Source organism: Rana temporaria, chromosome 13 (genome assembly GCF_905171775.1).
Source record: "Rana temporaria chromosome 13, aRanTem1.1, whole genome shotgun sequence".
NCBI classification, from domain to species: Eukaryota; Metazoa; Chordata; class Amphibia; order Anura; family Ranidae; genus Rana; species Rana temporaria.
The window spans coordinates 112,287,124-112,429,658 of record NC_053501.1 but is presented as its reverse complement, the minus strand read 5'-3'; the positions used below and the strand labels follow the sequence as shown (position 1 = coordinate 112,429,658).

General features: G+C 46.4%; 4 protein-coding genes across 4 annotated transcripts in view; 1 reads left to right on the top strand and 3 right to left on the bottom strand.

Moving 5' to 3' along the window:
• Positions 1 to 1,808: 1,808 nt before the first annotated feature.
• LOC120920303 (NACHT, LRR and PYD domains-containing protein 12-like) lies at positions 1,809 to 23,471 on the bottom strand. Its single transcript, XM_040332302.1, has 9 exons — positions 23,406 to 23,471; positions 21,934 to 22,094; positions 19,995 to 20,175; positions 17,761 to 17,826; positions 10,749 to 12,450; positions 9,320 to 9,406; positions 7,344 to 7,514; positions 4,959 to 5,123; positions 1,809 to 2,103 (listed from the first exon to the last, which is right to left on the bottom strand). Exons 1-9 carry the CDS (start codon positions 23,434 to 23,436, stop codon positions 2,013 to 2,015), a joined length of 2,655 nt encoding a protein of 884 aa, XP_040188236.1. The 5' UTR covers positions 23,437 to 23,471; the 3' UTR covers positions 1,809 to 2,012.
• Positions 23,472 to 34,298: 10,827 nt separating this feature from the next.
• On the bottom strand, positions 34,299 to 62,794 carry LOC120920336 (NACHT, LRR and PYD domains-containing protein 3-like). Its single transcript, XM_040332365.1, has 10 exons — positions 62,707 to 62,794; positions 58,755 to 58,815; positions 54,092 to 54,252; positions 49,318 to 49,483; positions 47,472 to 47,537; positions 44,427 to 46,167; positions 39,362 to 39,448; positions 38,669 to 38,839; positions 36,542 to 36,706; positions 34,299 to 34,544 (listed from the first exon to the last, which is right to left on the bottom strand). The coding sequence occupies exons 2-10, from the start codon at positions 58,783 to 58,785 to the stop codon at positions 34,403 to 34,405; spliced, it is 2,730 nt and encodes a 909-aa protein (XP_040188299.1). The 5' UTR covers positions 58,786 to 58,815; positions 62,707 to 62,794; the 3' UTR covers positions 34,299 to 34,402.
• Positions 62,795 to 70,992: 8,198 nt separating this feature from the next.
• On the top strand, positions 70,993 to 134,658 carry LOC120920123. Its single transcript, XM_040332036.1, has 10 exons — positions 70,993 to 71,137; positions 78,555 to 78,881; positions 84,818 to 84,874; positions 86,502 to 86,715; positions 92,513 to 92,799; positions 111,577 to 111,741; positions 117,306 to 117,623; positions 121,439 to 121,687; positions 123,841 to 123,957; positions 134,585 to 134,658. The coding sequence occupies exons 1-10, from the start codon at positions 71,083 to 71,085 to the stop codon at positions 134,656 to 134,658; spliced, it is 1,863 nt and encodes a 620-aa protein (XP_040187970.1). The 5' UTR covers positions 70,993 to 71,082.
• Positions 134,659 to 139,696: 5,038 nt separating this feature from the next.
• The window catches only part of VANGL2 (VANGL planar cell polarity protein 2), a 132,071-nt gene continuing 129,232 nt past the window's right edge, over positions 139,697 to 142,535 (bottom strand). The window contains exon 9 of the mRNA XM_040333050.1: positions 139,697 to 140,929. Coding sequence (XP_040188984.1) covers positions 140,669 to 140,929 — 261 coding nt within the window. The 3' untranslated portion in view covers positions 139,697 to 140,668. The remainder of the gene's footprint in view (positions 140,930 to 142,535) is intronic.

Below are 142,535 nucleotides of genomic sequence, written 5' to 3'. Positions count from 1 at the left end.
TGAAGGGACAGAGTTGCTAACGGAGGGCAACTATTCCTGTTGCCTGAGGCAAAGCTTGAACCAGGGTCAGAGGTAAAGGGGAAAATGTCGCCCTCAAGGGACAACGTTCCTGTTATCAGAGGCCAGCCTTCATAATCTAAGAGAGTACCAGAGAAGCCTTTTTTGCTAGCTGGGGATGATAAAGAAGTTAGGAAGGTCTCAGTGGAAGTCAAGCAAGCAAGAGTGCAGCAGTTGGCTGTGTGAAGATCAAGGGACCGAGTGACAGTGGAAGTCCTAGAAGTCTTTTAAAAGAGACTGTGAGTTTAAGTTTATGAAGCTGCAGCGGGAGGCTGCGCAACGGAGGCCAGGCACTACACAATGGGGATACCAAGTTTGGTATGTGTACAGATTATTGTTGAAGTCAAATCACAAGTTCAGTTGCTAAAGGAAACCGCTTTTTCAGGCGCTGCTTAGCTTTAAGGCGTCTGCAGCTATACAGACAATATACTGTTCTATTCTTGTGAGTGTCTGATAAGTGCTTTTGCCCCTGCTCTAAGGATGTCCTGGCCCTAACCCTCTCTCCCCCAGTTCTTGTTAAGAGACAATAAATCTCTTTTGTTTGCATTCAAAAGTGACTGGCGCCCAATTATTCCATCTTGCATCACGCCCACCATGCCTAGTAACCCACTCTACGAAGACGGATCTCAGCTCTCCCTGACTCTAGAGGTCACCATTAGGCCTTTGAAGGTCAGGGATGCCACTACATTGGTAAAACTATGGTATCCAAAATTCTCTATAGGCGACATTTTAAAAGCCTGTACTGCTTATCAATTTAGAGTTAACTGTCCACTCCGGTGGTTGGGACAACACCTTACATGTGTAGCACCCTGGAGTTTAGGCAGGGTTGTTCCTCACAAATTTACTTGCCAGGAATAATTTTCCTGGTTAATTGTTAAAGATCTATTGATTTCTCCCTAAGTTTGGCCCTGTTGCACTTTTCTCTTCTACCACTAGCAGCTGGCCGCGTTATCGGTAAAGCGCCGCTAGTTTTAGCGGCGCTTCACCATCGTTTTAGTGGCGCTATTCAGCCGCTAGAGGGGGGGGTTAAACTCCAGCTAGCGGTCGAAGTCAGGGTTAAATGTGACTGTGTTACTCCGCTGCCGAAGTGCTTTTCAGGCGGTGCCCATTTATTTCAATGGGCAGGGGGGCGGTGGTGGGGTGGTGTATACAGCGCTGCTCCACTGCCCCAAAGATGCTGCTTGCAGGATTTTTTCTAACGTCCTGAAAGCACTCAGACTCTCAGGCCTCGTACACACGACCGAGGAACTCGTCGTAAATGAAACATCGTTTTCCTCGATGAGTTCCCTGTTAGGCTTGTCGAGAATCTTGACAAGCTTTCTTTGCGTGCACACTGTGAAGACAAAATCTCGTCTTTCTCAAACGCGGTGACGTACAACACGTACGACGGCACTATAAAGGGGAAGATTGATTCCACTGGCGCCACCCTTCTGAGCATGTGCGGGTTTCTAAGCATGCACACGAACGTGTTTCTCGTCGAAAACCAGCCCGACGAGGAAATTGAGACTCCCGTCGAGGAAAAAGAGAACTTGTTCTCTTTTTTTTCTCATCGAGTTCCACGACAGTTTTCTCGATGAAAAACATACACACGACCGTTTTCCTTCGGCAAAAAAGCTCTGCCACCAAGTTTCTTGATGGATTCTGTCGAGGAAAACGGTTGTGTGTACGAGGCCTCACACTGGGGCTGCAGCCTGCAGGGTAGGCATTTTTCAGGCGTTTTTTTTTATAGCAATTTAGCACCTGGAAAAAGCCTCAGTGTGAAAGGGGTCTTATATGCCCCCCCACCTGAAAAAAGTTCAGCGGACGCCCATGATAGTAAATAGAAACACATGCTGGCACCATGGTGGGAAAACTCTTCTTTTTTAGCAGACTACCAATACAGGACTTATGATTAATACGTTTTTCTTCAAAACTGCTGTCCTCTGAGGTCCATGTACGCTTTAAGTGTGTGTTTTTTACACTCCTACTTCAACATTCAGATCTGCTTTGTTCTTTAGGCCTTGAAAGCTTTTTCTTACTTCTTGGGAAAAGCCATTCGCCCGAAGTCTGCAAAATAAAGACAGAAAAATCTTCAATGAAATACGAATTGTCTGAGACAGCTGGATGGCACTTATAAAAAATTAGTATTTTCTAAATCTGGCCATAGGAAATAAATGACAGCCAGGGCCGATCCTAGGTAGGGTGCATTGCACCCAGACGCCTGCATAGGTGGGGGCGCCGAACATCTTAAAGACCCTCTAACAGAAGCCCTCTCTGTGTCCATAACAGAGGCCCTTCTCCAGGTCCCAATAAAGTACTCTGCTTCTCTTCCTGCATTTTGTTTATTTTTAAGAGATCATGTAAGGATCCCAGGTTAATGAAGACTTTGTGGGGGAGCATCTCTGTGGTTGAGTCATTGTCATAGAAACATTTGTAAAGGGGAGGAGTTAGTAAAATGACGACGCCCATGTGGGGCCACCAGAAGTATTTCTGCACCCAGGCGCCTGTGACCCTAGGATCGGCCCTGATGACAGCCTCCTGATCTGATTTGTTTAGGTAAGCTTGGTGGCAATGTCTTGTCTATGACTTTTCCAGAGACCAGACATTGCTGATCCACAAGACCAAAGTACATGTATCCTAACAGGAGTATGGAAGCCACCACTGAAAATGTCCCACTAAAAATACTGGCTGGCAATGGCAATTATTTTGGAGTCAATACCCAGAAGAACTATACTTTAAGAGTTCTGAGTTCTGAGTTAGCTGATAGCGAGAGTTGGGATGAGCATTTTTTTTTTTTTACCTTTTAGCTACTGAGTATGTGCCGATATGCCGACGTGGCCTGGAGTGGAGGCAGAGCTGGCCGCGGGATTACAGGTTTGTTATAACCTATTTTTTTTTCTTCTCCCTCACTTTTCTGTGTTTTTTATTTTTATTTTTTTAAGTTTCTATCTGCCAGGACCGTCTGTCCAAGGGCGGTCTACCTGCTAGGCACTAGGTGACGGGTGTGATGCGGGCGAGCCGACTGGCTCGATGGACATAGGCAGCCCGCCATCATGGGATTCCCAGATCAGTTCCGGGGTCTGACGCTTTTGTGTCACCATGGTGCGGGGGCCTTGACCTGGGGAGACCTGGGCGGGGGTTCGTTGCGGGGGAAGGGTCAGCTGGAGGCGAGTAGTCGCCCCCCTCCCCCCGCACGTCCACCTGGCTCGCCCCTGACTGCATGCGCTATGCTATAATTGGTGTGTGGTCCAAGGGGCCGGTCGGTCTGCTAGTGCGCCTAATAATTTTTCTTTGGAGGACAATTTAGTCCTAAATTCTGAAACCCGACGGTCGGAGCTCAGCTCACTCGTTGTGGGGGTGGAGGCCTCGCCGCTGACCCGTTGCCTGATTACTGCACTTCCTATGCCTTTGACTGTTTAAATGTTTTTTTTTTCTCTGAGTGATTGTTTGTCATTTACGTTTTATTTTATTTTATTATTATGGAATATCAAAAAAAGGATTGACCGGTACACTACTTGACCTCTTTCACTCCTTCAATTGTATTTTGAGATGTGTTGCCTTTGTCTTTCATAAATAAAGATTTTACAAAAAAAAGAGTTCTGAGTTTACTCTGACTTTCCAATCTGCATAATGGTTTTTAGTCAGACTAGCAACCAGTCAGCTAGCAAAAATTATGTGCAATAACCTCTAGCAACCAATCAGTGAGCAGTAATGATGTGCTGTAGCTTCTAGCAAACAAATCAGCGAGTGGTGATGATGTGTTGTAACCTCTAGCAACCAATCAGTGAGCAGCAAAATTGTGCTGTAACCTGTAGCAAGCAATCAGTGAGTGGTAAATATGTGCTGTAATCTATGGCAAGCAGTCTGCCTATACAGTATAAACAAGGCAGATCGCTGTTCTGCTAGTATGGGAGACATCTAATTTTGGGCAGAAGGGTATGACACACTGCTCAACCAACCCGTTCCATGTTAGGTGTAAATGACAGCCTCAGCCTGCGCTGCTCCACTTACCACACCCTCTGACGAGTTTCACCCCACCCACCAGGGCTTAGTTACAGAGGTCTATTACTAAGCCCTGATGGGTGGGGTGAAATGCGTCATGGGACGTGGTCAGTGGAGCAGCGCAGACTGAGGCCCTCATTTACACCTAACATAGATTGGGTTGGTTGAGCAGCATCTCATCATACCCTTCTCCCTAAAATGAGAGCCTCATATTTTGGCAGAGGCGGCTCTTTAATTAGGCAAATTAGGCGGTCGCCTAAGGCCTCACACTCACAGGGGCCTCGCGGCCGCCTAACTTACCCAATGCATTGCCCCCATTTAGAGGGGCAGGGGATCCTAACGCTGCTGTGCTCAGGCAGCGTTAAGAGCCTTAACAACCAGTGAATATCGGTGACACCACCCCTTGTGAAGTCAATGACCCAGCATGCCCTCAGTCAATAACATCACAAGAGGGCGGGTTCACCAGGTGACATCACCGGGTGCCCCCGCCCCTTAGTTATTAAAAGAGCAGGATCTGGGGTCTGCCATGTTAAAGGGGGCTTCCAGATTCCAATAAGCCCCCTCCCCGCAGACCCCCACAACCACCGGCCAGGGTTGTGGGGAAGAGGTTCTTGTACTTGAATTATTTTTCCCATCATAGGCGTGAGTGGGGCCCCATGTCAAGTTTTTCCTAAGGCCTCACAAAGCCTAGAACCTCTGGACAGTCTACCAATAAGCTGCTTAAGACTAGGTGAAGCTCAATTTCTTCTTTTAAGGAAGCTCATCCTTATTTGCCACAAGAATGGGCAAATCTCGAACTGCATACTATATAAGGGGTTTTGGTGGCCTTAGTAGATTGACTTGAAGTTTGCTCATATTTCACCATGGGCTGGCCTCACTAATACACTATATATTTCATCCAATGTCTCTTTTCTACATACCTGACATCTATTAGACTGGAGGAATTCTCTATAAGGGTGATGATGTGTTTTGAACCAGCATCAGTGATGTTGTTGAAGCTTATGCTTAGTAAGGTGAGGCTTGGGTTGCTGCTCAGTAGCTCCAAGAACTGGGAATCTTCGTGCGTTAGATGAGTGTGATAGAGCCTGCAACGAAGTGCTACATGTTACATCCTACAATTATTGACAACAAAAATATCTGAAAGGTAGTGTATTTGTTTCTAAAAGATCAGAACATCTAGCCTTAGATACAAAAGATTAATTGCCAGGTTTGCAAAATTCTTTCTTGAAGTGCTGCAAAATCAATCGGAGAATTATAACCATAGAGAGAAACACAAAGCAAGAAGACACGTGTTCACTGACTAAAGTATCATTCCATGTGACCTTTGCCAGCCAATTGGAAGCAAGCTGTTATGCCGCGTACACACGATCGGAAATTCCGACAAGAAAAAGTCCGATGTGAGCTTTTGGTCAGAAACTCCAACCGTGTGTAGGCTCCATCGGAATTTTTCTGTTGGAATTTCCCACCAAGAAAAATTTGAGAGCTGGTTCTCAAATTTTCCGATAAGAAAAGTTCTTGTTCTCTATGCCATATCGACGCACCAAAAAAACATGCATTCTCAGAATCGAAAGTCGACGCAAGCATTGAACTTCATTTTTCTCGGCTCGTCGTAGTGTTGTACGTCACCGCGTTCTTGACGGTCGGAATTTAGTGTGACCGTGTGCATGCAAGACAAGTTTGAGCCAAGATTCCATTGGAAAAAAAGCCACGGTTTTCTTGTTCGTGTGTACGCGGCATTAGAATCACGCCCATTCAAAGGCATGCCTATACACAATTTTTTATATAAATTTGTGCAAGGGTGTCTTGATCACCCTTATGCTTAAAAGACAGTTGAGGGTAAACAAAATAATATGTATAAACTGGATGGGCCCTTACTCCTTGACACACTACACAACACTTCCCAATGGCTCCCAACCATTGGCCTTAAAGTTTAGTACATATTTCCATGTTTGTTGCCTTTGGTGTTGCATACTGCTACCTGTTCGGGCTATGCTTTCTAATTGTTTTCAATTGCTGCAGGAGACTTACCACAAGGAGCGCTAATGCACAGCCAAAAAGCCAAACAGAATAAATACCAAGATTACTGAAAGCTCCTTGGCATATGGCAACCGTGGAACAAAGCTTTAATGGCAGGAATAGAGAAGAAATATTTGTTTCATCCCTTCTTACCCCTCCCAACATTGACTGAGCAGCTCGGCTCACCCTTCTACTTTCAGCAGTGACTCAGCTGCTCAGCTCACCTAGCTCTTCCTCTCAGCCAGGGGCGTTGCTAGGTCTACAAAATATCCAAGGCTAGAGCCCATAGCAGCAAAGTAATGAAAGTCATACAGTTGGGCGGACATACACATGTATCCCCTGCACCCCACCGTTTTGCCCTCTGTCCCCTGCACCCCACAAACACACACTGTAGGTAGAACTCTCCTACCTTAGACAGGGGTACAGCAAGCAGAGCATCTGAGATCGGCATCACAGGGCTGGATAGGGGCGGGAACTACTGAAGTTAACTTTTCACATTAACAGGCTGGTGATTGGTTGGTACGATTGCCCAGCAACCAATCACCTGTTGTTTAATGAAAAAGTTAACTCCTGCGGTTCCCGCCCCCAGGCAGCCGTGCGATACTGCCCGCTCGCCGCTGTTCAATGAAGAGGACAGCTGTGAAAATGTCCGCAGGCCGGGTGACCACATTCAGCGGTGGTGGGCTGGGTAACCCCTGCCCTAGAAACTCGGGGCTATGGGCCCCAGATGTGGGGCTATAGCCTCAATAGTCACCCCCTAGCGACGCCTCTGCTCTCAGCAGTGACTTAGCTGCTCAGGTTTCTCTGTTCCCCCCCCTCCAAGCAATGACTTAACAGCCTTCCAGTCTTCTAACCCCGTGTTTCTCAACCCTGTCCTCAAGTACCCCCAACAGGCCATGTTTTGGAAATTTTTCCTAGATAAAATAGCTGTCCAAACTACCAAGCCATTAACTCTGATTTAGAGCACCTGTGCAAGATAAAGGAAAACTTGCAAACATGGCCTGTTGGGGAGTACTCGAGGACAAGGTTGAGATTGAGAACCACTGCTCTAACCTGTATTGTAAAACACAGAGCACGATCTCTGAGATGGGGGAGGTGAGTTAGGCTGAGCTGCAGAAAGAATGACTTCATTGCTTCTGCTGTGAACTTTGAGGATGAATTGCTTCACTGTACCTGCGGCTACAGAGATTAGTGAGGGCATACTTTGGTAACAGGTTCACTTTAAGCTATGGATCTCCAAAATATTTCTGTACTGTAGCTTTGTAACCCAGGATGCCCTGAATACTCACAGAAGTGTTTCTATTTTGCATGTCGGCCTGGACAGAGCCACCATCAAGTCCTGGAAGTGAGGTCCATTCAGATTGTTGTAGGTCAAGTTGAGTGTCTTCAAGGACTGGTTATTTGTCATTTTACATGCCAAGTGTTTACAGGCAGTGTGTGTCAGCGAATTAATGCTCAAACTGTAGAGAAGACGTAGGGTATAAAAAAAAACATGTAATTAAATCGATATTTCTGATATCATGAGACCAGTCACCACACTATCTAAACTTATGCCCCGTACACACAATCGGATTTTCCGTCGTAAAAACCTTGGATGGTTTTTCCTGACGGAATTACGCTCAAGCTTGGCTTGCATACACACGGTCACACAAAAGTTCTCTGAACTTTTAACCGTCAAGAACATGGTGATGTACAACACTACGACGGTCCGAGAAAATTAAGTTCAATGTTTCCGAACATGCGTCAGAATTTTGCGCATTGGAATTGCTACAGACAAACGGAATTTCCGATCGGAATTTTTTCCTGCTCTCAAACTTTTGCTGGCGGAAATTCCGACAGCAAAAGTCCGATGGAGCTTACACACGGTCAGAATTTCTGATGAAAAGCTCACATCTGACTTTTGCTGGTGGAAATTCCGACTGTGTGTACGCGGCATTAGTCATAGCTTTTTAGTTTGTAGCATGTATTTTTCAATGTGGGACTATAACTTCAAAGACATGCTGATAGGTTAATTGTCTTCTGTCTAAAAAAATTGGCCTTAGTATATTAATGTGAGTTAGGGACCTTAGATTGTAAGCTCCTTGAGGGTAGGGACCGAGGAGAATTCATGGACGTTGTAGGCACCAGAATACATAATTTTTCTTTTAAAAGTCATACATTTTATTTCAACGGTTTTTAAAAAGAAAATAAATGTACAAAGTGCATTAAAATCATACAGTAAACTTGCTACCAATAACTGAGCTAGTATCAGCAACTAGAACACCATGTAACACCCTATCCTAGTCTGTATTGTAAGTGCCAGTGGAATATGGTTACCAGTATCCAGGCGGACTAGGTGTAAGTTGATGTAGCTTGATTGGTTCTACATGTTTTGCGCAATTACGCTTCCTCAGGAGCTTAAGCAAGAATTCTAGCGTAGATAAAAAAAACGCCACAAGGGTGGTGCCACTGCATGCGTTCCCATATACACATGTTGTCCTTCCTGCACGAACGCATGCCTTGGTCTGTTTACCAGCTAGAGAGATGTTAGTTTTGAAACCGCTGAATATGTATTGTTAATAAATTCTAAAGCTACAAACTATATATTTTACACACTCTAGAATTCTTGCTTAAGCTCCTTGAGGAAGCGCAATTGTGCAAAACATGTAGAGCCTTTCGAGCTACATCAACTTTCACCTAGCCCGCCTGGCTACTGGTAACTGTATTCCACTGGCACTTACAATACAGACTAGGATAGGGTGTTACATGGTGTTCTAGTTGCTGATACTAGCTCAATTATTGGTAATAAGTTTACTGTATGATTTTAATGCACTTTGTAAACGTATTTTCTTTTTAAAAAACGTTGTAATAAAATGTATGACTTTTTAAACAAAAATTATGTTCTCTGGTACCTAAAAAGTCCATGAATTCTCAAAATGTTCTATATAGATGTAAATAGGACTCTATTATTATATATCTGTATCCACAGTACAACCCCACAGTTAGGAAGCGTTAGAACATCTGACAATTTTAGATTGGAGCTCCACCCAAAAAAGGAAGCTTGGCTTGTCTGAACCCTCCTCCCCTCCACTGCCACATTTGGCACTTTTTCGGGGGGGGGGGGGGGGTACATGGTTTTGAAAGGTACCTGCTCCCACTTCTGGCTCAGATCGCTGTGGCGAACTGATCCAGAAGTTCGGTCCCCCCTCCGGAAGTTTCCCCCACTTTATGCAAAACTGGGTTGCAGTTAAACTTCAAAGTAGTCCAGGCAGTGGCAAAAGCTTACCTCAGATTCTGAATCTTGCAGTCAGGTTGTTCTAATGCAGAAGCTATGGAAGGGATATCTTCATCCTTCATTTCATTGGACATTAGTCTGTAGAGTGAATTAGAAAAATGTAACTAGTGTGAATCATAGGCAGTTCAATAATTCGAAACACGTGACCTCCTTTTCACCAAAAAATTGTGATGGGGGGGGCTCTGATTCGATGAGAGGACTCTGTTATGGGGGACTCTGTGGTGATGGGGGACTCTGACATGAAGGAGAAACTCTGATGTGATGGGGGAACCTCTGAAGTGATGGGGGCCTATAAAGTGATGGAGGACTGTGATGTGAAAGGGGGTTCTAAAAGAATGGGGGGGGGCCTCTGATGTGATGGGAAACTCAGATATGGGGGGGGGACCTCTAATGTGCTGATGTGATAGGGAGACCTCTCATGTGATGGGAGGACCTCTGATGTGATGGGCGAACCTCTGAAGTACTGGGGGACAATAATGTGATGGGGGACTGTGATGTGAAGGGGGATTCTGATCTAATGGGGGGGTCTTCTGATGTGAAGGGGAGCTCTAATATGGAGGGGTGACCTCTAATGTGCTGATGTGATGGAGAGACCTCTCAAGTGAGTAGAGGACCTCTGATGTTGATGTGATGGGGGAACCTTTGAAGTGATGGGGGGACCTCTGAAGTGATGGAGGCCTATAATGTTATGGGGGACTGTGATTTGAAGGGGGGTTCTGATTTAATGGGGGGACCTCTGATGTGATGGAGGCCCTCTGAAGTGAAGGGGAACTCTTATATGGAGGGGTGAGCTCTAATGTGCTGATGTGATGGAGAGACCTCTCAATTGATTAGAGGACCTCTGATGTTGATGTGATGGGGGAACCTCTGAAATGATGGAGGCCTATAATGTTATGGGGGGACTGTGTTTTGAAGGGGGGTTCTGATATAATGGGGGGACCTCTGATGTGATGGGGGGGCCTCTGAAGTGATGGTGGCCTATAATTTGATGCAGGACTGTGATGTGAAGGGGGGTTCTGATGTAATGGGGGGAACCTCTGAAGTGGTGCTAAGCCAGTGTCAACAGTAATAAGATACTCCCAGAAGAGGAGAGGACAATGACATGTAAGAAGGGAGAGGACTGTGCTAAAGAATTGTCTCCTCCTGAAGTTGTCAAATTTACAAGCAAGTTCAAAGACACTTTGCAAGTGAATAAGAATTTAATTTACAAAGGAAAATATGCAATTAAAATACTTGATCTTTCAATGCTCCTATCTGCAATTTCATAAGTTGGTGGTGGGGTCTCTTTATCTATTATATGTTGCTACCATGTTACATTCCTACATAATGTTTGGCAAAAATGGTGATTAATGGACTACAGTAATAAAGTGCACATTACGTATTTCCCTTACAAAGATGAAGTAGACTAAAATGAACCCACCGAAGTGTCTGGACAGCATGAAGACCCGGTGAAAGTCTCTCCCAGCATTCCGTTTCAAGATAACATTTCTCTAGATCAAGGCATTCAGTCTCTTTGCATGATACCAAAATAAAAGCCAACACTGTGCAGTCAAGGGGGGTCAGGTTAAACCTCGAAAAGTCAAATGTCATGTTTTGACCAAGAATCTCTAAAACTAGTGCTTTGTTTCGTGATTCAAAGAGACAGTTGAAAATATTTAAAGTCTCCCTCCTCTCACAAGCATCCTTTGCAAGCTTCTTGACTAGCGGAGACTTCTGATGGAGCCATGTAATTGCATTTTTGAAAGCTTCTGTGGAAAAATTCAAGAAGGTCTTGAGAAGAGCCCTGGTGGAACCATCAGATAGGCCAAAGAGAAAACGAAGAAATATTTCTGCACGCCCATCTTCAAACAATTTGGCTTTGTTAAGGGATTTTTGTAATTTTTCAGGGTCATAGTCAATGTAATGGACTAAAGCAGCCATGAACTCCTGAACAGTAAGGTGTAAAAATGAAAAATTAACATAGGAAGACTGAGTGGATTCCACCATAAAACTTGTGTAGAGGTGTGAAGACGTCTTCACGTTGAACGATTCCAAATCTTGTCGCTCGAACACAATGATCTGGTTCATTACCCCATATTCTGCCAGCCATCCGAGAGGCATCAGCGGGTTCCTGGCATAGTCTCTCTCCTGGGTGTGATTGGACAGAATGTTGCAGATAAATGCTACAAAGAGCTGTGTCACAGTTTTGGGCAAGAATGCCGCTGGGTTCTGTTCTGGTTGGACTTTGAAGCTCATCGACAACACCGTACAGATGATCCAGCAAAATGAAGGGTTGTAACAGAAAGTGTACAGTGCTTCATTGTCCTTCACATGCTTAAAAGCCTTGTCAGACAGATCTCTGTTTCCAAAAAACTGGACGAAGTATAGCTTTCTTTCTTCGTGAAAAAATCCCATGATCTCACAAACAAATTGAAAAATGTCAGCACCAATGAAGGCCAGTTTGGCTGGTCTACTGGTCATTAGCACAGAACAACCCTTGAGAAGAGATTGCCTCAACAAGTTAACCAAAACCACACCAAGGTCTTGTTTCTGCTTTGCGTTGGTGTACCGAGGACTGGATGCAAAATTCATTTGGTGGCGACTTTCATCTAAGCCATCAAAGATGAATAAAAGCTGCTCTGGGACCTTCAAGATATTTTCAAGCTGAGAACTTAGATAGGGATACTGCTGAAGGATCATCTCCTCCAAGCTGACTTCTCCCAGTCGGTTGAGCTCCCGGAATTTGAAGAAGAAAACAAAAGCAAATCTCTGATAGAGCTTTCCGTTCACCCAATCCCAGACAAACTTCTGCATGAGGGTGGTCTTCCCTACTCCTGGTACACCGCTTATCATTATAAAATTCGGCACGCGCTTTATTTGATGGCTCCAGCGGAAGAGCCTTTTGGGGGAAACTCGTTCCAATCCTCTTTGAGTCTTACACAAGTAGCTTTCATGTTTTTCCCCAATCTCTATCAGCTCATGCTGAGTACGACGTCTAAAATTCTCTGTGGACACGACAACCAGATTCACATAACGTTCTGAAATGAGAAAACTTTGACTCTCCAGGGTAGATCCGGGTGGATTACATTCCACTAATGAATGGGTCCTCTCCAGCAGATATTGCTTGTGCGTTCCTTGGATTTCTTGCAATGAAATATAGGAAGGTATATCACTTTTTGATACATCATAACAGATGATACACATGTTCTGAGTTTAAATTGTTCACAAAAGCATATTGTTATTTATATCTAGGTTTAAAGCAGGGGTGCTTAACCGGTAGTCCAGGGAGACCTCTGATGTGGCCTGCAACCTCCTGCTCTGGGATGGCGGGTTGGCAAGCCCCAGGGCCGGGACAAGGGGTGGGCAGGAGGGGAAGGGAGTCACCGCTCCAGGTGGGTCCAATAAGCAATCAGGAACCTCTCAGGAAACCAAGGGTGCTGGCAATGCACTAGGCAAATTGTGGAAATTTCAAAAGGGGATGGATAGCCGCACTCCAAAGGAACTTCTTAAGTTGTCTTTATTGGTATCACAGGATACAGTAAAAAAATCGGGAAAAGAAGCAGCCGACACGTTTCACACTACTTCAGTGCTTAGTCATGGCTGAGGGGTGGGCAGGAGGGACGACTGCCCTGGGCACTATGGTATCATGTGAGGTGGGGGGCGCCACAGGGATATTGGGGGGGGTTTGTGTTGGAAGGAGGAATTTTGGAAAGCGGTAGAGGGTAAGTACTGTTCTAGGAGGGGAAATTTAGTGGTAAGAGTGTTGATTTAGGGGAATTTGTGTTGGCAGGGGGGTGGTGGAAGAAGATTTGTGCTGAGAGGGGGAATATGGCAGGAATTTGTGCTGGTAGTGGGGATTTGAAGTTGTGGGGAGAAAATGTATACTAGGAGGGGAAATTTTAGTGGTAGAGGACTTGTGCTAGGAGGGATTCCTTTTGGGGGAGGGCTATCTAGCTGGGGGGATTTGGGAGATTAGGGGGCAAATATTTGAGCCGAGATGGGGAATTTAAGCAGTGGGGTAAATTTGTACTGGGAGGAGGGGGGATTTATGCTTAGGGGGGATTAGTGCTCAGTGGTTTTGTGGGTGGAATTTTGCTGGCACAAAATTATCATACATCTTGGAGGGGCGCAGTTTGGCATGTTTGCCCTGGGCTCTAGATGACCTTGTCCCAGCACTGGCAAGCCCAGATTGCAGGTTGCCGACTCGCCAATCCAGAGCATCAGCGTGGATGGAGCAGAAGTCGCATAAGCCAATGCCTCCTTTATAGCGCCGACTCCTGTTCCAGGCTGAGTGCATTTGGTATCACTCCATCTGAGATAGGAACCTTTCTAACAGCCAGCTATAACAGCAGTAACTGAAAGACAAAAGCTCAGTTTATTAACCACTTCACCCCCGGAAAAATTTACCCCCTTCCTGACCAGTGAACTTTTTGCCATTCGGCACTGCGTCGCTTTAACTGACAATTGCGCAATTGTGCGACGTGGCTCCCAAACAAAATTGACGTCCTTTTTCCCCACAAATAGAGCTTTCTTTTGTGCCCAGTAAGCAAGTGGTTAAGCATCTTCTCGCAAGATTACGGATATTCCGTGTTACTGTACCTGGGATGATAACATCACCCTTGCCTAGACAGCCAGATATAAGTTTAAGAACTTTCTCTACTGCTATTTGTAACTGGGGGAGAGTGATTTTTTAGGTGCTTATAGGGGTTGTAAAACTGGCAATGACGGACCCCAGCCCCCCCATTTTACTTACCTGAGCCCCGAATCTGCTGTGCGCGTTCCCCGGCGTCCTCCTCTCCTCAGAGTCTGGCCATCGATTTGCTAGATTAATAGCAGCGCAGACATTGGCTCGCGCTGTTGTCAATTGCATGCAATGGCGCGGCGCCGAGTGATACAGTTGCCGGCTATGGCCGCCAGCTGTATCGCGGGAGCGCACCCACAAGCTAACCCCCTTGGGAGAGCGCTTTACATGAAGGGGGTGGGGGCGGAGAGGAGCCGAGACAGCCGCCGAGGGACCCCAGAAGACGTGGATTGGGGCCACTCTGTGCAAAATGAGCTGCACAGTGGAGGTAAGTATGGTATGTTTGTTATTTTTATTTTTTCAATGGGAACCTTTAGTGTCCCTTAAATTCAGAGAGGGGGCGTTGAAGCAGAGAGTGCAAAGTGTACACTGCTTGCTTAATAAATCTTTTACTGAATGCATTGCACAGTGTGGATTTTTCTTTTTTCTTCTTTGAAAAATTGCCCAATTGTTTCCTGAAAGTTCAGCGGAATTAATAATCTCAAGTTCACTCAACCCTAGCTGTTTTACAAGAGTGCCATCCCAGTTACCAAAGTAACCTTAGTTACAGTATACAGTTGCCACAAAACGTATGTGAACCCTTTTGGAATGATATGGATTTCTACACAAATTGGTCATAAAATGTGATCTGATCTTCATCTAAGTCACAACAATAGACAATCACAGTCTGCTTAAACTAATAACACACAAAGAATTAAATGTTACCATGTTTTTATTGAACACACCATGTAAACAATCACAGTGCAGGTGGAAAAAGTATGTGAACCCTTGGATTTAAAGGAGTTCTCTGACCTAAAAGTTTTAACCCCCGCTGTGCCCGGGCTGTAAAAAAATAGAAAATAAACTGTCACTTACCTGCCTACGATCCCCCGTTGTTCCGATATCGCCGTCCCGTTCTCCGGTCCCGGGCCCCTTCCGCTTCCTGTGTGTCGGTGACTCATAGTGCGCTCAGCCTATCAGCGGCCGCAGCAATGTCCCGTCACGGCCACTGATAGGCTGAGCACACTATGAGTCACCGACACACAGGAAGCGGAAGGGGCCCGGGACCGGAGAACGGGACGGCGATATCGGAACAACGGGGGATCGTAGGCAGGTAAGTGACAGTTTATTTTCTATTTTTTTACAGCCCGGGCACAGCGGGGGTTAAAACTTTTAGGTCAGAGAACTCCTTTAATAACTGGTTGAACCTCCTTTGGCAGCAATAACTTCAACCAAACGTTTCCTGTAGTTGCCGATCAGACGTGCACAACGATCAGGAGTAATTCTTGACCATTCCTCTTTACAGAACTGTTTCAGTTCAGCAATATTCTTGGGATGTCTGGTGTGAATCGCTTTCTTGAGGTCATGCCACAGCATCTCAATCGGGTTGAGGTCAGGACTCTGACTGGGCCACTCCAGAAGGCGTCTTTTCTTCTGTTTAAGCCATTCTGTTGTTGATTTACTTCTATGCTTTGGCTCATTGTCCTGTTGCAACACCCATCTTCTGTTGAGCTTCAGCTGGTGGACAGATGGCCTCAAGTTCTCCTGCAAAATGTCTTGATAAACTTGGGAATTTATTTTTCCTTCGATGATAGCAATCAATCCAGGCCCTGACGCAGCAAAGCAGCCCCAAACCATGATGCCCCCACCACCATACTTCACAGTTGGGATGAGGTTTTGATGTTGGTGTGCTGTGCCTCTTTTTCTCCACACACAGTGTTGTGTGTTTCTTCCAAACAACTCAACTTTGGTTTCATCTGTCCACAGAATATTTTGCCATTACTGCTGTGGAACATCCAGGTGCTCTTGTGCAAACTGTAAATGTGCAGCAATGTTTTTTTAGACAGCAGTGGCTTCCTCAGTGGTATCCTCCCATGAAATCCATTCTTGTTTTGTTTTTTACGTATCGTAGATTCGCTAACAGGAATGTTGGCATATGCCAGAGAATTTTGTAAGTCTAGGATTCTTCTTCACCTCATTGAGCAGTCTGCGCTGTGCTCTTGCAGTCATCTTTACAGGACGGCCACTCCTAGGGAGAGTAGCAGAAGTGCTGAACTTTCTCCATTTATAGACAATTTGCCTTACCGTGGACTGATGAAAAGCAAGGCTTTTGGAGATACTTTTATAACCCTTTCAGCTTTATGCAAGTCAAAAATTCTTAATTGTAGGTCTTCCGAGAGCTCTTTTGTGCGAGGCATCATTCACATCAGGCAATGCTTCTTGTAAAAAGCAAACCCAGAACTGGTGTGTGTTTTTTTATAGGGCAGGGCACCTCCAATCTCATCTCATTGGACTTCAGTTGGCTGACACCTCACTCCAATTAGCTCTTGGAGATGTCATTAGTCTAGGGGTTCACATACTTTTTTCACCTGCGCTGTGAATGTTTACATGGTGTGTTCAATAAAAACATGGTAACATTTAATTATTTGTGTGTTATTAGTTTGTGATTGTGATTGTCTATTGTTGTGACTTAGCTGAAGATCAGATCACATTTTATGACCAATTTGTGCAGAAATCCACATCATTCCAAAAGGGTTCACATACTCTTTGTGGCAACTGTAGATGCACAAATATTTAAACAGCTACTCAAGTACACAAGGTATCTTTTTTTCTTTTTGTAAAGATGGCAAATTAACCACTTAAGGATCGCCTCCTGCAGATATACGTTGGCAGAATGGCACGGCTGGGCACAAGCACGTACAGGTACGTCCTCTTTAGGTGCCCAGCCGTGGGTCGCGGGCGCGCGCCCGAGACCCGGTCCGAAGCTCCGCGGGACCCGCGGACCCGATCGCCGCTGGAGTCCCACGATCGGTCCACGGAGCTAAAGAACGGGGAGAGCTGTGTGTAAACACAGCTTCCCCGTTCTTCTCTGTGGCGCCATCATCGATCGTGTGTTCCCTAATATAGGGAACCACAATCAATGACATCACACCTACAGCCACACCCCCCTACAGTTAGAAACACAGATGAGGTCACACTTAACCCATTCAGCGCCCCCTTGTGGTTAACTCCCAAACTGCAATTGTCATTTTCACAGTAAACAAAGCATTTTTAATGCATTATTTGCTGTGAAAATGACAATGGTCCCAAAAATGTGTCAAAATTATCCGAAGTGTCCGCCATAATGTCGCAGTAACGAAAAAAATCGCTGATCGCCGCCATTAGTAGTAAAAAAATATATATATATAAAAATGCAATAAAACTATCCCCTATTTTGTAAACGCTATAAATTTTGCGCAAACCAATCGATAAACGCTTATTGCGATTTTTTTTTACCAAAAATAGGTAGAAGAATACGTATCGGCCTAAACGGAGGAAAAAATAATAATTTTGATATATTTTTTGGGGATATTTATTATGGCAAAAGTAAAAAATATTGCATTTGTTTTCAAAATTGTCGCTCTATTTTTGTTTATAGCGCAAAAAATAAAAAACACAGAGGTGATCAAATACCACCAAAAGAAAGCTCTATTTGTGGTAAAAAAAGGACCCAATTTTGTTTGGGAGCCACGTCGCACGACCACTCAATTGTCAGTTAAAGCGACGCAGTGCCGAATCGCAAAAACTGGCCAGGTCCTTTACCTGGCCAGGTCGGGATCTTAAGTTGTTAAAGATCCTTATTAAGGTCTATGTACAAATATAAAACCTCTAATTTTGCTTTTGAATAATTTACCTTTTATTTCTGGAGACAATGAGCATCCAAATTCATCCAGTAATATTTGATCCTTCATTGCCTGAACTACAGAAAAACAAGATCATTGATAAAAGAAGACAACGTCAGAAGAATTAATTATTTTGGCATACATTTAGAAACATTTTGGGGTAGACTTAAATTCTCACAAATTTTTTTTTTTTTTTTTAAATTGGATTGATATGTAATCGCCCACAGAATCATTATTAACCAACCCGGCCAATTCTGGCGCTTCACTCCTACATGTAAAAATCATAATTTCTTTGCTAGAAAATTACATAGAACCCCAATAATTATATATGTTTTTTTTTAGCAGAGACCATAAAGAATACAATGGCGGTCATTGCAACTTTTTATCTTGCACGGTATTTGCGCAGCAATTCTTCAAACGCATTTTTTTAGGTTTCATGCTTTAAAAAAACAGTAAAGTTAGCCCAACTTTTTTTACATAATGTGAAAGATGAAGTTGCGCCGAGTAAATAGATACCTTACACATCACGCTTCAAAATTGCACACGCTCGTGGAATGGCGCCAAACTTCGGTACTTAAAAATCCCCATAGGCGACGCTTTAATTTTTTTTACTGGTCTGCCTCACCCACAAAGGCACACAAGAAAAGGCTCCTCAATACTTATGCGAGAAAAAAAAACACTACACCCCCAATCACGTTCTCCGATCGTCTAACCAAAACCTCCTCCACATCCCCAAGTCCCACTACAAATCGAAGGGAGAACGAAGATTTGCAGTCCAAGGACCACGGCTATGAAACGCTCTACCAACGAACATCCGCATGGAAGAAAACCATCGGGCCTTCAGCAGGGATGGACTGGCCATTGGGACTACAGGGAGTTTCCCGGTGGGCCGATGGCTCAGTGGGCCGGCTTCAGTGACAGCGGCCTGGGAGTTTCTCACTTCTGCCTAATCTTGTCCCATAAGGGGGGGCACCAAACTGATTATTTTCCCCAGGAGAAATAATGTCTAGCTTCCCCACTGGTACTGCCTATAAGAGTACCAGTACCAGCCGTTCTACTCTAATAAAGTAAAACGGCTAGTGGCTAGTGAAGGGGGAGAGGGGGCTTGGGTGGTCGGGGGGTGCGGGAGTTGTCCGGCCGCTGTGGGAGAGACCTGTCAATGTGGGCCAGTCTGGATGAAGTCCAGGGCCAAATGTTTGTCCCAGTCCAGCCCTGGCCTTCAGGAAAAAACTCAAGACCCACCTCTTCTGAAGGATAAGGACGACACCGGATGGAATAATCGCCTTGCATTTGTATTGCTATACAAGTTATTCATTCACTCACATGTTTCGGGTTACATAGGAGGGCTAGAATTATTGCTCTCGGCCTCCGACGATCATAGAGACTCCGTTGACCATCTGGTCCGCCGGAAATCTCTATTATGGACATCCGGGGCCGGTGGATCTGTCCTTGACTCACTGATCGCAGAGGTGAGTCAGTAGAAGCACCGGGGTGCGGTGGGGGGGACGTCCCCTCTCGCCGCCAATAAGAACGATCAAGTGGTTGACTAGCCGCTATGATCGTTCTTATGGTGTATGTCATTCAGACATACCACCACAGATAAAAAGAAAAAAGAAAAAAAAAAGAAATAAACAAAATATATAAAAATTAAAAAAAAATGTATAAAAAAAGAGGGGGTTGCCATCCGGGGCCCTGGGGACCTCTGGGCCCTTTAATAAAAAAAAGGGGGGGTTGCCATCCGGGGGCCCTGGGGACCTCCGGCCCCTTACAAAAAAAAAATAATCAAAAAAAAGGGGGTTACCATCCGGGCCCCTGGGGACTTCCAGGCCCCTTACTGGTGTACTGCCTGTACCCCCCTGATGGCGGCCCTGCAGGTAGTAATATGGGTGTGCCCAGGCACACCTGGCACACACCCTGCGCACACCTATGGCAGGCATCATAAGATGTGGGGGGTCATTTTTCCCTAGCTCAAGGAGCCCCCAGCAACCTCTGGAGGAACCCTAGGGTTCTACCGAACCTTGGTTGAGAATGGCTGATCTAGTGAATTAACTGAAAAATTATTCTGTGTCCTTTGAAGCAATATTTAACAAAACTAAGGGGTCCTTTTATATATTTGTTTGGTCTTCATCATATATCCAAATATCATATACCCAAAAATATAAATTATTGACAGTTTATTGGTAATTATGGAGACTTTCTTAAACTTTGCATGATTTTAAAACAAGAAAAATAATAAAAATGTTACCTTCGACCTGCTGGATTTCACCAATAACCGCTAGTAAATTGTGATTGGGGTGATTGGTCTGCAGGGAATGGAGACATTCCAAAAATCCAATCACAGCTTCTCTTCCTTTTTCAAGAACATCCTGTACCAATCGCTCGGAAAATTCCGAGGCTCCGAGGTCTCTTTTCATCGACTCGTAGTGCTAGAAAGGCATTCCAGATTTAATAAAGTTGGGAAATGTAAAATCGTCTAGACAAAATACGAATGGCTGGATGACAAAAAAAATTGCATGGACACGAGGATACAAATGTAAAGACTTTATGAGGTCTGGGTGACATCATAGTGAGTGAGGGGCATTCTGTCATTACGCAACAGGAAGAGCGATCACAGAGTGAAGATACAGTCCTATAAAATCAACCACTGAGCTTCTGCCATTCACACCAGGGCCACCATCAGGGGGGTACAGGCATTACACCTGTAGGGGACCCGATGGTCCTCAGGGGCACGGTTGCCCACAAACCCCCCCCCTTTTTTTTCACCCCCAACCCCCCCCCCCCCCTTCAGAAACTCATGGCAGGGGACGTGTTAATTTTAAATGTTTTTTTTTTTTCATCTGACCCCCCACTTTTAGCAGAACCTGACTTTAGCAACTCGCGGCAGGAGAGAGAAGAGAAGACTTGACTTGACTTTGTTTTGTTCGTCAGCACCAACCACCCTCCCGCCATTATCCGGTGCTTCTCCGGGCTCTCATGTGCCATCGGAGGCCCGGAGAACGAATCGGCCCCAGCCGGATGAGGAGGATAGAGATTTCCCGGATGGTCACCGGTCATCTCTATGGCCGTCAGAGGCCCGGGCGCGATGTTATGACGTCACGCCCGGGAACCCGAAAGTAAACAAAGCCGCAATCGCGGCTGAAAACATGAGATCGTGATTTTTTTTTGTTCACGATCTCATGCTTTCCAGCCTGGAGGAGATATGCAGGGTCTTATTGACCCCACCTCTCTCCATAAAGAGGACCTGTCACACACTATTCCTATTACAAGGGATGTTTACTTTGCTTCAGTTATGAATGAACTTAGTGAGTGAGTGAGTGAGTGAGTGAGTGTGTTCATTTAGAAAAGGAAGGGGTGGGTAAATTACATATTTACTTGCTCCTCCCCCTCTTTATTCTTAAACATCCCCCGCAGCAGCCACCGGGAGGAGAAGAGGGAAACCAGCAGCACTGCAGGGCAGGTGGGGGGGGGCAAAATTGGGGGATCCCGGGCAGTAGGGAGAATCTGCACCAGAGGTAGTGATATGGGTGTGCCCAGGCACACCTGGCTAGGGTGACCACATTTCCAAACTACCATTCAGGGACACCCCCCTTCCCAAAAAATCAGCTTGTGGTGTAACGAATCACAGCACAGTGATTGGACACAGGAGGCGGGATTTATGATTTCTCCAATCACAAGCAGGGGGCGGGGACTGTGCCCCTCCAGGCATTCCCGGCCAGGGCAAGTACTGTCAGTGAGTAAAGCGGTGATGTGGCGGCCTTTTTTGGGGACATTAGTTTGGCTTGGGGGGGGGGTGGCTGTGTCAGTTTCATTCCGGGACACTGTATTGTCCTGGAATGAAGGTGCCCGGGACAGACCTGCAAAATGCGGGACTGTCCCGGGCAATCCGGGACACGTGGTCACCCTACACCTGGCACGCCTATGTTGTTGCTTATGTTTGAAGTATGTCATAGCCCTAAAAATTCTGGAGAAATAAAACCTTAAAAGACCCCCCTGGACTGAATTTTAATAGTCATTGTGCCAGGCGTAACTGGCGGCCTTTGTACTACTTAGGGAGAACCTGTCTGTCTTCAGCGGCCCCTTTGGGGTGAACGCCACAACTAGATATTTAGTTAAATGATATAACACATGTGCTGCACTTGATGGGTCATCCGATAGAAGACCGGTCATGGACAATGTCACCTCACCTCTGCATTTAAATCAGTTCGTGATTTCAGCTCGGCCAAGAAGCTCTGAGTGTCCAAGACCTGGGCAATGTAGACAAGATCATCTCTGAAATATTCATACATCATCCGCAGCTCATGCATTTCATATTTGGACAGCTTCTGACGGAACTTCTGAAGGTCACCTGGGTAATATTAATGAAAAGTTCAAGCAAATATTAATTAACAGCGCTCCTGTGTCTATATTTTAAAGCAGAACTCCAGGCAAATAAGTAAGTACGCCCATGAAATACATATATATAGGGTCTGTTTTCCTGTCCATCCCGTCTGATAGACGCGAGTAGAGGAGATACGCTACGCCGCCGTACCTTACCTGGCTTTAGTTCGAATCCAGGAAGATTTTGCACCGTAAGTTACGGCGGCGTAGTCTATCTCTGGCGGCGGAATTTAAATCGGCGATTAGGGGGCGGGTTTCATTTAAATGAAGTGCGTCATTTTTTTTTTACTTAGACGGGACTTACATACATTCCGATTCACGGACGACTTACGCAAACCAAAAAAAATAATTCAAATTAAACGCGGGAACGACGGCCATACTTAACATGGCAAGTCTAACTATACGCCGCAAAATACCAGCTTTAACTATACGCCGGAAAAAGCCGACTAGAGACGACATAAAGGAATGCGCCGGCCGCTCGTACGTTCGTGGATGGTCGGAAATAGCTAATTTGCATACCCGACGCGGAAAACGACGTGAACTCCACCCAGCGGACGCCAAAGTATTGCATCTTAGATCCGAAGGCGTACGAAGCCATACGCCTGTCGGATCAAACCCAGATGCCGTCGGATCTTGGTTTGAGGATTCAAACTAAAGATACGACGCGGGAAATTTGAAAGTACGCCGGCGTATCAGTAGATACGCCGGCATACTCTCTCTGTGGATCTGCCCCTTTATTTTTTTCAAAATTTTCGGCACTGATAGGCGCAAAAAAATAAAAATCGCAAAGGTGATCAAATACCACCAAAAGAAAGCTCTATTTGTGGGAACAAAATTATGAAAAATTAGTTTGGGTACAGCGTAGCACGACCACGCAATTTTCATTCAAAGTGCGACAGCGCTGAAAGCTGAAAATTGTCCTGAGCAGGAAGGTGTGTAAGTGCCTGGTATGGAAGTGGTTAAAGGGACGTACAGGTACGCCCATTTGCCTGCCCGTGCCATTGTGTTGACGTATATCTGCGTGCGCTGGTCGGCAAGTGATTACGCCGCAGCACACCTAATTGGTCCCTGGGGCTGCTTCTCTCTCCTCGAGTCTGTTCTTGCTATAAAGGGACTGGAAGATGTTGATAGCAATTCAGGTACTTACACTACTTGCTTTTAAAAAATTGGGGTGTAATACTAAATACCGAACTGCACTCATTTGTGTATTTTATATCTACCTGTTTAAACTATGAAACATTTGTGAGATATCACGATATAGGACTGGAAGAAGACCAACCTTCAACTTGTTCTCCAGATGTTTGGTCCATCTTCCCTGATCAATATGATGTTGAGTTGATCACTGAAAGATAAAGCTTATCATTAAGAAGTAGCACACCATTGCATTGTTTGAAGTAAAAACACTAATAGCTGGATTCAGGTAGATGCGCGCATTTTTACGGCACCGTAGCGTATCGTATTTACGCTACGCCGCCGTAAATCAGAGAGGCAAGTGCTGTATTCACAAAGCACTTGCCTCCTAAGTTACGGCGACGTAGCGTAAATGGGGCTGGCGTAAGCGCGCCTAATTGAAATGAGGATGAGGGGGCGTGTTTTATGTAAATGGGTGGTGACCCGACGTGATTGACGTTTTTTACGAACGGCGCATTCGCCGTCCGTGTACATATCCCAGTGTGCATTGCTCCAAAGTACGCCGCAAGGACGTATTGGTTTCGACGTGAATGTAAATCACGTCCAGCCCCATTCACGGACGACTTACGCAAACGACGTAAAAATTTCAACTTTCGAGGTGGGAACGACGGCCATACTTAAAGCGGTGGTTCCCCCTTAAAAACAAAATTTTTTATTCCACTGCCCCCCCACATTCCATCACGATTAATGCTCTTAATATTTTTTTCCTGCTGTACATACCTTAGTACAGCATCTTCACCCGTGCATCCGGGTTGCGAGTCCCGCGGGAGTGGGCGTTCCTCACAGGCTGTTGATTGACGTTTTCCCCAAAAACGAGCTCTCCCTCCGTCGCGTAAGCCGCGTCACGATTGGCGAAAGGAGCCGAACGGCGATGCGCATGCGCAGTATAGCGCCGACTCGCCGGCAGAGTGCCCCAGTTGAAGAGCTCTGCCGCTCGAAACATGTCGGGTACATAGCTCATACGTTACTCGCTCATTACGCCATATTTTACTTGTGATCACTTGTACTCGTCTTTCACTGGGCTTGTACTTTTTTATCTATTTTATATATTTTTATCCAGTTTTTTGTCTATTTTGGCTTTTATTTTCTATGCCTAATAAAGGCTTGTTTTGGGATTAACCGCACTATGTGAGTACGTTTTCCCTTACATGGTTTCTACGTTTGGCCTGCATATCATACTTTTTCATCTGAGAACCACACCTGCACGAGCTGTCTCCTCTCATTGGATTGGACCCGTCCTGGCGGATTAAAGGCCGGCACATCAAACAGCTTCCCCACTGACATCACGGCTGCCTAGGAGCTTGTACATGCGTGTTTGACATACCGTCGCTGACGTGTATGTCCACACTTTCCGGTAAGAGTACCCATCTTTATACTTGTTTATTTGGATACTATTATGGATTGCCGATGAGGTTCCAACTGCTTATTAAGAACATCTGAGTTCCATACCTGAGAAGATCACAACATCTTCCATTCCTCTACAGTCATTTGGTCTTTTCCACAAAGAACTTCTGACCAACTCCAAAAAAAAGGAAATACATTGCATATATATATTTCTTTGGACTGTATAGGCCATTTTGACCTTGGACTATCACATTTACATTTTGGAGTTACACGTTTAAATTATATGGACTTCATCTGAGGTTCTTATTATCATTTATTTTTGTGTTCCCTCACTTATCACAGGGGGTGTGTCCCCCTTTTTTGTGTTTTTTTTTTTTTTTTTTCTTTGATTTTTCACTGAATTTTGATTATTTACCATACTTTTTGATTCATTTCATTGAATATTCAGCGCTGCACTTTTTCTTTTTTATTAATGTTAAGTATAGCCGGCGTTCCCGCGTCGAATTTGAATTTTCTAACGTCGTTTGCGTACGCCGATTCACAAACACGCGCGTCGCAAGTCACGCTCACGTCGAAACCACTGACGTCCTAGTGACGTCAGTGGGAGCAATGCACGCCGGGAAATTCCCCGGACGGCGCATGCGCATTTAAATCGGCGCGGGAACGCGCCTGATTTAAATAGTACACTCCCCCTAGCCGCGGAATTTGAATTCCGCCGGGGGATTTAGGATCCGCCGCCGCAAGTTTGGAGGTAAGTGGTTTGTGAATTAGCCACTTGCCTCTCAAACTTGCGGGAGCGGATCTTAAATCACGTAGATCGAGCGGATCTATAGATCCGCTGATCTACGTGAATCTGGCCCAATGAGTGCCCCCTTGTCCTTGGGTTACAGGAAGGGTTAGTGTTGGGGTTACAGGAAAGGCTAGTGTTAAGGGTACAGGGCCGGTTAGTGTTACAGAGGGGGTTAGTGTTGGGGCTACAGGGAGGGTTAGTGTTAGGGGTCCAGGGAGGGTTAGTGTTAAGGGTACAGGGAGGGTTAGCATTGGGGTTACAGGGAGAGTTAGTGTTGTGGTACAGGGAGGGTTAGTGTTAGGGTTGCAGGAAGGGTAAGTGTTTGGGGTACAGGGAGGGTTAGTGTTAGGGTCACAGGGGAGGTTATTGTTAGTGTTACAGGGAGGGTAAGTGTAAGGGGTACAGTAAGTGCTGGGAGGATTACTGTCAGGAGTACAAGTAGGATGTGTGTAAGGGTTACAGGGAGAGTTAGTGTTAGGGTTACAGGGAGGGTTAGTGTTGGGGTTACAGGGAGGGTTAGTGTTGGGGTTACAGGGAGGGTTAGTGTTGGGGTTACAGGGAGGGTTAGTGTTGGGTTACAGGGAGGGTTAGTGTTGGGTTACAGGGAGGGTTAGTGTTGGGGTTACAGAGAGGGTTAGTGTTGGGTTACAGGGAGGGTTAGTGTTGGGGTTACAGGGAGGGTTAGTGTTGGGGTTACAGGAAGGGTTAGTTTTGGGGTTACAGGGAGGGTTAGTATTGGGTTACAGGGAGGGTTAGTGTTGGGTTACAGAGAGGGTTAGTGTTGGGTTACAGGGAGGGTTAGTGTTGGGGTTACAGGGAGGGTTAGTGTTGGGGTTACAGGGAGGGTTAGTGTTGGGTTAGAGGGAGGGTTAGTGTTGAGGTTACAGGGAGGGTTAGTGTTGGGTTACAGGGAGGGTTAGTGTTGGGGTTACAGGGAGGGTTAGTGTTGGGTTACAGGGAGGGTTAGTGTTGGGGTTACAGGGAGGGTTAGTGTTGAGGTTACAGGGAGGGTTAGTGTTGGGGTTACAGGGAGGGTTAGTGTTGGGTTAGAGGGAGGGTTAGTGTTAGGATTCCATGGAGGGGCAATGTTAGAGGTACAGGGAAAATTAATACAGAGTTAGTGTTGGGGTTGCAGGGAAGGTTAGTTAGAGTTACATGGAAGGCTAATGTTATGGATACAGGAAGGGTTAGTGTAAAGCCTCGTACACACGACCGGGTTTCCCGACGAGAAAACTGCGAGGAGAGCTTTTGTCCGGGAATCCCGGCCATGTGCATGCTCCTCGCACTTTTTCCAATGGGAAAACTGCCCAAAAACCGCTGGACAAAAAAAGGGATTCCCGGCTGACTTTTTCCCGGCAGTTTTTGGCAGTTTTCCTATGGGAAAACCTGCGATGGAGCATACACACGGCCGGGATTCCCGACCAAAGCTCTCATCTGAGTTTTACCGACAGGAAAACCTCTGGTGTGTACGGGGGGGAAAAGTTACCGAGCAGGTTCTCGGCCCCCCCCCCCCCCCGGGATTTCCTATGGATCTTTTCCCGTCGGGAATCCCGGTCGTGTGTACGGGGCATTAGAGTTATGGAGAACGAAAGTGTAAGGGTTACAGGGGAGGTTAGTGTTAGGCTTAAATGAAGGGTTGGTGAAATAAGTATAGGAAGGGTTAGTGTTAGGGTGACCACATTTCCAACCTACAATTCAGGGACAACCTCCCTTCCCAAAAATCAGCTTGTGCTGTAACGAATCACAGCACAGTGATTGGACACAAGAGGCGGGATTTATGATTTCTCCAATCACAAGCAGGGGGGCGGGGATTGTGCTCCTCCAGGCATTCTCAGCCAGGACAAGTACTGTCAGTGAGTAAAGCGGTAATGTGGCGGCCTTTTTTGGGGGCATCAGATTGGTCTGGGGGGGGTGGCTGTGTCAGTTTCATTCCCGGACACTGTTTTGTCCTGGAATGAATGTGCCCGGGACAGACCTGCAAAATCCGGGCAATCCAGGATACGTAGTCACCCTAGTTAGTGTTCATATTACAGAAAGAAATAGTGTTGTCTTATAGTTACAGGGAGAGTTAGAGTGAGGGTAAGTGTTAGGGTTACAAAGATGGTTGGTGTTACTCGGAGGGTTAATTTAAAAGAAGGTATTTCGTTAGGCATCGCGCCATACTCTTCCGGGAACATAACACTCAGGTATTTTTATCACAAGAATTTTCTCCATTGTCTGTGACCTACTTCTAGGTTGCATTGCAAACATTTGGGTGTGTCTCCTATACAAGATGTTAAAAAGACTTAATGAATATACCTTACTCTAGTCCCCCGGCCATTCCGATTGCATGTAGGTGGCCATATTATGTACATTATTACAGGACGACTTACCTGTTCATTCAGGAGAAGGCAGAGCAGGATTCAGCGGGCCTGTTTACCAAAATCTGATTCACAGAAGAGGAAGAGGGGAGGAGGGGAATTAATGTGTCGTTGTACCCAATTTCACTTTCATTGCCATTGCGTAATCCATTATTTATTTCAGGCTGATCCTCACCGACATCCACACATCAGTCAGACATCGGTGCACTTAAAGCATTTGTTAAACTAAAAAGAAATTCCTTTAAAGCAGGGCCCGGTAAAGAGTTAAAATCCACAGAGGTCCGGTCAGCAAAATGTTCTTACGGCAGAGGACCGAATATCGTGTTGGTACCCGTCAGGGCTGTCTTAATGCAGGAGCACCTCTGGCACTGCCCAGGGGCCACAGGTGCATGGGGGCCCCATGATAATCTTACATTACATCATACTTGCCAACTGTCCTGGATTTGCCGGGACAGTCACTCTTTCTACTAAGCTGTCCCAGGATGGCCATGTCCTGGCCAATGTCCCATAAACTGTACTGTGCCCTCCTTATCCCAGTTTTCTGCCCTCCTGACTCCCCCTGTACTGTGCCCTCCTGATTCCAGTTTTCTGCCCTCCTGACCCCCCCTGTAATGTGCCCTTTGTGTTGTTTAGTCTTTGATTTATGGCATTGTTTTCTTAGAGCCGGTTCACATTGGGGCAGCACAACTTGCCGAGCGACTCGGCAAGGCGATCTGCACACGACTTCAGAGGCGACTTACAAAATGACTTCTGTATTGAAGTCAATGCAAGTTGCCCTGAAGTCATCCCAAAGTAGTACAGGAACCCTTTTCTAAGTCGGAGAGACTTGAGTCGGTCCTATTAGAACGGTTCCATTGTACAGAACGGAGCGTGACTTGCCCCCCACATGCCTCCCACATTACATTTCTCAACCCTCCCACATCACAGTCCTCAGCCTCCCCCAATTTAATGTCCTCAACGCCCCACAACACACATTACAGTCCTCAGCCTCCCCCAATTTAATCTCCTCAACGCCCCCAACACACATTACAGTCCTCAGCTCCCTCCACATTACAGTCATCAGTCCCCCCACATTACAGTCCTTAGCCCCCTTAATGTCCTCAACCCCCACACACACACACATTACAATCCTTAGCCCCTCCTTAATCTCCAGGGAGGGTTAGTGTTGAGGTTACAGGGAGGGTTAGTGTTGAGGTTACAGGGAGGGTTAGTGTTGAGGTTACAGGGAGGGTTAATTTTAAGGTTACAGGGAGGGTTAGTGTTGAGGTTACAGGGAGGGTTAGTGTTGGGGTTACAGGGAGGGATAGTGTTGGGGTTACAGGGAGGGTTAGTGTTGGGGTTACAGAGAGGGTTAGTGTTGGGGTTACAGGCAGGGTTAGTGTTGGGGTTACAGGGAGGGTTAGTGTTAGGGTTATAGGGATGGTTAGTGCTGGGGTTACAGGGAGGGTAATTGTTGGGGTTACAGGGAGGGTTAGTGTTAGGGTTACAGGGAGGGTTAGTGTTGAGGTTACAGGGAGGGTTAATGTTAGGGTTACAGGGAGGGTTATTGTTGGGGTTACAGGGAGGGTTAGTGTTGGTGTTACTGGGAGGGTTATTGTTGTGGTTACAGGGAGGGTTAGTGTTGGGGTTACAGGGAGGGCAAGTGTTGGGGTTACAGGGAGTGTTAGAGTTACAGGGGGGTTAGTGATAGGGTTACAGGGAGGGTTAGAATTGGGGTTACAGGGAGGGTTGGTATTGGGGTTACAGGGGGGTTAGTATTGGGGTTACAGGGTGGGTTAGTGTTGAGGTTACAGGGAGGGTTAATTTTAAGGTTACAGGGAGGGTTAGTGTTGAGGTTACAGGGAGGGTTAGTGTTGAGGTTACAGGGAGGGTTAGTGTTGGGGTTACAGGGAGGGTTAGTGTTAGGGTTACAGGGAGGTTTAGTGTTGGGGTTACAGGGAGGGTTAGTGTTGGGGTTACAGGGAGGGTTAGTGTTAGGGTTATAGGGATGGTTAGTGCTGGGGTTACAGGGAGGGTTATTGTTGGGGTTACAGGGAGGGTTAGTGTTGGGGTTATAGGGAGGGCTAGTGTTGGGGTTAAAGGGAGGGCAAGTGTTGGGGTTACAGGGAGTGTTAGAGTTACAGGGGGGTTAGTGATAGGGTTACAGGGAGGGTTAGAATTGGGGTTACAGGGAGGGTTGGTATTGGGGTTACAGGGGGGTTAGTATTGGGGTTACAGGGAGGGTTAGTGTTAGGGTTACAGGGTGGGTTAGTGTTGGGGTTACAGGTAGGATTAGTGTTAGGGTTACAGGGAGGGTTAATATAAGGATTACATGTTAGGGTTAGATAGTGTTAGGGTTACAAAGTCGGTTAGTGTTACATGGAGGGTTAGTATGAAGGTATATAGGGCATTACTTTAGTATGTGTGCTGATGGCAGTGTGGCCAAAATCGACTAATCACAATCCGTGTGAAAGGGGCCTAAGGGTTTTCTTCATTGCATGGGATCTAATTCTAGGTGGCCTTAAAAAAACGTCAACAACATTCTGTCTCAGTCAGTCGGGTGAGTCGTGTAAGTGGGGTGTGTAACGGTCAGGGGTTAACGCCGTTTACGATATTTCATTCCACCCAAGACACGACAGCTTATTGACACTCCACAATCCAGCAGATGAACATGGTCCATACAGATTCCCCAGAAACGAGACACAGCTCTGTTCTCTGGTTCAACAGGAATAGATAGTTTAATGGTAAACTCAGGCTCTTATACAGTTCGCAACCAAATATGAACAATGACTCAACTCCACCCACAACATTATACAATGCTTCCTAACGAGCCTCCAATACACATCTTGGGTAGACTTTCTGCCACCAGGTCTGACACATCAGACATCTGACCTTTTAGGCCCCGTACACACGGACGGACAGTCCGCTGAAAACGGTCTGCCGGACCTTTTTCAGCGGACATGTCCGCCCGGAGATTTCTGTCTGATGGTTGTACACACCATCAGACAGAAATCCGCGCGTAAACAATACGCGGGGACGTGGCCACGCCGTCGCCGTGACGATGACGCGGCGACGTAGGCGGCCTTGAAGTTCAAAGCTTCCACGCATGCGTCGAATCAGTACGACGCATGCGAGGGATGGCGGTCGGTCGGACATGTCCGGTGAGTCTGTACAGACGACTGAACACGTCCGACGGACAGGTTTCCAGCGGACAGATTTCTTAGCATGCTAGGAAATGTTAGTCCGCTGGAAAAAGTCCGCTCGGCCGGGAATCCGGTCCGGTCGGCTGTACACACGACCGGATCTGTCCGCTAAAACTGTCCGTCGGACAAATATCAGCGGACAGATCCGGTCGTGTGTACGGGGCCTTAGACTGTGCTAGCTCACAACACATTTATCATCAATAGAACTTCACACAATACAGTGTCAATTAGCATACACAATGAAAGGTCTTAGAAGCCAGACTAAGGTTAATTTACATGACAGTAGAAGACTTAATTACCACCTTAACAGTCTGTGTTCCCACATGAATGAATCACTATATTGACCGGTTGGGTTTAGAATCAACAACCTGTAATATTTCAAGATATCCTGCAATACATTGTGAATTATCATTACTGTCCCATCTCATGTAATCCGAGATATCATTTCTCAGTCATCCTATGCCCCTAGTGGACATAGGATGACCCTAGACACAAGAGTCATCGGTGAAGCTGAAACAGGAGTACTCCACACCCTGCAAGAGCCTCTGGGTCCCACGGGCCATTCCGTTATATCGTGTATCTCCTATAAACGATAAGTACGCATGATAGTCAGGAAGCTGCCAATCACGGAAGAGCAAAATCATTATCTAATAGGAAGGATGTAGCATTATGGAAGTATATGGAAAATAACAATGTAACACCTCCTTTCCCACAATAAATATACAAAGATCAGTACTGGGATCAGAGTCGGCAATCACTATGTGTGTGCGCAAAGCATCAAGGAATGAATTGCATCGAATTAGCAGAAGACGAAGCTCCTTCCACCTCTTCCAGGCCCCCCGTCTCCCTGTACAAGGTTATCACTCCCTCTACTCCCCGGCCATTCTCATTGTGTACAGGTGGCCATATTGTTTATCCCATAGAGATACAATCTGGGTTTCTTGTTCGATTTTGCGCTCTCAGGACGGTTTACCTGTTCGTTTCAGCAGAAGGGTTCAGCAGGTCTGTATACCGAAAACTGATCCTCGGTGGGGGAGTAGAAGCAATACGTCACAAGTTTCACTTTTAGATCTCATCGTTTTAGGTTTCATTTTATAGCGTTGTCATCTGAGCTTTTACATGGTTACACACAATAAACCTTTGTCCAGCAATATTTTCTTAAAGGGCCAGTCCATCCAAGAAGGATGTTTTAGGTATAGGTGGAGCCTGGTGGGCTCAGTCAGCCCCTGACCTCTTATGTGCATCAGATACTCCAAGACTGAGATTTCCTCGCCATAATCCCCTGGGAAACCGGGCAAGACCACAGTCACCAAACAAACAATTGTCAACACACAGAGGCGGCTCTTTAATTAGGCGGTCGCCTAAGGCCTCACACTCACAGGGGCCTCGCGGCCACCTAACTTGCCCAATGCATTACCCCAGTTTTGAGGGACATGGGACCTTAACGCTGCTGTGCTCAGGCAGCGTTAAGAACCCTGACTCAGGACTGGGGCAGCCGGTGTCCCTAACAACCAGTGAATATCAGTGACACCACCCCTTGTGGCGTCAATGACCCAACATGCCCTCAGTCAATGACGTCACAAGGGGGCAGGTTCACCAGGTGACATCACCGGGTTACCCCCGCTCCTTAGTTATTAAAAAGCAGGATCTGGGGGCCACCTTGTTAAAGGAAGCTTCCAGATTCCGATAAGCCCCCTGCCGGCAGACCCCCACAACCACCGGCCAGGGTTGTGGGGAAGAAGCTCTTGTCCTTGAATTATTTTTCCCATCATGGGGCCCCATGTTAAGTTTTGCCTAAGGCCTCACAAAGCCTAGAGCCGCCTCTGGCAACACAATACACCGCCATGGATTGAAATCATGTATAGGCCGTCTGAAATTTTACAATGAACATTTCTTAATGATTCAGAGATTTGCCTAATGCGCATATACGTTGGCAGAATGGCTTGTGTGGACAAAGCAACGTGCCTGCCGCAAGCTCCGTGGCCATGCCCGCGGGAACCGTGGACTCGATGTCTGCCGGTGTCCCGTGATCCTGTCACGGAGCGGCAGAACGGGGAGATGCCTATGTAAACAAGGCATTTCCCTGTTCTGCCTAGTGACAGGACACTGATCTACTGCTCCCTGTCATCGGAAGCAGTGATCACTGTCATGTCACTGGTAGCCCAGCCCCCCCACAGTTAGAATCCCTCCCTAGGATACACTTAACCCCTTCCCTGCCAGTGTCATTTACACAGTAATCAGCGCTTTTTTATAGCACTGATCGCTGTATAAATGACAAGGGTCCCAAAATAGTGTCAAAAGTGTCCGATGTGTCCGCCATAATGTTGCAGTCACGATAAAAATCACTGATCGCCGCCATTACTCATAACAAATAAAATAATAAAAATGCCATAGAACTATCCCCTATTTTGTAGACGCTATGGGGCAGATCCACAAAGAGAGTATGCCGGCGTATCTACTGATACGCCGGCGTACTTTCAAATTTCCCGCGTCGTATCTTTGGTTTGAATCCTCAAACCAAGATACGACGGCATCTGGGTTAGATCCGACAGGCGTACGCCTAGTCGGCTTTTTCCGGCGTATAGTTAAAGCTGCTGTTTTGCAGCGTATAGTTAGACTTGCCATGTTAAGTATGGCCGTCGTTCCCGCGTTTCATTTGAATTTTATTTTATTTTTTTGCGTAAGTCGTCCGTGAATCGGGATGGACGTAATTCACGTCTATGTTAAAAAAAATGGCGTCCTTGCGACGTCATTTAGCGCAATACACGGCGGAAAATTTAGGGACGGCACATGCGCAGTTCATTCGGCGCGGGGACGCGCTTCATTTAAATTAAACACGCCCCCTAACCGCCGATTTGAATTCCGCGCCGTGACGCCGCCAGAAATCTTTAAGAATTCGAACTAAAGCCAGGTAAGGTACGGCGGCGTAGCGTATCTCTGATACGCTGCGCGGGTGCAGATCTCTGTGGATCTGCCCCTATAACTTTTGCGCAAACCAATCAAAATTGACGCTCTCTTTTTGTTTATGGCGCAAAAAATTAAAACCGCAGACGTGATCAAATACCACCAAAAGAAAGCTCTATTTGTGGGGAAAAGGACGTCAATTTTGTTTGGGTTCAACGTCGCACGACCGCGCAATTGACAGTTAAAGCGACGCAGTGCCGAATCGCAAAACGTGCTCTGGTCAGGAAGGGGGGTAAATTCTTCCGGGGGGGTGAAGTGGTTAATGAATGTTGGTTATACCATATTGTTTCACATGTGACCACCATCCTATCATAACGTGTTCAATCAGGAGTGACACAAGCTTGTTATTGTAAAACAACTTTATTATTCCCCCTCCCTCCAAAACAAATTAGAAAAAGACTGTACAATATCTGTGCTTTTTAATAAATATTGCAATATAAATTACTTATATACTCGTCGTCACATTTTCAGGAAGAGCTGAATTCTCTGCATGACTTTGCCATACATTAATTCTGAGACCTTGACGGGCGTTTATAAGGTCCTGCAGCTCCTTAACTACTTCTTCAGAAAATCCGTTGGCACCAACACTAGAAGGTGGAGAAAAAAAACATTTAGTTAAATAGAAACCACATATAAAGACTAGGTAGACGACACTGCTACTTTTATATGTCTGGCTCTGATGGGGCCCATGTGAATTTGGGGCCCCTGGGCTGTGCCCCTGGGCAGGGCCGATCCTAGGGTCACAGACCTCTGGGTGCAGAAAATTTTCTGGCGCCCCCGCTTAGGCGCGGTCATCTTAAAGTGGAGTTCCACCCATAAATATAACATTACATCAGTAGTTTTAAAAAAATGTCATTAGTCCTTTACGAAAAAAAACATTTTTTTTAGATGCCTTCAAAGTGTTGTTGCTAGGCAGAATAGTTAATCTTCCCACTTCCTGCACCTAGGTGCTTAATGCTTTCTAACCTACACCGCACAGACTCCTGGGAATGTAGTGGGTGTAACTTTCCAGGAGTCTGTGCACTCCCCAGTCTCAAAGAATCATGTGACTTGGACAGCACAGGTGCTGAAACCTGATCTGACACTGCTTGTGCAGCACTGAGCATGTGCAAGGCTGAAATCCAGGAAGTCATACCGTCTGGCTTCATGATGCCCACACTTAAGATGGCCCCAGTCAATTTCTATTTTATAAAGTGTCTAAATGCTGTAACAACCTAACAAAACGGACCTTAGTTTACAGACTAACTTTACTAGAATACATTAAGCTTGTGTATTACAGGGGTATTTATATTTAAAAAGTGAAATTGTGGCCGGAACTCCGCTTTAATAACTCCTCCCTATTACAGATGTTTCTATGGCAACGACCCAACTCAGAGATGCTCCCCTAAGGAGTCTTCATTACCCTAGGATCCTCCCATGATCTCTTAACAGTAAGTGCTCTGGAGAGGGCTTCTGTTATAGAGTCTGTTAGAGAGAGCCTCCAGACATACTGCAGGAGACGGTCAGAGACTGCAGACATGATACAGAAGATGGTCAGAGACTGCAGACATTAACAGAAGATGGTCAGAGACTGCGGAAATGATACAAGAGATCTATGCATCAATTGCAGCCTCATCAGTGCCCATCTAATGCAGCCTACCAGTGGCTCTGTGATGGGCTCCCCCCTGGTCCTCTCATCTGCCACCTTCTCCTTCTTCCCACCCATGCTCTTTATTCCCTCATACTTGGGCACCATGGTACCTTCACCCACCACTCCGCTGTCTACAGCGTCCCACTGCTAGGCAACCACGGGGGAGGAGCCGTGACACAGACACAGACGCTGAGATGGTAGATTGGGCGGGCTTTAGTAGGGACTGAGGACAATGTTTTCTGAGCAGGGTGCGGTGCTGGTGGTCAGTTCGCCCCTGGGCTGTGATAATAAAAAAAAGGTTCCGCCTCTTTACGGCTGGACACTGAAAGAAGCAGACTGTTCCTCCCTTTCTGCATGCTTTTCAGAATTTGAATCAGAGGCAGAATGGTTATGCCCTGGAGCAGTGGCGTAGCGTGGGTTGTCAGCACCTGGGGTGAGGCAAGTAATTTGCGCCCCCCTGACACATGGACTTTCCTATTTTCAGCTAGTTCCAGTCTGGTCACATGATCCACTGTGTGAGACTGTGTAAAGCTTGGAGTGGTGACATCATGTTTATGTTCCTATGTCCCATCTGTTGTTGGCGCTCCCTCCTCTCCACACTCATGACAGCGCCCCTCTAGATTTTGCGCCTGGGGCGGTGGTCCCCCTCGCACCCCCCACGCTACGCCACTGCCCTGGAGTTGTGCCAGGGGTTATCAATCCTTATCACCCCTACTGTCGCACGCCTCACTCTCAGCCCACAACTCACAGAAATAACTCAACAATGCAGTCTATATATTCTACTGAAAAAATTATTTTCATTGTCCTAGTTTGAAATTTCCAAAAAAAATGCAAATGGTGGAGCATCTCTTTACTTACAAGCCAACATTTTTGGATGTTGCACAGGAAGGGGAAAAAATCCTTAATGTTACTGCATTTAGTCTCATGGCTGGTTACTTTGTACACACTACTCACAAGATCTCTTTCAGGCTGGAGGATTTCTCAATAAGGTCCTTTATGTGCCCTGAACCAGCATCGGTAAAGCTATTATGGCTCAGATTTAGGTATTCAAGGTTTTTGTTGTTACTCAGGGAGACCAAATACTGGGAGTCGTCATGAGTCAGTTTGAGGGCACAAAGCCTGAAAGAAAATGAAAACCAACAGTACAAGTTACAGGTTTTATTACAAAAACAAAAGAAACCATGTTGCTTTTGTGTCTTTTTTTTTTTTTCAATTCGGGTCTGAATTTCCACATTGAGAAGGCGAAATAAAAGACACAAATAATTTCAGGTCTATAGTCATTATTGTAACGGTCACCACTGTTTACGATATTCCATTCCATCGCCCCATGACAGCTTATCCGACAATCCAGCCAACAGGACCCATTCCATTCCCCAGTAAGACGAGACACACGCTCTGTTTCTGGTTCCAAACGAATGAATACGTTTAATGGTAACTCAGCTTGTTATATACAGTTTTAGAAACCAAGCGAACAATGAATCAACTCCACCCACAAGGCACTTCAATACACACTCTCTTAGACAATGACATTTAGTTGAGTTAATTATTAGTCATCCCCCAGACGTCCCGTCTCAGCAATAATCTATTCACTGCTACATAATGCACATTCCTTTGTAGACGTAATTGACATGCTAATCCATTACACCTGAAAAGAGACGTCTGATCTTTAGACTGCTAACTCACAACACCTCTATCATCAATAGACTTTCACACAAAACAGTGTCATTAGCATCCACAATGAAAGGTCTTTCAGAAGCCAGACCCAATTAACACCTCAAAGTTAGACATCTGACCTTTACAGACTTAATTAGTACAATAGACACAAAACAGTATTAGCATTGAAGGAGATACTCTTATTGACCGGTTGGGGGTCAGAATGAAATCACCTGTAATATGTCCGGATCTCCTGCAATACATGAATTATCAGTAATGTCCCATCTCATGTAACAACCCACGCTACGAAAATCATTTTACTGTTCGGGGTCCCCACAACTTGGGATTTTTTTTTTAGGGGTCTCGGCACTAGAAAGGTTGAGAACCACTGCTTTAAACAGATGCATATGATGCCATATGGCACATGATGTCATGCCCTCCATGGCCCGCCACGTTGTTATGGAAATTAGGCTGTACGCTGAGCGCACACCATATCTCCTGTGCTAATAAGCACACATTCCGTCTAATGTTATAATGCATCTTACCTATCACTCTATTTCCCGTATATCCCCAAGTAAACGGACATCCCCACAGCTTACGTGTTCAGCAACATGCTCTTCTGGGCCTCTACCCAGCACAGCGCTTGGCTTTTTATTCATAAATCACAAAAGCAGTGACATCACAGGAAATGACCTCCACACAGGAAATGACCCAACAGGAAACCCTTCCAACAGAATGAGTTAATACAAACAACCAATGAATAATGGCTAAAGAAGTCTTATGGGCGTGTCCGGGCAGGGACAGCGTGTGTGTATGTTTTCCCTGTCCCTTGTACCTGGAAGCTAGACAAAGGAAGCTGCATGGCTTTTAAACATGGACATTCTCCCTGACCATAACAATTCATAGGCTCCTGTATTACCGCTGATATGAATCCTTATTCTGTGTTGTTCCAGAGAACAACGCATACCCGGATTATACTACCGTTCCTGTGGATGGGAGGTTATCTGCAGGTGCACGCTACGAGTCCTGACATGTGCTTATCAGACACACAGCAGAGACAAGAGCGCCCATCCCCCATAACCGACAATGTCCTTGCAGAGTGAACATATGCCTTCCAGACGAATGTCTGTGCAACGCACAGGGGTCCTTTTGCTGGCGGACATATCCCCACTCTGCAAACACCTCCCTCCAACCTCAGGAAGTTTTCCACTACCAGACGGGACTCAACCAGCGTCAGTCTGCCCCAGTACTATGACAATACACTACGACAATACATATTAAATACATCTTCATAAAATTTCCACAACAACACTATGACAAAAATGGAGGTGCGGAAGCCTTAAAATCACAGAGGAAGAATGAAAACCTTTGAAAAAGTCAAATTGATGGTTCTATAGAGGGGGGTCCTCTTTAAGTTTGTATACTCACTCAAGATGCTTTACCCTACATGTTGGGCTGGACAGAGCGGCAATGAGGTCGCTGAAGTGGGGACCCGTCAGATTGTTAAAAGTCAAGTCCAGAAACATCAGGGAACCGTTTTTATAGATTGCAGATGCCAAGGTAGAGCAACACGTGCTGGTGAAATCATTATTAGTCAAACTGTAGAGGACAAAAAAGTAAATCACTGAAAATGATATGAATGATTGATTGCTTACATGACCAACATTTGATCTGCCTGGTTATGGCCAAAATCGTACTATTTTTTTTTTTTAACTGAACCAAATCTAAGGGGAGACAAGTCAGTGCTATGATCCAAAACAGGGGTCTCCAAACTTGTCAAACAAAGGGCCATTTTTTTTCCCCTTAAGACTTTAGGAGGGCCGAATTGTGGCCAGCCGAGACAGCAAGTGTCCCGGGCCCAGCATCGGTGACAATAAATGGCCTCAAGGTTGGTTTGAGGAGGAGTTGTGCCCCTATTATTAGGAGGAATAGTATCCCATCATTGGTATCAGTGGAAGAAATAGTGCCCCCTTGTTGGCGTCAGTGGGAGGAATAGTGCCCCAAAGGCTAGTAAAGGGCCGCATCTGGCCCTCGGGCTGCAGTTTGGAGACCCCTGGTCTAGAAAGAAGGAAGACATCACACAAATCAAATTTTTCAAATGTATTTTAGATTCTGGATTACCTGAGATTCTGGATTCTGCATTTAGGATGAGCTAACGCCTTAGCTATAAAGCAGATGTCTTCATTCTTAAGTTCATTCAAGTTCAGTCTATTGAGGCAGATTTAAGAAAAATAAAAAAATATTTTAGTGTTAGGACTCCAGTTCTAAATGTTTTATGTCTACATTTATACTTTCAAAGCCTAACCATCACTGGTCCATCAATGGATACACCTGTGTCTATTTTTTTTTTCAATCTTATAAACTATTTAAACCCAGGCCAGATATTTTTTGTTTTAGAGCCCATTCACACCTCCGCGACAAAACGCCAGACGCCGGACGCTCGTGCCGCTGGAGGGGAGAATTCCCATTGCTGTCTATGGAGATGGTTCACATCTCATAGACGCCGTACGCCTGCCGCCTGAAAAAAAGTCCCGGACCCCTTTTTTCAGGCGGCATTGGCGTTCGGCCATACAAAGCAATGGGAAGGCTTTGTTAAAAAAAAAAAAAATTACACACTCGCAGCAAAATACGCCGCGTACGCGGCGTATCTTGTCGCGGAGGTGTGAATGCAGCCTTAGACAGAGTTAGAAAGAGTTAAAATTTTGGGAGCTTTGTATGTGACCCTATTTAGGATATTTGCTCCACCACCCCTTTATTTCTCTTCCTGTGATGCTCTACCAGGACAGAAAGGCATGGACAACAATAAAAACATTGGGGCAGATCCTCGTACAGATTACTATCTAAGATACGCCGCAACTTACTTTTTTTTCAAATCCTCAAAGAATTTGCGCTGTAAGTTACGGCGGCGTAGTGTATCTTTGCCGGCGTAAGGGCGCGGAATTCAATTTGATGTCATGGGGGCGTGTTTTATGTAAATACGGCGTGACCCGACGTAAACAACGTTTTTTTTTAACGGCGCATGCGCCGTCCGTGGGGGTGTCCCAGTGCGCATGCTCGAAATTAAACCAGAACAAGCCAATGCTTACGACGGTGACGTCATTCTACGCAAATCCCTATTCGCAAACGACTTACGCAAACGACGTAAAAAAATTCAAAATGTGAGGCGGGAACGACAGCCATACTTAACATAGTACGCCTCATAATAGCAGGGGTGACTATACGCCAGAAAAAGCCGAACGCAAACAATGTAAAAAAAATGCGCCGGCCAGACGTACGTTCGTGGATCGCCGTAACTAGCTAATTTGCATACTCAGCGCGGAATTCGACGGAAACACCACCTAGCGGCCGCCGAAAAAATGCACCTAAGATCCGACGGCGTACTAAGACGTACGCCTGTCGGATCTAGCCGAGATGCAGTCGTATCTTGTTTTGTAGATACAAAACAAAGATACGACACGATACGATACGCCCCATTGTCATTAGTTCTAAACCTTGCTCCTTGCTTTTCTGAGCAAATTGCCATCACTTCCTATCCTTATAGGAAAGGGTAGGAAATCTCCCTAGTGGGATGCAGGGCCGTCTTTAATGTTGATTGGACCCTGGGCAAAAAAATTCTTGGGGCCCCCCCATGCAATTTTGCTCTCCACCTGCTCTGAGATATACAATAAATATCAGCTAAACTTAAAATCAGTTTACTGTATCAGATCAGGCAGCGATTGCGAATGGTTGCCATCATTACCACTTACTGACTGGTTGCTAGAGGTTACAGCACACATTACGGCTCACTGATTAGTTGCTAGAGGTTACAGCACATGATTTCTTCTTGTTGATTGGTTGCTAGAGACTACTGTACAGTAATACTGCTCACTGATTGGTTACTCGAGGTTACATCACATCATCTCTTCACCGCAGAGAGGCATAATATACATAGTAATCAGCTATTTACATATGAATGCTGCCGCTATTAACATATGAATGCTCCCGTTATTTACACATGAATTCCGGTTATTTACATGTTAACACAGGGTCTGCAGGTGAGTCATCTGTACACAAGAATTGGGCAGCATTAGTAGCAGCACTTCACACGGAGATATCAGGATACAGCACAGGACTAAAACTTCAAGGGACAAGGGAATTTAAACTGGGATAGTGAGATGAACCTAACAGTGGGTCTAATGCAGGGGTGTACTGACAACTCATGGGGCCCCCCGGGCAATACAAGATTATGGGGCCCCCAGGCGTACAGATGGACACCACGCCAGGAGGCATTGCATAGGCAGGGCAGCTAAAATCTTAGGATTTTCACATCAAAAGCATGTCGGTTTTGGACATATCAGGGACAGATGTAAAAAAAAAACACTGATTTTTACATACTGTCCCTGGTTTTATTGAGCCTGGCAACACTGATGGGGCCCCCTAGTGGCATGGGGCCCTCGGGCAGTGCCCGAGAGTCCCAATGGTCAGTCCGCCCCTGGTCTAATGCTGCGTACACACGACCGTTTTTCGGGTTCTAAAACATTTTTTTTTTCAATGTCATTAAAAAGGATCGTGTGTGGGCTCCAGAGCACTTTTCACAAAAAATGGGCATTAAAAATTTCGAACATGCTCTAATTTTTTACGTAGTTTTTAACGTCGTAAAAAATTGTCGTGTGTGGGCTTTAACGACGTGAAAAAAACGTGCATTGCCCAGAAGCAAGTTATGAGACGGGAGCTCTCATTCTGGTAAAACTAGCGTTCTTAATGGAGTAAGGACATTCATCACGCTGTAACAGACTGAAAAGCGCGAATCATCTTTTACTAACACTAAATCAGCTAAAGCAGCCCTAAGGGTGGCGCCATCCGCATGGAACTTCCCCTTTGTAGTGCCTTTGTACGTGTTGTACGTCACCGCGCTTTGCTAGAGCATTTTTTTTTTCACGATCGTGTGTAGACAAGACCGTTTTAATGATCAGGTTGAAAAAAAACGTCGCTTTTTCTAGACCCTTAAAAACTACATTTTTTTAACCCAAAAACGGTTGTGTGTATGCAGCACAAGCCTTCTAAATTAGGAAAGGTTTTCATATTGGCCAGGGATTGACTGCTGTATCACCAGAACAGCAAACAACCAGAAATCTCTGAGGACACAAAAACGGAAAAGTCACAGAAATTCCAACTTCTTTATTGCTTTTTTTGGTTTTCTGGTGTACTTTACAATGATATATGGCCTTTATGTATGTAGTGCCTGGTTACTTCCAAGTACCGGTGCTATTGAAATTTAGAGGGTGATCAGAGTGCTAATGACTTTGATCCAAATTACAAAATTACTCCTCTAAGCTGACTTCTCCCAGTCGGTTGAGCTCCCGGAATTTGAAGAAGAAAACAAAAGAAAATCTCTGATAGAGATTTCCGTTCACCACAATGTTCAAATAGGGTCTCTGTTTCAGCTTGGCTGTGCTGCGGGCCCATTCTGTTGTACCTGGGGTGCTATCCCACCCCAGGACGACAGGTGGCAGCAGCGGAGTCGAGACTTGGGTGTTCTTTTCCAGCAGCCAATCAGGAGGGAGTGTCCTCGCTGGGCATGCTGGGAGAGGGTACTTATGGGACAGACGCCATTGATTCTGGGTCTTCTTCCAGTGTGGCACCCACCTTTAGGGTGACCACATCACGGCACCCCGGCATTATGGCCTCCCTGGCCGGGGCGTGCGTGCCACACGGTGTTCCTGGTTCCGGGACCATGTTGGTCCGGAACATTTGAGCAGTGATTGACTAGGTTCCCACTTTTAAAAATCCCAAGCGGTATAGCTGTTCGGTGGGGAGTCTGTCTGAGGAGCCATTGAGAGGAAAAGGATTTCGACAAACCACCGGGGATCAAGGTAGCCGGACACTTAAGGATTAAACACCTGTCAGTCGGTACCTGGGCGACGTTAAGAAGGAGATCCAGGCGTAATTCCTATATGTACAGCCAGAGAGGGTGTGTGTCAGAGGTGTCTCTCTGAAGTTCATTCTATGGAGGGTCTGTGGCAGAGACTTTTCCTCAAGTTCATTCTAAGGAGGGTCTGTGGCAGAGACTTTTCCTCAAGTTCAAGTTCATTCTAAGGAGGGTCTGTGGCAGAGACTTTTCCTCAAGTTCAAGTTCATTCTAAGGAGGGTCTGTGGCAGAGACTTTGTCCTAACAAGAGTTTGATTGATACTCCGGCTGCCAGGTCAGTGAGAGAGGCCTGTCCGGGTACGCTAAGCCCACTCAGTCAGGAGTGGTACGGAAAGTGTTATGTATGGGAGCAGGACTGTTCCCAATACTACGCCTGAATCTGCTGTTCTCCTTCTTCCAAACCCTATCCTTTCATCACCAGTTCATTGTTTTTACCCGGCTGGGTAATAAAGAGCACAGAAAAGACACTTGTTGCGGACATTCCTTTACTATCGCTATATGCACCATTCACCCCTAGGAATTGGGAAGAGCCACAAGGTAAACGTGCCACCCAAAACAACCAGCAGCTCCTCTGGGGGTTGTACTACATGTATTATAGTCGAGGTAAGAGTATGAGTGTTGTATTTGTTCTTATGTACTTTTTGTATTCTTTATTCATGTCTTGTATATGTTTCGTTTGTGTATTATTTACTGTATATAGAAATAAAGATTATAAGAAAAAAAATGTTTTAACAAGAAAGCTGCCCTTTTACAATCTCAATGAATGCAGCCCCCTTTCTTGACCTTTCAAGACTCCCTTTCTTGACATTCCAATGAAGATTCCCTTTCTTGGCCTTTCAATAACTGGCCCAAGATGATACTTCCAATGAAAACAGCTCAACACCGGAGCCAACAGTAGAAGAAGTCAATGGATAATGCAAAGAAATGGCTTCTCCCAAAATCAAATCTCCAACTTACGATTTAATATTTTTTGAAAGCAGAACTCAACTGAAAAAGTTAAACAAATTAGGGTAGGTAAGCACATTATTGTAGAAGAGACATGCATCTTCCTACTCGGCATACCTCTGTGCTAAGAATAAATAAACTATTGTGCATATGCGTGGGAGTTACATGTTTCTGTCCCGGCCAATAAAGATGGCCACAAACTCATAAGAAGACCATTGAAAATGCCAGTGATGGGAAAGGAGCAAGAGGAGGTGAGTTTAGATCCACTTTCGTAACACATATTAAAATGGATAGTTATTTTTTTCACCTACGTAAAAAAATATATTTACCCACCGAAGCGTCTGCACTGCGTGAAGTCCCGGGTACAGTCTCTCCCAGCATTCGGTTTCAAGGAAACATTTCTCTAGATCAAGGCTTTCAGGTTCTTTGCATGATTTTAAAATGAAAGCCAACACCGTGCAGTCAAGGGGTGTCAGGTTGAATCTTGAAAAATCAATGTTTAGGTTTTGCCCAAGAATTTCTGACACTAGTTCTTTATTTCGAGATTCAAAGAGGTAGTTGAAAATATTTAAAGTTTTCCTCCTTTCCGAAGCATCCTTTGATGTCTTTTTGACAAGTGTGGAGAGTTCACGGAGCCAGGAGATGACCTTTTTGGAAGCTTCATCGTTGAAAATGAATATGTTAGAAGAGCCTTGGTGGGAGGATGAATTATTTAGAAGAGCTTTGGTGGAGCCATCGGTCAGACCAAAAAGAAAACGAAGAAATATTTCAGCATGTCCATCTTGAGATTTGGCTTTTTCAAGTGCTTCCTGTAGTTTTTCAGGTTTATAGTCAACATGATGGACCAAAGCAGCCATGAACTCCTGAACAGTAAGATGTAAGAAGGAATAGTTTACATAACAAGGTTGCTTGGATTCCACCATAAAACTTGTTAAGAGATGTAGTGATGTGTCCACAGTAAATGATTTCAGATCTTGTTCTTCAAACACCATGAGGCGGTTCATCACCCCAAACTCTGCCAACCATCCAATAGCCGTCAGGCATTTCCTGGCTTTTTCCCTCTCTGTCTCCTGGCAATGATTGGTTAGAATGTTGCTGATGAAAATCACAAAAAGTTGCGTCACTGTTTTTGGCAAAAATAATTCTGACTGATTGCAATTTGTTTGTTGAGATTTGAAGCACATTGATAACACTCTGCAGATGATCCAGCAATATGACGGGATATAACAGAAAGTATACAGAGATTCGTTGTCCCTCACATGGTTAAAAGCCTGTAAGGCCAACTTTTTGTCATCAACAAAAAATAGCTCGAAGTACATCTTCCTTTCTTCATGAAAAAATCCCATGACCTCACAAAATAGCTGAAAAATGTCAGGATTAATGGAGACCAGTTTGGCTGGTCTACTGGTTACCAACACAGAGCAACCCTTAAGAAGAGATTGCCCCAACAAGTTAACCAAGATCTTACCAAGGTCTTGCTTCTGCTTTGTGTTGGTGTTCCGAGATCTAGAAGCAAAATCAATTTGGTGGCAACTTTCATCTAAGCCATCAAAGATAAATAAAAGCTGCTCTGGGACCTTTAAGATATTTTCAAGCTGAGAACTTAGATAGGGATACTGCTGAAGGATCATCTCCTCTAAGCTGACTTCTCCCAGTCGGTTGAGCTCCCGGAATTTGAAGAAGAAAACAAAAGAAAATCTCTGATAGAGATTTCCGTTCACCCAATCCCAGACAAACTTCTGCATTAGGGTGGTCTTCCCTACTCCCGGTACACCGCTGATCATGATCATATTTGGCACTTGTTTTATTTGACGGCACCAGCGGAAGAGCCTTTTAGGAGAAACACGTTCCAATGCTCTTTGAGTCTTACACATGTAGCTTTCATGTTTTTCCCCAATCTCTATTAGCTCATGCTGAGTACGGTGTCTAAGTTGCTCTGTGGACACAACAACCAGATTGACAAAACGCTCTGAAATGGGAAAATCTTGACTTTTGAGGGTAGTTCCTGGTGGCTTACATTCCACGAAATTCTGAGTCGTATCCAGCAGATATTGCTTATGCTTGTCTTGGATTTCTGTATACATAAAACACAGAGATATAAATAAATTGTCATACTAAAATGCCAACCATGCTTTTGTTTATATCCTTAGCAATGAGACTCTAGAGTGTCTCATGTGTTTCATTCCAATGGCAATCCAATAAGATAAGAGGGAAAAGTTGCTAAAGGATAGGGTGGATGAAAAATATAATAAAAAGGCACCTCACGGATCGACCCCAGTGCAGGGAACAGTCAATCATTTTTGGTCAAACATTCACGGAAAGGGACCCATTGGGCCTTTTCCGGTGGATGCAATGTCCTGGGAGCTACCCGGCTAGTGAATCTCCCAAGAGGGGCCGAGGGGCGATAGGCGGGAGGCTCCGCCAGGCAAGATCCTGGAGCTCTCTCACTCCAAAGTGAGCACCCATAGGGGGTGGGTTATTGATCTGGCTTAGGAAGTCATTCCTGCTGAAATATTTCTCATGTAGACCGATGCCTGCAGTGATATACTTGGGTAACACATAAACCTAAGCAACGAACATGTGGGGACAGAATTCTTTGTCTTCCCCCGGTCAGAATAACCACAGACAGCATTGTCATTATTATATTGCAAAACTTCAATAAAAAATATTGAAAAGAAAAATATAATAAAAAAAAAGTTTTATGTGGTTTTCAAAAGCCTACCATACCAGGCTGTTTCAACAGGCAAAACATAGACATTCAACGTTAGTAATGTAGTTTGCCATTACCCTTAGGCCCCGTACACACGACCGGATCTATCCGCTGGGATTTATCCGCGGATCAGTTCCAGCGGATAGATCCGGTCGTGTGTAGGCCCAGGCGGACAATTTTCGGCGGACATTTGTCCAGCCGACGGATTCCCAGCGGATACAAATTTCTTAGCATGCTAAGAAATCTATCCGCTGGAATCCTGTCCCTCGGACTTATCCGGTCATCTGTACAGACTCACCGGATAAGTCCGTCCGATCCCCATCCCTCGCATGCGTCGGAATGATTCGACGCATGCGTAGAAGCATTTACCTTCCAGCGTCGCGGACACGTCGCGACACGTGACCGCGGATGTTTTCCGCGCGGATTTTGATCTGATGGTGTGTACAAGCCATCAGATCAAAATCCGTAGGAAAAATGTCCGATGTAAACGGTCCGGCGGACCGTTTCCATCGGATAACCCCTCGTCTGTACGAGGCCTTACCCTTCCCACCTCCATCCCCTTTTCCTTTGGCCTTTACATCCATCTGTCTATTCATCTGTCCATTCATTCCCTTTTTTATTTATCATTCGTTGATCCATCCATCCATTGTAGCTGCTGAATCACTCACCTTTAATTTCTGGATCTAGCGGGTGTCCGTTTTCATCCACTATTATTTGTTCTTTCAATGTCTTTACTAAATAGGACAAAATCATGTAGAAAGATTAATCACAGGACTATGCAAAGATTTACAGACATGAGGGAGTAGACTTGGGTCTTAGTGTTGACTGTACTTCCGTAATGAGTGTCAATCACACATCAAGCTACTCACAGACTCGTTTGCTATCTACCGTGTTGACTATTAGAAGTCCCTCATTGGCCTACCTCTCCACAGGCTATTCCCGCTTCAGTCATAAATGCTGCTGCCAGAATCACCTACCCTACCAACCGCTCAGTGTATGCTCCCCCTCTCTGCCAATCCCTCCATTGGCTTCCCGTTGCCCAACAAATAAAGTTCAAAATACTAACAACATACGCCATTCACAACCCTGCCTCCAGCTACATCACCATTCTTGTCTTAATATTTCACCCAAACTGTCCTCTCTGCTCCTTCCAAGACCTCCTACTCTCTAGCTCTCCTGTCTCCTCCTCCCATGCTCATCTCCAGGATTTCCCCAGAGCCTCTTTCATCCTCTGGAACTCTCCACCTTAATCCTGTGGTACTCAAAAGCCTTGTACACGCACTTGTTTTTCATGGCACGTAAACTCTTTCAATTCGGCCGTCGACCGGATGCTAGTTGCCCCAGGTGTTGGGACATAGAGGGGGACATGATCCACGTGTTCTGGAGATGCCCCAAGCTATTCGGCTACTGGACGGAGGTGACACAAATCATTGACCAGGTGTTTGGAACCTCCACTGAGTTGGAGGTGAAGCACTGTCTCCTGGGATTAGTAGAAGGAGTGGAAAACCCAGGAAACAAGCAAGTAGCGGTTTTGAGATGCTTATTTCAAGCAAGGAAACTGATTGCCTTGAGATGGCAGTCGGCGTTACCTCTGTCTGGTAGGTAATGGGCAAATAGTATGAACGTGACAATTCCTAAGAAGATATATAAAGCAAGGAGTGTTAAAGAAGTACGACAAAATGTGGAAACCCTGGTGGGACGCAAGGGGGATTAATATGTGAATTTTAATGGAGTAGAATGGCACTCTAATGACCTGATGTGAACTAATAGCAACCTGATTAAGATGAAAGAGACAGGGAAGGATGGATGAGTGAGAGAAATGGATGGTGATGCGAGGAGGCAGGGATTGGACAAGAATTTAGACCCAAAGGGAACACTAGGCAAGATTACCCTATGATGCACACCCTTATACCCTACACCCTTGAAAAGCTTGTCCTACTTACGTTGATATATTTACACTTGTTAGGGGGTTGGGAAGAGCGGGAGGGGGAGGGGCAGTTGGGTAAATGAGGGGATGTCTGATCTGCTGTATCTGTAAAATAAGAAATATCCTTGTGAAAAAAAAGAAAAGAAATACCTTAATAAAGAAATAAAGTTTAAAAAGAAAGCTGAGTTTCAGGCTGATAACAAAGGCACAAATTATTGCAATGTGTCTCATTGGAAAGCTTTTCCTCTACTACCTGTAGATGCAACAGGAAATCTATCCAACGAGAGACTCCTAAACAATTGTCACCAGAACAAGCGTCTCTGTTGGATCATTTCCCCTCAATTCCTTTTCTGGTAAGAATTACATTTTTTTGGAATGTCCCTTCTTTTTCAGTCCTGGTGGCAATGGTAACCAGAGCAAACACAGAGCATACTATCTCTAGTAGGGATGCAGGCAGCAATAAAAACCGAAGAAGGGTTCTAGTTCCTTAGCACTCCGTCCAAAAATAAAAAAATAAATAAAAAGCTATGGCTTGAGATACATTTTATCATACATATATTATAAACTAGATCATAATGATACATTACTTTCAACGTTGTGGATTTCCCAAAGTACTGCAAGTAAATTGTGATGAGGATGACCGGTCTGTAGATTGTAGAGACTTTCCAAGAATCCTATCACAGCTTCTTTTCCTGCTTCGAGGACGCCCTGTACCACTGAGGCTCCAAGGTTTTCTTTCATTGATTCGTAAGTCTGTAACAACACAAGGACATCACAGGTGAAGGGGGGGAGAAGTCAAGGTCTCAGAACAGAACAGAAAATATGGCTTGGTTATGCCTTGTACACACGATCGGGCTTTTGCCCGACCAAATGCACAACATGTTCTATTTCTAAACTCTGATGGAATTCCTCGGAAAAAAAGCATACACATAGTCGAAATTTCCAATGGAAAAAGTCTGACTTTTTCCATCGGAAATTCTGATCATGTGTACAGGGCTTAAGTCTACAACATTGGATAGTTAGTTGCATGTACCATGGGAGCTTTCTGTGAAATAATGTACTGGAAACTACAAGCAACTACATTGAACTCCAGCCAAAACTCTATTCTAGTATGGTGGGGAGGCAATACAGGTGGTTTGGCCAGGAGGCAAACAGTCTGGTCACCTACTTACCCCCAGACAGTCATTGGACAGTAAAGCAGCAGTAGAAGATTAGTGAGGTCATCTAAAACCTACTCATATCATGTTCTTATTAATTAACAGTATGGAAAATCTTAAGGGGAATAACCACCAGGGAATTATGCAAAAAATACAATAATTGGGGCATAAGTTTCATCTTACCCAGGTTGGCTTAGCCCTATTAAGGAGAGCCACAGTTTTTGCCATACTTTAATTTTGTCCCAAAACTGATGGATATGGGGATATTCAGCTTTAAGAACTGAGTGACCTTCTGTAAAATTACTATGCCCATGTATTTAAAGGTCGAGACAATGGGTACTGGGCAGGAGGGGGGCAAGGGTGGATCAGCCGTGCCATCCAAAGTCAACAGAGCCGACTTGGATCAGTTAAAAGTCCGGCCCATATACATGCCAAACTTCACAATAGTGCTCATCACGACCTGCAGTGAATTATCGGTATTTCCTAATATAAGCAGCATATTATCTGCGTATAGAAGGAGCTTTTTACACAGGTCACCATACTGAAAGCCCTTGATGGAAGCAGAGGCCCAAATACATACAGCCAGGACTCTATTGCCAGGGCAAACAGTAGGAGCGAAAGAGGGCAACAAGTCTTAGCCCATTTTCCCTTGTTTCTACCCAAGGGAAAATGGGCTGAGAATCGTCCCCCTGAAGGCTGCCAGAGGGTTATTATATAGGAGTTGGGGGCATAAAACCAGCCTGGTCAGGTTGTATAATATTTTTTATGACCCTATTTAAATGCCTGGCTAAAATATTGGTTGGGTTTTTAATGTTCATGGACTATGCAGCAGGAGATCAAACACAAATACTCAAGGTTGTACAACACTATTGAATCCACCTCAGCACTGCATAGACTGCCAAAACACAGACAAATTAAGATCACACCAGGTCTATCTTCTCTAGGTCTGGCTACATCCTGGAATCAAGGCAATTCTTTGAAGATTGTGACCCTGGGGTTGCACATGGGGTGTCATCACCAGTTTTTATTTTCTGAAGAAGAACATTAAAGTATAAGAAACCCCACTAAACCACTTTCTTAAAAATAGCAACAGCATTGTCCAACCATGAAGCTCCTTCAGTTAGTGAACCTGATAGACCTGACAGACAACTCCTTCAGTTGGCCTATCTGATAAACCTGGTAGCTAGCTCCTTTGGTTTGCCTGTTGGGTAGACCTGATAAGGCAGCTTCTTCTGTTGGCCTAGCTGATAGACCTGGTATTCAGTTCCTTTGGTTTGTTTATCAGATAAGCCTGATAGGCCAACTGAAGGAGCTACCTATCTGTTAGACCTGGTAGGCAGCTCCTTCAGTTGGCCTATTGGATAGACCTGATAGGTAGCTCCTTCAGTTGGCCTATCTGATAGGCCAACTGAATGAGCTGGCAACCAGGTCTATCTGATAGACCTGATATGTAGCTCCTTCGGTTGGTCTGTCTAATAAACCTAGTAGGCAGCTCCTTCAGTTGGCCTATCTGATAGACCTGGTAGGTAGCTCCTTCAGTAAGCCTATTGGATAGACCTGATAGGTAGCTCCTTCAGTAAGCCTATTGGATAGACCTGATAGGTAGCTCCTTCAGTTGGCCTACCTGATAGACCTGGTTAGTGGCTCCTTCAGTTGGCCTATCAGGTAGGCCAACTGAAGGAGCTACCTATCAGGTCTATCCAATAGGCTTACTGAAGGAGCTACCTATCAGGTCTATCCAATAGGCCAACTGAAGGAGCTGCCTACCAGGTCTATCAGATAGGCCAACTGAAGGAGCTGCCTACTAGGTTTATTAGACAGACCAACCGAAGGAGCTACATATCAGGTCTATCAGATAGACCTGGTTGCCAGCTCATTCAGTTGGCCTATCAGATAGGCCAACTGAAGGAGCTACCTATCAGGTCTATCCAATAGGCCAACTGAAGGAGCTGCCTACCAGGTCTAACAGATAGGTAGCTCCTTCAGTTGGCCTATCAGGCTTATCTGATAAACAAACCAAAGGAACTGAATACCAGGTCTATCAGCTAGGCCAACAGAAGAAGCTGCCTTATCAGGTCTACCCAACAGGCAAACCAAAGGAGCTAGCTACCAGGTTTATCAGATAGGCCAACTGAAGGAGCTACAAATCAGGTCTATCCAATAGGCCAACTGAAGGAGCTGCCAACCAGGTTTATTAGATAGACCTGGTTAGTGGCTCCTTCAGTTGGCCTATCTAATAAACCTGGTTGGCAGCTCCTTCAGTTGGCCTATTGGATAGACCTGATTTGTAGCTCCTTCAGTTGGCCTGTCTGATAAACCTGGTAGGCAGCTACTCCAGTTGGCCTATCTGATAGACCTGGTTGGCAGCTCCTTCACTTGGCCTATTGGATAGACCTGATAGGTAGCTTCTTCAGTTAGCCTGTCTGATAAACCAGGTAGGCAGCTACTTCAGTTGGCCTATTGGATAGACCTGATAGGTACTGTATTTTCCAGGGTATAAGACGACCTTTTGGATGCAAAAAAATGCATCCAAAGTCGGGGGTCATCTTATACGCCGGTACCTGTCTCCGTCAGGCTGCGGGCACCCATGATTTAAAAGCCGCGCCTCCTCCTCAGACTGTTCCGCAATTGGCGGAACACTAATTTTCCCAGCAGGGCCTCTGTTCAGTGTTCCGCCAATCACGGATGCCTTCTCATCCTCGGACGAGAGGACATCCGTGATAGGCGGAACACTGAACAGAGGCCCTGCTGGGAAAATTAGTGTTCCTCCTATCACGGAACAGTCTGAGGAGGAGGCGCGGCTTTTGAATCATGGATGCCCGCAGCCTGGAAGCCAAAATCTGAAAAGAAAGTAAGGTAGGGAGATCGTCTTGGCCGGCACAGTGGAGGTATGTGGTGGCACAGTGGAGGCATGTGGTGGCACAGTGGAGGCATGTGGTGGCACAGTGGGGGCATGTAATGGCACAGTGGAGGCATGTAATGGCACAGTGGAGGCATGTGATGGCACAGTGGAGGCATGTGATGGCACAGTGGAGGCATGTAATGGCGCAGTGGAGGCATGTAATGGCACAGTGGAGGCATGTAATGTAATGGCACAGTGAGCCATGTAATGTAATGGCACAGTGAGGCATGTAATGTAATGTAATGTAATGGCACAGTGAGATCTGAAAAAAAGCCTGTTTCTGTCAGCGGTTGTTCCTGTCAGCGGTTGTTCTGGCTACCCCTTAGCTTCCAGAAAGACTAGTAGGAAGGGTGGTAGTCTTATATGGCGATTATATCCCAAAACCCAAATTTTTCCTGGAAAAATAGGAGGTCGTCTTATACGCCCAGTCATCTTATACGCCGGCAAATACGGTAGCGCCTTCAGTTGGCCTATCTGATAGATCTGGTAGGCAGCTCCTTCAGTTGGCCTATTGGATAGACCTGATAGGCAGCTCCTTCAGTTGGTCTATTGGATAGACCTGATATGTAGCTCCTTCAGTTGGTCTATTGGATAGACCTGATAGGTAGCTCCTTCAGTTGGTCTATTGGATAGACCTGATATGTAGCTCCTTCAGTTGGCCTGTCTGATAAACCTGGTAGGCAGCTCCTTTAGTTGGCCTATCTGATAGACCTGGTAGGCAGCTCCTTAAGTTGGCCTATCTGATAGACCTGGTAGGCAGCTCCTTTGGTTTACTTATCGGATAAGCCTGATAAGTAGCTCTTTCAGTTGTCTATCGGCCAACCGAAGGAATGCAAATGGCGGGATGACAACGTTTCTACTAATTGAGAGGAAATGGCTATGGGGTTGATTTACTATCCACTGTCCACTTTGCACTACAAGTGCACTTGGAAGTGCAGTCACTTTAGATCTGAGGGGGAGATCTGACACGAGGGGAAGCTCTGCAGATTTTATCATCCAATCATGTATGAGCAAAATGCTGTTTTTTTATTTTCCTTGTATGTCCCCCTCAGATGTGCAGCGACTGCACTTCAAATTGCACTTGCAGCGCAAAGTGGATTTGCCTTTAGTAAAAGAACCCCTTAGTGTTGTTACCCTGCATAACGTGCTGTTACTGCCCAACAGGTAAGAAACTAGATTCACAGTACAGAATTTGCGTAAGAAAAATATACACTACAAGACATGATGCTAAACATACCAAAAAATAGAAATTGGGATTATGCACACTTTAGTAGATTGGAACCTTTGATAAAATTTTCATACCTCTACATTAGGAACATTTCGAGATTTCAACTCTGCCAGGAAGCTGTGAGTGTTCAAGATCTGGACAATATAGATCAGATCATCTCTGAAATATTCATACATCATCCGCAGTTCATGCATTTCATAACCATTAAGTTTTTGACGGAACTTCTGGAGGTTATCTGTGAAGCACAATATGAAGTTACAGTGAGAAATAGCATAGATAGCATAGATCAAAAACAAAAGTATCATCAGTCCTTGGTGAGGGCATGTAAGGCTGGTGGTTGTAGGTAGGGACAGGGCTGTCTTAATGAGAGAGCACACCTGGGCACTGCCCAGGGGCCCTAGCTGCATGGGGGGCTCCTTGCAACTTCCCCAAAGCAGGATGTAGAGGGGTCAGAGTGCTGGGGGGGGATATCTGGGATGTAGAGGGGTCAGAGTGCTGGGGGGGATATCTGGGATGTAGAGGGGTCAGAGTGCTGGGGGGATATCTGGGATGTAGAGGGGTCAGAGTGCTGGGGGGACATCTGGGATGTAGAGGGGTCAGAGTGCTGGGGGGATATCTGGGGTGTAGAGGGGTCAGAGTGCTGGGGGGATATCTGGGGTGTAGAGGGGTCAGAGTGCTGGGGGGACATCTGGGATGTAGAGGGGTCAGAGTGCTGGGGGGACATCTGGGGTGTAGAGGGGTCAGACCGCGAGAGGAGCCGAGCCTGCCATTGCTTCAGTTTTTCCCAGTGCGCATGTGCCGATGAAATCGGCACATGCAGGGGACAGGGGATATCTAGTAAACCGTGCAGGTTTAGGAGATATCCTGGGTAGCTTACAGGTAAACCTTAAAGTGGAGTTCCAGCCTTTTTATGTTTATTAAAAGTCAGCAGCTACAAAAAGTGTAGCTGCTGACTTTTAATAAACAGACACTTACCTGTTCCACGGTCCAGCGATGCGGCCGCCCGGAGCGTCGCTCCTCTCCCCCCCCCCCCTTCTCCGCCGGTGCCTCTATTTATACTGTGGGCACCCGGAGCGCGTCATTGGATTTGATTTACAGCAGCGGGAGCCAATGGCTGCGCTGCTATCAATCTATCCAATGAAGAGCCGAGAAACCGTGGAGAGAGCAACGCAGGATCGCACCCAGGGAAATTTGGGGCTTGGGTAAGTAAAACGGGCGGGCTGGGGGGCCGAACACTGCGAGGACGCATTAAGGTGAAAAAACACAAAGGTTTACAACCCCATTAAGGCCCAATATTGGGGGGGTGGAAGTCATTTAAGGGGAGAGCAAGGGGTTATCAAAGTCAGCAGGGAGGTAATGATCAACCCAAGGTTTCCACAAACGTTCGTACTTTTGGACCCTATCAAAAGGACCTTGGCGAATATCATAGTCCTAGTAACTATATATATATATATATTTTTTTTATATATATATTTTGTTCAAATAACGCAACGTGCTGCATTTAAAAGCTCAAAGAACAGATGGTTAAAAACAAATGAACGCTGCATTTTGAGCACCTCAAAGAAACCACATGCCAAAAACGTAAACCCCCTAGTTGTAGCTGAACTCAGGGGCAGACTGACAACTCATGGGACCCCGGGCAATCAGAGATTATGGGGCCCCTGGGCAATAGGAGATTATGGGGCTCCCGAGCAATTGGAGATTATGGGGCTCCCGGGCAATATGGAGATTATGGGGCTCCCGGGCAATCGGAGAATATAGGGCCCCTGGGCAATAGGAGATTATGGGGTTACCAGGCAATAGATTATGGGGCCACACAGTATACACACACATACAGTATACATACACAGTATCTACACAAACACACAGGGCCAGATTCAGAACGGAGATACAACAGCGTATCTCCAAATACGCCGTCGTATCTCTGAGTGTGCGTGGTCGTATCTATGCGCCTGATTCAGAAAATCAGCTACGCATAAATTTTCCTAAGATCCGACGGGTGTAAGTGTCTTACACCGTCGTATCTTAGGCTGCATATTTACGCTGGCCGCTAGGTGGCGCTTCCGTATAGTTACGCGATGAATATGCTAATTAGGTATTTACGCCGATTCAGAAACGTACGTCCGGCCGGCGCATTTTTTTACGTCGTTTACGTTAGGCTTTTTTCGGCGTAAAGTTACCCCTGCTATATGAGGGGTATCCTATGTTAAGTATGGACGACGTTCCCGCGTCGAATTTTGAAAACTTTACGCCGTTTGCGTAAGTCGTTCGCGAATAGGGCTGTACGTAAGTTACGTTCACTTCTAAAGCATTGACGATTTGCGGCGTCATTTCGAGCATGTGCCGTTCGTAAAAAAATTCAAATACGCGGGGTCACATGTCATTTAAATAAAACACGCCCACATCATCCACATTTGAATTAGGCGGGCTTACGCCGACACACATACGTTACGCCGCCGTAACATAGGGCTCAAGTTCTTTCTGAATACGGAACTTGCGCCCTAATTTACGGCGGCGTAACGTATCTGCGATACCTTAGACCTTAGATAGATAGACAATTCTATCTGAATCCGGGCCACTGAAAAGGTACTGGAGAGTCGGGGCAGCTATAATCTTGGGATTTTCCTAAAAACATAGGCCCAGATTCTCATACAATTACGTTGCTCCTGGGCAGCGTAACGTATGTGATTTACGTTACACCGCCGCAGGTTTACAGCGTTAGTGCCTGAATCTCAGAACACTTACCTGTAAACTTGCGGCGGTGTATCGTAAAAGCGCTCGGCGCAAGCCCGCCCAATTCAAATGGGGCGGGCACCATTTAAATTAGGCGCGTTCCCGCCCCGAGCGTACTGCGCATGCTCCGTCGGGTAAATTATCCGACGTGCATTGCGCTAAATGACGTCGCGCCGACGTCATTTGCTTAGACGTTAACGTAAACGGACGTCTTACGCAAACGATGTAGATTTTTAAAATTTTGACGCGGGAACGACGGCCATAATTAACATTGGCTGCGCCTTATAGACCCAGGCTACGGAAACAACGTAAATTCTCTGCGTCGAGCGCGCGTACGTTCGGGAATCGTCGTAATTTGCTAATTTACATAAGCGCCGGGGAAAACGACGTCGGCGACACCTAGCGGCGGGAAACAAAATTGCATTTAAGATCTGACAGCGTAAGAGCCTTACGCCTGTCAGATCTAATGGGTATCTATGCGTAACTGATTCTAAGAATCAGTCGCATAGATACCCGGGCCAGATTAGGACTTACGACGGCGCAAATGGTGTTGCGCCGTCGTAACGCCTTTGAGAATCTGGGCCACAGATTTTTACATATTGTCCCTGGTTTTACTGAGGCTGGCAACCCTGATGGGGCCCCCTAGTGGCATGGGGCCCTCGGATTGCCCGAATGGTCAGTCCGCCCCTGGTTGAACTCTAACTACATGGTTCATGAAGACGGTATCTGTGGTTTGCAAATGATCACTACAGGAAAGAGGAAGGAAGCTCAGGAAGGTGATGGCAAGGTAATGAGTACGGCAGTGTTTTATCAAACTACATGGTATTAACCCCTTCCCGACCGCCGCATGTACATATACGTCGGCAGAATGGCACGTACAGGCACATTGGCGTACCTGTAAGTCCCTGCCTAGACGTGGGTCGGGGGTCCGATCGGGACCCCCCCCGCGACATGCGGCGGTCGGGTCCCCTCGGGGAGCGATCCGGGACGACGGCGCGGCTATTTGTTTATAGCCGCTCCGTCGCGATCGCTCCCCGGAGCTGAAGAACGGGGAGAGCCGTGTGTAAACACGGCTTCCCCGTGCTTCACTGTGGCGGCGCATCGATCGAGTGATCCCCTTTATAGGGAGACTCGATCGATGACGTCATTCCTACAGCCACACCCCCCTACAGTTGTAAACACACACACAGTGTACACCAAATCCTACAGCGCCCCCTGAGGTTAACTCCCAAACTCCAACTGTCATTTTCACAATAAAGAATGCAATTTAAATGCATTTTTTGCTGTGAAAATGACAATGGACCCAAAAATGTGTCAAAATTGTCCGAAGTGTCCGCCATAATGTCGCAGTCACGAAAAAAATCGCTGATCGCCGCCATTAGTAGTAAAAAAAAAAAAAATAATAAAAATGCAATAAAACTATCCCCTATTTTGTAAACGCTATAAATTTTGCGCAAACCAATCGATAAACGCTTATTGCGATTTTTTTTTACCAAAAATAGGTAGAAGAATACGTATCGCCCTAAACTGAGGAAATTTTTTTTTTTCATATATGTTTTTGGGGGATATTTATTATAGCAAAAAGTAAAAAATATTGCATTTTTTCAAAATTGTCGCTCTATTTTTGTTTATAGCGCAAAAAATAAAAACCGCAGAGGTGATCAAATACCACCAAAAGAAAGCTCTATTTGTGGGGAAAAAAGGACGCCAATTTTGTTTGGGAGCCACGTCGCACGACCGCGCAATTGTCTGTTAAAGCGACGCAGTCCCAAACTGTAAAAACACCTGGGGTCTTTAGGCAGCAATATGGTCCGGGGCTTAAGTGGTTAATATTAGTGTTCAGATGGTCTTCTGATTACTAGTGAAGAGCCAAGGATTTGGTGTCACCGGCCTGATGTCTGGCCTCACTTGCCCAAAACAATGAAAAAAGGTAGTATTTTGCCCCACTTTGCTCTCCTTTGGTAAATACAGAGGTGTACGGTGTTGGGTGGTGGTTAAACTGACCTTCATCATTTTCTTCTGACGGTTGGTCCATCTTTGATGTCACTGGTTAGAAGGATCTTTGCTGAAAAACACAGAAAAATAATAATGTACGAATATTAGATTATTAATCTAATATTACCCATGTAGAATATTGATGGCGAGTTTCCATGAACATGCGCCTACGGTTACCAAAATCCAGTGCACTGCCCTTTGTCCTGCCAGATAGGTTCCCGTGGACGGCGGACGGAAGCCGTCTAGAAGTTCTGTGGTGTAACACTGGGGGGATGAAGCTGTAGATGTGAGATAGTGAAGGGTGACCTTGTTACTTTTCACCACAAAAGGAAGGAAGGAAGGAAGGGCTGGGTGGTTCTAATATAGACATTTTCTGTTGATTTCGCACTTTTTTTTTGTTTTAGTTGTAGGTAAAGTATTTCAATAGGAAAGTTTAGAAGGTTTAAATTGTTATTAGAGGGCTAATAAGTGTCTACCTACTCAATTATTGGAAACGTTTCTTTGGAACAGAGCCCAACATTTCTAATGAAATACAGAACAATGGGACTAAATATCCACAGACATCTCCCCCCACTGTAATATCCACAGACATCTCCCCCCACTGTAACATCAGACATCTCCCCCACTGTAATATCCACAGACATCTCCCCACTGTAATATCCACAGACATCTCCCCACTGTAATATCCACAGACATCTCCCCCCACTGTAATATCCACAGACATCTCCCCACTGTAATATCCACAGACATCTCCCCACTGTAATATCCACAGACGTCTCCCCCACTGTAATATCCACAAACATCTCCCCCACTGTAATATCCACAGACATCTCCCCCACTGTAATATCCACAGACATCTCCCCCACTGTAACATCAGACATCTCCCCCCACTGTAACATCAGACATCTCCCCCCACTGTAACATCAGACATCTCCCCCACTGTAATATCCACAGACATCTCCCCACTGTAATCTCCACAGACATCTCCCCCACTGTAATATCCACAGACATCTCCCCCCACTGTAATATCCACAGACATCTCCCCCACTGTAACATCAGACATCTCCCCCCACTGTAACATCAGACATCTCCCCCACTGTAATATCCACAGACATCTCCCCACTGTAATATTCACAGACATCTCCCCCACTGTAATATCCACAGACATCTCCCCCCACTGTAATACCCACAGACATCTCCCCCACTGTAATACCCACAGACATCTCCCCACTGTAATATCCACAGACATCTCCCCACTGTAATATCCACAGACATCTCTCCCCACTGTAATATCCACAGACATCTCCCCCCACTGTAATATCCACAGACATCTCCCCCCACTGTAATATCCACAGACATCTCCCCACTGTAATATCCACAGACATCTCCCCCACTGTAATATCCACAGACATCTCCCCCCACTGTAATATCCACAAACATCTCCCCCCACTGTAACATCAGACATCTCCCCCACTGTAATATCCACAGACATCTCCCCCCACTGTAATATCCACAGACATCTCCCCCCACTGTAATATCCACAGACATCTCCCCCACTGTAATATCCACAGACATCTCCCCCCACTGTAATATCCACAGACATCTCCCACCACTGTAATATCCACAGACACCTCCCCAACTGTAATATCCACAGACATCTCCCCCCACTGTAATATCCACAGACATCTCCCCCCACTGTAATATCCACAGACATCTCCCCACTGTAATATCCACAGACATCTCCCCACTGTAATATCCACAGACATCTCCCCCCACTGTAATATCCACAGACATCTCCCACCACTGTAATATCCACAGACATTTCCCCCACTGTAATATCCACAGACATTACCCCCACTGTAATATCCACAGACATCTCCCCCCACTGTAATATCCACAGACATCTCCCCACTGTAATATTCACAGACATCTCCCCCCACTGTAATATCCACAGACATCTCCCCCACTGTAATATCCACAGACATCTCCCCCCACTGTAATATCCACAAACATCTCCCCCCACTGTAACATCAGACATCTCCCCCACTGTAATATCCACAGACATCTCCCCCCACTGTAATATCCACAGACATCTCCCCCCACTGTAATATCCACAGACATCTCCCCCACTGTAATATCCACAGACATCTCTCCCCACTGTAATATCCACAGACATCTCCCACCACTGTAATATCCACAGACATCTCCCCAACTGTAATATCCACAGACATCTCCCCCCACTGTAATATCCACAGACATCTCCCCACTGTAATATCCACAGACATCTCCCCCCACTGTAATATCCACAGACATCTCCCACCACTGTAATATCCACATACATCTCCCCCCACTGTAATATCCACAGACATCTCCCACCACTGTAATATCCACAGACATTTCCCCCACTGTAATATCCACAGACATCTCCCCCCACTGTAATATCCACAGACATCTCCCCCCACTGTAATATCCACAGACATCTCCCCACTGTAATATTCACAGACATCTCCCCCCACTGTAATATCCACAGACATCTCCCCCACTGTAATATCCACAGACATCTCCCCCCACTGTAATATCCACAAACATCTCCCCCCACTGTAACATCAGACATCTCCCCCACTGTAATATCCACAGACATCTCCCCCCACTGTAATATCCACAGACATCTCCCCCCACTGTAATATCCACAGACATCTCCCCCACTGTAATATCCACAGACATCTCTCCCCACTGTAATATCCACAGACATCTCCCACCACTGTAATATCCACAGACATCTCCCCAACTGTAATATCCACAGACATCTCCCCCCACTGTAATATCCACAGACATCTCCCCACTGTAATATCCACAGACATCTCCCCCCACTGTAATATCCACAGACATCTCCCACCACTGTAATATCCACATACATCTCCCCCACTGTAATATCCACAGACATCTCCCCCACTGTAATATCCACAGACATCTCTCCCCACTGTAATATCCACAGACATCTCCCACCACTGTAATATCCACAGACATCTCCCCAACTGTAATATCCACAGACATCTCCCCCCACTGTAATATCCACAGACATCTCCCCACTGTAATATCCACAGACATCTCCCCCCACTGTAATATCCACAGACATCTCCCCACTGTAATATCCACAGACATCTCCCCCACTGTAATATCCACAGACATCTCCCCCACTGTAATATCCACAGACATCTCCCCCCACTGTAATATCCACAGACATCTCCCCCACTGTAATATCCACAGACATCTCCCCACTGTAATATCCACAGACATCTCCCCCACTGTAATATCCACAGACATCTCCCCACTGTAATATCCACAGACATCTCCCCCACTGTAATATCCACAGACATCTCCCCCACTGTAATATCCACAGACATCTCCCCACTGTAATATCCACAGACCATTCACCTGGTGACATCACCCCGCCCCTTAGTTATTAAAAAGTAGAATCTGGGGGCTGCCTTATTAAAGGGAGCTTCCAGATTCCGATAAGCCGCCCACCCGTAGACCCCCACAACCACCGGCCAGGGTTGTGGGGAAGACGCCTTTGTCCTTGAATTCTTTTTCCCATTATGGGAGTAAGTGGGGCCCCATGTCAAGTTTTGCCTAAGGCCTCACAAAACCTAGAGCCGCCTCTGCACAGTTACACCAGATTCTGTGTGCACCAGGTTTAGCAAATCCCCCCCCAGAGAAAATAATTTCCAGTAATAAACATCAACTACAAATTGTAATAATAATGGGCAGAAAACAAACGCAGACATTTACCATTGTAGTGCCCCTTTAGATTGATAGTGATTGTAGTGCCCTGCTTACATTGGCGCTCAGGCAGGAGGCCAATCTATAAATTGCTCAATGGTCCCCGACAGGACATTAGGGCCCTAGAACACTGGTTGAAAAAAGGCTGTTGTAGTTTAGAGAACAAAAAAAGACTTACCCTTTCAGGACTCGGCAGACAATAGCGGTCCATGATGTGGCTGCCAAGGGGCCTCACTAGGGAGGTTGTCTGATGATATCTCCATTCCCGGAATGCTGACGTCAGACCCACCGTAACATGCTTTGGGTTCATGCTGCTCCTAGTGCCAGATCTCCACTGCAGCCCCCTATCTGTTGGATGACAAGCTTCTTATCTTGCTGGCCAGAGGTTTCATAATAATAAAGCTTTTTAGATGTGTAATTCTGTAAAAAAAAAAAAAAAACACCATTTAAAGGGGTTGTAAAGGTTCCTTTTTTTTTTTTTAAATAACAAACATGTTATACTTACCTCCACCAGGCTCCTCCCCACATCAGCTAACCCCCTTATGGTAAGCTCTCTCCCAAGGGGGTTAGCTTGCGGGCGCACTCCCGTGATACAGTCGGCGGCCATAGCCGCCGACTGTATCACTCGGCCCTGCCCCCCGGCGCGCCGCGTCATTAATTTGATTGACAGCAGTGGAAGCCAATGGCTGCGCTGCTATCAATCATCCAATGAGTAAGCAGAGAAGAGACGAGAAGCCCGGCTAGAAGTCAGCGTGTTCACGACGCAGGACTTTTGAGGGGTCAGGTAAGTAAACGGGGTGGGGGACCGCCGCACGTCTTAAGGACCACTGCACGCCGATTTACGTCGGCAGAGCAGCGCGGCTGGGCAGAAGCGCGTACAGGCACGTTGCCTTTAAGAGCCCAGCCGTGGCTCGCACACACGCGCAGCCGGTGGCGCATTCGCGACCCTGTCCTGAGCTCCGTGACCGCGGACCCGACCGCCGCTGGTGTCCCGCAATCGGGTCACAGAGCTGAAGAACGGGGAGAGGTAAGTGTAAAAAAACCTTTCCCCGTTCTTCCTAGTGGCAGTGATCGTCTGTTCCCTGTCATAGGGAACGACAATCAGTGACGTGTCACGCCAGGCCACGCCCCCCTACAGTAAGAATCACTCCCTAGGACACACTTAACCCCTACATCGCCACCTAGTGGTTAGCCCCTTCACTGCCATTGGCATTTTCACAGTAATCAGTGCATGTTTAAATGACAATGGTCCCAAAAATGTACCAAAGTGTCCGATGAGTCCGCCACAATGTCGCAGTCACAATAAAAATTCACTGATTGCCGCCATTACTAGTAAAAAAAAAAAAATATTAATAAAAATGCCATAAAACTATCCCCTATTTTGTAGACGCTATAACTTTTGCGCAAACCGATCAATAAACGCTTTTTGCGATTTTTTTTTTACCAAAAATAGGTAAAAGAATACGCATGGGACTAAACCGAGGGAAAAAAACGTTTTTTTATATATTTTTGGGGATATTTATTAAAGCAAAAAGTAAAAAATATTGCATTTTTTTTTCAAAATTGTCGCTCTATTTTTGTTTATATCACAAAAAAAAAAACGCAGAGGTGATCAAATACCACCAAAAGAAAGCTCTATTTGTGGGGAAAAAATTACGCCAATTTTGTTTGGGAGCCACGTCGCACAACCGTGCAATTGTCAGTTAAAGCGGCGCAGTGCCGAATCGCAAAAAAAGTGGCCTGGTCCTTTAGCTACAAAATGGTCTGGGGCTTAAGTGGTTAATGCATAGAATGCATTAAGGTGAAAAAACATGAACCTTTACAATCCCTTCTAAGGCCTCATGCATACCGGGCGTCTGCTTATCCTTTCTGAACATCACAAGGAGAAAAGCTGTTTACAAAATGCACCTAAAGCCGCATACTGCACACTCATTTAAGCCGGCCAATGCCATAGATTGTTCAAATCTAAGCTGGTTCTGTAGGGGGCCGACCGAGACTTGAAACCCTCTATGGGCCGGCTGATTGTACCCAAGTAGGGTTGCCACCTTTTCCTCAAGCCAAACCCGAACACTTTAGTGCCACACAGCAATTCTTTTTTTTGTAGTATACACTATATCAGTGATGGCGAACCTTGGCACCCCAGATGTTTTGGAACTACATGTCCCATGATGCTCATGCACTCTGCAGTGTAGTTGAGCATCATGGGAAATGTAGTTCCAAAAACATCTGGGGTGCCAAGGTTCACCATCACTGCACTATAGCATTGTAAAAGATCTGGGACACCATGATTGCCTGAAATAGTGCCCCCACCGCCCCTTTTATCCGGGTATGACAGGAAGGTCTCATGGGCCCCCTGGAGAATGGGAGCAGTGGCTGCTGCTCAGGCAGGGCGCATTGGCACCGCACCGCCCCTTTAATCAATGCACCCGGTCCCTAATCTACATGTGTCCGGTGCGGACACATAGATTTCAATGAGTTTTTTTTTTTTGAAGCACATGATTAGAGTCGGAGGCTTCAAAGAGGATGGACTCAGGGCAAGAGCACTGTGCCAAATGCACCAAAGCTCAAATCATCTCACCACTGGACAATGAGGTCAATATACTCCAATGGCCTCCACACTCACCAGATCTCTATCCAATAGAACACCTTTGGGATGTGATGTGACAGTTCTGCAGCAACTGCATGATGCTACCATGTCACTATGGACCAAAATCTCGGAGGAACGTTTCCAACACCTTGTTGAATCTATGCCACAAAGAATTAAGGCAAAAGGGGTCCAACTAGGTACCAGCAAAGTGTAGCTAATAAAGTGGCCAATGAGTGTATATTGTACAGTCACACTAGTCCCTGCCCTCAAGGAACTTATAATCTGAGGCCCCTAACTCATACTAGAGCCAACTTACCTACCAGCATGTCTTTGGAGTGTGGGAGGAAACCCACGCAGGCACAGGGAGAACAGTAAAACTCTGGGAAGGTAGTGTCATGGTTGGGATTGGAACTGATGAAACTAGTAATTGAGATTGCCACATATCACAGAGAGAGGTCGCTGGGGGGGGGGGGGGTCCTGGCAAAATTCTTCTATGGACCCCAAGAATTTAAGTTACACTCCCGCTGATAACAAGGGGTATGACAAAGCAGACAAAATACAACTAGAAAAAAAGTTAATTTAGAAACGCTTTAGTGAAGACCCTTACCGAAAACTGAAAGTGCTGGAGACGTGAAGTCCACCAGAAGAATGTTGAAATGCTTTAGTGAAGACCCTTACCGAAAACTGAAAGTGCTGGAGACGTGAAGTCCACCAGAAGAATGTAGAAACGCTTTAGTGAAGACCCTTACCGAAAACTGAAAGTGCTGGAGACGTGAAGTCCATCAGAAGAATATTGAAAAGCTTTAGTGAAGACCCTTACCGAAAACTGAAAGTGCTGGAGACGTGAAGTCCACCAGAAGAATGTAGAAACTCTTTAGTGAAGACCCTTACCGAAAACTGAAAGTGCTGGAGACGTGAAGTCCATCAGAAGAATGTTGAAACACTTTAGTGAGGACCTTTACCAAAAACTGAAAGTTCTGGAGACGTGAAGTCCACCAGAAGAATGTTGAAACACTTTAGTGAGGACCCTTACCGAAAACTAAAAGTGCTGGAGACGTGAAGTCCACCAGAAGAATGTAGAAACGCTTTAGTGAAGACCCTTACCGAAAACTGAAAGTGCTGGAGACGTGAAGTCCATCAGAAGAATGTTGAAACACTTTAGTGAGGACCTTTACCGAAAACTGAAAGTGCTGGACATGTGAAGTCCACCAGAAGAATGTAGAACGCATTAGTGAAGACCCTTACCAATAACTGAAAGTGCTAGAGATGTGTAGTTCATCAGAAGAATGTTGAAACGCTTTAGTGAAGACCCTTACCGAAAACTGAAAGTGCTGGAGACGTGAAGTCCACCAGAAGAATGTTGAAACGCTTTAGTGAAGACCCTTACCGAAAACTGAAAGTGCTGGAGACGTGAAGTCCACCAGAAGAATGTAGAAACGCTTTAGTGAAGACCCTTACAGAAAACTGAAAGTGCTGGAGATGTGAAGTCGATGCTGGGAAGAGGAGAGCAGGAAGGACAGAGTTGCTGAGTCAGTGCTGAGAAGAGGAGAGCAGGGAGGACAGAGCTGCTGGATTACTGCTGGGAGGGGAGAGCAGGCAGGACAGAGCTGCTGAGTCAATGTTTGGGGCGGAGAGCAGGGGGACAGAGTTGCTGAGTCAGTGCTGAAAAGAGGAAAGCAAAGAGGACAGAGCTTCTGAGTAACTGCTGGGGGGAGGAGCTTAGCTGCTGGGCAACTGCTGCTAAGAGAGGGGTTGGGGTTGAGCTTTTAGGTCAACACCACTGGGAGGACCAGCAAAGTGAAGTGAGCTTTTGAGACAACAACTTAAATCACTTCAGTGCCTCTGCTGTGAAGTTTGAAGATGAATTGCTCCACAATGCCTGCAGCTACAGAGGTTGGGGAAGACTTGTTTTTTCAAGCCCATTTAATATGTAAATACTTGAATGTTCATACTCCGGCGGTCACAGATTTCCTTTAAAACATACTTGTGTCGGACTTGTACGAAGTTACCTCTAAGGCCCAAATTCTCAAAGGAGATACGCCGTCGTATCTCTAAAGTCTGAGCCGTCGTATCTATGCGCCTGATTCATAGAATCAGTTACACCTAGATTTCTATTAGATCCGACCGGCGTAAGTCTCTTACGCCGTATGATTTTAACTGCATATTTACGCTGGCCGCTAGGGGCGTGTACGCTCATTTACGCCTAGAAATATGTAAATCAGCTAGATACGCAAATTCACGAACGTACGCCCGGCCGACGCAGTACAGATACGCCGTTTATGTTAGGCTTTTCCCGGCGTAAAGTTGCCCCTGCTATATGAGGCGTACATGCGGCGTACCGATGTTAAGTATGAACGTCGTTCCCGCGTCGAATTTAGAAAATTTTACGTCGTTTGCGTAAGTCGTCCGTGAATGGGGCTGGATGTCATTTACGTTCACGTCGAAACCAATACGTCCTTGCAGGGTACTTTAGAGCAATGCACACTGGGATATGCGCCGTTCGTAAAAAGCGTAATTTACGTGGGGTCACATAACATTTACATAACACACGCCCACATCTTCCAAATTTGAATTAGGCGGGCTTACGCCGGCCTATTTACGCTCTGCCGCCGCAACTTACTGAGCAAGTGCTTTGAGAATACTGCACTTGCTCGTCCAAGTTGCGGAGGTGTAACGTAAATAGGATACGTTACGCCCGCACAAAGATACGCCGATCTACGAGAATCTGGGCCTAAATGTTTTCTGAACTCTAAGAGGAATCCAGGTGTCTGCATGTGATTGGACACAAAGGAAGACCATTTCTGTTCTGTTTATGTTTAAACATGTTTTATTGTGAACTTGTGATGTTTTGAATAAAATAAAACTGAACTTGAAACTTCAGGCAGTAGCAGTATCAGTGCATGTGACCCATAGCTGGAATAACAGGCTTATACAGAATGTCTAGTATAGACTGTGCAGGCCAATCATCTCTCCCGATACCAATTCTTCTTCCCCAGGATATCGTTGGGCTTGAGCAAGGTTTTTGTGCTGGTTTATGTTATGGATTCAATCTCAAACTTAATTTAACCTTGGATTTAACTATTGGATCTTTTTACATGCATGGAAATGATAATAGATAAACCCAATCTGTCAACAATCCATCTGATCCAGACCTGCAATCTGTATCTATATGCCTCATTTTCTTTCTTTTCCACCCAACACACACAGGTTGGTTCCTGTGACGGGAGGGCTCGTGGAACCCAGAATCCCTTGGAAAGTATGGGATACTCTTGTTTCAGCTCCCCATGCACCTCTTATGTCTAAATCACCCTATGTCCATTAGGGGCACAGGGTGACTGAGAAAATATATCTTGGACTACCTAAAATGGGACAGTATTATTTATCCACAATATCCCCCAGGATATATGTAAAAACTATTCTTGGTATGTTTGATTCTGAACTCAACATGTTAATTGAAAGAGGCTGATGTGTTCAACTCCAGCCACCTGTCTGTCTGTTGTCTGCATAATGTAATTGAGTCTAGGATAACTTCTAAGGGTATTTCATTGGGGATTGTGCTAATTGACCCTGTAATTGTGTGAAGGAGTTCTGTGTTGATTGGTGATAATGTTGATTGTGTCTTCTGAGCCACAAGACGGCAAGTCTAGCCTAAAAGTCATGTCTCTGAGTGATCTTGGCTGCTTAAAGGGATTAGTTAATTAGCTCATGTTAATTAGGTCTGGTCACAGGTGTATTTTCAGAGTAATATGGGCAGGATATGTATGCACCTCTTCTTTTACTGTATTTTTTCTAATAAACCAGTCCATGTTCAGCAGACAAACAAGTATCGTCGTGTTGTGTGCTTGTGAGCAGCTGGAATGTCTGATACCCAGACTGATAGGAAGCGGTATATGACGAGAGCACTCACGGAGAGTGTGGGACATTTTGTTACAGTTCCCATAGTACATACATGGTCACCCCACCTCCTTCTCACTCTCTGACCGTTGGTCAGGAAGTGAGAATACAAATGTTAAAAAACGAATAAACTAGAAGAATGTTGTTCGAAAAATGTTCGATATGAGAACATTCGTTCAACTTTCTAATCATTAGTAGGGTCAAATCAACATTTGTTTTTGACCCGAGTGACGAGAACATTTGAAGGAGAAGGATGGACTAACACATTTCTATCACTAAATGTGGTTTTCGTTCGGGAAAGTCCATTCACTAAAAAAATCGATGGTTAAAAAAATGTTTTTTTATGTACTTTTTTTACATTTGTCAAGTCCATAAAATGTACTGATGAGAATTTCCACATGAATGTTCGTTTTAAAAATCGTTAGTCAAAGTGGTGGGGGTGGGTGTGACTGAGTGCACGCCCAACAGAAATCAGCAACGCATGTAAGTAAGGTTCTGCATAATTATGGTTTGTAAAGGTCTCCATACACATGGTATGTAAGGGTCTCTATAATCATGGTATGTAAGGGTCTCTATAATCATGGTATGTAAGGGTCTCTATAATCATGGTATGTAAGGGTCTCTATAATCATGGTATGTAAGGGTCTCTATAATCATGGTATATAATGGTCTCCATAATCATGGTATGTAAGGATTTCCATAATCATGGTATGTAAGGGTCTCCATAATCATGATATGTAATGGGGTCCATAATCATGGTTTGTAAGGGTCTCCATAATCATGTTATGGAAGGATCTCCAAAATTATGGCATGTAATTGTCTCCATTGACATGGTATGTAAGGGTCTCCATTACCACGGTATGTAATGGTCTCCATTTTCATGGTATGTAAGGGTCTCCATAATGATGGTATGTAAGGGTCTCCATAATGATGGTATGTAAGGGTCTCCATAATCATGGTATGTAAGGGTCTCCATAATCATGGTATGTAAGGGTCTCCATAATTATGGCATGTAATGTTCTCCATATTCATGGCGTGTAAGGATTTCCATAATCATGGTATGTAAGGGTCTCCATAATCTTGGTATGTAAGGGTTTCTAAAAACATGGTATGTAATGGGGTCCATAATCATGTTATGGAAGGGTCTCCATACTCCTGGTATGTAATAGTCTCTATAATCCATGGTTTGTAAGGATCTCCATAATTATGGCATGTAATGGTCTCCATAATCATGGTATATAAGGGTCTCTATTACCATGGCATGTAAGGGTCTCCATAATCATGTTATGTAAGGGTCTCCATATTCAAAGCATGCAATGGTCTCCATAATCATGGTATTTAATGGTCTCCACAATCATGGTATGTAAGGGTATCCATATTCATAGCATGCAAAGGTCTCCATATTCATAGCATGCAATGGTCTCCATAATCATGGTATTTAATGGTCTCCATAATCATGGTATTTAATGGTCTCCATAATCATGGTATGTAATGGTCTCCATAATCATGATATTAAGGGTCTCCATTAGCATGGTATATAAGGGTCTCCAAAATCATGTTATGTAAGCGTCTCCATATTCATAGCATGCAATGGTCTCCATAATCATGGTATTTAGTGGTCTATTACATTTTTCTCTGCTAAATGGTGTCCTTTTATCCTATGTTAAGATTGAGAGGTATGTTCTACAGCCACGCATGATACTTACCTATCGTATTTATTGACCCTTCACCTGTCCTGACCTAAATGTACAGATTATTGACTTCACCTTTTTTCCACTCTCGACATAAGTCTGTGTCCCTCTCTGGCACTTCTACTTGGGACCAGGTCCAATGGTCTCTATCAAAATCCAACCCAGAAGATGTGGGGTCACCTGAGTACCAGTAGGTAACTAAAGCCTTTAGTGACAGTAGCTACTAAAAGAAAAAAAGTCACAAAGCCAACAATATCCCTAAAACTCTTAGTCCAGCCCTCGTGGTTTCTAATCAGCAGTTGTCCTGCTTTCCAAAACAAGTTCCTTTTTCGATCGATGTAACAGTATAAGATTCCTTCTCCGTTCACCACAAACTCTCCCAATGATCGGGAAGAAGATGCTTCATCTGTTTTTGGGTTTCCTTTATCTCCAAAAATGTGAGTTGCTTTTGTATTTTGGTTTTCTTTTTATATAAATGTAGCATTGTACCTGAATAAAATGATTGAAGCATCAGCACAATAATATGCCTAGAAAATACATTGTTACATATTATTCCTACACAGTGATTAAGTCGTTTGAGAAAAAATTCAAACAAAAAACACAAAATGTTTTACTTTTACTTGTGTCTGACAACTGTGGAAGAAATTGCTTCTTCTAAATTTTATTTATTGATATGTAGGATTTTTTTTTTATTATTATTATTTTTTTTATTTTTGGATTCAGAATTTTGGGCAATAGGAATGAAGAATGGGTTTAATTTAAGGCGATAAATTCCATGAACATTTTAGCCTTTTATTGTTTGTGTTATTTTATTTTTTTAACATTAAAGGCCCAGATTCACAAAGCACTTACGCCAACGTATAACAAGTTACGCCGACGTAAGTGCAAATGTGTGCCGTCGTATCTGTGAGCCAGACCCACAAACTAATATGCGCCTAAAACCAGGCTACACCCCGCCGACGTATCTTGCTTACGCCGGCGTAGGGTGGGCGCACATTTAGGCTGGGAGCATGGTGCCGCTCCCATTGACTAGCCATTCAAACATGCAAATGAGGGAAATGCGGCGTTTCACGAACGTGCATGTGCCTGGCGCATGCTACGCGAGATGCGCGTAAGTTGTACGTCCAGCGTAAAGTTATTCCCCATAAAGGAGGTGCAACCCGGCAACAGACATGCTTAGGTCTGCACCAGGGAGCACAAGCCGGCGTATTGTGCGTTGGACGTGTGTCTGGCTGGGCGTATGTTACATTCACGGCGTACGCAATGATCCGGCGTAGCTTAGGCAGTTGTGCCGGCGTGGTTGTGAGCAGGCGCGGGGGGGTGTGCGCATGCACAGTTCGTGATACGTACCTGTCTGGCGCTCGCCCATCATTTGCATGGGGTCACGCCTCATTTGCATGGGTCACGCCCACTTCCACCTACGCCGGCGTACGCCTACGAAACTCACGCCACGCTGGCGCAGCGTTGGGAGCACTGGCTTGCTAAATTCAATGCTTGCCTCTCTGCGCTGCATTGGCGTAGCGTACGGTGGTTACTCTACGGCGGCATAATGTGCGCCCTGCTCTCTGTAAATCTGGGCCTTTCTGTACACATTCCAAACATTAAAACACAGTTCTTTTTTTTTTGTTTGTTTGTAAATGTGATGCAAAATTCTAGTTCAGTCAGGCAGTCAGTATACAAAAATAATTTAAAAATTTGAAAATCAACAAACACAAATTAAAAAAAAAAATGAACTACTTTAACCACTCCCCGCCCGGCCTATAGCAAAATGACGGGCAGGCAGTGGTTCGTTTATCATTACATGACGTCATATGACGTCCAGCAGGATAACAGCCGCCCCGCGCCCGTGGGGGGCGTGCATCGCAGCGATGGGTGGTGCGGGGTGTCAGTCTGACACACAGCTACACCGATCTCGGTAAAGAGCTTCTGACGAAGGCTCTTTACCACGTGATCAGCAGTGTCCAATCACGGCTGATCACGATGTTAGTTAGTTAATCAGCACAGCCCCCTGCGGATGCCCATGCTGGACCACCAAGGAAGCCGCCAGGACCACCAGGGAATTCCCTAATATGTGGATGGCCAGGTACATCCCCCATGGCCATCCACATATGCCGACAGGGGCGGACTGACCATTCGGGCCCTCGGGCACTGCCCGAGGGCCCCATGCCACTAGGGGGCCCCATCAGGGTTGCCAGCCTCAGTAAAACAAGGGACAGTATGTAAAAATCTGTATTTTTTTAAAAAATCCCAAGATTATAGCTGCCCTACCTCTCCGTTACCTTTTCAGTGTGTGTATGTGTATTCTGTGTGTGTATATTGTGTATGTGTATTCTGTGTGTGTATATTGTGTATGTGTATTCTGTGTATGTATATTGTGTATGTGTATTGTATGTGTGTGTGCATACTGTGTGGCCCCATCATCTATTGCCTGGGAGCCCCATAATCTCCTATTGCTCAGGGGCCCCATAATCTCCTATTGCCCGGGGGCCCCATAATCTCCTATTGCCGGGGGCCCCATGAGTTGTCAGTCCGCCGCTGGACTGGCACCATTATGAAACAAATGAAATCAGTGATGCCCAGCAATGCCACCCATCAGTGTCATCTGTGCCCACCTATCAGTGCCCATCCACGCCACCCATAAGTACCCATCACTGCTGCCTATGAGTGCCCATCAGTGCCACCCATTAGTGCCCATCAGTGCTGCCTATGAGTGCCCAACAGTGCCGCATACCAGTGCCACCTATCAGTGCCCATCAGTGCCACTCATGAGTGCCCATTAGTGCCACCCATAAGTGCCGCCTATGAGTGCCCAACAGTGCTGCATACCAGTGCCACCTATCAGTGCCCTTCAGTGCCACCTATCAGTGCCACCTCATCGGTGCCCCCTCATCGGTGCCCCCTTATCAGTGCCCGTCATTGAAGAAGAGAACGTACTTATTTACAAAAAAACGAACAGAAACAAAGAAAAACGTTTTTTTTCCTACATTTTCGGTCTTTTTTTATTTGTTGCGCAAAAAATAAAAATCACAGAGGTGATCAAATACCACCAAAGGAAAGCTCTATTTGTGGGAACAAAATTATTAAAAATGTGTTTGGGTGCAGTGTAGCATGACCGCGCAATTGTCAGTCAAATTGCGACAGCGCTAAAAGCTGAAAATTGGGTTGGGCAGGAAGGTGTATGAGTGCCCCCCCGGTATTGAAGTGGTTTAAGATCTGGTCTTCATTGGACCCCACATAAGGATCAACTCCAAGAAATAGTCTTAAAAACATTGTATGGCACCAATCTAGGAACCTCAAAGGTATGCCAGGGCAGCATGGATGCAAAAAATGTCATACGGGTAATAAAAGTGTTGCATGACCGTGCAATTGTCATTTAAATTGTGACAGAGCTAAAAGCTGAAAACTTGCCTGGGTGGGAAAGGGGGTGAAAGTGTCCGGTTATTGAAGTGGTTAAAAAAAGCTGAGTTTTGTTTTGACGCGCCTTCAATTTATTTCGCTGATTTAAACAAAAAATTCATTTGGGCTTCAATGTTGTTAAACAAAATGCTGAGAGAGAACGGCGCTGGCTCTTCAGCCGCGCGCCATGGAAGAGACTTCTTCATCAACAGGGAAAGTTGCTGAGTCGGCTGACGTCTGGGAGACGCTCCGGCGCTATGCATGTGGAAAGATGCCAATACAACAAAACGCATTTCCCCAGCCGAACACATTAACACGTTTCTTATCCCTGTGACAGGGAATCGCTTCTCCCATAACAACGAATATTGGCCACCTCTGTAGATTGTTTAACCACTTCAATACCGGGACATTTTCACCCCCTCCCTGCCCAGACCAATTTTTAGTTTTCAGCGCTGTCACACTTTGAATGACAATTGCGCGGTCGTGCAACGCTGTACCCAAATTAAATCTTTATGGGTTTTTTTTCCCACAAATAGAGGTTTATTTTGGTGGTATTTGATCATCTCTGAGGTTTTTATTTTTTGCGCTATAAACAAAAACAGAGCGACAATTTTGAAAAAAAACACAATGGCCCGGATTCACAAAGCACTTATGCCGACGTATCTCGAGATACGCCGCGTAAGTGTAAATGTGCGCCGTCGTATCTGTGCGCCGTGCCCACAAAACTAGATACACCTGGAAATAGGCTTCCTACGACCGACGTAACTTGGCTACGGCGTCGTATCGTGGGCGCATATTTACTCTGGGCACATGTGCCGCTCCCATTGATTTTCAATGCACATATGCAAATGAGGGAGATACGCCGATTCACGAACGTACTTGCGCCCGGCGCATAATATACGCGGTTTTCGTAAGTCGTATGTCCGGCGTAAAGTTAAGCCTCATATATGAGGCGCAACTCATGCAAAGGTATGGACCAGGGAACACAGCCGTCGTATTTTACGTTGTTTACGTTGTACGTGAATAGGGCTGGGCGTAGATTACGTTCACGTAGTAGGAAGTGATTTGACGTATCTTAGGCAGTTGTTTCGACGTGATTCTGAGCATGCGCACAGGGATACGTCCACGGGACGGCGCATGCGCCATTCGTTTTAGGTACTTGTATGGCACTCGGCCCATCATTTGCATGGGGTCACGCCTTATTGGCATGGCTCACGCCCACTTCCATCTACGACAGCTTACGCCGAGGGAACCCAGCACAGTTTGGGAGGCAAGTGCTTTGTGAATTCAGTGCTTGCCTCTCTGCGCTACGTCGGCGTAGCGTATATTAGATACTCTACGCCGGCATAAATATGCGCCGATGTATGTGAATCCGGGCCAATATTTTTTACTTTTTGATTTAATAAATATCCCAATTTAAAAAAATAACTAAAAAATCCTCAGTTTCCTCAGTTTAGGCCGATACGTATTCTTCTACATATTTTTATCGGTTGGTTTGCGCAAAAGTTATAGCGTCTACAAAATAGGGGATAGATTTATGGCATTTTTATTATTATTATTATTATTTTTTTACTAGTAACGGCGGCGATCTGTGACCGTGACATTGCGGCGGACAGATCGGACACTTTTGACACGTTTTTGGGACCATTCACATTTATACAGCGATTAGTGCTATAAAAATGCACTGATCACTGTATAATTGTGACTGGCAGGGAAGGGGTTAACACTAGGGGCGCTGAAGGGGTTAAATATGTTCCCTAGTGTGTGATTCTAACTGTAGGGGGAGGGGACTCCAATCTGTGTTCCTCTGTACTGGGAACACACATCGGTCTCCTCACCTCTGACAGGATGTGGATCTGATCATTACACCCACAGATCCACGGTCCTGCTGTGATTGCGGGCAATCCAGGGCCATATTAATACAAGGGCACTCCTGGGCACTGCCCAGGGGCCCCAGGTACATGGGGGCCCAACAATATTCTTGCATTACATCATACTTGCTAACTGTCCCGGATTTGCTGGGACAAGCATGCTTTTTACTAAACAGTCCCGATATGGTCGTGTCCTGGGAAGCGTCCCAGAACCTATACTGTGCCCTCCTGACCCCCCTGTACTGTGCCCTCCTGACCCCCCCTGTACTGGACCCTTCTGACCCCCCCCTGTACTGTGCCCTCCTGGCCCCCCCCTGTACTGTGCCCTTCTGACCCCCCTGTACTGTGCCCTCCTGACCCCCCCTGTGCTGTGCCCTCCTGACCCCCTTGTATTGTGCCCTCCTGACCCCCCCTGTATTGTGCCCTCCTGACCCCCCCCCCCCTGTATTGTGCCCACCTGACCCCCCTGTACTGTGCCCTCCTGACACCCCCTGTACTGTGCCCTCCTCACAGCCCCCCCCATACTGTGCCCTTCTGACCCCCCTGTACTGTGCCCTCCTGACCCCCCCTGTACTGGACCCTTCTGACCCCCCCTGTACTGTGCCCTCCTGGCCCCCCCCTGTACTGTGCCCTTCTGACCCCCCTGTACTGTGCCCTCCTGACCCCCCCTGTGCTGTGCCCTCCTGACCCCCTTGTATTGTGCCCTCCTGACCCCCCCTGTATTGTGCCCTCCTGACCCCCCCCCCCTGTATTGTGCCCACCTGACCCCCCTGTACTGTGCCCTCCTGACACCCCCTGTACTGTGCCCTCCTCACAGCCCCCCATACTGTGCCCTTCTGACCCCCCTGTACTGTGCCCTTCTGACCCCCCTGTACTGTGCCTTCTTGACCCCCCCTGTACTGTGCCCTCCTGACCCCCCTGTACTGTGCCCTCCTGACACCCCCTGTACTGTACCCTCCTCACCCCCCCCTATACTGTGCCCTTCTGACCCCCCTGTACTGTGCCCTTCTGACCCCCCTATACTGTGCCCTTCTGACCCCCCTGTACTGTGCCCTCCTAACCCCCCTGTACTGTGCCCTCCTGACCCCCTTGTACTGTGCCCTCCTGACCCCCCCCCCTGTATTGTGCCCACCTGACCCCCCTGTACTGTACCCTTCTCACCCCCCCATACTGTGCCCTTCTGACCCCCCTGTACTGTGCCCTTCTGACCCCCCTGTACTGTGCCCTCTTGACCCCCCTGTACTGTGCCCTCCTGACCCCCTTGTACTGTGCCCTCCTGACCCCCCCGTACTGTGCCCTCCTGACCCCCCTGTACTGTACCCTCCTGACACCCCCTGTACTGTACCCTCCTGACCCCCCCTGTACTGTGCCCTCCTGACCCCCCCTGTACTGTGCCCTCCTGACCCCCCCTGTACTGTGCCCTCCTGACCCCCCTGTACTGTGCCTTCCTGACCCCCCCTGTACTGTGCCCTCCTGACCCCCCCTGTACTGTGCCCTCTTGACCCCCCCTGTACTGTGCCCTCCTGACCCCTCTGTACTGTGCCCTCCTGACCTCCCTGTACTGTGCCCTCCTGACCCCCCCCTGTACTGTGCCCTCCTGACCCCCCCTGTATTGTGCCGTCCTGACCCCCCTGTACTGTGCCCTCCTGACCCCCCTGTACTGTGCCCTCCTGACCCCCCTGTACTGTGCCCACCTGACCCCCCCCCTGTATTGTGCCGTCCTGACCCCCCTTGTACTGTGCCCTCCTGTGCCCTCCTGACCCCCCCCCCTTGTACTGTGCCCTTTGTGTTGACTAGTCTTTGATTAATGGAATGTTTTCCTTTTGTAAAATCGATTTTATTGAAAGTACTAATGAATATGTTTAATTCTTTCAACTATTTATACTTTATTTCTTGATGATAGGTGTGTAGATTGGGACAAGCTGGAAGGGGCCCCAGTGCATTACTTTGCCTAGGGGCCCATGATGCTATTAAGACGGCCCTGGATCAATCGCCGGTGCCCAGGGGACATCACGGCCGCCGGGCCCGGGCACCGGTTCCCGAGCGATGCGGCGGGAGCGCGCACGCCCCCTAGCTGCCCGGGAAGCCCAGGACGTCATATGACGTCCACCCAGAGGGAGGGAGGGTTCCTGCCAACGTCATTTTACAATGACTCGGTAAGGAAGGGGTGAAAAAAAGGATTTTCTAAATTTACTTTCTGAACATTTTTTCTAAATACACAAAATATAACCGGATAATTATATTTATAAGAAATAACACCGTAGACCCACCTTTCCCACACAGAGGAACCCTTGATATACGTTTCCGATCTCAGGGAACCCCTGATAAAAATGACGATATCTGCAACTCATAATACATTGGTGTGATGGTCAGTGGGAAGAATGTTCCTTACACTCAGTGGCGGTGGCGGTACGTCCATAAGGGGCGCATGGGCGCCGCCCCCTCTCTCCTGGCACTGCTCTATCACCATACATAGATTCATGTATGGTTGAGGGTTGAGGGTTGTTGTTTGTAGGTATGTGCCCAGAGATCTTTCCATAGTAAATGAACAACTATCTAAGACTTCATCTGTTTTTACCCTTATCAGGTATATTATGTGACCGTCTTTGTGGAGAAAGAAGGACTGTGAATGGTACCGAGGGCCGAGATGTCATCCTGAGAGTGGAACGCAATGGAATAATGGGTGAGATCACATGGCTATCAGCTGGACGCCATTTTGCCACCACTGGAATAGGCGGCTTTATTAAGGTCCGGGATAAACGCTACAGAGGGAAAGTGTACGCCATGGCGGATGGGTCACTCAACATAACCGGGCTGGCCGGAGAAGACCAGGGGACTTACACAGCAAGTACACTAAGAAATGCAACAACCAAGACCCAACTATGTGCTCAGTACTACGACCTTCGAGTCTACAGTAAGTTACATTACAGCTAAAGTCACAACTAAAGTCTCGGGGCTTCGCATAGTGACCAGGTTATAGTTGTCCATGGACAATTGTCCCATCCAGGGCCGCCATCAGGAATTATGGGGCCCCTTACACAGCTTCAGCCATGGGCCCCCTGGAGCAGAGAACCGGGGGGGGGGGTTGCTGCCGCCTCAAATTGAGAAGCGGGGGGCTGCCACAAATTGAGAAGTGGAGGGGGGGTGCCACAAATTGGGGGGGAGGTTGCCCTGGGGACCTCTTTGCCCCTTACAAAAAAATTTAATAAAAAAATATATAAAATATATAAAAACAATTATAAAAAAGGGGGGTAGCCATCCGGGGCCCTGGGGAACTCTGGGACTTTAATAAAAAAATAATAAATATTTATAAAAAAAGGGGGGGACAAAAGGGTGGTAGCCATCCAGGGCCCTGGGGACCTCTGGGCCCTTTAATACAAAGAAATAAAAAAATATATATATATATATATATATATAAATGTAAATATTTTTTTTTAATAAAAAAAAAGGGGGGTTGCCATCCGGGGGCCTGGGGACATTTGGGTCCCTGGGGACCTCTGAGTCCTTTAATAAAAACAAACAAAAAAATATATAAAAAACTTTTAAAAACTTTGAATAAAAATTAAAAAATGTAATAAAAAAAATATATATGAAAAAAAATTATAAAAAAAGAAGAGGGGTTGTCAGCCGGGGTCCTGGGGACCTCCGGGCCCCTGGGGACCCCTGGGCCCTTTAAAAAAAAAAATATATATATATATATATATATATATATATATATATATATATATATATATATAAAAATTGTATAAAAAAAAAAAGGGGGGTTGCCATGCGGGCCCCTGGGGACCTCCGGGCCCCTTACAAAAAAAAGGGGGTTTCCATTCGGGCCCCTGGGGACCTCCAGGCCCCTTAAAAAAAAAGAGGGTTTCCATTCGGGCCCCTGGGGACCTGCGGGCTCCTTACAGGTGTACTGACTGTACCCCTCTGATGGCGGCCCTGGTCCCATCCTACCTGAGGTCCATTACATCTCCATCAGTGTTACCATTGGTCTGTTGGTTCCTTACCCAGTCATTGGGGTTTGGTGGATGGTCTTCTCTAAGCAGAGCCATGGTTGTGCCATTTATAAAGACATCCCGCTAAAATTTACAAACACAAGTGAAGGAGTCAAATAAGTGACTTTACCTCCCTGCAGAATTTTTCAAGAAGTTTCATTGACAGAGAGAAAGTCTAAAAGAAAACAGTTTCTTCAATGGTCTCTCTTTAAAAAAAAACATAGGCCCAGATTCACAGAGAGCAGGCGCACATTACGCCACCGTAGCGCAAACAATGTACGCTACGCCAAGGCAGCGCAGAGAGGCAAGCATGGAATTCACCAAGCCAGTGCTCCCTACGCTGCGCTGGGTTTTCGAAGGCGTACGCCGGCGTAGGTGGAAGTGGGCGTGACCCATGCAAATGAGGCGTGACCCCATGCAAATTATGGTCCGAGCGCCAGACAGGTACGTATCACAAACTGCGCATGCGCCGAGACGTGGACGCATCCCCCTGCGCATGCTCACAACCACGTCGGAACAACTGCCTAAACTACGGCGGATCACTGCGTACGGCGTGAACGTAACCTACGCCCAGCCAGACACACGTCCAACATAAAATACGCCGGCTTGTGTTCCCTGGTGCAGACCTTTGTATGGCTGCTGCTGGGTTGCACCTCCTTTATGGGGAATAACTTTACGCCGGACGTACAACTTACTAGTTACTAGTTGTTGCAACCTGTAATAAATGTTTATATATAAGATATTGTGGAAAACTGTGCTCTTTTTTAACCTTATGGTAATAGTTTGGGGAAGAGTCCAAACACACAAAAAAAAAATAAACAATCGGCGCAGACCCCACAAACAACTCTTCAATGTTAACAGTCTATATAAAAGTTCTCTTGCTCTTGGTGCTGCAGTTCTCTCAAAGATCCACTGGGTGGCGGACGTAATCTGAAACCTACAGAGGAAAAGAGAGAGCGCACCCCCGAAAATGCAAAATCAAAACGTAGAGGATCGCACTCGCAAACATGGGACTTGGATGGCATGTACAGCAAGATGTGTGCCTCCTTTCCTGGCCTCTATGACTGGGTTGGCTCCCAAGAGCTGAGGGTGATCTGAAGAAGGAGGCCGTGCCTCCGAAGCACCCCCAGCGACAATAGATCTACCCCAGCAACAATGGGCTTCCAACAGCCAGCATTTATAGACCCTCCAGAAGCCAGCAACATTATAACCCTCCTTCAACGGTAGATTCCTCCCAGCAACACATGACAACCCCCTGCAACATAAGACCCACCCCTCAGCAAAAATAGATCCCCCACCAGCAACAATAGATTCCCCAGTAGCCAGCATCAATAGACCCTCTAACAGCCAGTAACAAAGACCCCTCCCTCAACAGTACATCCCTCCCAGCAATGACTGACCCCCCCCCCCAGCAACAATAGATTCCCCAGTAGCCAGCATCAATAGACCCTCTAACAGCCAGCAACAAAGACCCCTCACTCAACAGTACATCCCTCCCAGCAACGACTGACCCCCAGCATACAATAGATCCCTCACGAGCAACAGAAGAACTCTCCAGCAACAATAGACCCCCCTTCCTCTGTAAAAATAAATCCCCCCCAGCAACAATAGATTCCCCAGCAGCCAGCATCAATAGACCCTCTAACAGCCAGTAACAAAGACCCCTCCCTCAACAGTACATCCCTCCCAGCAATGACTGACCCCCCCCCCCAGCAACAATAGATTCCCCACCAGCAACAATAGATTCCCCAGTAGCCAGCATCAATAGACCCTCTAACAGCCAGTAACAAAGACCCCTCACTCAACAGTACATCCCTCCCAGCAATGACTGACCCCCCCCCCAGCAACAATAGATTCCCCAGTAGCCAGCATCAATAGACCCTCTAACAGCCAGTAACAAAGACCCCTCACTCAACAGTACATCCCTCCCAGCAACGACTGACCCCCAGCATACAATAGATCCCTCACGAGCAACAGAAGAACTCTCCAGCAACAATAGACCCCCCTTCCTCTGCAAAAATAAATCCCCTCCAGCAACAATAGATTCCCCAGCAGCCAGCATCAATAGACCCTCCAGCATCTTTTTCCATTACATACCTTCACACTCAGTTCTGGAGGTGCCATATACCGTATTTATCGGCATATACCGTGCGCCGGCGTATAGCGTGCACCACAAGCTGAGAAGGGACGTTTAGGGAAAAAACTTACATTTTGGATGTCTTGCCCGGCGTCCATCGGCGGCCTTGTCTGGCGTCCGTTTTACGGCCTTGTCGGTGTCCGTCTGCTGTCTTGCCCGGCGTCCATCTGCGGCCTTGTCCCGGCGTCCATCGGCGGCCTTGTCTGGCGTCCGTTTTACGGCCTTGTCGGTGTCCGTCTGCTGTCTTGCCCGGCGTCCATCTGCGGCCTTGTCCCGGCGTCCATCGGCGGCCTTGTCTGGCGTCCGTTTTACGGCCTTGTCGGTGTCCGTCTGCTGTCTTGCCCGGCGTCCATCGGCGGCCTTGTCCGGCGTCCGTCTGCAGCCTTGCGCAGGGTCTGTCGAGCCTTGTGGGTGTCCGTCTGCGGCGGGGGCCGTCGAGCCTTATGGGTGTCCGTCTGTGGCAGGGGCCGTCGAGCCTTGTGGGTGTCCGTCTGCGGCGGGGTCTGTCGAGCCTTGTGGGTGTCCATCTGCGGCGGGGGCCGTGAAGCCTTGTGGGTGTTTTTCTGCGGCGGGGTCCGTCGAGTCTTGTGGGTGTCCGTCTGCGGGGTTGCAGCGGCGTGTGTTTGAATTTGGCGCGCTGTGCAGAGCCGGATTTCCTGCTCACTCGGCTCCTCTCGGCTCCTTTCGCGTGGCTGCGGGCGGAGTCGAGCGCGGCCGAGCCTAGCCAAGTGCGCAGTACACTCGGCTCGGCTCGGACAATGTCGGAGACAGCGGGGATCGGCGTATATCGCGCACCCACGATTTTCCCCTGACTTAGATAGATAGTATATACTGTGTGTGTATACATATATATATAATAAAATTAACACATTTGTCTAATTAAATGCAATTTGGAAATAGTGTGAATGATGTATAAATCTTGTGTAAAACTATTTCTAAAAAAAAATTCGATCTCATGGGGTGCACTATGCTTCGTTATTATAAAAGACAAAAAATCTCAAAAGAGACCACTAGATGGCGGCTCAGGCTCCATTATTCTACAACTGGTTAGAACTCTGTGTCCTTCTTTGAAAAACAATGTAGCTGAGGCCATCTAGTGGCCATTTTAAAGAATTGCTTTCTTTCATATTTTAGATTGTGCTGTTCGGCTTTTGGTTATTACTTAACCACTTCAGCCCCGGACCATTATGCAGGTAAAGGACCGGGCCCCTTTTTGCGATTCGGCACTGCGTCACTTTAACTGACAATTGCGCGGTCGTGCGACTTGGCACCCAAACAAAATTGACGTCCTTTCATCCCCACAAATAGAGCTTTCTTTTGGTGGTATTTGATCACCTCTGCGGTTTTTATTTTGTGCACTATAAACAAAAATAGAGCGACAATTTAGAAAAAAAATCACTATCTTTTACTTGTTGCTATAATAAATATCCCCCAAAAATATATATAAAAAAGTATTTTTTCCCTCAGTTTAGGCCGATACGTATTCTTCTACATATTTTTGGTAAAAAAAAAAAAAAAAAACGCAATAAGCGCTTACTGATTGGTTTGCGCAAAATTTATAGCGTTTACAAAATAGGGGATAGTTGTATGGCATTTTTATTAATATTTTTTTTTACTAGCAATGGCGGCGATCAGCGATTTTTTTTCGTGACTGCGACATTATGGCGGACACATCGGACACTTTTAACACATTTTTGGGACCATTGTCATTTTCACAGCGAAAAGTGCTATAAAAATGCACTGATTACTGTGAAAATGACACTGGCAGTGAAGGGGTTAACCACTAGGGGGCGCTAAAGGGGTTACGTGTGTCCTAATATGTGTTTCTTACTGTGGGGGGGGCGTGGCTGGATGTGTGATGTCACTGATCGTCGTTCCCTATATCAGGGAACAGACGATCACTGACGCTGCCACAGTGAAGAACGGGGAAGGTTTGTTTACACACAGCTCTCCCCGTTCTTCAGCTCCTGTGCCCCGATCGTGGGACACCGGTGGCGATCGGGTCCGCGGGCGCGATCACGGAGCTTTGGACCGGATCGCGAGCCTGCCGGCGGCGGCGCACGACCCGCGGCTGGGCACTTAAAGGGCCACGTACCTGTACGTGCTTGTGCCCAGCCGTGCCCTTCTGCCGACGAATATCGGCGCTGGGCGGTCCTTAAGGGGTTAAACAGAGGAACAACTTAATAAAAAGAAAAACATTTAAAACATTTTCTTTACTTGACAAGGTTGCTTTAAACTGACTTCCTTTACAGACTGAAGTTCATCCATTTGATCTGTAAATGAATAAACAGAAAGATACAATGTTTATTTTTATCTCTCTTTCAGCGCTGAGCAATGTTGTTGATAAACATTTCCGTTTTGCTTCTTTTTCTTTCTTTTTTTTGACAGCAGGGAACTGCTCTGCACTTGTTACATGAATCGTGGAAATGCTGGATTAGGATCGTGTGGGGGGAGGTTGAATCGAGATCACGATCTTTTAATGACTAATCGTGCAGCTCTATGGGCTGACAGCATACAATATTTTTAATGGTGTCAGCCCTGCCCTGTGTCTTTTGCTAAACTTCTACTCTGAGATCTTCTCAATACAAAGTTAAATAATTCCGTAGTCCAAGAGAAGAAGGAGGAGGAACCCTTCAGATTCCACCCATAATGTTTTGGGGATAGACTGTTTCTTTAATTAACACAGTTAATACATTGCACTTTTTCTTTTCGCCACAACAGGTTGCAACGGCTCCTCAGACACAGGAAGGATTGTTTCACCGCCATTGTCTTCTACAGGTGAGGCGACACAAGCTGGAGAGAGTCCCAGAATCACCTCTCTGTCACTGGAGGACCCAGCCATGATGTAGGAGTTGGAGGATAGAGCCACACTGTAGGGGGAGGGGGGGACACTGACATCCAACACCCCTGCCCCCCCCCCCCCCCAAGTCGTACAAATGAGGTATTACGACCATTAGATGGCGCTAAAAAAGCATAGAAAATACACGATATTACCAAAAGTATTGGGACGCCTGCCTTTACACACACATGAACTTTAATGGCACCCCAGTCTTTGTCCATAGGGTTCAAAATTGAGTTGGCCCCGCCCTTTGCAGATATAACAGCATCAATCTCCTGGGAAGGCCGTCCACAAGGTTTAGGAAGTTAAATGTTTGACCATTCTTCCAGAAGCGCATCTGTGAGGTCAGGCACTGATGTTGGACGAGGTGGACATGGTGGACATGGTTTACATAGGGTTGCCACCTCATCCCTTTAAACCCGAACACATACTAATTACACAGGTTCTGTGGCTGATTAAGGTGATAGTTAAACTCACTTGGTGCCTTATCTGCAATAAATTAGCCTCAGAACCTGTGAAATTCATATGTGTTCGGGTTTAAAGGGATGAGGTGGCAACCCTAGGTGTACATGATGGACATGGTGGACATGGTGGACATGGTGGACATGGTGGACATGGTGGACATGGTGGACATGGTGTACGTGGTGTACGTGGTGGACGTGGTGGACGTGGTGTACATGGTGTACGTGGTAGACGTAGTGGACGTGGTGTACGTGGTGTACATGGTGGACATGGTGTACATGGTGTACATGGTGTACGTGGTGGACATGGTGTACATGGTGTACGTGGTAGACGTAGTGGACGTGGTGTACGTGGTGTACATGGTGGACATGGTGTACGTGGTGGACATGGTGGACGTGGTGTACATGGTGGACATGGTGGACGTGGTGTACATGGTGGACATGGTGTACATGGTGTACATAGTGTACGTGGTGGACATGGTGTACGTGGTGGACATGGTGTACATGGTGGACATGGTGGACATGGTGTACGTGGTGAACATGGTGTACGTGGTGTACATGGTGGACATGGTGGACATGGTGTACGTGGTGGAAATGGTGTACATGGTGTACATGGTGGACATGGTGGACATGATGGAAATGGTGTACATGGTGGACATGGTGGACATGGTGGACATGGTCTCCATGGTGGACATGGTGGACGTGATGGACATGGTGTACATGGTGGACATGGTGTACATGGTGTACATGGTGGACATGGTGTACGTGGTGTATATGGTGGACATGGTGTACATGGTGGACATGGTCTCCATGGTGGACATGGTGTACATGGTGGACATGGTGGACATGGTGTACGTGGTGTACGTGGTGTATATGGTGTATATGGTGTACATAGTGGACATGGTGTACATGGGGGACATGGTGGACATGGTGTACATGGGGGACATGGTGGACATGGTGGCTATGGTGGACATGGTGTACATGGTGGACATGGTGGTCTCAGCCTTTTCTCAGCCTGAAATGTTTGAACATTGAAAACCCAACGGAACGTTCACATTTAGAAGGTCCTTTGACGGACGAATTAACCTCTTCTCTGTCATTGCAGGAAGAACTACGGAAGGAGATCACAGCCTCTTGAACTTCATAAGGCTCCTGGTGGCCGCCTGCGTTTTTATGGCCCTCTGCTGGTTCGTGGCTCACTACGGGAAATGCGGGACAAGGTCACGTGACGGCGCAGCCACGCAACTTCCGACAAGGAATCTGGATTTTGATGATGGAACTGATGGGGCTCTTCCCACCACCGTCTATGTCTTGGCACAATAAGATAGAAACCCACACGCCAAAACTTCTATCGCAACATCTGAAAGCAAAAAAAAAAAAAGATTTGCTCACCACAAAGATTTATCCGGATAAAATGACACAACAAAGGAAGGCGCACACAGGAAAAAAACAGCTGCCTACGCCCAGAAAAGAGGATCTAATCTAAAAGCGTTATATCAAATGTGATTTTTTTCAGGGTGTTTCCGGTGAAGTCATTTTATTTTTTAATTTTTTTGTGCAACTTTTTTTAACCACTTCCTGTCTGGCCTGTAGGAGAATGACGGCCGGGCGGTGGTTCAATTATTCTGACTGTGTGTCGTGTGATATCCAGCAGGATAAAAGCCGCCGCATGCCCATGGGGGCGCGCCTCACGGCGATCGGTGGTGTGGCGTGTCAGTCTGATCTCGGTGATGAACCTCCGATGGAGGCTCTTTACATTTTGATCTGTTTATTGTTTCATCATTTTAAAAAAAAAATTGCATTTGAGGTCTCAGGTTCTGATGAAGCGGGGGGATCGCACGAAACACGTTGATCTTTACATTTTCCATCTTTTTATTGTTTCATCCTTTTTTTTTTGCATTTGAGGTCCCAGGTCCTGATGAAGCGGGGAATCGCACGAAACACGTTGACCTTTACATTTTAAACTCAAGGCCAACTTATATATAAATAACTAGTTGAATGTTAAATGTATCTTTGGCTATTACAAACTATTATATGCTGATGTTTTAAATGGTTTTAACTTGTATGTCTCTAACATGCTGTAATAAAGTTGATGCTTAACTCTATATTTTTATTTTTTGTGTTAGACCTCCAATGGTATATGTAAAGTCCCACATCATATGTATTCTCCTCTACTCATCTGTTGCTAGGGGTGATACCTCCAGTGGCATGAGATGAATAACGCCCTGCCCCCACATAGTCTCCATTTTCATAAGGGAGTCTGGCCTCTGTCTACTCAAAAGCCGTATTTTTATTTATAGGTGGAGTCTGTTGGGCTGATTCAGTCTCTGGTAATCGTGAGAACCTCTCATAATGCACACATGACCCGGGAGCTCAGCACAGGGATGGTGGGAACCCCTCGTAATGGGCACAGCGGGTGTACAGACCCGGGAACTCAGCACAGGGATGGTGGGAACCCCTCATAATGGGCACAGCAGGTGTACAGACCCAGGAACTCAGCACAGGGATGGTGGGAACCCCTCATAATGGGCACAGCAGGTGTACAGACCCGGGAACTCAGCACAGGGATAGTGGGAACCCCTCATAATGGGCACAGCGGGTGTACAGACCCGGGAACTCAGCACAGGGATGGTGGGAACCCCTCATAATGGGCACAGCGGGTGTACAGACCCGGGAACTCAGCACAGGGATGGTGGGAACCCCTCATAATGGGCACAGCAGGTGTACAGACCCAGGAACTCAGCACAGGGATGGTGGGAACCCCTCATAATGCGCACAGCGGGTGTACAGACCCGGGAACTCAGCACAGGGATGGTGGGAACTCCTCATAATGGGCACAGCGGGTGTACAGACCCGGGAACTCAGCACAGGGATGGTGGGAACCCCTCATAATGGGCACAGCGGGTGTACAGACCCGGGAACTCAGCACAGGAATGGTGGGAACTCCTCATAATGGGCACAGCGGGTGTACAGACCCGGGAACTCAGCACAGGGATGGTGGGAACCCCTCATAATGGGCACAGCGGGTGTACAGACCCGGGAACTCAGCACAGGGATGGTGGGAACCCCTCATAATGGGCACAGCGGGTGTACAGACCCGGGAACTCAGCACAGGAATGGTGGGAACTCCTCATAATGGGCACAGCGGGTGTACAGACCTGGGAACTCAGCACAGGGATGGTGGGAACCCCTCATAATGGGCACATCAGGTGTACAGACCCGGGAACTCAGCACAGGGATGGTGGGAACCCTTTATAATGGGCACAGCGGGTGTACAGACCTGAGAACTCAGCACAGGGATGGTGGGAACCCCTCATAATGGGCACAGCGGGTGTACAGACCCGGGAACTCAGCACAGGGATGGTGGGAACCCCTCATAATGGGCAGAAAAGATGTGTACAGAGATCTCCCAATTATAGTTCCCAACGACCAGATAGACTTCAGGATTATAATCCCTGACATCCACCATATACTAAAATCATTGTTTTTTTGAATATTAACTAAAAAAAAAGCAATAATCAGCCAATCAGAAATCATCTTGATTCGGGCTTCAGTCTTAGAAAGCCGGTTGCCTGTCATTGTTCCTTGTCTGGTATTATTTTGTTTTATGATAAGAAGGATGTACGGTGTAGTTATGGTAACTGGAAACCGAAAGGTGCTGCACTCATCTTTCAACTTTAAACCACAGACACGTAATTCCCTTTTTTTTGTTAATATGAAATGACTCATCCTCCACTGAGGTTTTTCTATAGCCAGACGAAGCACGAAGGGGTCAGCTACTATTTTATTGATAATGATAATAATAATAATAATAATAATAATAATAATAATAATACTAATAATAATAATACATTTCCTCCACCCATATGAGTTATGCAGAGTGGGTGTATGGGGCATTCCAGACTCATCAGGATTATGATTTGGAAACACTTTTTTTAGTTAGTCTAGTAGTCCGTTTTTTCACGTGGAATGCACGGTGTCAGGTATCCTTACGGAGTAAAATCCTCCCTGTCGAAGTGGTGGTGCAGGACATTCTGGGTGAGGTTGGGAAGATTTGGGGTCTTGAGAAAAACAGGTGGCAGCAGGAGGCCTGGATAAGGGCGTGGAGGAATATCAGGAGGACTCTGTAGCTGCTGCCTGTTGATCTCGGGGTGTGCGGCTTTTCTTTCTATCCTTGCTTCACTCCCCTAGATTTTCAGATCAAATATATTTTTGATAAAAGGCTACATGCATGGTGACGGTGATGTTTCTTAGTCTGGCTTCTCGTAGGGATTATGTTTATTTTGTTCTTGTTGTTTCTGTTTGTATTTATATTCAATTATTTTGTAAATATGTTTTACTTATTTATTTATTATGGTTTTATTGTATAAGTTTTTGTTTGTAAGATTTTCAATAAACAAAATTAACCCCTCATAATGGGCACAGCGGGTGTACAGACCCGGGAACTCAGCACAGGGATGGTGGGAACCCCTCATAATGGGCAAAGCAGGTGTACAGACCCGGAAACTCAGCACAGGGATGGTGGGAACCCCTCATAATGGGCAAAGCATGTGTACAGATCTGGGAACTCAGCACAGGGATGGTGGGAACCCCTCATAATGGGCACAGCGGGTGTACAGACCCGGGAACTCAGCACAGGGATGGTGGGAACCCCTCATAATGGGCACAGCAGATGTACAGACCCGGAAACTCAGCACAGGGATGGTGGGAACCCCTCATAATGGGCACAGCGGGTGTACAGACCCAGGAACTCAGCACAGGGATGGTGGGAACCTCTCATAATGGGCACAGCGGGTGTACAGACCCGGGAACTCAGCACAGGGATGGTGGGAACCCCTCATAATGGGCACAGCAGGTGTACATATCTGGGAACTCAGCACAGGGATGGTGGGAACCCCTCATAATGAGCACAACAGGTGTACAGACCCAGGAACTCAGCACAGGGATGGTGGGAACCCCTCATAATGAGCACAGCAGGTGTACAGGCCCAGGAACTCAGCACAGGGATGGTGGAAACTCCTCATAATGGGCACAGTGGGTGTACAGACTCGGGAACTAAGCACAGGGATGGTGGGAACCCCTCATAATGGGTATAGCAGGTATACTGACCCGGAAAACTCAACACAGGGATGGTGGAAACTCCTCATAATGGGCATAGCAGGTGTACAGACCCAGGAACTCAGCACAGGGATGGTGGGAAACTGCCATTCCACTCCTTGTCAGTGAAGGGTGTGGTTGCTAGTTCCTTTGCTCCTGTCCTCCAGAGACCAGGGGCTAGAGTGGCTTCTCTGCCCCAGGAGGGATGCTGGATCCTGGGGAAGAGTCGGGCGGGGCCCCCCTGGATAGGCCTGTGGAAGATTCTGGGCCTACCCAAAGGAAAGATGAGTCCCTGTCAGCCTTCAGACAGAGGACTGTCAGTAAGTTGAAGCGGATTGAGAAGGAGGAGGAGAGATTGATGGTCTTGATGGCTGAGTTCAGGAAGAAAAAACAGATCTGTGCTAAAGTATACAGTAAGAAAAGACCGGCTCTGAGGCCTGAGCTGAAGGACCTGGAACAAGCTGTAAGGAAGCAGAAAGAACTGGTGAGCTCTCTAAAGGAAAATAGCGGAATATTTAAAGAAAAATATAGGAATGAGGAGCGATTTAATCGCATGAGAAGAGGAGCCGCTTCATGCATGGAGGATGGGGAGACCAGCGAGGAGATGCAGGTACAGGCAGGGTCGGCGGTGAGTGAGAAGGTGGGCCCGGAGGATGAGTCCACCTGTTCAACACCTCGGACATCCGCTATGCCCTCTGCCCCCTTCACACCCCAGCAATGTGGAATGTCTCAGGAGGGTGAAGGTCCTGCCATGCTGGATTTCATAACCAAGCTGGAATCCCCTCCAGGTGCGGCTTCCCCAGATGGTGATGTCAAGATGGACACCGTTTCTAGTCCTGTGGAAAGAGCAAGATCCACCATGGAGTCTGCAGCAGCTGAGGGAAGCTCTGATCCCAGCCATAAAATCGCACAGGTGACAACCCAGCAAGCAGGTACAGTGTGTGTGCAGGATGGTGGTGGGAACTTTATTAATGACAATAAGCTTGCTGAGGGTTGTAGTGCTGCAGGCAGTCAGCCCATAGACAATGTACAGCGTACACCTGATAAAAACTGCCAGTCTGCAGAGAGGTCCATGGACAATACAGTGACTTTGCCTGGACCAGGCACAGCGGCTGTACCTGTCAATGGTGGAGGAGTTGCTGGGTGCAGTGGTGCCACAACTCTGCATTGGAAGGGACTGGAGCTGTGTGTACAGAGCGGGGGGATGGGGTGGGTTCTGCCTCTGCTAATACAATCCCAGCTGAATCAGATACTTTGCCGGCAGGTTTGAATGTATCTAAGGACAAGTCTGAAAATACTGGGGGTGTTAAAAAATCCTATGCTGGTGTTGCTGCTGCTGGATCTGGGAAGGGGGAACAAGCGGGGAAGGAGCATGGGAATGGGTTGTCTTCCTCCCTGTTTAAAAGGAGGAATGTTGTGCAGCTGAGGTGGGAAGGCGGTGGAATCCCCCCACATAGGAGGGCGGTGGTGGATAAGATTCTACAGATGGGGTTCACGCCCGCAGATATCTTCGCCCTGATCAGTCCGGCAGGTTCCTATGAGTATGATTTGTCCTTTCTCCGTCCGGAGTCTTTGGACATATTTTGGGAGAAATATGAGCGTGTGTAGGGGCCTGCCGGACTGGAAGGGGCTCATGCCTAAGCTTGTCTCCCGCCAGCCACTCATTAAAGTGGTCACGATTCTGGTCCGTAATGAGTCCATACCACCGGGGGATTTATGTATATGGCTGAGGAGGTATGGAGACGTACTGGGCCCCCTAAAGAAGATTCTGGATGACCGGGGAATATGGACGGGGGGATGGTCTGTTCAGTTGAAACTAAAGGTGGTTGATAATGTCGTTCAGCATCTGCCATCCTCAGCTTTCCTGGGGAGGGACAGGCTGACCATCTTCTATGCGGGCCAGCCAAAGCTCTGCAATAAGTGTGGAGACAAAAGTCACCTTGCGTCCTCCTGTCCAGTGATGAAGTGCTCTCTGTGCCAGGGTATAGGACATCTGGCTAAGGATTGTAACCTCATAAGGTGCAATCTGTGCAATGCGGTGGGACATCCTTATAGTCAGTGTCCTGAGACAATGCACAACAAGCCTGAGCTCATGAGAGAGTTCTTCCGCCTGGACATGGAGGATGCTCGGAGCTCAACAGCTGGAGGACCTGTGAGTCCATCTGAGTCTGTGCCAACACCCAATGTGTCCGTGTCTCCGTCTCCCCAGTCTGTGCCAATTCCCAATGTGCCCGTGTTTCCCCAGTCTGTGCCAACACCCAATGTGCCCATGTCTCCCAGTGTGTCGGTGTCTTCCCAGTCTGTAGGTAAGGTGTCAGTTGCAGAGTCTGTGTCTTCTAAAATTGCAGAGGCAGCAAGAGGTGCTGAGGCAGGTGCATCAAGTGCGGTGCCAGTCCCCCTTCCTCGACGCTGCAGGGTTCCTGTTAAGGATCGTGGGGTGCAGAGGAGTGGGGAGGATGGTGAAGAGGCTGGCCTGGTGGTGGACAAGGGAAGGGAGAGTGGAGGGGGGTGAAGGGGAGGATAGGTGTGGGGAGGCTGCTGACTCCGGGTTGTCCAAGGATGATATGGAGTAGTTGGAGGATAAAAGGAGGAGAGGCAAAAGGAAGGGAAAAAAGGAGGTACAGTTACCTTAAGTCCAGAGGTTTTGCCTTTGGCAAATAAATTTAAGGTGCTGTCTGATGATGAAGATGAATGGGACTCATTCAGTTCAGCATCCTCTATGGATGAAGAGTTCCAGGGTGCAGCAAAGTGCGCTGGTTCTCCAGGGAGGGGGAGTAGTCAGGCTAAGAAACGGCCCCAACTACCCTAATGGCAGTTCCCTCTCATGGTATATAAAAGGCGACATGCATGGTGATGCTCATTAGTCTGACTCTCCCGTAGGGATTATGTTGTGCGCAATTTGGTTTGCACCGTTTATTATGTTCTTATGTTTTTCTATTGTTTTTGTTTTTCTGTATAGTCCTATTCAATTATTTTGTAAATATGTTTTATTTATTATGGTTTTATTCTATATAAGTTGTTGTTTGTAAGATTTTTTTCAATAAACAAAATTAACCCCTCATAATGAGCACAGCGGGTGTACAGACCCGGGAACTCAGCACAGGGATGGTGGGAACCCCTCATAATGAGCACAGCAGGTGTACAGACCCGGGAACTCAGCACAGGGATGGTGGGAACCCCTCATAATGAGCACAGCAGGTGTACAGACCCGGGAACTCAGCACAGGGATGGTGGGAACCCCTCATAATGAGCACAGCAGTTGTACAGGCCCAGGAACTCAGCACAGGGATGGTGGAAACTCCTCATAATGGGCACAGTGGGTGTACAGACCCGGGAACTCGGCACAGGGATGGTGGGAACCCCTCATAATGGGCACAGCAGGTGTACAGACCCGGGAACTCAGCACAGGGATGGTGGGAACCCCTCATAATGAGCACAGCAGGTGTACAGGCCCAGGAACTCAGCACAGGGATGGTGGAAACTCCTCATAATGGGCACAGTGGGTGTACAGACCCGGGAACTCGGCACAGGGATGGTGGGAACCCCTCATAATGGGCACAGCAGGTGTACAGACCCGGGAACTCAGCACAGGGATAGTGGGAACCCCTCATAATGGGCACAGCAGGTGTACAGACCCGGGTACTCAGCACAGGGATGGTGGGAACCCCTCATAATGGGCAAAGCATGTGTACAGATCTGGGAACTCAGCACAGGGATGGTGGGAACCCCTCATAATGGGCACAGCAGGTGTACAGACCCGGGAACTCAGCACAGGGATGGTGGGAACCCCTCATAATGGGCAAAGCATGTGTACAGATCTGGGAACTCAGCACAGGGATGGTGGGAGCCCCTCATAATGGGCACAGCAGGTGTACAGACCCGGGAACTCAGCACAGGGATGGTGGGAACCCCTCATAATGGGCAAAGCATGTGTACAGATCTGGGAACTCAGCACAGGGATGGTGGGAGCCCCTCATAATGGGCACAGCAGGTGTACAGACCCGGGAACTCAGCACAGGGATGGTGGGAAACTGCCATTCCACTCCTTGTCAGTGAGGGTGTGGTTGCTAGTTCCTTTGCTCTTGTGCTCCAGAGACCAGGGGCTAGAGTGGCTTCTCTGCCCCAGGAGGGATGCTGGATCCTGGGGAAGAGCCGGGCGGGGCCCCCCTGGATAGGCCTGTGGAAGATTCTGGGCCTAGCCAAAGGAGAGATGAGTCCCTGTCAGCCTTTAGACAGAGGACTGTCAGTAAGTTGAAGCGGATTGAGAAGGAGGAGGAGAAATTGATGGTTTTGATGGCCGAGTTCAGAAAGAAAAAACAGATCTGTGCTAAAGTATACAGTAAGAAAAGACCAGCTCTGAGGCCTGAGCTGAAGGACCTGGAACAAGCTGTGAGGAAACAGAAGGATTTGCTGTATTCTCTGAAGGAGAAGAGCGGAATATTTAAAAAAATATATAAGAATGAGGAGCGATTTAATCGCATGAGAAGTGGAGCCGCTTCATGCATGGAGGATGGGGAAGCCAGCGAGGAGATGCAGGTGCAGGCACCTCTGACATTCGCTGAGCCCTCTGCCCCCTTCACACCCCAGCAATGTGGAATGTCTCAGGAGGGTGAAGGTCCTGCCATGCTGGATTTCATAACCAAGTTGGAATCCCCTCCAGATGCGGTTTCCCCGGATGGTGATGTCAAGATGGACACCGTTTCTAGTCCTGTGGAGAGAGCAAGATCCACCATGGAGTCTGCAGCAGCTGAGGGAAGCTCTGATCCCAGCCATAAAATCGCACAGGTGACAACCCAGCAAGCAGGTACAGTGTGTGTGCAGGATGGTGGTGGGAACTTTATTATTGACAATAAGCTTGCTGAGAGTTGTAGTGCTGCAGGCAGTCAGCCCATAGACAATGTACAGCATACACCTGATAAAAACTGCCAGTCTGCAGAGAGGTCCATGGACAATACAGTGACTTTGCCTGGACCAGGCACAGCGGCTGTACCTGCGAATGATGGAGGAGATGCTGGGTGCAGTAGTGCCACAACTCTGCAGAAGTCTGCATTGGACAGGACTGGAGCTGTGTGTACAGAGCGGGGGAGGGGGTGGGTCCTGCCTCTGCTAATACAATCCCAGCTAAATCAGACGCTTTGCCGGCAGGTGTGACTGTGTCTAAGGACAGGACTGCAAATGCTGGGGGTGGAAGGAAATCCTATGCTGGTGTTACTGCTGCAGGATCTGGGAAGGGGGAACAAGCAGGGAAGGAGCATGGGAATGGGTTGTCTTCCTCCCTGTTTAAAAGGAGGAATGTTGTGCAGCTGAGGTGGGAAGGCGGTGGAATCCCCCCACATAGGAGGGCGGTGGTGGATAAGATTCTACAGATGGGGTTCACGCCCGCAGATATCTTCGCCCTGATCAGTCCGGCAGGTTCCTATGAGTATGATTTGTCCTTTCTCCGCCCGGAGTCTTTGGACATTTTTTGGGAGAAATATGAACATGTGTGTAGGGGCCTGCCGGACTGGAAGGGGCTCATGCCCAAACTTGTCTCCCGCCAGCCACTCATTAAAGTGGTCACGATTCTGGTCCGCAATGAGTCCATACCACCGGGGGATCTATGTATATGGCTGAGGAGGTATGGAGATGTCCTGGGCCCCCTAAAGAAGATTCTGGATGACCGGGGAATATGGACGGGGGGATGGTCTGCTCAGTTGAAACTAAAAGTCATTGATAATGTCGTCCAGCATCTGCCATCCTCAGCTTTCCTGGGGAGGGACAGACTGACCATCTTCTATCCGGGCCAGCCAAAGCTCTGCAATAAATGTGGAGACAAGAGTCACCTTGCATCCTCCTGTCCAGTGATGAAGTGCTCTCTGTGCCAGGGTATAGGACATCTGGCTAGGGATTGTAACCTCATAAGGTGCAATCTGTGCAATGCGGTGGGACATCCTTATAGTCAGTGTCCTGAGGCAATGCACAATAAGCCTGAGCTCATGAGGGAGTTCTTCCGCCTGGACATGGAGGATGCTCGGAGCTCAACAGCTGGAGGGTCTGTGAGTCCATCTGAGTCTGTGCCAATTCCCAATGTGTCCGTGGTGCCCCAGACTGTGCCAATTCCCAATGTGTCCGTGGTGCCCCAGACTGTGCCAATTCCCAATGTGTCCGTGGTGCCCCAGACTGTGCCAATTCCCAATGTGTCCGTGGTGCCCCAGACTGTGCCAATTCCCAATGTGTCAGTGTCTTCCCAGTCTGTAAGTAAGGTGTCAGTTGCAGAGAATGTGTCCAATCCTTCTGTGTCTTCTAAAATTGCAGAGGCAGCAAGAGGTGCTGGTGCATCAGGTGTGGTGCCAGTCCCCCTCCCTCGACGCTGCAGGGTTCCTGTTAAGGATCGTGGGGTGCAGAGGAGTGGGGAGGATGGTGAAGAGGCTGGCCTGGGGGTAGATAAGGGAAGGGAGTATGGGAGGGAGGGGGGTGAAGGGTGTGGGGAGGCTGCTGACTCCGGGTTGTCCAAGGATGATATGGAGTGGTTGGAGGATAAAAGGAGGAGAGGCAAAAAGAAGGGGAAAAAAGGAGGTACAGTTACCTTAAGTCCAGAGGTTTTCCTTTGGCAAATAAATTTAAGGTGCTGTCTGATGATGAAGATGAATGGGACTCATTCAGTTCAGCATCCTCTATGGATGAAGAGTTCCAGGGTGCAACGAAGCGCGCTGGTTCTCCAGGGAGGGGGAGTAGTCAGGCTAAGAAACGGCCCCAACTACCCTAATGGCAGTTCCCACTCATGGTATATAAAAGACGACATGCATGGTGATGCTCTTTAGTCTGACTCTCCCGTAGGGATTATGTTGTGCGCAATTTGGTTTGCACCGTTTATTATGTTCTTATGTTTTTTCTATTGTTTTTGTATAGTCCTATTCAATTATTTTGTAAATATGTTTTATTTATTATGGTTTTATTCTATATAAGTTGTTTGTAAGATTTTTTTCAATAAACAAAATTAACCCCTCATAATGAGCACAGCGGGTGTACAGACCCGGGAACTCAGCACAGGGATGATGAGAACCCCTCATAATGGGCACAGCAGGTGTACAGACCCGGCAACTCAACACAGGGATAGTGGGAACTCCTCATAATGGGCACAGCAGGTGTACAGACCTGGAAACTCAGCACAGGGATGGTGGGAACCCCTCATAATGGGCACAGCAGGTGTACAGACCTGGAAACTCAGCACAGGGATGGTGGGAACCCCTCATAATGGGCAAAGCATGTGTACAGATCTGGGAACTCAGCACAGGGATGGTGGGAACCCCTCATAATGGGCACAGCAGGTGTACAGGCCCAGGAACTCAGCACAGGGATGGTGGAAACTTCTCATAATGGGCACAGTGGGTGTACAGACCCGGGAACTCGGCACAGGGATGGTGGGAACCCCTCATAATGAGCACAGCAGGGGTACAGACCCGGGAACTCAGCACAGGGATGGTGGGAACCCCTCATAATGGGCACAGCAGGTGTACAGACCGGGGAACTCGGCACAGGGATGGTGGGAACCCCTCATAATGGGCACAGCAGGTGTACAGATCTGGGAACTCAGCACAGGGATGGTGGGAACCCCTCATAATGGGCACAGCAGGTGTACAGACCGGGGAACTCGGCACAGGGATGGTGGGAACCCCTCATAATGGGCACAGCAGGTGTACAGACCGGGGAACTCGGCACAGGGATGGTGGGAACCCCTCATAATGGGCACAGCAGGTGTACAGACCGGGGAACTCAGCACAGGGATGGTGGGAAACTGCCATTCCACTCCTTGTCAGTGAGGGTGTGGTTGCTAATTCCTTTGCTCCTGTGCTCCAGAGACCAGGGGCTGGAGTGACTTCTCTGCCCCAGGAGGGATGCTGGATCCTGGGGAGGAGCCGGGCGGGGCCCCCCTGGATAGGCCTGTGGAAGATTCTGGGCCTAGCCAAAGGCGAGATGAGTCCCTGTCAGCCTTTAGACAGAGGACTGTCAGTAAGTTGAAGCGGATTGAGAAGGAGGAGGAGAAATTGATGGTTTTGATGGCCGAGTTCAGAAAGAAAAAACAGATCTGTGCTAAAGTATACAGTAAGAAAAGACCAGCTCTGAGGCCTGAGCTGAAGGACCTGGAACAAGCTGTGAGGAAACAGAAGGATTTGCTGTATTCTCTGAAGGAGAAGAGCGGAATATTTAAAAAAATATATAAGAATGAGGAGCGATTTAATCGCATGAGAAGTGGAGCCGCTTCATGCATGGAGGATGGGGAAGCCAGCGAGGAGATGCAGGTGCAGGCACCTCTGACATTCGCTGAGCCCTCTGCCCCCTTCACACCCCAGCAATGTGGAATGTCTCAGGAGGGTGAAGGTCCTGCCATGCTGGATTTCATAACCAAGTTGGAATCCCTTCCAGATGCGGCTTCCCCGGATGGTGATGTCAAGATGGATGCCGTTTCCAATCCTGTGGAGAGAGCAAGATCCACCATGGAGTCTGCAGCAGCTGAGGGAAGCTCTGATCCCAGCCATAAAATCGCACAGGTGACAACCCAGCAAGCAGGTACAGTGTGTGTGCAGGATGGTGGTGGGAACTTTATTTATGACAATAAGCTTGCTGAGGGTTGTAGTGCTGCAGGCAGTCAGCCCATAGACAATGTACAGCATACACCTGATAAAAACTGCCAGTCTGCAGAGAGGTCCATGGACAATACAGTGACTTTGCCTGGACCAGGCACAGCGGCTGTACCTGCGAATGATGGAGGAGATGCTGGGTGCAGTAGTGCCACAACTCTGCAGAAGTCTGCATTGGACAGGACTGGAGCTGTGTGTACAGAGCGGGGGGAGGGGGTGAGTCCTGCCTCTGCTAATACAATCCCAGCTGAATCAGACGCTTTTCCGGCAGGTGTGACTGTGTCTAAGGACAGGACTGCAAATGCTGGGGGTGGAAGGAAATCCTATGCTGGTGTTACTGCTGCAGGATCTGGGAAGGGGGAACAAGCAGGGAAGGAGCATGGGAATGTTTTGTCTTCCTCCCTGTTTAAAAGGAGGAATGTTGTGCAGCTGAGGTGGGAAGGCGGTGGAATCCCCCCACATAGGAGGGCGGTGGTGGATAAGATTCTACAGATGGGGTTCACGCCCGCAGATATCTTCGCCCTGATCAGTCCGGCAGGTTCCTATGAGTATGATTTGTCCTTTCTCCGCCCGGAGTCTTTGGACATATTTTGGGAGAAATATGAACACGTGTGTAGGGGCCTGCCGGACTGGAAGGGGCTCATGCCCAAACTTGTCTCCCGCCAGCCACTCATTAAAGTGGTCACGATTCTGGTCCGTAATGAGTCCATACCACCGGGGGATCTATGTATATGGCTGAGGAGGTATGGAGACGTCCTGGGCCCCCTAAAGAAGATTCTGGATGATCGGGGAATATGGACGGGGGGATGGTCTGCTCAGTTGAAACTAAAAGTCATTGACCATGTCGTCCAGCATCTGCCATCCTCAGCTTTCCTGGGGAGGGACAGGCTGACCATCTTCTATCCGGGCCAACCAAAGCTCTGCAATAAATGTGGAGACAAGAGTCACCTTGCATCCTCCTGTCCAGTGATGAAGTGCTCTCTGTGCCAGGGTATAGGACATCTGGCTAAGGATTGTAACCTCATAAGGTGCAATCTGTGCAATGCGGTGGGACATCCTTACAGTCAGTGTCCTGAGGCAATGCACAATAAGCCTGAGCTCATGAGGGAGTTCTTCCGCCTGGACATGGAGGATGCTCGGAGCTCAACAGCTGGAGGGCCTGTGAGTCCATCTGAGTCTGTGCCAATTCCCAATGTGTCCGTGGTGCCCCAGACTGTGCCAATTCCCAATGTGTCCGTGGTGCCCCAGACTGTGCCAATTCCCAATGTGTCCGTGGTGCCCCAGACTGTGCCAATTCCCAATGTGTCCGTGTCTTCCCAGTCTGTAAGTAAGGTGTCAGTTGCAGAGAATGTGTCCAATCCTTCTGTGTCTTCTAAAATTGCAGAGGCAGCAAGAGGTGCTGGTGCATCAGGTGCGGTGCCAGTCCCCCTCCCTCGATGCTGCAGGGTTCCTGTTAAGGATCGTGGGGTGCAGAGGAGTGGGGAGGATGGTGAAGAGGCTGGCCTGGGGGTAGATAAGGGAAGGGAGTATGGGGGGGAGGGGGGTGAAGGGTGTGGGGAGGCTGCTGACTCCGGGTTGTCCAAGGATGATATGGAGTGGTTGGAGGATAAAAGGAGGAGAGGCAAAAAGAAGGGGAAAAAAGGAGGTACAGTTACCTTAAGTCCTGAGGTTTTGCCTTTGGCGAATAAATTTACGGTACTGTCTGAGGATGACTATGAATGGGACTCGTTCAGTTCTGCATCCTCTATGGATGAAGAGTGCCAGGGTGCAACGAAGCGCGCTGGTTCTCCAGGGAGAGGGAGTAGCCAGGCTGGGAAACGGCCTCAGCCACCTTAATGGCAGTTCCCACTCACTTTATATAAAAGGTGACATGCATGGTGATGCTCTTTAGTCTGGCTCTCCCGTAGGGATTATGTTGTGCGCAATTTGGTTTGCACCGTTTATTATGTTCTTGTGTTTGTTTCTGTTTGTATAGTCATATTCAATTGTTTTGTAAATATGTTTTATTTATTATGGTTTTATTGGATATAAGTTGTTGTTTGTAAGATTTTTTCAATAAACAAAATTAACCCCTCATAATGGGCACAGCGGGTGTACAGACCCCGAAACTCAGCACAGGGATGGTGGGAACCCCTCATAATGGGCACAGCAGGTGTACAGACCGGGGAACTCGGCACAGGGATGGTGGGAACCCCTCATAATGGGCACAGCAGGTGTACAGATCTGGGAACTCAGCACAGGGATGGTGGGAACCCCTCATAATGGGCACAGCAGGTGTACAGACCGGGGAACTCGGCACAGGGATGGTGGGAACCCCTCATAATGGGCAAAGCATGTGTACAGACCGGGGAACTCGGCACAGGGATGGTGGGAACCCCTCATAATGGGCAAAGCATGTGTACAGATCTGGGAACTCAACACGGGCATGGTGGGAACCCCTCATAATGGGCACAGTGGGTGTACAGACCCGGGAACTCAGCACAGGGATGGTGGGAACCCCTCATAATGGGTATAGCAGGTATACTGACCCGGAAAACTCAGCACAGGGATGGTGGGAACTCCTCATAATGGACACAGCGGGTGTACAGACCCGGGAACTCGGCACAGGGGTGGTGGGAACCCCTCATAATGGGCAAAGCAGGTGTACAGATCTGGGAACTCAGCACAGGGATGGTGGGAACCCCTCATAATGGGCACAGCAGGTGTACAGACCCGGGAACTCAGCACAGGGATGGTGGGAACCCCTCATAATGAGCACAGCAGGTGTACAGACCCGGGAACTCCGCACAGGGATGGTGGGAACCCCTCATAATGAGCACAGCGGGTGTACAGGCCCGGGAACTCAACACAGGCATGGTGGGAACCCCTCATAATGGGCACAGCGGGTGTACAGACCTAGGAACTCGGCACAGGGATGGTGGGAACCCCTCATAATGGGCACAGCGGGTGTACAGACACAGGAACTCAGCACAGGGATGGTGGGAACCCCTCATAATGGGCAGAAAAGATGTGTACAGAGATCTCCCAATTATAGTTCCCAAGAGACAGGATAGACTGTCAGGATTATAATCCCCAACATCCACCATATACTGAAATCATTGTTTTTTTGAATATTAACTAAAAAAAGCAATAATTCACAACAGCCAATCAGAAATCATCTTGATTCGGGCTTCTGTCTTAGAAAGCCAGTTGCCTGTCATTGTTCCTTGTCTGGTATTATTTTGTTTTATGATAAGAAGGATGTACGGTGTAGTTATGGTAACTGGAAAACCGAAAGGTGCTGCACTCATCTGTCAACTTTAAACCACAGACACGTAATTCCCTTTTCTTTGGTTATATGAAATGACTTATCCTCACTGAGGTTTTTCTATAGCCAGGCGAAGCACGAAGGGGTCAGCTACTATTTTATTGATAATGATGATGATAATAATAATAATAATAATAATAATAATAATAATAATACCTTTCCTCCCCCATATGAGTTATGTAGAGTGGGTGTATGGGGCATTCCAGACTCGTCTGGGATTATGATTTGGAAACATTTTTCTTAGTTAGTCTAGTAGTCCGGGTATCCTTACGGAGTAAAATCCTTCCTGTCGAAGTGGTGGTGCAGGTGGATGAGGTCGGGAAGATTCGGGGTCTTGAGAAGGACAGGTGGCAGCAGGAGGCCTGGATAAGGGCGTGGAGGAATATCAGGAGGAGCTTTTCTTTGTATTCTTGTTTCACTCCCCTAGATTTTCAGATCGAATATCTTTTTTGATGAAAGGCATGGTGACGGTGATGTTGCTTAGTCTGGTATAATAATACCTTTCCTCCCCCCATATGAGTTATGCAGAGTGGGTGTATGGGGCATTCCAGACTCGTCTGGGATTATGATTCGGAAATTCTTTTTTTAGTTAGTCTAGTATTCCGTTATTTCACGTGGAGTGCACATTGTTGGACATCCTAACGGAGTGAAATCCTCCCTATCGAAGTTGTTGTTTGTAAGATTGTTCAATAAACAAAGCTCAGCCAGAACAAACATAAACTGCCAGGCGAAGAGGATCCTGGACAGCGCCTGCATGCTTGTTGGCAGCCTGTGTATAAATGACTCCGCCAAACGGTGCTGTCCCTACTAGAAGAGAGGAATGGGATTTGTTTTTCCTCTGTGATTCCCTGTATAGTCTGTTTAATTTGGCCTATTTAATCTGTAAAGAAGACCTCTTGAAGGCCACTGTTCTTGAAGGCTTCACACCCCCTGCTGGCTGCTCATGGTAATTATGTAAAAAAATAAAGTGCTAAGTAAAAAGCTTCCTGTATTATGCCTCAGGTATGAAATCGGTTTTATGAAATGCAATTTTTCAGTCCTGGACATAATGAACACAGAATGAAAACTAAATATTAAAAAAATGAAAAAATCCCCAATGAAATGCGTGACAACGGGGGGCTTCCAGGTGGTGGTACAATGACTGTGGGCAGGAAGATTTCACACCAAAAGGATCACTGTAAGGGAAAGTTCCATCCATCGACACCAACAATTGGCCAAAATTCCTCCCACTGACACCAATGATGGGACACTATTCCTCCCACTGACACCAATGATGGGACACTATTCCTCCCACTGATACCAATGATGGGACACTATTTCTCCCACTGACACCAATGATGGGACACTATTCCTCCCACTGACACCAATGATGGGACACTATTCCTCCCACTGACACCAATGATGGGACACTATTCCTCCCACTGACACCAATGATGGGACACTATTCCTCCCACTGACACCAATGATGGGACACTATTCCTCCCACTGACACCAATGATGGGACACTATTCCTCCCACTGACACCAATAATGGGACACTATTCCTCCCACTGACACCAATGATGGGACACTATTCCTCCCACTGACACCAATGATGGGACACTATTCCTCCCACTGACACCAATGATGGGACACTATTCCTCCCACTGACACCAATGATGGGACACTATTCCTCCCACTGACACCAATGATGGGACACTATTCCTCCCACTGATACCAATGATGGGACACTATTCCTCCCACTGACACCAATGATGGGACACTATTCCTCCCACTGACACCAATGATGGGACACTATTCCTCCCACTGACACCAATGATGGGACACTATTCCTCCCACTGACACCAATGATGGGACACTATTCCTCCCACTGACACCAACGATGGGACACTATTCCTCCCACTGACACCAATGATGGGACACTATTCCTCCCACTGACACCAACGATGGGACACTATTCCTCCCACTGACACCAATGATGGGACACTATTCCTCTCAATGACACCAAGGAAGGAGCTGACAGTTCCGTTTTGGTGAGATAACCCCCCCCCCCCCAGAGTTAATTACTTCTAAAGGGATGCTGACCCTGCAGCTTTCCTCCTTAGAACACTGAGAGTGCACCGGGTGGTTACAATGAACTCAATCCTCCCGTTCAGAGGAATCATGTCTGGCGATACAAACAGCTATTTCTTCAGAGGTAGGAATCTTCTTCGCAGTTCGGTAAAATCCTTGCAGCGTACAGAGATCACCCGGGAGGGGGATTGTTATTTCATTGGGCTGCAGGCGTGTTTCACCGTCACCTCTGTCTGCAGCAATAAAAGGGAAACATCTGCTTCTATTGACAGATCATCATTTATTGTACGCGAGCGCCGCGGCGTCATGTGCTTGTCACACGCCGAGTGACTACATTTCACAACCGAGGACGTGTCATGGGTTTCAGAAAAAGAAAAAAGTCTTCAGAAAGAGGCTTGAGAAAACCGAGTATAGAAAGATGTGTCTGTTATTCAATCAGTGCCCATCTGCAGCCTGATCAATGCCCATCAATGCAGCCTTATAAATGCCCATCTGTAGCCTCACAATTGCCCATCAATGCAGCCTGATCAATGCCCATCTGCAGCCTCAAAATTGCCTATCAATGCAGCCTGATCAATGCCCATCTGCAGCCTCAAAATTACCCATCAATGCAGCCTGATCAATGCCCATCTGCAGCCTCACAATTACCCATCAATGCAGCTAAATGAATGCCCATCTGCAGCCTCACAAATGCCCATCAATGCAGCTAAATGAATGCCCATCTGCAGCCTTAAAATTACCCATCAATGCAGCCTTATCAATGCCCATCTGCAGCCTCACAATTGCCCATCAATGCAGCCTAATCAATGCCCATCTGCAGCCTCACAAATGCCCATCAATGCAGCCTTATCAATGCCCATCTGCAGCCTCACAATTACCCATCAATGCAGCCTGATCAATGCCCATCTGCAGCCTCACAATTACCCATCAATGCAGCCTTATAAATGCCCATCTGCAGCCTCACAATTACCCATCAATGCAGCTAAATGAATGCCCATCTGCAGCCTCACAAATGCCCATCAATGCAGCTAAATGAATGCCCATCTGCAGCCTTAAAATTACCCATCAATGCAGCCTTATCAATGCCCATCTGCAGCCTCACAATTGCCCATCAATGCAGCCTAATCAATGCCCATCTGCAGCCTCACAAATGCCCATCAATGCAGCCTTATCAATGCCCATCTGCAGCCTCACAATTACCCATCAATGCAGCCTGATCAATGCCCATCTGCAGCCTCACAATTACCCATCAATGCAGCCTTATAAATGCCCATCTGCAGCCTCACAATTGCCCATCAATGTAGCCTGATCAATGCCCATCAGCAGCCTCAAAATTGCCCATCAATGCAGCTTAATGAATGCCCATCTGCAGCCTCAAAATTGCCCATCAATGCAGCCTGATCATTGCCCATCTGCAGCCTCAAAATTGCCCATCAATGCAGCTTAATGAATGCCCATCTGCTGCCTCACAATTGCCCATCAATGCAGCTTGATTAAAGCCCATCTGCAGCCTCACAATTGCCCATCAATGCAGCCTTATCAATGCCCATCCGCAGCCTCACAAGGTGACCCTAGTGGTTCACTAAGACCCCTTTCACACTGTTGGCTCTTTTCAGGTGTTTTAGCTCTAAAATTAGCGCCTGTTAAGGGTAAAGGGGACCCTAGTGGTTCATTAAGTCAGCTAGTGGGGGGTAAAGGCGCCCTGCTAGCGGCTGAAAAGTGCCGCTAAAACAACGGTAAAGCCCCACTAAAACTAGCATCCCTTGACTGCTAACGCGCCGCGGCCCCAGTGTGAAAGGGGTCTTAGTCAGTTAACAAGGCAACGCATTTCAAGGGTGAAGGGGACTCTAGTGGTTCATTAAGTCAGTTAACAAGGCAACGCGTTTCAAGCGTGAAGGGGACCCTAGTGTTTCACTAAGCGGAGAAGCTGGGGGGTGACCATGACAGCCAAGAAATCAACAATGGAAGTTCTATGACAGGTTCACTTTAATCTCACCCTAAAAAGATGACTTGCACCATCCTGGGACAGAGCGGCCCTGCGGCCCGCGCACAGCGCCCTCTGCAGCGATATTTATCAGCGTACTCGTCATATCACATCCTGATAAGAGACAATCATCTGCTTCTACATCCCCCATCTCTGCTGAACTTCCTGCAATGCTCAACTGAACATCATGCCGATCCCCAACAAGCGATACCGATCCGAGATAGGAAGGCGCGTGCCCGCCATGAATCCGAGATAGGAAGGCGCGTGCCCGCCACGTGACCTCCTCGCTCTGGGCACAACCAGTAGAATTCCAGCTAAATATTCTTATAAAGGAGTGTGAGGAGCTCCTGCATGCGCTCCTGGATCAGTTTGCACCTCTGATGTCATTGTGGCTTTGCGACTTCGTTGTTCATTCGTCGCAAGAAAAACAGAAAAAAGTCGCGCATGACGAATCTCACCGGTGAGAACGAGGGCAAATGCGCCTACTGACTCAACGGGCATTCCTTTATGTGTTTTTGTTGTTTCTGTAATTCTTCTATGATGCTTCTGTGATGCCCTGTGTGTGTTGGCTTACTATTTGTAGAGCCCCAGTTTGTTAGTACCCCCGCTCAGCAGATCCCAAGCTCAGTATTACCCCCATTTAGCAGATTCTGAGCTTATTACTACCCTCGTTCAGTAGATCCCTTGCTCAGTAGTACTCCCAGCTCTGCTGATCCTCCACTCAGTACTAACCCCCGGCTCTGCTGATCCTCCAGTCAGTACTAACCCCCGGCTCTGCTGATCCTCCACTCAGTACTAACCCCCGGCTCTGCTGATCCTCCACTCAGTACTAACCCCCGGCTCTGCTGATCCTCCACTCAGTACTAACCCCCGGCTCTGCTGATCCTCCACTCAGTACTAACCCCCGGCTCTGCTGATCCTCCACTCAGTACTAACCCCCGGCTCTGCTGATCCTCCACTCAGTACTAACCCCCGGCTCTGCTGATCCTCCACTCAGTAGTAACCCCCGGCTCTGCTGATCCTCCACTCAGTAGTAACCCCCAGCTCTGCTGATCCTCCACTCAGTAGTAACCCCCAGCTCTGCTGATCCTCCACAGTAGCAGGGCCGATCCGCCCTATAGGCTCACTATGCAAGCCGCTTAGGGCCCCGCAAAGTTGCAGAGGGCCCCCCAAATACTAGAGGCCCCGCCTGGTGAGAAATCATTTTCGGCCGCTCACCCCGCTTCTCAAATCGCTGGCTGCATGGGAGAAGAGGTAAAAAGTCAGCACCCCCCACTTCTCACTTTAATGTAAGAAGTAATTTCCGACCGCAAAACACCCCCGCTTCTCAACTTTAATCTTTAATGTGACAGTCGGCAGCGCCCCCCCCCCCCCTTCTCAACTTTAATGTGACATGTCATTTTGCTTAGGGCCCCAGGAAGGTCAGGATCGGCACTGCTCAGTAGTAACTCCCGGCTCTGCTGATCCTCCACTCAGTAGTAACCCCCAGCTCTGTTGATCCTCCACTCAGTAGTAACCCCCGGCTCTGCTGATCCTCCACTCAGTAGTAACCCCCGGCACTTCTGATCCTCCACTCAGTAGTAACCCCCTGGCTCTTCTGATCCTTCACTCAGTAGTAACCCCAGGCTCTTCTGATCCTCCACTCAGTAGTAACCCCTGGCTCTGCAGATCCTCCACTCAGTAGTAACCCCTGGCTCTGCAGATCCTCCATTCGGTAGTAACCCCCGGCTCTTCTGATCCTCCACTCAGTAGTAACCCCCAGCTCTGCTGATCCTCCACTCAGTAGTAACCCCCGGCTCTCCTGATCCTCTTGTTTGCTGATCCTCATCTCTGTTTGGTCCACGCTCACCTCCCGCTATAATGGTACAACGCTGCTCACCACATATCACATCTGCTAGTTTCTCATGCTCTGGTCCCCCAGCTCTGCTGATCTTCTGCTGCTCAGTCCTCTCTCTCCAGTCCCCGTTCACCTTCCGCTATAGCGTTCCCATGTTGCACAACACACACATAGCGTTTTGCTTTTAGGCCAACAAAAATATACATTTTGATGTCATGTGACCAGAGCACCTTCTTCCACATGTGTGCTGTGTCCCTTCCCCCACACAGCTTCTCACAAACTGCAAACAGGACTTCTTATGGTTTTCTTTCTCCAATGTCTTTCTTCTTGTCACTCTTCCATAAAGGGCAGATTTGTGGAGAGACCACTAATAGTTGTCCTGTGGACAGATTCTCCCCCCTGAGCTGTGGGTCTCTGCAGCTCCTCCAGAGTTACCATGGGCCCCTCGGCTGCTTCTCTGATGAATGCTCTCCTTGCCCGGCCCGGTCAGTTTAGGTGGACGGCCATGTCTTGGTAGGTTTGCGGTTGTGCCATACTCTTTCCATTTTCCGATGATGGATTGAACAGAAGCTTTGTGAGATGTTCAAAGCTTGGGAGATTTTTTTTTTATAACCTAACCCTGCTTTATACTTCTCCACAACGTTATCCCTGACCTGTCTAGTGTGTGCCTCAGCCTTCATGATGCTGTTTGTTCACTAAGGTTCTCTAACAAACCTCTTTCAAGGGGTATGAATACTTTTTCAAGGCACTGTATGTGTGTATTCAGCAGACATTGTACAGAAGATGTTCTGTAGGTTATGTCTTGTGGTCGGCTCGCCAGACGCTGATGTCTTGTCGCTGATGCGGGAAGCCTCATCCTGTGTCACAGAACGCTCCATATGCCGTGGTGTTGCAGAGCACGGGGGGGGGGGGGGGGGTTCAGAAACTGTTAAAAATGACATGTAGACATTTTAAGATGATAGATTAACACAATCCGATTGGACGATGACCTTTTCCTATCTTATTCATCGGTTTGATGCGCAAGACAAACATTTTTAACATACCGTATACTCGAATATAAGCCGAGGCACCTAATCTTACCACAAAAAAACTGGGAAAAAGTATTGACTAGAGTTTAAGCCTAGGGTGTCCATGTCCATGCCTCACTGTGCCTCACTGTGTCCATGCCTCACTGTGCCTCACTGTGTCCATGCCTCACTGTGCCCCACTGTGCCCATGCCCCACTGTGCCCATGCCCCACTGTGCCCATGCCTCACTGTGCCCATGCCTCACTGTGCCCATGACTAGACAGACGCTTAACCAACAACGGGGACACTATTCCTACCAATGATACCAACAACGGGGGCACTATTATTACCAATGATATCAACAACAAGGGCATTATTCCTACCAATGATACCAACAACGGGGGCACTATTCCTACCAATGATACCAACAACGAGGACACTATTCCTACCAATGATACCAACAATGAGGACACTATTACTACCAATGATACCAACAACGAGGGCACTATTCCTACCAATGATACCAACAAGGACACTATTCCTACCAATGATACCAACAACGAGGACACTATTACTACCAATGATACCAACAACGGGGGGGGGGGGCACTATTCCTACCAATGATACCAACAACGGGGACACTATTCCTACCAATGATACCAACAACGAGGACACTATTCCTACCAATGATACCAACAAGGAGGACACTATTCCTACCAATGATACCAACAACGAGGACACTATTCCTACCAATGATGCCAACAACGGGGGCATTATTCCTACCAATGATACCAACAACGAGGACACTATTCCTACCAATGATACCAACAACGAGGACACTATTCCTACCAATGATGCCAACAACAAGGACACTATTCCTACCAATGATACCAACAACAAGGACACTATTCCTACCAATGATACCAACAACGAGGGCACTATTCCTACCAATGATACCAACAACGAGGACACTATTCCTACCAATGATACCAACAAGGACACTATTCCTACCAATGATACCAACAACGAGGGCACTATTCCTACCAATGATACCAACAAGGACACTATTCCTACCAATGATACCAACAACGAGGGCACTATTCCTACCAATGATACCAACAACGAGGACACTTTTCCTACCAATGATACCAACAACGAGGGCACTATTCCTACCAATGATACCAACAACGGGGACACTATTCCTACCAATGATACCAACAACGAGGACACTATTCCTACCAATGATACCAACAACGAGGGCACTATTCCTACCAATGATACCAACAACGAGGACACTATTCCTACCAATGATACCAACAACAAGGACACTATTCCTACCAATGATACCAACAACGAGGGCACTATTCCTACCAATGATACCAACAACGAGGGCACTATTCCTACCAATGATACCAACAACGAGGGCACTATTCCTACCAATGATACCAACAACGAGGGCACTATTCCTACCAATGATACCAACAACGAGGACACTATTCCTACCAATAATACCAACAACGGGGACACTATTGCTACCAATGATACTAACAACGAGGGCACTATTCCTACCAATAATACCAACAACGAGGACACTATTCCTACCAATAATACCAACAACGAGGACACTATTCCTACCAATGATACCAACAACGAGGGCACTATTCCTACCAATGATACCAACAACGGGGACACTATTCCTACCAATGATACCAACAAGGAGGACACTATTCCTACCAATGATACCAACAACGGGGACACTATTGCTACCAATGATACTAACAACGAGGGCACTATTGCTACCAATGATACTAACAACGAGGGCACTATTCCTACCAATGATACCAACAACAAGGGGATTATTCCTACTAATGATACCAACAAGGAGGACACTATTCCTACCAATGATACCAACAACGGGGACACTATTGCTACCAATGATACTAACAACGAGGGCACTATTGCTACCAATGATACTAACAACGGGGGCACTATTCCTACCAATGATACCAACAACGAGGGCACTATTCCTATCAATGATACCAACAACGAGGACACTATTCCTATCAATGATACCAACAACGAGGGCACTGTTCCTACCAATGATACCAACAACGAGGACACTATTCCTACCAATAATGAAATAATGAACTTGTTTTCATTCTTTTTTTTTCATAGGAGGAGCCGTGTTCAAATCTAAATGACGGGACAGACAGCGAATACATCAGACGGGCTGAGTCACGATATTACATCCTGTACAGATTTAACACTGACTTCATCGCTTTGCTTCCTTTTTTTTTTTTTTTTTTTTTTTTGGTCGGACTGTTTATTTAAGATCAAAGAGAATTGTCATTTCAACGGGACAATGGAACCAAGAGGTGGACGCGTTCTCCTGCTCGGTCTGATGGTCCTTTACAGGTGGATCGGTAAGTTTATTCCCATTTTTTTAATTGAACAGATCTTTTACAAATAGATTAGGCTCACTGGATTTTACCATCTGACCGTCCAATCTTTGCACATATTAGATCTACCAAAAAATGATGTAATAATAGGAGGACCTACATGCTCGTTGAAAGATCTAAAGGAGATCGTACAATCAGATAGTAATGTGTGTGGTGAGCTTTACTGTGAAATTCGGTCCGATTCACTGAAGGGTGAAATTGTTTGTGGACTCACCGGCCAGTGCCACTTTATTAGGTGCGCCTGTTGCAAGTGCTTGGTAACACAAATTCCTAAGCAGCCAATCACATGGCAGCAACCAAATGCATTGAGGCATCTAGAGGCATCTTTAATATAAATAAATATATACCGTATGTAGAATCGAAATTAATTTGTTGTTAAATATATACTGTATATAGATGGACGCATAGATATTTAGCTAGAACTTGACCTTTGTAATTATATAACACTATTAAAGCCTATATGAGATTTTAGTAATTAGATAGATCGATAGATAGATAGATAGACAGGCATATTGATAGATAATAGATAGGTATAATATAAAGGTTTTAGGACAATTTCCATGATTGTCATTTATAAATATTTGGGTGTTTGGATCAGCAATTTAATTTTGATCGATCAAATAACTGAAGGTCACAGTAATATTTCGGTAGTGAATTGAGGTTTATTGGATTAACAGAAAATGCGCAATATGCATCAAAACAAAATTAGACGGGTGCACAAATTTGGGCACCCTTGTCATTTTGTTGATTCGAATACCTGTAACTACTTAGCACTGATTGATTGGAACACGCAATTGGTTTGGTGAGCTCATTAATGGCCTGTACACACGATTCAAATATCGGACGAAAACGATCGTCCGATGAAGAATCGTACGATTTTCGGATCGTGTGTACACTACTTTCGAGAGCCGATCACGACCGTTCATCCGATATTTTTCGATCGGACATGCACGAAAATTTTCCTCGTACGATGTAAGATCGTACGATTTTCGTTTAGTCAGTACAGTTGTCGTCCGACAATACAATACAAATACATTACAACACATGACATCACTTCCGATTATTTTTTTCCGTCGTACGAGACTTTTCGTGACTTTAATAACCTATTTCATTTTACTTGATACTATTAAGCGAAAAAAGTCGTACGATATTCGGATCGTGTGTACGGGCCATTAGCCTTGAACTTCATAGACAGGTGCACCCAATCATGAGAAAAGGTATTTAAGGTGGCCAATTGCAAGTTGTTGTTCTCTTTGACTTAGCCTTGGTTCACTTTTGGAGCGATTTGTCAAGCGATTTGAGAGATCAAATCGCATGACAAGTCGCAGCCTATTGGCGGCAATGGCACTGTTCCAATCGGTGCGACACTGATTTTGCGGCGCCGCACCGATTTGCAAAAGTAGTTCCTGCACTACTTTTGCCGATTTCAGGTACGATTTCTATAGACATCTGTGTATGAAGCCACACAAATGTCTATCAAGTACAGTGGCGACTGGTGCTCAAAATTTTTAGGGGGGCGCAAACGAAAAAAAACAAAAAAAACAATTGCAGCCTCACTGTACCTATCAATTGTCACCACTGTGCCATGCCATCAAATGCAGTCACTGTGCCATCAAAACGCAGCCACTGTGCCATGCCATCAAAACACAGCCACTGTGCCATACCATCAAACGCAGCTACTGTGCCATCAATTGTCACCACTATGCCATCAAATACAGCCACTGTGCCCCCAATTGTAGCCACTGTGCCCCCAATTGTCGTCAATGTGCCCCCAATTGTCGTCAATGTGCCCCCAATTGTCGCCACTGTGCCCCCAATTGTCGCCACTGTGCCCCCAATTGTCACCACTGTGCCCCCAATTGTTGCCACTGTGCCCCCAATTGTTGCCACTGTGCCCCCAATTGTTGCCACTGTGCCCCCACTTGTAGCCACTATGCCCCCACTTGTAGCCACTGTGCCCCCACTTGTAGCCACTGTGCCCCCACTTGTAGCTACCGTGCCCAGTACCTCCCCCCCTGGCACTTACCTTTATGGCTTCTACGTCCCTCGATGTCCCTCGTCCCGCCCTCGATGACGCTTCAGCCAATCAGGTTACCTGATTGGCTGAGACGCCTGTCAGTCTTATCCTCGGACGTACAGCCGGTACGCCCCGAGGATGAGCTTCAGGAAGCCGACTACAGCCTCAGGGCTCGGACAGCCTATCAGGGCCGCTGGCCCTGATAGGCACTTCCACACAGCCAGTCAGCTGCCGCTATTCAGCTGACCGGCGCTCAACATCCGGTCAGCTGAATAGTGGGCGGCAGCGGCGAAAATATACAGATTCATACAGTGTATGAATCTGTATATTTTACTGGCTGTGAGCGAGCCAGAGGGGGCGGCACTCCTGCGTCCCTATGGACGCACCGCCACTGATCAAGTAGCACCTGAAATCGCGCTGACCTTGCTACTCTGAAATCGCGCTACTTCAAGTAAAGTAGCACGATTTCAAAGTAGCATCAGTGTGAACCAGGGCTTAAACAAAGATTGTTCTACACATTGGTTTAGGCTGCATAGGGAGGAAATGGAACACCACAGTCACAGTTCTTGTTAAGGGAGGAAGTGGCCGGCACATAAAATATTCGAGAGGCAAAGGATGGTACTGTTGGGAAGTTCCCCTAAGGCAGCGCTTCTTATCCTTTTTAGTGCCGTGACCCCTTCATAAAATTTCCCAAGTTGTGGGGATCCCGAACAGTAACATTTTCGTAGCGTGGGTCGTCGGCACCCAAGGCACGACAAGTAATTTGCGCCCCTAACCCACGGTAGATAGATAGATAGATAGACAGGCATATTGATAGATAATAGATACTGTAGGTATAATATAAAGGTTTTAGGACAATTTCCATGATTGTCATTTCTAAATATTTGGGTGTTTGGATCAGCAATTTAATTTTGATCGATCAAATAACTGAAGGTCACAGTAATATTTCGGTAGTGAATTGAGGTTTATTGGATTAACAGAAAATGCGCAATATGCATCAAAACAAAATTAGACAGGTGCATAAATTTGGGCACCCTTGTCATTTTGTTGATTCGAATACCTGTAACTACTTGGCACTGATTGATTGGAACACGCAATTGGTTTGGTGAGCTCATTAAGCCTTGAACTTCATAGACAGGTGCACCCAATCATAGTGGTGACAAATTTAGCATGCCCCTCATCTCGTACAGTATTGAAACCATATATGGTACATTTTAGGATTTACCACCCTCTTTGTTCTCCTTTCTTTCCCTTTTATCGCTCTTTATTCTAATTTCTTGTTTTTTGCCCCCCATCCCTCTCTCTAGCCGTCTTTCTTGTTCTTCCTCTCCCTTTTTCTTTCTTCCTCCCCTCTTTTTCTCTCCCTTCCATGTATTCTCTATTTTTTATTCCTTGTCTTACTCCTTGGCGGGGGGAAGGGGATGAGTGGCAATGTTGTGGGAGAGTTTTGATCAGCCAACATGGGTGTTCTTAATCAAGGTCATCTGCTGATCTGGGGACTGTAGTGGGGACTTTTAATGGCAACTATAATCAGAGGTAGTGTCACTGTGAGTGCCACAACTGTGAGTGACACAGGTAGTCTCCGACTAGGTGGTGTACAGTTGCAGTGACACCTATGCTGAAATCAGGAGATATGGTCTCCTCCAGCCCCTCCCTCTTCACATTCCTCACCAGCCAGCGGACCTCTAGTCTCTGCCCCCCCAGCCATGCTGTGATCTGAATGGGCGGCTGCAAAGAGGCCGAGTGGGCGGCCACGGGCTCCAGGAACAGCCCAGCTGGGCGGCCATAAAAAGGCTGGGAGAGTGATGCGGGCTTCAGGAACAGCCCAGGATTTGGTGACCCCTGGAAGATCATCATTTGACCCCCGAGGGGGTCCCGACCCCCAGGTTGAGAACCACTGCCCTAAAGGGGTTTTAATGCAGCAAATTATATGAATCCAAGTAAAAGAGTTGTGTAAAAATCTTTTATTGAAATATATAAGGATACATGTTATAACTATAATATAAATTCTGGTAGTAGAGATACGGTACATATTCCATAATACAGCAAGGCAGCCATGTGATTTATACAGCATTACATTATATAATCGAACTGTATGTAGACCCTGACGTGTTTCGACCTTGGGGTCTCTTCAGGGGGATGAATGGCAATATATTAAACATCTCAGTTTTACTGAAGTCATTGGACATTATGCATTGATATTTACAAACATAACGATGTTATATTTACTGCTGGAAAGTGGGATGAATGACATCACAACCAGAAGATTTATTAAAAACAGTTAGATGAGCCAGTGAATCTCATAATCATCCCTGCCTTACCTGCCTTACCCGGAGAGGAAAAGGCGAAGGATGGTGAGAACGGTCAAAAACAGCCCACGAACCTCCTCCAAAGACCTACAACATCAACTTGCTGCAGGTGGGGTCACTGTGCATCCTTCAACAATTCCGTGCACTTTGCACATGGAGAAGCTGTATAGGAGAGTGATGGGAAGGAAGCCTTTTCTGCACACACGCCACAAACGGAGTGTGTAAAGGGGTCAGAGTGCTGGGGGGATATCTGGGGTGTAGAGGAGTCAGTGCTGGGGGGATATCTGGGGTGTAGAGGGGTCAGAGGGCTGGGGGGATATCTGGGGTGTAGAGGGGTCAGAGATTCCCGGGGGGATATCTGGGATGTAGAGGCGTCAGGGTGCTGGGGGAGTATCTGGGGTGTAGAGGGGTCAGAGTGCTGGGGGGATATCTGGGGTGTAGAGGGGTCAGAGTGCCGGGAGATATCTGGGGTGTAGAGGGGTCAGAGTGCCGGGGGGATATCTGGGGTGTAGAGGGGTCAGAGTGCTGGGGGGATATCTGGGGTGTAGAGGGGTCAGAGTGCTGGGGGGATATCTGGGGTGTAGAGGGGTCAGAGTGCTGGGGGGATATCTGGGGTGTAGAGGGGTCAGAGTGCTGGGGGGATATCTGGGGTGAAGAGGGGTCAGAGTGCTGGGGGGATATCTGGGGTGTAGAGGAGTCAGAGTGCTGGGGGGATATCTGGGGTGTAGAGGGGTCAGAGTGCTGGGGGGATATCTGGGGTGTAGAGGGGTCAGAGTGCTGGGGAGATATCTGGGGTGTAGAGGGGTCAGAGTGCCAGGGGATATCTGGGGTGTAGAGGGGTCAGAGTGCTTGGGGGATATCTGGGATGTAGAGGGGCAGTCCGGGCTCAAGGACCAGCTGCTTTGGAGAAAGGGCAGGGGCAGAGGCCCCCCATGCAACTGGGGCCCCTGGGCAGTGCCCAGTCGTGCCCTCTTATTGAATTTTTGTTTCTGTGTGTGGCCACCCCTCCTCTTCCTAGTATTATTTTACCGAAAGAGTTGTTGCCGCCTGGAAAAGACTTCCAGCAGAGGAAGGAAGTGAATTTAAATCTTCTTGGGATGAAGCTCGATCTAGAAATATGGACTCGATGGAGGACTTGGTCTTTTATTTCCCGCAATCGATCTTTTAGGTTACCAAATAACGATGTTTATTCCTTCCCCTAGGTGTGATATGTGGAGCTCGGAATGAGGAAACGCGGATGGTTCTTGGCCCGGCGGGAGGCAATGTCACTCTTCAGCTCAACAGGGATGATGTTGAAGACGTCTCCTGGGTCTACGATGGTGATGTCCGGGTTAAAACAAAGCCAGGAGAACCCATCAACTTTCGGGATCCCGACCACAAAGGAAACATGTGGGCCACTGAAGATGCTTCTTTAGTAATAATGAACCTCAGCCTGGAGGATGAAAAAGTCTACACTGCAAGTCTACAGCTAAAAGGAACACAAGAGAGCTACGTGATACGTTACGACCTGAAAGTCTACAGTAAGTTTTGGTATAAAGATTGAATTTCCGACCAAAAGCTCACATTGAAAATTTCTTGTCGGAATTTTTCGATGCGGCATTAGAGTGAACCATGTAATATGCTGGAATGACTATGGCCCCGTACACACGACCGAGTTTCTCGGCAGAATTCAGCCAGAAACTCGGTCGGAGCTGGATTCTGCCGAGAAACTCGGTCGTGTGTACACTTTTCAGCGAGGAAGCCGACGAGGAATTTGTCGGGCCGAAAAGAGAACATGATCTCTATTTCCTCGTTGTTCAATGAGGAAAGTCGGCCCGCCGAGATCCTCGGCGGCTTCCACACTGAACTCGACGAGGAACTCGATGTGTTTGGCACGTCGAGTTCCTCGGACGTGTGTACGGGGCCTGAGATGTATTTTTTAATACAGTGGAACATTAAATTACGAGCATAATCCGTTCCAGGAGAATGCTCGTAATCCAAAGTACTCGCATATCAAAGCGAGATTCCCCATTGAAGTCAGTGAAAATGAACATAATTTGTTCCGCATTGAATTCAATGGCATGCAATACCGCATGTGGCCAGAGGTGGGGGGGGGGGTGCTGGAGAGCCTTGGAAACTGCCAAAAAGGCCAGAGGACAGTTCGCCTGACCTCGGCAAACCTCGGAAAGACTCCGTTCCCAATGCTTTCCGAGGTTTGCCGAGGTCAGCCGAACTGTCCTCGGGCCTTTCCGTGCATTTGCGATCCAATCAGTGTCTCAGGCGAAACGCGGTATTGCACACCGCTTTGGTCTGAATCCTGCTCGTTTTGCGAGACAACACTCGCAAACCGAGTTGGGACTTTAGGAAATACAGTGCTCGTATTGCGAAATGCTCGTAGCCACGTTAATTGCAGTCCGAGGTTCCACTGTATAGAGAAACTGAACTCTGGAAGATGTGCCCAAAAAAGGACCATCAGGGAGCAAAGGACTAGTCACCAGTAATTACTGTGGTTTCCCCATAGCTGTTCTTTCTCCATTACTGACTTATCATGCCTTTTTCTACACTGTGTTACTGTGCGGAGGCGGCCATCTTGGTAGAGGCAGGGCTTTACTTCCTCATATCATACCCTCCAGCACAGAAAACATTGAACAACACAGTGGAGACATCACCAAATCTTCGTAGACTTGAAGCCTGTACCTTAGGTCTCCTACTACAGATATACAGCTATGAGGCTCAAAGCTCAGGAGTGCCTAGGCACCTCCAAGAAGTGCACTGATGTTTTTCAGGAGGAATTCCAGACAAAGGGTATGTATTGACAATGAACTTTCTCATAATGTTCCCTATAACACATCATAGCAGTTACGCTTTGAATGCCTTGTTCTACACTGTGTTGCTGTGCGGAGGCAGCCATCTTGGTAGAGGCAGGGCTTTACTTCCTCATATCATACCCTCCAGCACAGAAAACATTGAACAACACAGTGGAGACATCACCAAATCTTCGTAGACTTGAATCTTCGTAGACTTGAAGCCTGTACCTTAGGTCTCCTACTACAGATATACAGCTATGAGGCTCAAAGCTCAGGAGTGCCTAGGCACCTCCAAGAAGTGCACTGATGTTTTTCAGGAGGAATTCCAGACAAAGGGTATGTATGGACAATGAACTTTCTCATAATGTTCCCTATAACACATTATAGCAGTTACGCTTTCAATGCCTTGTTCTACATTGTGTTGCTGTGCGGAGGCGGCCATCTTGGTAGAGGCAGGGCTTTACTTCCTCATATCATACCCTCCAGCAAAGAAAACATTGAGCAGCACAGTGGAGACATCATCAAATCTTCTGAGGTCTTGAAGTCTGTACCTTAGATCTCCTACTACAGATATACAGCTATGAGGCTCAAGGCTCAGGAGTGCCTAGGCACCTCCAGGAAGTGCACTGATCATTTTCAGGAGGAATTCCAAACAAAAGGTACGTATGGACAATGAACTTCTCATAATGTTTCCTATAACACATCATAGCTGAGCTTTTTAAGTTCAGGTCCACAATACGAATCTAAAAGATAACAATTTGGTTGCATTTACGCTTTGAAGGGGACCTGTCACAATGGAATGTGAAGTGTGATTAATGGTTCTATAAACTTGGGTGACTGGGGCTTTAGTACTTGAGATGTATTTTACCACACCTGTACTGGTAATGACCCAATGTGGTATCTGGGTGACATGTGGGCTGCTTCAATAACCCAAGGAACTACCACAGAAACCTTGGCGTGTGAACGGAATGTTTGAGTCCAAATCTCAAACATGATAAGTGCAAAGGCCAACGTGTTTCAGGGGCCACATATCGCCCCCTTTATCAGAAGAAATGTCATGTGACCTCATAAAGTAGCTACGGAAATCTAGGTGCCAGCATCCATAGAACTCAACCAAGTCCAATATGTAATGTTGGAGTGGGAAGACACTGAACTCCAACCCCCTTTTTTTTGTGAGAATGGCCTCAGCCCCTCCCTGTGGATGGGATGAAATGCATTAGGGATGGCCTGGGAGGAGCCAAGGCTGAGGCTGTTCTTAATCTTCACTTAACATAGCTACTGAAATCCGAGTGGTGGTGTCCATAAAGCTTATCCAAGCCAAATATGTAATGTTGAGGTGGGAAGACTCTGCACTCCAATCAGCCCTTATTTTGAGTGACGATCGAGAATGGCCTCAGCCACGGCTCCTCCCAGGCCACTACCCCTGATGCATTTTACTCTACCCACAGGACTTAGTCATAGACCTCTATGACAAGGCCTTTTGGGTGGGACGAAACGCATTGGGGTGGCCTGGGAGGAGCCGGGGCTCAGGCCATTCTCGATCGTCACTTAACATAGCTATTGAAATCCGGATGGCGACGTCCACAGAGCTCATCCAACCCGAAGACAGCGCACTCCAATCAGCCCATATGTTAAGTGCAAATCGAAAAATGGCCTCAGCCTAGGCTCCTCCCAGTCCATGCCCACTGACACATTTCACTCTGCTCACAGGGCTTAGTCTTAGAATCAAAGACCCCTATGACAAGCCCTGTGAGTGGGACGAAATGCATTGGGGGTGGCCTTGGAGGAGCCGAGGCTGGCTGTCCTAGGGAGTGATTCTAATGGTTAGGGGCATGGCTTGCCGTGACACGTCACTGATCGCTGTTCCCGATGACAGGGAACAGACTATCAGTGACATGTCACTAGGAAGAACGGGGGGAGATGTTGTGATGTTGTGTTTACACTGACATGTCCCTGTTCTTCAGCTCTGTGACCCGATCGCGGGACACCGGTGGACATCGAGTCCGCAGGTCCCACGGGCACGGAGCTCGCGACAGGGTCAGGAATGCGATGCCGGCGGCGCGCGCGACTACACAGCGACAAATTAAAGGGGGTGTATATATACGCCCATTTGCCCAGCCGTGCCATTCTGTCGACGTATAAGTTTGTGCGGAGGTCGGCTAGTGGTTAATGCCACTATTTTGGTCAGCTCAACATCCAACACCGACGTGTTAGCAATACCTTATGAGCCATTTCTGATAGGGAAATAAAATGAACGCCTGTTTAGGGATTCCCCGAATGAGAGGAGTTTCCCCCAAGTAAAGGCGCATCAAGACAACTTTAAGGTTAATAAGAGTTCTCTTTAAATTCATGTATCCACTGGACTTCTCATTTTTGCAGTAGACCGCCAAACTCACAACCCTTCGATAGCGGCACAAGGTTGGTCACCATCCTTTCGGAAAGGCCGGTGACCACCCTCCGAGAAGTTGCTGATGGAGCACATGAATAAAAACAAGACTTATACATCAGTTTGGAATATTTGTTGAAACGTTTCTTCTGGTTTCCTGCAGAGATATTATCAGAAGAAGACATCCACTTAAAGGGCAACGTCACCAACACCGAGCCTTGTAGAGTTCTTATGACTTGTGTGGTGAAGGAACCCAACGTGACGGTGACCTGGAGGAACGGAAGTGGTCTAAACATTCCTGGTAACGTCCTGTATATAGAAGACGTTCATTCGAGCCTCAACATCACCTGTACCGCCAAGAACCCCGTCAGTAACGTCACCAAGGCTGTAAATCCTTCGGAGTTCTGTAGAGGTAACTGAAGATCAAAGTAATGTCTCTTCTACATGGAGAGAGATGGTGGCTTATATGTTTGTGTGTTCTGGTCCTCGAACGTGTCCTTGACTCCAATGAACGTGTAGCATTCCTGCCAATGACACTGAAGATGGGACACAATTCTTCCCAATAACAGCAACAATGGGGCCTATTGACACCAATGATGGGGCACAGTTCCTTCCAATGACACCAACAATAGGGCATAATTCCCCCTTTGACACCAATGGTGGGGGTAGATTTCAACCCAATGACACCAAAGATAAGGCACAATTCTTCCCAATGACAGCAACAATGAGGCCCATTGATACCCATGATGGGGCACTTTTCCTCCCAATGACACCAACAATGGGGCCCAGTGACCCCCGGGATGGGGCACATTTCCTTCTAATGACTCTAACAATGGGGCTCATTGACACCCATAATGGGCCACTTTTCCTCCCAATGACACCAACAATGGGGCCCATTGACCCCCGGAATGGGGCACAATTCCTCCCAATGACACCAACAATGGGACCCATTGACACCCATGATGGGGCACTTTTCCTCCCAATGACACCAACAATGGGGCCCATTGACCCGCTGGGATGGGGCACATTTCCTTCCAATGACACCAACAATGGGGCATGATTCCCCCCTTTGACACCAATGATGGAGGTAGATTTCAATGACACCAAAGATATGGCACAATTCCTCCCAATGATAGCAACAATGGGGCCTATTGACACCAAGGATGGGGCACAGTTCCTTCCAATGGCACAACCAATGGGGCATAATTCCCCCCTTTGACACCAATGATGGGGGTAGAATTCCACCCAATGACACCAAAGATGGTGTACAATTCTTCCCAATGACAGCAACAATGGGGCCCATTGACACATATAATGGGGCACATTTCCTTCCAATGACACCAACAATGGGGCATAATTCTCCCCTTTACAACCAATGATGGGGGTAGATTTCCACCCAATGACACCAAAGATATGGCCACTAGATGGAGCTAATGGAAAAAAAAACGTTAAAAGTCTGGATGGCTGCACTTGTTAAAACAACTAACTTTATTGAGACATACATCACCTGATTACAGCACTTAGACGCTGTGGCAAAAGGTTGACGTGTTTCGTGCCATTTCAACACTTACTCTTGACTTACATGTTTCCTGCCATTTCAACACTTAATCATGACTCACGTGTTTCATGCCATTTTAACACTTATTCATGACTTACCTGTTTCGTGCCATTTCAGCACTTACTCATGACTTACGTGTTTCGTGCCATTTCAGCACTTACTCATGACTTACGTGTTTCGTGCCATTTCAACACTTACAAATGACTTACGTGTTTCGTGCTATTTCATCACTTACTCATGACTTACCTGTTTCGTGCCATTTCAACACTTACTCATGACTTACGTGTTTCGTGCCATTTCAACACTTACTCACGACTTACTTGAAACACGTTGACCTTTTGTGCTGTACCCGGTTGATTATGTTTCAATAAAGTTGGATGTTTTATCGGAGCGCAGCCATCCGGACTTTTGATGTTTTTCCCCCATCAGCTCCATCTTGTGGCCATAATGCAGTAATTTGGTGATTTTATGTCTCAATAAAGTTGGAATTTTTATTGGATCTAGACTTTTGAAGCTTGTCCATACCTGCAGATACATGAACTGGGCCGGCACCCGAACATTTGATAGATTTAGGCATATCACCTGCAGACTTCCGTTGAGCAGTGGTGGTTTAATAGATGGGTCGTGGGAAAACCAAATTAACTGTGATCGTCAATGCCATCTAGTGGCCATAATGCGGTATTTTCCAGAACCACTCTTTTTTATGAATGAATAACATTCAACCTGGAGAGAAAATAGTCTGATAAAATTTGATTTTGTTCCCGTTTGCACAGAATAAAGGGACAATTGGGCATGCCGTTTCAAGGGATGCATAGCTGTAAGATTTATTTTTATTTTTTATAATTACACCCCTTAGTGATGTCATAGAGGTGATGTAAAGACAGACATTTTTCCTTCACCAGTAACTGAAATATATATTTTGGATAGACGGGCAACTAAAGAAAATTGAATCCATTGTTATTCAACTGAAAATTGAAGGAATTATGAAATATTTGCATTTGTTTCAGGAAAGACGGACATCAATGAAAGGAATAATCACCTGTGTGTCATCATTGTTAGTGTTATTCTAGCTGTCACTGCTGTGGGCGTTACCTTTTATTTTCTATTCTGGAGACAACAAAGATGTAAGTATTTATTGTATTTTGTGTTCTATATCGCTGAATTATCCAATATCCAGCTGAGCCCAGCATGGGCACAGCGGGTGTACAGACCCAGAAACTCAGCACAGGGATGGTGGGAACCCCTCATAATGGGCACAGCGGGTGTACAGACCCGGGAACTCAGCACAGGGATGGTGGGAACCTCTCATAATGGGCACAGCAGGTGTACAGACCCGGGAACTCAGCACAGGGATGGTGGGAACCCCTCATAATGGGCACAGCCGGTGTACAGACCCGGGAACTCAGCACAGGGATGGTGGGAACCCCTCATAATGGGCACAGCCGGTGTACAGACCCGGGAACTCAGCACAGAGATGGTGGGAACTCCTCATAATGGGCACAGCAGGTGTACAGACCCGGGAACTCAGCACAGGGATGGTGGGAACCCCTCATAATGGGCACAGCAGGTGTACAGACCCGGGAACTCAGCACAGGGATGGTGGGAACCCCTCATAATGGGCACAGCGAGTGTACAGACCTGGGAACTCAGCACAGGGATGGTGGGAACCCCTCATAATGGGCACAGCGGGTGTACAGACCCAGGAACTCAGCACAGGGATGGTGGGAACCCCTCATAATGGGCACAGCGGGTGTACAGACCCGGGAACTCAGCACAGGGATGGTGGGAACCCTTCATAATGGGCACAGCGGGTGTACAGACCCGGGAACTCAGCACAGGGATGGTGGGAACCCTTCATAATGGGCACAGCAGGTGTACAGACCCGGGAACTCAGCACAGGGATGGTGGGAACCCCTCATAATGGGCACAGCGGGTGTACAGACCCGGGAACTCAGCACAGAGATGGTGGGAACTCCTCATAATGGGCACAGCGGGTGTACAGACCCGGGAACTCAGCACAGGGATGGTTGGAACCCCTCATAATGGGCACAGCGGGTGTACAGACCCAGGAACTCAGCACAGGGATGGTGGGAACCCCTCATAATGGGCACAGCGGGTGTACAGACCCGGGAACTCAGCACAGGGATAGTGAGAACCCCTCATAATGGGCACAGCGAGTGTACAGACCTGGGAACTCAGCACAGGGATGGTGGGAACCCCTCATAATGGGCACAGCGGGTGTACAGACCCAGGAACTCAGCACAGGGATGGTGGGAACCCCTCATAATGGGCACAGCGGGTGTACAGACCCAGGAACTCAGCACAGGGATGGTGGGAACCCTCATAATGGGCACAGCGGGTGTACAGACCCAGGAACTCAGCACAGGGATGGTGGGAACCCCTCATAATGGGCACAGCGGGTGTACAGACCCAGGAACTCAGCACAGGGATGGTGGGAACCCCTCATAATGGGCACAGCAGGTGTACAGACCTGGATTTCTGACCAAAGATACGTCTTACTTTGCATTGAGCCTGTAGTAAATGTAATTCACCACAAGGTGGCACTATTAGATTATTACATAGAAAAGTAATGGGGTTTACATCCTAAATCAAATCTGCACCTTTCACTCCTTATAACAATGGAGGAGCCCTTGAAGTAATTTTCATCTCTCAGGAAACCCTGGCTTAACTATAACCACAGTTTACGGCACATTACCACAATAATTTTTATATATATATATATGTATATATAAAGAATGGGGTATACTCCATACATTTGACAGACGGGGGGGGGGGGGGGGACTAAGCATATACCTTATCCTTATTATGACTATTGTAAGTGGGCGGAGCTGGGAACACAAGTTCAAACATTTGTTCACCTTGTATCCAAAATGAAAAAAATAAATAAATCAATAGACGTGGAAATGCAGAAATGTTATCCCCGGAGCCCAAGGAAGATAAGGTGGTTCTATAGTGCCGATTATGTTGAATGGCCAACCCACCCAGTAATTATGTTTTCATTTATAATTTAGGAGTGTATTTCTTCAATGTCCAGTGAAATGGCTGGTACATTTGTTTCTGTGAAAATGAGGCAAATTGGAATGTTCACAGGCTATTTCCTCCACTGGTTTAATATTATTTCTTTCATAAAAAAAAAAAAAAAAAAAAATGGTTGGGGAAAATACCACGTCACAGCCACTAGATGGAGCTGATAATTATTTCATAGGATCTGGGCTCCATCTAGTGGTCATAATGCAGTATAGTCCATAACCACTTTATTTTTTTATATGAATGAATAACATTAGACTTGTGGAGAGGAAATAATAACATTTGACCTGTGGATGAAATATTTCCTCCACAGGTCAAATGTTATTTTTATTATTTCCTCCACAGGTCAAATGATGCTATTAAAAATAACACGTGACCTGTGGAGAGAAAAATATTTAAATAAAATAATATTTTTCTCTCCACAGGTCAAATGTTATTTTTAATAACATCATTTGACCTGTGGAGGAAATAATAAAAATAACATTTGACCTTTGGAGAGAAAAATAATAACCTGTGCAGGAAATAATAACATTTTACCTGTGCAGGAAATAAATGTTATTGTTTCCTGCACAGGTCAAATGTTATTTCCTGCACAGGTAAAATGTTATTTCCTGCACAGGTCAAATGTTATTTCCTGCACAGGTCAAATGTTATTGTTTCCTGCACAGGTCAAATGTTATTTCCTGCACAGGTAAAATGTTATTGTTTCCTGCACAGGTAAAATGTTATTGTTTCCTGCACAGGTAAAATGTTATTATTTCCTGCACAGGTAAAATGTTATTTCCTGCACAGGTAAAATGTTATTATTTCCTGCACAGGTCAAATGTTATTATTTCCTGCACAGGTAAAATGTTATTATTTCCTGCACAGGTCAAATGTTATTTTTTTTGCTCTCCACAGGTCAAGTGTTATTTTTATTATTTCCTCCACAGGTCAAATTGTATTGTTTCTGCCACATGTTAAATGTTATTTTTTCCTGCACAGGTCAAATGTGAACATGTGGCAGAAACAATAAAATTTGACCTGTGGAGGAAACGATAAAAATAACATTAGACCTGTGGAGAGCAAAATAATAACATTTGACCTGTGCAGGAAATAGTACTTTTGATTTTACCACAGAACGAATGTACCAGCAGATCCACTGGATGAACAGCTATGCATTTTTTTTCTATTTTTAATAAACATATTCCAAAAAGTTTTGTTCAAATGATAAACTCTTATTATTTCTCATAGGGTGGAGAAGTTACGCCTCTGATTGTTTTTCTGCCCAGCGGCTCAGGAGTCGTCCAGTGTTAAAGTAGAACCACTGCGGGGCAGCTAAATACAACATTGGAGTCCAAAACCGAATGTTATTAATGAGTGAACAACATTTGACCTGTAGAGGAAATAATAACATTTGACCTGTAGAGGAAATAATAACATTTGACCTGTAGAGGAAATAATAACATTTGACCTGTAGAGGAAATAATAACATTTGACCTGTGGAGAAAATAACAAAATTTTTCACGATGACAATATTTTTGTATTTCTTTATATCCAATGTATTTATTTTGTATTCCTGTTTAAAATACATTTTTATATTTGTATTATTATTCCACTTGGTGCAGGTTAGTTACAAATCCTACCAATGACAATTCATCCTTTTCATTGGGAAGTCGTTCTCCAATTAAAGAGTTCAAATATATCGTAAGCCCAAAAAATGGCTGAGTCCCTAAAACGCGTTTAAAAAAAAAAAAAAAATTACAAATGTTTATTTTGCAACAGCCAACGTGTTTCGGGTGTTCAACATTTCCCCCCCCCTTCATCAGGGCTAAAAAACGGATCATGTAGGCACCTGGACTGGAAAAGTCTGGATGACGGGGGAGTGTTGAGCTCCAGAAACACGTTGGCTGTTGCCAATGCATTTTTGGGGCTTCATCAGGGCTAAATATGTAAGCACCTGCAAGAGAGAGAGAACACACAAATACATTGGCGATTGCAAAGTAAAAATCATGTTTTTGTTTTGCAATAGCCAATGTGTTTCTGGGGCTCAATACACCCCCCCCCCCCATTCATCTAGACTTTCCCCATACAGGTGCCTACATTTAGCCCTGATGAAGCCCCAGAAACACGTTGTCTGTTGCAAAATAAAAATCTTGTCGTTTTTATATTGCAACAGCCAAACGTGTTTCTGGGGCTCACCACTCCCCCTTCATCCAGACTTTTCCAGTCCAGGTGCCTACATTATCTGTTTGTTTTTTTTAGCCCTGATGAAGGGGGAATGTTGAATACCCAAAACATGTTGACTGCTGCAAAATAAAAAAAATGCACGTTTATTTTGCCAACTTGTTTTAGGGGTTCAGCACTACCCTTTCATCAGGGCTAAAAAACAGATACTGTAGGCACCTAGCCTTCACACTGGCTTTTCCAGTCTAAGTGCCTACAGTATCTGTTATGTTTAAGCTCCGACGAAAAGGGTAGGGCTGAGCCCCTGAAACACATTGGCAAAATAAAAAAAAACGTGCATTTTTTTATTTTTCAACAGCCAACATGTTTCGGGTGTTCATCATTCCCCCCTTCATCAGGGATAAAAAGCAGATAATGTAGGCACCTGGACTGGAAAAGTCTGGATGAAGTGGGAGGGGGGGGGGAGTGTTGAGCCCCAAGAAACACGTTGACTGATGCAAAAAAAAATACAAGATTTTTATCCTGCAACAGCCAACATGTTTCCAGGGCTCAGCACTGCCCCCCCTTCATCCAGGCTTAATTCAATTCAGGTGCCTAATTTTTCTTTTTTTTTCCCCCCGATAAAGGAGAAGTGTTTCGCCCCAGAAACACGTTGGCTGTTGCACAATAAAAAATCTTGCTGTTTTATTTTTTGCAGCAACCAACGTGTTTCCTGGGGCTCAACACTCCCCCCTTCATCCAGACTTTTCCAGTCCAGGTGCCTATATTATCTGTTTTTTTATCCCTGATGAAGGGGGAATGTTGAACACCCGAAACATGTTGGCTGTTGCAAAATAAAATATTTCATTTTTTTTTATTCTGCCAACATGTTTCAGGGGCTCAGCACTACCCTTTCATCAGATACTGTAGGCACCTAGACTGGAAAAGCCTGGATGAAAGCTGAGCCCGACGAAACACGTTGGTTGCTGCAAAATAAAAAAGACAAGGTTTTGATTCTGCAATAGCCAACGTGTTTCTTGGGCTCAACACTTCCCCTTCATCAGGGCTAAAAAAAAAAACTAAAAATGAGGCACCTGAATTGGAAAAAGCCTGGATGAAGGGGGGGGGGCAGTGCTGAGCCCTGGAAACATGTTGGTTGTTGCAAAATAAAAAGTACAAGATTTTTCTGGGGCTCAACACTCCCCCCCTTCATTCAGACTTTTCCAGTCCAGGTGCCTATATTATCTTTTTTAGCCCTGATGAAGTGGGGAATGTTGAACACCCGAAACATGTTGGCTGTTGCAAAATAAAAAATGTCAATTTTTTTTATTTTGCCAACGTGTTTCAGGGGCTCAGCACTACCCTTTCATCAGAGCTTAAAAAAATAAACAGATACTGTAGGCACCTAGACTGGAAAAGCCAAGGGCAGATGAAAACCAAATAAAAACTACAAGATTTTTATTCTGCAACAGCCAACGTGTTTCTGAGGCTCATCACATCCCCTTTATCAGGGCTAAAAAAAAAAATGAAAAATGAGGCACCTGAACTGGAGAAAAAGCCTGGGTGAAGGGGGGCAATCCTGAGCCCTGGAAACACGTTGGCTGTTGCAAAATTAAAGTATTTTAATAAGTACTATACAATCTGGTGCGGCACTCCCATACTTTCAAAGTCAAAGCGGAAGAAAAAACAATTGTAGCAATAGGGATGCCATTAATAATGGTGAGGGGTGGGGGGTGCTGTAATGGGGACCTTCCTCAGGCAAGAGCTGGAGATCCAGAGACTAGGAGGTCTTCGGTCTGCTCAACTGTTCATACCGCCTGCTAAGTTTCACTTTTGTGCATTTTGTACTACCCTGTGGAATATGTTGGCGCTATAAGTAAATAAATCCTGGTTCTTCAAGGCTGGAGATGAGAATGGGTCGGAAATAATCTCCTCCGGGGGAACCAAAGACTGAAAGAACATTGCAGCGTCCGGCAAACCTCAAAGCAACGCGGAAGATCGGTCCGAATTCGGCAACATCATTGTGCAGACCTATTCTGCCCGGAGTCCACAGTGCAGGCTGGTTGTTGGGTAACGGAGGATGGGAAGGTCAGTTTAGCATTGTCTGAAGGTCGGCCATCACAGCCTGGTTGTTGACGTCCAGTCCTAGTTTGGTCCATTTAGGGTCCTTAACGGGCACAAACAAAGGGCCCATTACCTTTAAACGTCCATCACCAGCACAGTCACCTTCCAGATTCCAAAGATGATGGTTTGTTCTTTATTTTGATACAAAATATAACAAATAATCCTCATCCAAAAAGTCCTGAAAACCCCAAAAATATAGTCCGAGCGAGGAGCACCGCGACACCCTCTTACCTGTATGACCGGTGAAGGTGGCGGCACACTCTGTGGAGTCTGTATCCTCGTACACACTGCAGTCCCTCAGTCCCCCTCCCCCTCACCTCTCCTCTCTTACACATTCAATCAAACAGGAAGCAAACGTAACGGTGTCTGCGGGTTGTGACACCGAATATTTCATCACTGCAGTGACACACCCCGACCCATCTGTGCCTTGGAGAGATACGATCGATGCACAGCTAAAGTGGACCGATTCTGTCTATAACAAAGGGGGACCGGATTTTAAACAGAACTCCTTTCCCTAGTTTTTGGTGGAGTGTGGAGGGGTTAGAACCTCTGGCAGGTCTTTATTATTTCCTTGTAGAAGATATGCCCTCCTGGAATATAGTCAGTCATTCAGGACAGAAAGTGATGGGAAATGCAAAATTAGGGGGGGAAATCTCAGAACGGCAAATATCTGTCCCAGTGCTTTTTAAAAGATTTAAACATTTTATACAAAAATTCTAAAAAATATTATACATTAAATTATAAAGAAAATATTTAATATCAAACGTAGGATTTAAAAATATATAGATTCACATCTTAAATAAAGATTACACATTTACAATTAGATTTTTTTTTTTTTTTTTTTTAAACAAAACCTTAGCTTTGGAATATATATATATATTTATTTTTATTATTCACCGACATTAATATTTTTTTCCAATCCTTTAAATTTGGTATTAAAAAACACACACACACACACACACACACAATATATATATAAAATATGTGTGTGTGTTTTTAATACCAAATTTAAAGGATTGGAAAAAATATATTTATATCTATCTATATATATATATATATATATATAGGATATTATGTACTTAGTAAATAAACCCCTGCTGTGTGTGTGTGTGTATATATATATATATATATATATATATATATATATATATAAAAATACTTTAAATATTGTAGCATGACATGATATATTAAATTAAGGGATTCTAAAATCAAATTGCAGAATCTATATTTAAAATGTGTGCGTAATTATATATATTATATAAAATATGTCTGTGTGTGTGTATATATTTATTACATTTAAAATCCTTTAAATTTTGTGCGGAGACTTTAAAAAACAGATCTCCAGCCTTATTGCATAGAGAAGCACAGAGACGCAGTGATGAGGTCATCAGCTCTAAAAGAAGGTATGCCCCACACCCAGAATCTACCAATGCAACTCGGCAGAGAAGGGCAGCATTTGGTTGCTGCGAGCCAACACTCCCTTTACAAGTCTTTTTTCCTTTTGCCTTTTTCCTGCTGTACATTTTTTTTTTACTCACAAAACCACCAAAAAGCAAGAGAAATCTTCTAAAAAAAATGTTTTTTTATTTTGTAAAAAAAAAAAGTTTTTATTCAAAATGTAAGAAAAAAAAATTCTAATGCCATACAGGTTGAATTCACAGCAAACCATCAAAACATTTTTTATTTTTTATTTATATATATTAAAAAAAAGGGGACAAATAAGAAAAACATTTTTTTATTTTACAGTATTCTACAGACATGCACATTGTAACCAGCCCTGACAAAAAGAAAAGAAAAAACAAAACAAAAAGTTTAAACTTTAATTTTACAATCACTGGCCCATCTTTTCATTACCCCTCCCCTGAGGAGTTTACTCTTCAATATGGAACGTTCAGTCTAGACCGGGACGAAGTTTTACAGTTTAATATAGGTTCAGCTTCATCACCTCGGGGCCGCTTCTCCCTGAGGCTTCTCACACAGGTTTCACAACAGGTCTGTGCTGCTCGCATTCAGAGATCTGTCTGTAAAAAGGCCCACAGCGACCGAATGAGGGCCACTGGCATGAGTGCCAAACGGCGGCCATATTGTTCGGCCCCTTACAACCTGCTACACGAGTGAACCTGGGAGGTGCATTGTGCCAACACATGGCAAGGGACCATAAATGGCAGGGGAAAATAATTGTTCCGGATGCTGTACATCTCACAAAACCCTAGGGCAGTGATGGCAAACCTCGGCACCCCAGATGTTTTGGAAGTATGTTTCCCATGATGCTCATGCCCTCTGCAGTGTAGTTGAGCATCATGGGAAATGTAGTTAAAAAAAAACATCTGGGGTGCCAAGGTTTGCCATCACTGCCCTAGGTGTATAGTAGGGGCAGCCTCAGACCAGACTCTGCCCAGCATATGTTCAACGCGTTTCGTCCCCACCCACAGTGCTTAGTCATGACAACCAGGGCGTTAGTGGAAGTGTGGCCTGGACAGAGTCTGGGCTGAGGCTGTTTTCACAAAACCCTATGGGCCAGATTCACGTATAATCGCCGCATCTCTGCAGCGGCGTAACGCATCTCATTTACGTTACGCCGCCGCAAGTTTTACGGGCAAGTGCTTGATTCACAAAGCACTTGCCTGTAAAAGTTGTGGCGGCGTAGCGTAAATCCTCCGGCGCAAGCCCGCCTAATTCAAATGATCCGGGTAGGGGGCGTGGATCATTTAAATTAGGCGCGTTCCCACACCGATCGTACTGCGCATGCGCCGTCCCTAAAATTTCCCGACGTGCATTGCGCTAAATGACGTCGCAAGGACGTCATTGGTTTCGACGTTAACGTAAATGGCATCCAACGCCATTCATGGACGGCTTACGCAAACGACGTTAAATTTTCAAATTTCGACACGGGAACGACGGCCATACTTAACATTGGCTACGCCACCTAGGGGGCAGCTTTATCTTTACGCCGCGTATCTTATGGAAACGGCGTAAATTTACTGCGACGGGCAAGCGTACGTTTGTGAATCGGCGCAACGACTCGATTTGCTTTAGCTCACCACAGGAAGTCAGTAGCTCACTGGAGTTCTAGCAGATCAACCGAAAATCTACATTTTCTGTACTGCCAAAGAAACAAACACATAGGGAAGTGTGTGTGTGTTGCCAAGATCTACCGAACGTTTGTTTTATAAATTTTACCCATCTATACCCGACATTCACGACTACTGCACATAATGCTCAGCACAAGTTATGATGGCCCTTCCTTGGCCAGGTTTGGCCAGAATAGTCCTCGTTTGCTAATGTCTGAAGCAAAACCAATTCCCACAGGCCACCAATATCTTCTGGTTAAACTCTTAACAGCTAAAGTCTGGATCCCCTAAGGCATGTGGTTATACAGTGGAACCTCGGATTACGAGCATAATCCGTTCCAGGAGAATGCTCGTAATCCAAAGCACTCGCATATCAAAGCGAGTTTCCCCATAGAAGTCAATGGAAACTACAATTATTTGTTCCGCATTGACTTCAAATTGGATGCAATACCGCATGCGGCCAGAGGTGGGGGGCGCCAGAGAGCCTCGGAAACACCCAAGGTCAGCTCGGCTGGACTCGAAAAACCTTGGAAAGGCTCGGGAACTGAGTATTTCAGAGGTTTTCCGAACGGCTCCACTCGGCTCTGGAGCCCCCCCCCCACCTCAGGCTAAGTGCGGTACTGCACACTGCTTTGGCTTGAATTCTGCTCATATTGCGAGACATCACTCGCAACCCAAGTCAGGATTTTTCAAAATACAGTGCTCGTATTGCGAAATACTCGTTAACCGCGTTACTCGCAATCCGAGGTTCCACTGTATTTAGATACTTAGGATTTCTTTGGCCAAAATCACATTGTTCTGGTCTTCAGCGGCAACAACCCTCCTCCCCTGTAGTCTCTAAAATGGCCACTCAACCAGGGTTCGAAGGAACCCTTGGTTTCCACCAGAGGATGCCAGGGGTTCCTTGAGCTGGGACTCCTTGCCCTCCCATCTAATGATGCCCGCATAGTTCTGGGGGTCAACAAGGCTTGGAAGAGCCAGTGGTCTGAAACCAATGATCTCCTAAGCAATTTCACCACTGGCCACCAATGTAAACTGTATTTTCTCAGATGACTCCCAAATGAATTGGTTTTAGCTAGGGCTGCCCAAGACCTAATAGGTTAAAGGGTTCTTTGAACGGTGACCCATTGCCCTCCCATCTAATGGTGCCTGCATAGTTCCGAGGTCAACAACCCTTGGAAGAGCCAGTGGTCTTAAACAAATAATTTCCTGAGCGTTCTCACCAATGGCCACCAATGTAAACTGCATTTTCTCAGGTGACTCCCAATGAATTGGTTTTCGCTAGGGTTCCCCAAGACCTAATAGTTTAAAGGGTTCTTTGAGCTGTGGCTCATTGACCTCTTATCTGATGTTGCCCACATAGGTTCTGGAGTCAACCACCCTTGGCAGCGCCAGTGGTACCACACCAACAATCTTGAGCACCGGCCACCAATGTAAAGAACATTTTTTCAGATGACCCCCAATTAGTTTTAGCAAGGTTGCCCAAGATCTGATAATTTCAGGAGTTCCTCAAATGTTCTTTGAGCTGTGGCTCATTGACCTCCCATATGATGGTGTCCGCATAGTTTCAGGGGTTAACAACCCCTTTGGCAGAGGCAGTTTTACGACACCAAAAATATTTGAGCGTTCTGATCATTAGCCACCAATGTAAAGTGTATTTTCTCCGATGGCCTCCAATTATTTGATTTTAGCAAGGTTTCCCCAAGACCTGATAATTTCAAGGGTTCATTGAGCTGTAGATCATTGACCTCCCATCTGATGGTGCACACATAGTTCTAAAGGTAAACAACCCTTGGCCAGTATTAGGACACCAATGATCTCTTGAGCGTTCTGAACACTGGCCACCAATATAAAGGGCAATTTCTGTTACGACCCCCAAAGAATTGGTTTTAGCAAGGGGTCCCCCAAGACCTGATAATTTTAAGGGTTCATCAAGGATTCTTTGAGCTGTGGATCATTGACCTCTCATCTGATGGTGCACACATAGTTCTAAAGGTAAACAACCCTTGGCCAGTATTAGGACACCAATGATCTCGAGCGTTCTGAACACTGGTCACCAATATAAAGGGCAATTTCTGTTACGACCCCCAAAGAATTGGTTTTAGCAAGGGTTCCCCAAGACCTGATAATTTTTAAGGGTTCTTTGAGCTGTGGCTCATTGACCGGAATCCCATCTGATGCATAGTTCTATGGTCAACAACCCTTGGCCAGTGTTATGACACCAATGATCTCCTGAGCATTCTGACCACTGGCCACCAATGTAAAAGGCATTTTCTGTGATGACCCCCAAACAATTGGTTTTAGCAAGGGTTCCCCCAAGACCTGATCATTTTAAGGGTTGAGATGTGGCTCATTGACCTTCCATCCGATACATAGTTTTATGGTCAACAACCCTTGGCCAGTGTTATGACACCAATGATCTCTTGAGCGTTCTGACCACTTGGCCACCAATATAAGAAGAACATTTTCTGTGATGACCCCCAAAGAATTGATTTTAGCAAGGGTTCCCCAAGACCTGATCATTTTAGGAGTTCCTCCAGGACAAAAAGTGTGGTTGTCAGTTAAATAGCATGCACAGCCCTCTTGTGTGCCATATTATCAATTTTAAGAACACCAAGATGAAAATAAACATTAGATCGATTACAAAACATGAAACTTGGCCTTATACTTTTTTCAGCAAGCAGTGACATCACAGACTTGGCCATTTTTTTTTCTTTTTTTACTGCCTGAATCATACCACAGTAAGGTCATCAGGCCCTAGCAAAATAATTGGCCAAAAGTTGGTACACCCATCCAAAATGGCCTTTGTGAAAAATTCTAATGGCCAAAAAAAGTCTGTCTTGATTTAGCCTGGCAATTTCATATGCAAAGGTGGCGGGAGGGGTCATTCTGGGGGGGGGGGGGGGGTGGAGTTGCCAATATGAAAATTATCCAAATTAGACACAACTTTTTATTTCCCCGTCCCCCCCCCCCCCCCCCCCCCCATCTGTGCCCATTTTGAGTTCCTGTCTGCATTTTCATCATTAGGACTTACCCAGGAATATCTAATAGGTTTCCTCTAGTGTTATTGCCATTTTGTGAAAATGAAAACTTGAAACCCATTAATATTTCCATTAACTTTGTCCTTAAAGCGGAGTTCCACCAAAAAAAAAAATTAAGTCAGCAGCTACAAAGACAGCAGCTGCTGACTTAATATATGTACACCTACCTGTCCTGGGTGCCCACAATGTTGGCCCCCAAAGCCGATCTCTCCTTCAGTTCTCGGTTGCTGCTGCCACCATCCTCGGTAGGGGAATCAGGAAGTAAAGCTTTAGGACTTTTCTTCCTGGTTCCCTACTGCCCATGCGCGAGGCACGCTGTGCTATCCCACTGGTCCCTGCGGTCTTCTGGGACCCATGTGTCTCCCAGAAGACACGGGGGGATGGAGTAGGCGCCGGACATGGCATAGGTCACCGCAGAGATTTATGCCCAGAAGTGGGAGCAAAATACCTGTATTACACAGTTATCTACTCCCTCCTCCCCCCTGAAAGTTGCCAAATGTGACACCGGAGGGTGGGAGGGTTCCAAAAAGCGGAAGCTCCAGTCTTCAGGTCATGATTCTTTAACTTTTGGATAAAATAGGGCATTTAAAACAAACCACAATGGCTTATGATGCTGAATAACAGTACCATGTAGTACTAAGCAAGAGTGGAGCACCCAACTTTAGCAATAAGTTTGTTTTTTCCAGTTTTGGACTGTCGCAATGAGAGGGGGACATGAAGTGAGAAGATCAAGTCCAACAGGGCAGCACCAGAAAAAAGCTTGTAGTAGAATATGGAAATGAGAAAAAAAGAAAAGAAAAGAAGAAGGTTATACCTCCAACCTCCCCCTAATTAGATTGTTTTGCAGTTTGTGTGTTGGGCTTCTTGTAACGTTGACACCTCGTACACACGATCGGATTTTCCACAGACAAAGCCTCAGACTTTTGTCCGAAGGGCGTTGACCATGAACTTGTCGTCTTGCATCCAAACGGCACACAATTGTTGGCCAAACACGAACGTAGTTATGTACTACGTAATTTTTCAGCTCTTTAGCGCCACCCTTTGGGCACCTTCTGCTAATGTCGTGTTTGGTGAGCATTGATTCCGACCTTGCGTGTTTGTACTTTGGACTTTTGTTGGAAAATCCGAAACAGAGCATTGTCCACAAAAATTTTTAAAACCTGCCATCCAACATTTGTCCACGGAAAACCCAGCGTACAAAAACGGTCGGATTTTCCGCCAACAGCCGGTCATCGCACAATTCCCGTCGGAAAATCTGATTGTGTGTACGAGCCTTAAGAGTCAAAGTGTCACTAGGATAGAAGTCAGGGTTTTAACTGGTAGAAACCCAAACTAGATTTGGTTCTTACCCTTCCCTACTCTAAACAAAAATCTCCTGAGCTGGTCTTTCTTTTATGGGCTGTAGATGCCCTACTGCAGCTTCAGATCGATATCTATTTTCATATACATACACACATTTTAAAAGCATTTTCTCAACTATCCGTGGACAGGGGTCTCCAAACTTTCTAAACAAAGGGCCAGTTTACTGTCTGGCTTTGAGGGGGCTGGACTGTGGCCAACAGGAGTAGAAAACGACCCAGCAACAGTTGGAGTAAACAATGCCCTATCTTTGGTGTCAGTGAGAGGAACTGTCCCCCCATCCTAGGTGCCATTTGGGAGAAACTTTGCACCAACCTAGATGTGATTGGAAGGAACTGTGCCCCCATCGTTCGTGCCAACGGGAGGAACTGTGCCCCCATCGTTGGTACCAATGGGAGGAACTGTGCCCCCATCGTTGGTACCAATGGGAGGAACTGTGCCCCCATCGTTGGTACCAATGGGAGGAACTGTGCCCCCATCGTTGGTGCCAACGGGAGGAACTGTGCCCCCATCGTTGGTGCCAACGGGAGGAACTGTGCCCCCATCGTTGGTGCCAACGGGAGGAACTGTGCCCCCATCGTTGGTGCCAACGGGAGGAACTGTGCCCCCATCGTTGGTGCCAACGGGAGGAACTGTGCCCCCATCGTTGGTGCCAACGGGAGGAACTGTGCCCCCATCGTTGGTGCCAACGGGAGGAACTGTGCCCCCATCGTCGAGCCTGGTTGTTGGTGTCACTGGGATGAGCTGTGCTCCTTCGTTCAGGTCAGTGAATAAAGTAGTGCCCCAAATTTTGAGACCAATGCCCTAGGACATTTTCATATACATACACACATTTTGAAGTATTTTCTCCATTATCCTAGGACAGGGGTGTCCAAACTTTCTAAACAAAGGGCCAGTTTACTTTCAGGGTTTAGGGGGGCCAGACTGTGGCCAACAGAAGTAGAAAATGACCCAGCAACAGTTGGAGTAAACAATGCCCCATCTTTGGTGTCAGTGAGGAAAACTGACCCACATCCTAGGTGCCATTTGGCAGAATACTTGCACCAACCTAGATGCGATTATGAATAACTGTGCCCCCATTGTTGGTGCCATTGGGATGAACTGTACCCCCACCCATTGGTGCCATTGGGAGAAACCGTGCCCCCCCCCCCCCACCATTGGTGCCATTGGGAGAAACCGTGCCCCCCCCCCCGCCATTGGGAGAAACCATGCCCCCCCCCCCAATCGTTGGTGCCATTGGGAGGAACTGTGCCCCATCATCGAGCCCTGTTGGTGTCACTGGAATGAGCTGTGCCCCTTCGTTCGTGAATAAAATAGTGCCCCAGATTTTGAGACCAATGCCCTAGGATATGACTCAACTCAGCAACAGCAGCTGGTATTCTGCAGCACAACTAGTAAGATTTCAGAAGGCTTAACACATTAAAAACCATTAGATAAATATATATTTTTTTTACATTCATCTGTCATCTCTAGTTTTTCCAAAAAAAAAAATTACCAATTTTCCAAACCAACGACCAAAAGTGTTAGGTAGTGTAAAAACAACTTTATTTTTTTTAATTATTTTTTAAAAGTCCTTCAGTAGTGGGATCCTAGAAATGTCAACTTTGTTTTTTTTTTTTATACTAAAAGTGAGACATTACAATGAGAAATAAAAAAATATATGAAAAAGTTGACCTGAAAAAAAAAAAAAAAAATACATAAAATGTGTTCGCAAACACCACACACTTTTCCTGTAGACAAAACCTTCTCAAAAAGTAGTAGTTGAGTCAAATTTAAAAAAAAATTGCTACAATTGGGTGACCGTGTTCATATCTCGCACTTCTGAAGCAACACAGAGACACAAAAAAGAAGAACTTCTTCCGACATTAACACACCCGAAATAATCATGATGTCACCTGGCCAGCCAAAATCACGTGGGGTCTACAGACTTTCGGCGGGTAAACGAGATGATGTGAGAAATTAGTGCACTTAGTTGACAAGTCAATACATTATTGGAATGTAACAGTTTGAAATTTTCCCGGTCGCCACCAATAGGACAAGAAATGGTTCAAACAATCGAGCTAACATTTTTTTTCCCCCTCAATTGAAAAACTTGACAGGTTCATTCTACTAGTGTATTCAGACCCCTCCCCCCTTTTTAAAAAAAATGGCAATATATTTCTTCAATTAAAAAAAAAAAAATGTTAAAATCAGGGATGGACATTTACAGAATTAAAGTTACAATTTTGTACAAACTTTTGAAAAACAACAAAAAAAAAAAAAAAAAAAAAAGACAGCGCCACAGTTTAGTGGTTTTCCGAGAACTGTCTGAACATACAAAACCTTTCAGCTCTATGAGAATTCCTCGCCCACCCAAGCCAGGTTGGCAATTCTGATGGTTGGTGGGACCCTTTTTTACGAACTAAGCCACTTTTTTTTGTCTGGTGTCGGAAAAGCTTGTGAGCTGAAGCTTCAAAAAAAATGTTCTCCACAGTTAAAGACGGGAAAGCACCAGGGATGGACAGTAGAAAAAGCCTCAGCTGATAGCCCTTAAAATTTGGCACCAAAACGTGAATCTGTTTATGGCCTCGGCTGGTGGAAATGGTTGAAGAAGGGTCCTCCTGAAAAGGTCCTCCTAAAAAGGTCCTCCTGAAGCACTCAGAGTAAACGTGGTCCATTGTTCTAAGTCTCAGCGGATGAAGAGTCGTTGATCTTTAATTATTGCCGAGATGGTGGGAACAAAAAGGAACCGAAAGCTCTGGAAAAAAAACAGAGTCAATAAGCGCCCTGATCACTGGAAGAATGGATTTGTAGCAAAAAAAATGGAAGTTTTGATGGGTCTTCAGTTCAAAAAAACAAGTTTATGAACAATGGACGTTCGAGTAGAAACAATGGTTGAGGTTTGGTGCACGCCAAAAAAAAAAGTCAGGTTGATTTTGCCATAAGGTCAAAACAGCACAGACCCCAATAAAATAAAAAAGCCACCGAGGAAGAAAAGATGAACAACCATGTACACCTTAACTTTGTATCCCTTCTGTGAGTTTGAAGGTCCAAGGGGGGGGGGGGTTTCAAACTGAAGTCTCTGACTGAAGCCTCATCACGAATTTATGAGATTTGGGGTCCACAAATTCCTCAGAGAGCTTAAAGAAAGGAATCTTTTTGGTGCTGACTACCAAGCTGAAGTCTTGCCTCTTCAAGACGAACACAACGCCATCTTTCAATCCATTGGTTACCGGCTCCTCGCTCACCAAAGTCCACTGCTTGGCTAGCCAGCGGTCTTTGTGATATTGGATGGTGGGACCGGGGCCTAAATACCGCTCTAGAAAGGCCTGTAGGGTTAGAAAAAAAAAAGAAAGAAACTCAGACATGAGTAGAAGGAATTTAGCTCTACATAGTGTGTGTGAATATATATAGTATTTTTTAGCGTTTAATATACAAAATAACAGAAAAAAAAAAAAAGAAGGCCACTTTAAAAGAATGAACTGAAAGCACATGTATATATTTCATTGCTACATTTAAAATATTTCTTTCAATCCTTTGAATTTGCTATAAAAAAAAATGAAAATATAAATAAAAAAATGAAAATATAAATAAATAAAAAAATTAAATAAAAAAATTAATAAAAAAAATTATATATATATATATATTTATATTATATATATATTTTCAATCCTTTAAATTTCCGTATCGGCCTAAACTGAGGAAAACAAATTTGTTTTTATATGTTTTTCGGGGATATTTATTATAGAAAAAAATATTGCATTATTTTCAAAATTGTCGCTCTATTTTTGTTTATAGCGCAAAATATAAAAACCGCAGAGGTGATCAAATACCACCAAAAGAAAGCTCTATTTGTGGGGAAAAAAGGACGCCAATTTTGTTTGGGAGCCACGTCGCACGACCGCGCAATTGTCAGTTAAAGCGACGCAGTGCCGAATCGCAAAAACTGGCCCGGTCCTTTACCTGCCTTAAGGTCCAGGTCTTAAGTGGTTAAAAAAAAAAAAAAAATACACAAAAAAAAAAACCCATCTCAAAATGGAACCATGGTTGAATAAAAATGTATACATTTTTTGGGGGATTCAAGTTAAGGACTCCTAAGAAATCTAAAATGTGCAGGAGCAACCCAATGCGCGTTGCTAGGGGGGTGTGGGGGGTGCGGTCCGCACCGGGTGACACCCTCTAGAGGGGTGACACCATCCCGTTTTATTTTTTTTATAGCCGACATGCCCAGCCTGCCCTGTGCCACCCCAGCCTGCCCTGTGCCACCCCCAAACAGCCCTGTACCACCCCAGCCTGCCCTGTGCCACAACAGCCTGCCCTGTACCATCCCAAACTTTCCCATGCCACCCCAACTTGCCCTGTACCACCCCAATCTGCCCTATGCCACCATAACTTGCCCTATACCACCCCAACCTGCCCAATGCCACCCTAACTTGCCCTGTACCACCCTAACTTGCACTATACCACCCCAACCTGCCCTGTACCACCCTAACTTGCCCTATACCACCCCAGCCTGCCCTATGCAACCCTAACTTGCCCTATACCACCCCCAAACTACCCTATATCACCCCAACATGCCCTATACCACCTTAACCTGTCCTATACCACCCCACTACACCAACCTGCCACTATACCACTCTATACTACCCTAACCTGCCACTATACTGCCCTACACTATCATTTACAGGGGCTGGTTTGGGGTGCGCCCCGTGCCCGTGCGCTGCCTGCTTGGTGCTGGGCAGCCTAGACAGAGGGGAGGTGACACCATGTTTTACCGCACCGGGTGACACCAACCCTAGTGAGGCCACTGGTGGTAACCCGTGCGCTTGGGCGTGAATAGGTCTTTAGTGAATTGATCCCTATACAACCACTGCCCCTGTTCTAATGCCTACCCCCACTGCACATAGACGCACAATGATACACAATTCTGGACAC

Excerpts from the sequence above, each read along its gene's own strand:
- LOC120920303 (XM_040332302.1), bottom strand. The coding sequence starts at position 23,436 with ATGGACCAAACATCTGGAGAACAAGTTGAAG. Across the intron at positions 20,176-21,933 it reads GAACTGATTTAAATGCAGAG|CACTACGAGTCGATGAAAAG; the intron begins GTGAGGTGACAT and ends ATGCCTTTCTAG. Across the intron at positions 5,124-7,343 it reads TGCAAAATAGAAACACTTCT|GCTCTATCACACTCATCTAA; the intron begins GTGAGTATTCAG and ends ACTTCGTTGCAG.
- LOC120920336 (XM_040332365.1), bottom strand. The coding sequence starts at position 58,785 with ATGGACCAACCGTCAGAAGAAAATGATGAAG. Across the intron at positions 39,449-44,426 it reads CACGCAGTGCAGACGCTTCG|ACTGAACTTGAATGAACTTA; the intron begins GTGGGTAAATAT and ends CTGCCTCAATAG. Across the intron at positions 34,545-36,541 it reads TCCAGCCTGAAAGAGATCTT|TGTTGGTGCCAACGGATTTT; the intron begins GTGAGTAGTGTG and ends TCCACCTTCTAG.
- LOC120920123 (XM_040332036.1), top strand. The coding sequence starts at position 71,083 with ATGATCGGGAAGAAGATGCTTCATCTGTTTTTGGGTTTCCTTTATCTC. Across the intron at positions 111,742-117,305 it reads GGTCCTTTACAGGTGGATCG|GTGTGATATGTGGAGCTCGG; the intron begins GTAAGTTTATTC and ends TCCTTCCCCTAG. Across the intron at positions 121,688-123,840 it reads TCCTTCGGAGTTCTGTAGAG|GAAAGACGGACATCAATGAA; the intron begins GTAACTGAAGAT and ends CATTTGTTTCAG.